This window comes from Panicum virgatum, chromosome 2K (genome assembly GCF_016808335.1).
Source record: "Panicum virgatum strain AP13 chromosome 2K, P.virgatum_v5, whole genome shotgun sequence".
NCBI lineage: Eukaryota > Viridiplantae > Streptophyta > Magnoliopsida > Poales > Poaceae > Panicum > Panicum virgatum.
The window spans coordinates 54183614-54305509 of NC_053137.1; the positions used below are offsets into that span (position 1 = coordinate 54183614).

General features: G+C 47.1%; 4 protein-coding genes, 1 long non-coding RNA gene and 2 pseudogenes across 5 annotated transcripts; 6 read left to right on the top strand and 1 right to left on the bottom strand.

Moving 5' to 3' along the window:
- The first annotated feature begins 5795 nt into the window (after positions 1–5795).
- Positions 5796–7005, top strand: LOC120685800 (uncharacterized protein At1g76070-like). The gene has a single exon (XM_039967899.1). The coding sequence runs from the start codon at positions 6074–6076 to the stop codon at positions 6809–6811; it is 738 nt and encodes a 245-aa protein (XP_039823833.1). The 5' UTR covers positions 5796–6073; the 3' UTR covers positions 6812–7005.
- A 5400-nt stretch (positions 7006–12405) lies between these two features.
- Positions 12406–19059, top strand: LOC120685807 (phospholipase D delta-like). Its single transcript, XM_039967909.1, has 10 exons — positions 12406–13654; positions 14051–14167; positions 14543–14737; positions 15056–15328; positions 15420–15488; positions 15665–15812; positions 16077–16225; positions 16925–17095; positions 18046–18243; positions 18499–19059. The coding sequence occupies exons 1-10, from the start codon at positions 12695–12697 to the stop codon at positions 18790–18792; spliced, it is 2574 nt and encodes an 857-aa protein (XP_039823843.1). The 5' UTR covers positions 12406–12694; the 3' UTR covers positions 18793–19059.
- Positions 19060–49804: 30745 nt separating this feature from the next.
- On the top strand, positions 49805–74558 carry LOC120695465 (annotated as a pseudogene).
- A 718-nt stretch (positions 74559–75276) lies between these two features.
- Positions 75277–78051, top strand: LOC120685812. Its single transcript, XR_005679784.1, has 3 exons — positions 75277–76484; positions 76566–76700; positions 76790–78051. It is a non-coding gene; the product is annotated as an uncharacterized LOC120685812 (long non-coding RNA).
- A 17353-nt stretch (positions 78052–95404) lies between these two features.
- LOC120685818 lies at positions 95405–97686 on the top strand (annotated as a pseudogene).
- Positions 97687–103007: 5321 nt separating this feature from the next.
- On the bottom strand, positions 103008–104842 carry LOC120696143 (ornithine decarboxylase-like). The gene is made up of 2 exons (XM_039979288.1): positions 104751–104842; positions 103008–104446 (listed from the first exon to the last, which is right to left on the bottom strand). Exon 2 carries the CDS (start codon positions 104377–104379, stop codon positions 103144–103146), a length of 1236 nt encoding a protein of 411 aa, XP_039835222.1. The 5' UTR covers positions 104380–104446; positions 104751–104842; the 3' UTR covers positions 103008–103143.
- Positions 104843–117096: 12254 nt separating this feature from the next.
- LOC120685827 (putrescine hydroxycinnamoyltransferase 3-like) lies at positions 117097–118944 on the top strand. The gene has a single exon (XM_039967936.1). It carries the CDS (start codon positions 117314–117316, stop codon positions 118631–118633), a length of 1320 nt encoding a protein of 439 aa, XP_039823870.1. The 5' UTR covers positions 117097–117313; the 3' UTR covers positions 118634–118944.
- The last annotated feature ends 2952 nt before the right edge of the window (positions 118945–121896 follow it).

Below are 121896 nucleotides of genomic sequence, written 5' to 3' on the forward strand. Positions count from 1 at the left end.
CTCTTGGAAGGAGGGGCACCATTGAGCTTAGCTCGTGTCTGGTTATCCACCTCTGTGGCCTTGACCTTGCTGAAAAGCTCGTTCACCGTCAGAGTCTCATAGCCAGCAGACTCAATGATGGTGTTCACCTTGAGATCCCACACAGAGCGGTCAAGTGCGCAGAGCAACTTGAGAGCCTTCTCGTGCTCTGTGTACTCAAGGGCATTAGCAGATTTGTTCGCATTGACTTTGTTCACAATCGACTGAAAACGACTGAACATCAAGTCAATGCTCTCACCCGGCTCCTGTGTGAAGTTCTCATATTCACGCCGGTGAGTCTCGAACAGTCTGGCCTTCACCTGAGGTGTGCCCTCGTGGTAGTTCTCAAGGCACGTCCAAATCTTGTGGGCTTCCTGAAAACCCTGGACGCGTGAGAACTCCACACGAGAAACGCCAGCGAACAAGGCATTGACAGCCTTGGTATTAGCCTCGTGCTCAGTCACTTGAAGAGGAGTGTCCCGAGCGGCAAGCACCACGTAAGTCTGGTTCTTGGTAATATCCCAGACCTCGGCTCCCATGCTCTGCAAGAAGGCTCTCATGCGAACCTTCCAGTAGGCATAGTCCTCGCCGGAAAACACCGGGATCTTCCTAAGACTCGCCATGGTCGCCAAGTGGTTTTCGAACCGGCTAAGGTACTGAAAACCTCAACCAAACTTTGATACCAATTGAGGGACCGAAACTGGCGACCAGAGGGGGGAGCTGAATGGGAGCCGATCAAAATTTCTCTCGAAATTTGATTAGTCGGCCTATGTCCCAAAATCACCGCAAGCCCTCGAACCTAGGTCAGCGAGAATAGCTATGGACAAGCTATCTCGAAGCAGAAGACCCAGGTCACAGCACGGAAGTAAGGGCGAGAGAAACTTCTCAAATTGCAGCACAGCACACACAGACCGGTCTAACCGGTGCACTGGACCGGTCTGACCGGTCGGGCAGTTCAAACCCAGACTGACCGGTCTCGGCCACCGGTCTGACCGGTGCCGTCCAGAAAACCCGCAAACAAACCTTCAAACCACGAATCTCGAGCAAACGAAGTCCAAATCAAACCAAACTTGGTGTAAAGTTTCGTAACTACCCCGTGAACATATCCCCAAAAGATCTCACCCAAAAGATTCGCGGATCGAGAGAAATCGAGGAAAGATCAAAGAGGATTGGGGTTTTCTCAAGAACACAAAATCGCCAATTCGTGAGAACCCATGATTCCATGGGGTTTAGCACTAGGCTATAAGCATAGGAATCGTTCCAAAGAGTTCATCAAACCACGAAATCAAGAGTTGGTCTCCTCCAAACAAGAAACACACCAAAAAAGGAGAATTGAACCCGAAGACGCAAGAGAGAAGGGGAGGACGAGATGCTCAGCACACACAAGTGAATCGCAAACAAATTTCATCCATTAATTCTCAGAGGAATTCACCTATACAACAGCTAGAGCCATCCGCCCATCATCCACCCACTAGAATGAAGAGAATAGCTATAATCTAAACTCTCTTTGCGTTGGAGTCCTTGGCCCTAACCTAGAGCAAGGGCAGGGAGAAGGAAAAATGAAGAGAAAACAAAAAGACTCAAGAGACTCAACCAACCACGGGCTGGTGGGGGTATTTATACCCAGCTGCTGCGGCCAGACCGGTCAGACCGGTCCATGGGACCGATCAGACCGGTCGGGTCTGCAGCAGCCCGCTGTACAGCCTCGATCGACGGCGGAGCTTCTTTCTTCGACTCGAAGTCTTTGCTGCGATGCCGCCACGTCGATGAAGTTCCAGTCCGCGGTTTTGGAGGGTCCACGAAACCCGGGTAGGTGGCCGGTTTTAAGAAAACCGCCAAAACTCCTCGCGCGGGAAGATTCTCGCCTCCACGTCGTGGCCCTAGACGCCGTTTCCGCCTCGGCCTTCTGACGGCCCTAGACGCCGCCCAACGCCCGTCGCCTCCTCGCCTGCAGCGAGGCCCTAGACGCTGTCGACGCCTGTCGCCTCCGCCAGTCCCGAGACCGACACCCTTGCCTCCACGACTTGGCGTCTTAAACCGCCGTCCGCCTCCTTGGTTTTGTGGCGCAAACCAAGAAACCGCCTTCCGTCGCCGCTTGCGCCCTCGATCCAGGAGTGAACGCCACAGCTGCCGCCCGGCTCGAGCTCCTCCACGACAACTCTCCGTCGACACTCGACGCCCGTGTACCTGCAATCCAAAGACCAAGCGCACGATCACACCGCACGGTTGACAATTCACTCATCACAGGCAGGATAGAGTACTCACATTCCTCACAAATAAAGGCATGTCTTTCTGAAACTTTACGTACCTCGTCTTCAAGTCTTGCTCGTTCTGATCAAGGTACTTGCCATCAATATCTCGTCCAGTGGGTGATGCGATACCTTCACCTACAACTATATGAAAATCATGAGATACAAGAATGTAAGCTCATAGGTGTCATTCCAATGAAAGGAAACTTACCCCACTTATGTGTCTCCCTAACCGCGCTGACAAAGTATGGACTGTCAGCCTGTCTTCCAGGTACTCCTGCAATATGGAAAAACTTTGACCAAGCTTTACCAATAGCTTCCTTTGCATTCTTACCCTTCTGCGTCCAGGAGCCTGTATCAATCCTTGGTTGCGTCATTCCTCTTCTCCCATAAGCTGCCAAGTTATAGTCCTCCACCACAGAACTCTCCCTCTGCGAAGTGGCCCTTCGAAACATCTTCTGCATAACATTCCCCCTCGTCGAACCACTACCCCCTCCACGCTCATACGCACCTCCTCTCTGTTCCACCCCCCGTCGGAACTCTGCTTCTGCTCTCGATAGATCCATGACACACTGCACCTGAGCCTCCTCATCTTCTTCATCACCGGGATAGTTTCCCTCCACTGCAGTCTTCTCCCGTCTCAACCTCTCTCGGGCTCGGTCAGCAGTTGCCTTCTTGCCCTATTAATTTCACGCTGAAAGAAGTCCCACACATCAGGTGGCACATTCCTACAATGGACCACCTCTGCCCCGCGCCCAGCCAAATGTTGTTTCAATCTAGTCGCACCACCTCCTCCTTTCTGCGTACGACAATAGTTACATCGCCATCCGGGATAAAGATTTTCACAGTGTTCCCATACAACATCTCTGCCTGTCATTGTCTATCTGCATACATGGACAACAAAAACATATCAATCACATAAATAAAATCCTAAATCCTACACCCAAATCTTACCTAAATCCTAATTCATACACCTAAATCTTACCTAAAACCTAAAACATATCAGCCATACACCTAACTCTAACCTAAATCCTAAAACAAATCATCTAATATTCTAAATCATACACCTCAACAATCATTCTATTAAAAAAATTCACTTCTTACCTTCTCTCCCGGTCGCACCGCCTTACCGGTGATACCGGCCGGCTAGCTGCTCGTACCGGCTGGCTAACCACCCCTGTGCGCCGGTCGGAGAGCAGATCCGAGGCCGGGCCGGCTTACCGGACTAACCAGCCGGCTAGCCGGGCTCGGCGGGCGGCTTCCCGACTGCGGGCGTCGGTCGCCTGCTGGGAGCGGCGGACAGGGAGCGGGTGGGGGGGGGGGCGGAAGGGTTCTGGGGGTCGCGCGACCCCTCCCACCTCTGTCCAGAACCCTATCTACCTCGCCAGAGCGCCGTGGGCCTTAATGGGCCGTCGTTTTTTTCTTTTTTGATTTAACTTCAAAATTCCGCAAACTATACTAAATGAATGAATTTTTGAAAAAATTTGACACCATTAGATTCGTCACACCTTGAAGTATTTTTAGGAATTTTTCATTTTTTTGAATTCAAATTTGAATTTTGAATTTGGGCCGGTTTGGTACCGGCCCAAACCAGAAACGGGCCGGACCGGTTTGACCGATAACCGGTTAAACCGGACCGGTTCCCACCGGTTTTGTAAACCCTTAGTGGAGTAGAGGGTTTGGGGGGTTTGGGATTTTGGTGGGCTAGCGTGCGTCGAATATTGGAGCAATTTAGGCCCATCAAGACCAGGAAAAGCTATTGGGCTATATCGTATTTTTGGACCATGATTATTGTTGCTCTATGCAAAGTTGGTGGTTTGCCCTCCCTCAACAACAACAAAAAAAACTCTAAAAAAACAACAAAAAAAAGAATAGATTTTGGCTGGGCTGGGCTTGGTTGGGCTGTTTGTACAGATGACGAGAAGAGTCCAATCGCAACGGTGGCATCCGCCAATCCTATCTATCTTTTACAAGATTTTTTTCCTCCCCCCATCTTTCAGTGTTTGAGATTCGTACAAACAATCACAATCCTTGTTCCATTCAAACCCTAACTCTCTCCCCGAGCTTCTCTCTCAGTCTCTCCCCGCCGCCATCACCGCCGGCCGCCCTCACCGCGCACTCGCGCCTGCGCTACCAGCCCTGCCTGCTCCTGCTTGTTGCGCGGCTGCCTGCTGCTGCCCCCTGCCACTGCCTGCCGCGCGCCGCCGCCCCGCCTGCCTGCCGCGCGTAGCCGCCACTTGCCGCTGCCTGCATCATGCAGCCGCCGCTCGCCGGAGAAGAAGCTTGCTGGGTCGCCATTCAACATTTAAAATTTAACATTTCAACATTTTATGCCTCCGATTTCAACATTTCATTTGCACAATTTCAACATTTCTGTTATCAAATGTTGAACCGATTCAATAAAATATTGAATTAATTATATAAAAATGTCGAATGTGGTTGCAGAAAATTTTATTAGATAATTGGACCAAATAAATTTTAAAAATAAATAATTTATTTATCTTCTACAAGATACATAGGAGCTCCCGGTGGCACCCCTAAAATAAATCGCAGCGGTGGCGTGGCCGGTACGGTCGTATCGAGAGAGCTGACGTGGCTGATTCTTAACATGAGAACGCAACCAATCGTGCCATGGAGGAAACGTTGATCTCGACAGCCAAGGGATGGATGGGTTTACGGGCGCCGTCGCTTTCGTCATGAATGAACCGTCTCTTCGCCGTTTTCTCCTCTTCGTTTTTCATCAGTTCGCGGTCAATCCAATAATTAAAAAACTGTACGACTAGTAGTACAAGATCTGTTCAGGGGTACGACTTCTCTGCGTATATACGTACATTTTTTTTTGAAAAGCTATATACGTACGTTTTCAAAGGCTAGACCGGGGAATACTGTCATGGGACTAGTGACTTCGTCTTTACGCAGCGTGCGCAAATGTGTTGAGCTGATGGCCGTGGTAATGACAGAAGCCATTCATGCTCGTTGGTCAATTTGTGGCATTATTACTTTATATGAAATCTGTAGAGTTGGTTGTAACAAACAAATTAAACCTCCTCACATTCAAATCGTCGCCGCGAATAGTTTTTCTTTATCTCTCTTTTTTTATTAACGAGTCGTCTCCGTGCTCTGCTACACACTGCTTAGTGCTAACCACGTCCTACCTCCGTAGCTAATAGCAGTAGATGTTAACACATGAAAAAATACGGCCGGCGATCACAATTCACACCATCCAGTCCACAGTCCAGCAATGTGGCACCGCCCACCTGCCACGCCAGCAAGGCGTCGGCACGGCCAGCCACCAGCTCACAGTCTCACACTACCGCGCCCGCACCGGCGGCGGCGCGGCGCCCGTCACGCGGCGTGGCGTGTGGAGGAAACCGCCGCGCACCAACAGCCGGCGCGCCACCTAACCGGACAAAGGCCACAAGGTCCCTGCCGGGCCCCCTCCCTCCTCGCGGGATTCCGGTTGCGGCAACCAGGTCCGCAGGGAGGGGTCATAGAAAAACCGCTTCAACGCTCACACGCCTGCGATTGTGTGCTTCACCGCGGAATTGATTTGCCCACCACCGTCAAGCTCGCGCGCGCGATCCAGCGAACCTACCCGCGTCTCCCTTTGACCGCGCCACACGCCAGCAGCGGCAGCTCTACGATCCCCGTCAGGATTTAGTATATATACACAGGTCCTCTCGAGATCGACACGGAGAAGCAACCACGCCCCCCGGTTGAGACTGATCCAGACACGCAAAAGGCATCGACCCGAGAGTCCGAGGCTTCACGAGGCAAGGAATCTACACCCACCGGCCATTCGACCGATGATGGAGAAGAAGCAGCGGAAGCACGCGAGGTCCAGGAGCTTCACGGCCGCCGGGCTGGCCTCCTTCCTCCGCTCCACCGTCGCGTCCTTCTCCTCCAGCTTCCCCTCCCGCGGCGGCAGGTCCTCCTTCAACCACCGCAACGCCTTCTCGGGGCCCATCGTCTCCATCGTCCCGCCGGAGGCCCGCGGCAGGAGGGCCAAGCACCGCTCGGGGTACCGGACGCCCGAGCCGTCGTCGCCCAAGGTCTCCTGCATCGGCCAGATCAAGCGCAGCAGCTCCAGGCGCCAGAAGAAGGTCAACCCCTGCGGCAAGAACGGCGCCGCCTGCCCGCTGCCGCCGCGGCCAGCGGAGGGGACCAAGCCCCGCGGCGGGCCCAGGGGCTCGTTCGTGAAGCGGATGTCCTTCTTCCGGCGCAGCAGGTCGCGGTCGTCGTCGAAGGACGACGGCTGCGCCAACGGCAGCTGCGCCGTGGCGGCGCCGGCGCCGGCGGGGCTCGGGCAGATGAAGCGGTTCGCGAGCGGCCGAGCCGCGTTCCAGGACTTCGACTGGCGGCAGCAGGAGGTGGACATGAGGAGCAGTGGGTGCAGCGACTGGGAGGACGACGACGAGGGGTTCGTGGCGCACTCGGCGCCGCTCACGCTCGGCGGCGGGGTGGTGGCGTCCGAGCCCAGGAAGGAGGTCAACCTGTGGAGGCGGCGCCCCATGGCTCCTCCCACTCCGCTTCGGCTTCCTTAGGCTAGCCTAGCAGCGATCGGCCGGCATGCTCCTTGTTCCTTGCATGCATGCTCGCCTCTGCGTGCCAATTTCCTGTGTTCTCTAGTTTGTACAGCTGGACACGCTTGTGTGATGATCCTACAAGTTTTGGTTGATTTTGTAAATGCGGTGCTCGTCTCTGGAAAGAAAGTAAATTAAACAGAGTGTTTGTCTCAGAAATTTCTTCCTTTTATTTTTTTTCTGCACATGAGCATGACAGTCTGGAGTCCAGCATACCAATCCAGAATGTGAACATGATTGTTTGGAGTGCAATGATTTAATGCTAATTTGGGGCGAATTTATAGGAATAATCAGTCCAAGCTGAAATCCAGGCCTAATCTGCGGCATCTTGAAATTCTTGATTTGCGTATAGTTACTTAAAAAATAAACAATGTCAATTTTAGTTTTAGGTAGATGCCAATTGCGAATTACTACTACTATATTAAAAATAAACAGAGTATGCATTGTGATCGCAATATACAAGGATAAATCATGAATGTGCACAATTAGTTTGAACAGACCAATAGGAGTCAGCTGTAGTTTTACCGTATCCACCTGTTGTTTATCATTCAGGGTGGAGTTTCGACAAGTTTGGTCAGCACAAGTGAACGTTGAAAAACCAGTTATGGGAAGGCCAACCCAGACCGGTCGTACGTACAATTACTGATGCAATACTGGTCCAACTCATGTGATCTGAAGATGGCATCAGTAGGAAATCCAGGTTCCATTCATGCATTACGAAACTGATGATGATGATTCAGCATCAGAAGATTCAGCAGTGCTACTTTTCTTTTTCTCGGTCCACAGAGAATTTTTTTTAATCGAACTAACACTGATGGTCCGTATATTTCCTCTAGCGATGCTTGTTTATATTGTGGTTGTGGACGCGTGCTCAGGAAAACCTGGGAGATGTTTGAAAAAGATGGATTTTATTCAAAAAAAATGAAAAAGATGGGGACAGAAAAAGCAGAATACTCCTACAGATCACTGGTGGCTCCAACAAGACAAAAGCAGAAAGAGGGGGTTCTTGTCTTTGCCTAATCGTCATATGCATTTAACACGTTTCACGCATGCTCGGACGCATGTAAAGGAGTAATTAACTGTGACGCGGATTGTGGGCCAGCGTCGCGAACGGCAGTGGGCAAGAAACCGTGGGCCGGAAGCCTGGGCCATCTAAAAACCTGATCCAAGCGGCCTACCAAAACTCTTGCTTGAAATAGACGCACAAGGCAGGCCCCTGGATGGATGGATGCCCGCAGGATTCCAATTCGTAATCCGCCCGCCTCGAAAACAAAAATCGACAAGTTTAATAATTGCAGTATGACTACGTGTGCCAGTATGACGTGGCAGGTCTAGATTTCCTCGCGCTTCTTTTCCCCCCGGATCAGACCGCGCCTCCGAAACCCCTACGGACGGGAGTACATAGTACCTTGCGACACAAATTCTGCCCCCGGATTCCATTTCCACCACAGGTTTCGTCACCGATGGAAACCGGCACTGTCCTACGACTTGGGCCACTTGTCTGCATTCCACTTGTATTGTTGGGCTTTCGATCTCACAGTTCGCACTGTCACGGCATGAGCTGCCGCCAAGTGATGGGGGGCGTTCCACGTAGGCAATGGGCACTGGCCAGACCCCTGAGCCGGTCGCTGTTCGTTCCAGAGAGAGACCTGCCTCTTGGCGCTTGCACCTGACCTAGGTCTGGTCGTATGGGCGTCGACGCCGACATCGATCGGATCGGACGGCCACTAGTCACGACGACGCAGAAACCCCTCGAGGTTCACGAGCTGGATCGGCGTCTAGCAGGACGCGCAATGGATCGGCGGATGGAAAAAATATCTGAACGTCTCAAGACAGATGAGCCACGAATACGTATACTCAAATTCAGTAGAGAGCAGAGACAGACAAGTGTCTGTCACGGTCGCGGCGAGAGCAGGGTTAACCGAATCGTCGGTAACCGGTCTGGTTTGATCGGGTCAAACCGGTCCGGTCCGGTTCCGGTTTGGGCCCAAATTCAAAATTTAAATTTGAATTCCAAAAAATAAAAAAATTCCCCAAAAAATTTCTAAAAATACTTCAAGGTGCAACGAATCTAATGGTGCCAAATTTTCTCAAAAATTCGTTCATTTAACATACTTTTCGGGCATTTAAAGTTAAAACAAAAAAGAAAAGGAAAAAATGAGACGGCCCATTAAGGCCCACTTGGTAAACCGGTCTAACCGGTAGGTAAACCGGTTACACATGCGATTTTAAATTTAGATTTGAATTCAAACCGGTCAAACCGGCCGGTAAACCGGTCAAACCGACCGGTAAACCGGCTAACCGGTCGGTATACCAGTACGAACCGGTTGAACTGAGTTTTTTTAATTTAAATTTGAATTTGACCGATTTCTACCGATAACCAGTGCAACCGGTTCGGTAAACCGGAACCGGAGCCCGGCGGTTACCGGAGACCGATTGGTTAGGTGAACTCTGGGCAAGAGACGGTGACAGAGAGATGTGGAAGGATAACGCATCGACGCATCGTGTGCTCTCCCTTTTATCTTTCTCCCCACCATGCCGCGGCCTGCTCGGCTCCTGGATCTGATCTCTGACGTCCTCGAAGGTCCGTGGCCACGGGCCAGCCCATTGTTTGTTGTCGCGAGGGCGAAAAAAGAACGACGCCGCGCCGAGATGGAGGCAGCTCAGCTAGCCTGCTGACATTACGAGCCGGCGAGTCCAAGGAAACTGTGCGCGGGCGTGCGATCCGATCACGCTGGCCCGGTCAGCGATGCCAGCAAGGATAGATCCTTGCTTTTGACAACACCACAGCTGGGTTCGCCATCGATCGCAGCGTTCCTATCTTGGCTGTGTTTAGTTCCCCCAACTATTTCAAATTTTCCATTACATCGAAATCACATCGAAACATTAAATATAACAAATGATTCATGCATGGAGTATTAAATGTAGGTAAATAAAAAAACTAATTGCATAATTTTGATTTACGTTGCGAGATGAATCTTTTGAGTCTAGTTAGTCTATGATAAGACAATATTCATCACATAAAAAATGTTAGAGTACTTTTCGCAAACACTTTTTACATTTTTTTTGCAACTAAACATAGCCCTTGGGAGCTAGTGACCAGACCACAGTAGCGCATGGAGCGGACGAACTTCAGAAGAAAAACTTCAGAAAGCTGTTTGGGGATTCGGAATCACGGCAATAAGGCCAAGTGCTGTCCTAGTTTATGCCACAAGGATATACTACGTATGCCACTCTTATAGTTTAAGCAAAGCGCATAGTTTTTTTATTTTTAAAAATGACGATTTTCCCCTGGCCATGGGAAAGGATGCCGCTGGCCTAATCGTTTTTTTCTTGATCTAAACCAGGCGCAGATGATTTCTTGTGTGCCAAATTTTGTTGGCCGTGAAAGATATGCCTCAGCGCAGCATCTTCAGGGAAAAGTAGGCGGCCCGAAAATATTAAAAGAAGGTCCAGGCCGCATCAAAGTCAGCCGCTGATCTAATCGTCGTGACCTGACGTTGCTGTTTTTGGTTGTGTGTCATCATGGTACGTGGCGCGTACAAGGAAAGCCACACGCTTGCAGTGCCAGCAACGTTTTTCCTTTTTCTATAATCAAGTTCCTTGCAGCAACGGCCGGTCGCGTCATCACAATCTCAGACAAGAATTGCAAAGTGAAAAAGGTCTTATTTAGTTGTAAAATTCAAAATTCCAAAACTATCACATCGACAAAAATCTTATATACATGGAGTATTAAATCTAGATGAAATAAAAAATTAATTGCATAGTTTGCTTATAAATTACGAGATGAATCTAATGAGCCTAATTAGATTATGATTAGACACTAAAATACTACAGTAATCATACACAAATGATAGATTAATTAGGCCCATTAGATTCATCTCGTAGTTTACAGACGAGCTCTGTAATTAGTTTTGTTATTAGTTTATATTTAATACTTCAAATATGAAAAGATTTTAATTAGGCTCGTTAGATTCATCTGCTTTGCTTATGCCAACGTGGCGTCACTGTGTTTTCCCGGCGGGCGGGCCGCCGGGTTCTGACAGTCCGCTCGCCTGCTGGTACTGATGACACGGATCAGCATTAGGCGTGACATCGCTTTCATGGATCTCATCGTGATCACCATTTCGGTACAAGTTGCAGAGAGGAAGACGCCGTCCCCACTTACCTTTTACAGCACCTGTGAGGCTGCGCCTTTGCCTAATTCCATGGGAGCCATCCGCAAAAGGAACAACTGACCCCCTCTGAAACTTTGGAGATGGAAGAGAGACGGAAGTTTCACCAACATCAGAGACATGCAGCAGGCCTGCAGCGAGGCGGAAGAACGGGAAGGGAATCTGTCCCTCCCTCGATCCCCTCAGTTATCAGAACCTCAGCGGCAGCGCACTGCCCTTTTGTTGGCAAGAAAAGTTGGCGTCGTCAGCAAGCGGCCTGCGAAGGAAAGAAGCACCAAAAGTAACCAGGGAGCTGGGGAGAGACACATTCTATCCGACACAAACATCTTTTCTGGATGAAAAGGGCGTAACAACGAACAACAAACATCTTTGTTGGATGCTCTGTCGTTCTGAAGCGGTTGGCGGCTGGACCGGAGCTAGCGCAGCAGCGAGTGAAACGGTCGCTGTAGGAGCCCCGGACACTCCCGAAGCCGAGCGGGGCGGCCGGACGCGCGCGCCACGCCGCGCGTCCACCTCCACCTCGAGCCACCTCGTGCGGCACCGTTTGACCTCTCCTCCTCCGCCCCGCTACCCGCGGGAGCACGCCACCGCGGCCGTGCGCACGACGTGCCCCCGTGCCCGCCGCCCACCGCACCAACCGCCCCCGCCCCGATTGCGGGCGGACGCAACCAGCGTGGGCTGCCTTCTCGTCCTCGCCCGCTTCAAGAAGGCCGCCGGGCGGCCGGGCGGGCCACATGATCCTGGCTGGCCTCACGCGCTGCCTCCTGCGGTCCTGCCTGCATATCCAAATCCATCCCATCCGCTCGGCGCCCGCAGGTGGCCAGGCCCGCGAATCAAGCCATGCCACGGCCGCACGCCTATGCCGTTTGGCCCCGCGCCCCCGCCCGCGATCCGGCGTGGCGTGCCCCACCTGCCAGGACCGTTCAGGCGACCGTTGCGATGCGTTTCGCGGCGCACCGCACACACCGGGATTAAAACGGATCGGATACGGACGAATATCATTAATATTGTATTTGTTTTTATATTTATATTTGAATACGAAATTGAATACGAATAGTGTTAGTTTTTGTTAGATAAGATTGTAATAGATACCGACATCATAAAAATATAATTTTTGAACATTCAAATACGAATCGGTTACGAATATTAGATACTCGAAATCATATACAAACGGATAAAAATTCTTCTATACCGAATCGAATTCGAATAGAATCGAAAAATATTCCTACCATTTACGGCCCTAGACCACACGCTCCCACCCCATCCGGCGGCCATCCCATATCCCGCGAGTCTTTGCAGTTCACTACCCGGAGTCCGGAGAAATGACACTGGGATGGGAGTAGTAGTGATAAAAAGGAAAAAATAAGGCTCAAGCGCTTCTGATAAATTAAGTGTGATCGCATGCTATTTCAGGCTAAATTGCCAAATCTCGAGATCCAGCCGAACCCGCCCGCCCGCCTCGCCGCCGCCTCCCCCCTCCTCCCGCAAAACGCTGCCGTTTGCGGGCGGAGCCGAGGCCGCCCGCCCGCCCGCCCGCCGGAATCCCCGCCGCGGAGGGCGCTGCGCTATAAGAGGGGCGTCCAGGGTCGGAGGGCTCCGGTTGGTTGCCTAGGCGCTCGCCCGTCTGCGTCCCGCGCGCCCCCTCGACCGCGAGGCTCCGTCGCCGGCGATGGCGTCGTCGTCCGGCGGCGAGTCTCCGGCGAAGCCCGTGCTCCTGCACGGCGACCTCGACCTCTGGATCCTCGAGGCGCGCCTGCTGCCCAACATGGACCTCTTCTCCGAGCAAGTCCGCCGGTGCTTCGCCGCCTGCCGCCCGCCCACCTCGTGCGGGCCCAAGCAGCCGCCCCCCGCCGCGCGCGGCGCCTCTGGTGGCGCCCGCCAGCACCACCGGAAGATCATCACCAGCGACCCCTACGTCACGCTGTCCGTGTCCGGCGCCGTCGTCGCGCGCACCGCCGTCATTCCCAACTGCCAGGAGCCCGTCTGGGAGGAGCGCTTCGCCGTGCCGCTCGCGCACCGCGCCGCCGCGCTCGAGTTCCAGGTCAAGGACAACGACACCTTCGGCGCGCAGCTCATCGGCACCGTCACCGTGCCGGCCGACCTCGTCGCCAGGGGCGAAGAGGTCGAGGATTGGTACCCCGTCATCGGCACCAACGGCAAGCCGTACAAGCCCGACACCGCGCTGCGCCTCCGCTTCCGCTTCCAGCACATCGCTGAAAACCCGGCATACCGGCACGGCATCCCCGGGGACCCCGAGCACAGCGGCATCAAGGACTCCTACTTCCCGCTCCGCCACGGGGGCCAAGTCACGCTGTACCAGGACGCGCACGTCAAGGAAGGGGATTTGCCGGAGATTGAGCTCGAGAACGGTAAGATGTTCGAGCACAACGCGTGCTGGGAGGACATCTGCCACGCCATCCTAGAGGCGCACCACATGATATACATCGTCGGCTGGTCGGTGTACGACAAGGTGCGGCTCGTGCGCGAGCGGTCGCCATCGCGGCCATTGCCTGAGGGTGGCGACCTTACCCTGGGGGACCTGCTCAAGTTCAAGTCGCAGGAGGGCGTCAGAGTGTGCCTGCTCGTGTGGGATGACAAAACTTCACATGACAAGTTTTTCATCAAGACGGTGAGACTCCATAATCTAGTTTTCCACATACCTTTTACTTCCAGTTTATGTGATGTTGACTCGTTGGGCAAGGAATTCATGTATGTGATGTTGACTCATCGTCAAGGAATTGGTGCGCTCGAGTCAATCCATACATGGAACCAAGTTGACATGTTAATTACAAATAGTTGCCTGTTGTAAGTTTGTAACAGAATGTGAAAACGCTCTGTTCAATACATGGACATTTAGCTTTCATCCATTATCTGCTTTCAATTTGCCATAAACTCTGACCATGCATCATAGGCAAATGCGGATCTAAGCCGTGTTTTTCTGAATCTATTGAAACATGATATTCCTTCCTATTGCGAATTTTTCCCTATGGTATTATCTTTAAGAAACCTTCCTATGCTTGCACAGGGTGGAGTTATGGCAACTCATGATGAAGAAACTCGGAAGTTTTTCAAGCATTCCTCAGTCATATGTGTTCTTTCTCCTCGATATGCTAGCAATAAGCTGAGCATTTTCAAACAACAGGCAAGTTTTGAGCAAGAATTTATGGTTTTTTTCTTTTTAGTTCATCTTTGCATTAGGATCTTCTATTGTTTTGCTCAATAGAAAGAACAAACAGAGCCCAAAAGTCATCCGTTTCTTCTTCAACTCACACTCTTCTTTTGGAGCCCATCATTCAATTTCGTACGAACGGATCCTCAAACCGTAACTAACTTGCATTACCTGTTAGCAGACCATAACGGCATAAGTGCCTTTTTTTAATGGGGATGGGTCAACTAAATGGAGAACAGGATTGCAACAATTGGGATTTTTCTCTCTCAAATAGTTTCTTTATTACATTTCACGTTAAATATTTGAATATTTGGATGCACTTGATAATATTGAATTTGTAGCTGGCAGGTTGTTGGAACTTTGTTTACACACCATCAAAAATGTGTGCTGGTTGATACACAAGCATGGGGAAACAAGCGGAAAGTTACAGCTTTCATCGGGGGCCTAGATCTTTGTGATGGTCGCTATGACACGCCGGAACACAGGCTTTTCAAAGATCTTGACACAGTATTCGAAAATGATTATCATAATCCTACATTTTCGGTGAGTTATTTTGTGCTAGCATGTTCTAAATTTCTATGCATCTCAAAGAATGGAGCTTGTGAATGAGGCTCCTCAGCATATGGACGAAGCTATCCCCTCTTGTGCAATGTAAACTCTTGTGTTCTCATGTATTTGCTATGTCAAATTGGTTGGGAGATTACTACTCGTCTATGCATTGCAAAAATGTTACTAGTTGGCCCCCCTTTTGTATGATTCCTGGCTTCATCCCTGCTGTCGATCTTGAATACTTTCATGTAGTACATTACATGCATCAAGCTTTTGATGTTTCTTATAATCATATGTATTCACCTGATGCAGGCAGGTGCAAAGGGACCTAGACAACCATGGCATGATTTACATTGCAGGATTGATGGTCCTGCTGCCTACGATGTCTTGAAAAATTTTGAACAGAGGTGGCGAAAGGCAACAAAATGGCGTGACCGTTTTAGGAGTGTATCCCATTGGAAAGATGATGCTTTAATTAAGCTGGAGCGTATCTCATGGATACTAAGTCCTTCACGTAATGTTCCAAATGATCATCCTACTTTGTGGGTTTCAAAAGAAGATGATCCTGAAAATTGGCATGTTCAGGTTGTCATGCTGCCTTTTAAGTTCTATTTTTTTTGTCAAAATAATTTTGAAATTTTCTGGAGTGGTTGATGTATTTTTCTTAACTATGCAGGTATTCCGGTCAATTGACTCTGGTTCGCTAAAAGGATTTCCTAGTGATTCCAAAGAAGCTTCAAAGCTGGTTAGTCAACTTCTCTATTTTCTGTCTTCTTCAGTGATGACGGAGAATATACTCATTGTCTCATTGTGAATGTTCAATAAAGTTTTAGCTCTTTTAATGCTGGTGTTGCCCCTTTCACTCGTCCTGTACTGTTTTAAAACTGTTACAGGTACTAACTACTCAATGCATCTCTGCAGAATCTCGTGTGCCGCAAGAACCTGGTAATTGATAAGAGCATTCACACTGCATATGTCCGGGCAATCAGATCTGCACAGCATTTCATTTATATCGAGAATCAATACTTTCTTGGTTCTTCATATGCTTGGCCATCCTATGTGAATTCAGGTTTAACCTTTTTCTTTGTTTTCATTCTGCCTGCTTTTCATGGATATTTTAGTTACATTTACACTGTAGTTATATACTTATATGTATATCTTCTACTGTAAAAAGTGGGAGGAAAACGGACCGTGTGTAGGTTAACTGTATTGTATTTTAAAAAAATCTGTTTTAGGTAGGTCACATTCTCTTTGTTTCATATTTAGCGCTGTTCTACTGCTTCTTGACTTAACTGTTAATGTTTAAGTATGCTACATGATATTTATGTGGCAGGTGCTGACAATCTGATACCAATAGAATTAGCCCTCAAAATTGCAAGTAAGATTAGAGCAGGAGAACGCTTTGCAGTGTACGTAGTGATACCAATGTGGCCTGAAGGAGTCCCTACTGCAGCATCTGTGCAAGAAATCCTTTTCTTCCAGGTAAATTCCTTTATGTATTAGTGGTACCAATTGGGCCAAACGATTTAAACTGTTGTGAGGTCTTCTGAGTTCTTACTCGCCTCATTGCAGACTTTCCATGTTCCATGTTGTGTAAGGCAAGTAATAGTTTAGTGAAATTTCGAGGATTATATATATACCAGTATCATCATAGCGCTTTCTAAACTTGGCGATACAGTGTATTTAATTTCATAGAATTGAGAGACTGGTGTATTACACTGTGGACAAAAAAACTTTGCTCTTGATTCATTATAATCTATTGTGAGGTCTTCTGAGTTCTTACTCGCCTCATTGCAGACTTTCCATGTTCCATGTTGTGTAAGGCAAGTAATAGTTTAGTGAAATTTCGAGGATTATATATATACCAGTATCATCATAGCGCTTTCTAAACTTGGCGATACAGTGTATTTAATTTCATAGAATTGAGAGACTGGTGTATTACACTGTGGACAAAAAAACTTTGCTCTTGATTCATTATAATCTATTATGTACTTATGCAAAAATTGTACATTTACAGAATAGTGAGTAGGCTTACAGTCACATTTGCTAAGTTTGCCAGTTTCCTTAAAAATCAAAACAAGTTTTTCATCTCTTTTTAAAAGAGAGTATGTCACAGCAACAGCATCAACGAAATTGGAATTTAGCAACTAACTATGTTCATGATTTGTCTCCATCTTACAGGCCCAGACAATGGAGATGATGTATAAAATAATTGCAGATGAACTTAAGGCAATGGACATTAAGGATTTGCACCCTCAAGATTACTTGAACTTCTTTTGTCTTGGAAATCGGGAAGAACCAACATCAAATGGCAGCCTGGAGTCAGAGAAATCTTCAGATAAAAGTGCAGCGGTAATCTACTGTTGCACTTCTTTTCTCATTCTTCAAACAAAAAAAAATGTCGAAGTTGCCGATACAAAAACTTATCTAACTTGTTTTCTTTTTTCCACCATCTACTCATGTGCATATTAATAGGATAGTGTTTAGTGTTTACTCCTTAAAATAGTGTAAGTTCATAAGGAGAAGTTTCCCCAAATGCTGATACATTGGCTTGGAGAATTGCCTTCTTACCATAACCTGTTTGGCTAGGCTGGTAAATGCTGTCTTTTGGCGAGAATGGATGCATCAGTATCTTTTGTCTTGGATCACACACTGCATAGCTTAAGTTGATTTAGTTTACTGATGTTATAGTAATCTCTACTTCGTCGATCCTGCTTGTTGAGTTGTTCTGAATGTCAGATGTCTGAGAGTATTATTTTTGTGTGCTGTATTGGTTTACCTTTTGCAATGATTCTTGCCTGATTGTTGTAATTTAGGATGCCAGGAATGACAAATGTTGATACAAATGAAATCTCCTCAGTTTGATATATTTTTGCTGTTAACGACTCCCTCCGTCCCTAAATAACTGTCGCTTTCGTTTCCCGAGAAACAACTTTGACAAAATATATATTAAAAATATTAATACTTATGGCACATAATTAGTATCATTAGAAAGATCTTTGAATCTAGTTTTTTAATAAATTTATTTGAAGCTACAAATGCTGCGCGTATTTTCTACAAATTGAGTCAAACTTGTGTCACGCACACCAACAGCGATACTTATTTAGGGACGGAGGGAGTATATTTTAATATGTTATACTGGGCCCTTGTCAGCTTTGAAGCCTTTGAAGAACTGGCACGCATACACAACGCGCCATACTGCCATGTTGTCCTGAGCCTAGTTCTATTTGTTTTTCTCCTTAATAATTTAAGAAGCAGTCACATTCTTATTTTATTTTTTCTTCTGCTTTTAAAACCTACAGGCCTTAGCTACAAAATATCGGCGGTTCATGATCTATGTTCATGCAAAAGGGATGATTGTGGATGATGAATACGTCATTCTGGGTTCGGCAAACATCAACCAGAGATCCCTGGCAGGTTCTAGAGATACTGAAATTGCAATGGGGGCATACCAGCCTCATTACGCATGGTCTACAAAGAATAGACATCCTCATGGCCAGGTTCGTGGCTTGGCTCTCAAGATAACGCCTTCTTTCTACCAAATTGCTTACTGCAATGTTGATGATTCTACAACCTTGGTCCTCGAGATCAAGTGTTCTTTACAGCAAATTGCTTACTGAAACATTGCTAAGTTTTTGAAAAACGAAATATTGCTAATTGACTACTGATTGTACAACCATACACTTAAAAATAATGCTATTATGCAACTGCTCCATATCATTTTCCTTTACCCACGTATCATTTTTTCCCTTCAGGTATATGGATACAGAACGTCTCTCTGGGCAGAGCACCTTGGAATGGTTGATGATCGCTTCAAGGATCCTACGAGTTTGGACTGTGTAAGGTTTGTGAATCAAATAGCTGAAGAGAACTGGCAAAGGTTTACAGCTGAAGAAATGAGAACACTACAAGGGCACCTCCTCAAGTACCCAGTCAAGGTGGAGGATGATGGTAAGATCGTCTCACTGCCAGACCAAGAATGCTTTCCTGACGTTGGCGGCAAGATTCTTGGAGCTCCAACTTCACTTCCTGATTCGCTAACCATGTAGCATTACATACAAACAATTGACCTTTTCGGAGTTGATGCTGGACCATATCTACCTGTGAACTTTGTGACTGTCTAAACTTGGCGGGATTGTCGCAAAATTTGTATCATACCTGTAATCATCCATAGTTGGCGCAGGGAAAGCCCAAGTTGTTAATGGTGTTTGTAGAGTTGTTCCTCTGCGAGTTCTCCCAGCGTCTGTAAATGAACCCTAATAGGATCCTTGACGGTGATTCCACTTCCATTACGATTGTACCACCCGTTTTGAACATGGGCTTTGTTTGGATTGTGCTAGTTATTAGCACGCACATTTTTTTTAAAAAAATCTTGCATGCATGGAGTATTAAATGAAGTTTATTTGCAAAAAATTTTTAGGGATGAGTGTAATTTTTCGTGACGAATCTAATGACGGTAATTAATCAATGATTTGCTATAGTGATACTACAGTAACCATTCTCTAATCAAGCGGTTAAATGTTTTATTAGATTTCTCTCGTGAAGTAGCATAGGGTTGTAGAGTTAGTTTTACAAACAGTCTTCATTTAATTCAGTAATTAATGATAAAAATTCTCTAGTACAACTAACTAGTAGTAGAGAACCAGAGCCGATTCGTTGCCCACGAAGACGTCGAGGTCGACCCCGGCTCCGACCGCGAGCGTGTGCACGGCCCGGCCGGCGCGGCCCGCGCCGGCGCACGCCTTGACGATGAACGTGTACCTGTAGTGGTTCCCGCGGTTTTTTATTTTTTTTTATTTTCGTTTTTTATAAAAATATATTTTTGATTTGGAAATTTACAGGAATATACCCGGCCGCCCCGTTGCCGGGCGGCCGGGACCTGGCCGCCCGGCAGCGGGGCCGCAGGGGCTTTTGTGCAAAACCTTTTGCTCAAATAATTGCGCGGAGGTTCCTGGGGACGGTCGCCCGGCCCTCCCGGGCTGCCCGGCAGTTGGGCGGCCGGCCCTGGCCGTCCGGCTACTGGGCGACCGGCTCTCCCACCTATATATAAGGGTTGGCTGGTCCCCCACCCCTCATTTGCATCACTAAAATTCCAGAAACCAAGAAAAAAGAGGGAGGGAGGGACAGAGGCGAAGCCCTGCCGGATTTTCGAGCCGGCGACTGTAGGTAACCAAAATTCTTCTACGCTTTACTAATAGATTATGTTGTAATTATTTTTGTTGAAACAGTAGATTAGTAATCAATTTAATTATTGTTAGGAGTGATTAGTGGTACATTTAGGTGCAGTTACTTGTAATGATTAGTGTTGATACAGTACATTTAGTGTTAGATTAAGTATTAAAAAGTATTAGAAAATTATTAGAGAAGTATTAGAAAGTCTTAAAAATTGGAAGATAATATTAATTTTTTTTAGAAAATATTAGAAAATTGTAGAAAGTATTTTGTTGAAACAGTAGTTTAGCAATCAATTTAATTATTATTAGGAGTGATTAGTTGTACATTTATGTGTAGTTACTGATAATAATTAGCGTTGCTATAGTATATTAGCAATCTGATTGCTCACTTGTGATTGCCAGGGCTCTACACCATGGCATCCTCAGGATCCACCTACATTCAATGGAGTAAAGTGACGAAAACAGTCTCCCAAGGAGTCCAGGTGCCTATGTGTTTTTGCGGATCCTTGTGCAAACTAATGAAATCAAGGGTTTTGGGGGACGACTTTGGCAAGAGATTCTTCATGTGCGAGAATTACGAGTACGACCCGCCCAAGCATTACGGCAAGGACCGAGCAAAGGTACTACAAAATACTATCAGAGTTTGCCACTTTCAGATCTAGTAATGACTTCTAACATGATTTGGGGAAAGACTCCACCGCCTCTATGTGATTTCGTGCAGTGGTTAGACACCGAGCAATCTCAGCAGGATAAGGACCACGTGGAGCGTCAAGCAAGGTGGGCTGCACAAAGGTGGCAACGAATGCTGCATGAAGAACAGATGGAGGAGAAGCGCAAGAAAAACCAGGAAGAGATTCAGAAGAGGATTGCAGAAGTGGAACGTCATAAGGCACAGGAACGTGAAGCTGATAGGGAGAGGAAGCGAGAGAGGGCCCGCCGTGCTAAGGAAGCAGGGTCTGAAGCTATTAGGAAGGGAAAATATCCCCGGTGCACTCAGTAAAGCACTGCCATGTAATCCCGGTATTTTACATTTCCTAAGGCATGTTAGGTTTACTCACAATACGAGGTTATCGTGTTACACTTGCCATGCTTTTTATTGTTCAAGTACCTAGTAGTACGAACGTCTTAGGCCTCTGCTTTGTAATCGTAGCATTGTCTACAAAACTGTATTGAAAACCAAAAATTTATGATTCGTAACTACCCTTCTATTTTCAGTACACTACATTCAGTGAGCAATCTAATTGAACCAACCTACACATTTAAAACTGCAACAAAGAAATCTTACTACGCAAATATCTTCGTAATATTACATGCTACAATCTGGTGCAAATACATATCCATACATAACGAAATGTAATTATCACATACAAGTCGGAATACATATCCATACATCTGGTTCAAATACATATGCACACATAACGAAATCTAGACGCGACGGGCTCCAAAATCCGGAGTCAATCCATCGGTGGGTTTTCCAGAAGGTCCAACATCAGCACCAGCATTATCTTCTTGCATTTTAGGGCACTTCTTGTAAGTGTGACCATCTGCTCCACACATGTTGCATTTTTTGTCTTCTTTACTGCCTCAGACTCATCCATTCCGTTACGGATACGAAGTATCTGCCGTCGACCTACCCCTCTCCTAGCATCTGGATTGGGAATGTACATTGGTTGATATTTGGTGTAGTGAATGATCCCAGACTGCCTATGCCATATATCTCATAGCCCCAAGTGTGCACAGCGGTTTCTTTTCTGTAATATTGTGAAACAAAAACCCCAGGATCCAACCCAGATTCTGAACATGCCGCAATGACATGGGAGCATGGGAAGTGAAGAAGCTGTGGCTTCTTGCATCTGCAAAAAACCTTGCCTTCCGGCGTTATCAAGCAATCCTGAACGACCATTTGTCTGCAGACACCCTGCCCTGTCCTATCCTTGCATGAAACCTCAAACCTTTGATCCTTTGTACCCATGGAGACCACTCTGTGATATTGAGCCTTTTCAATCTTTTATTTCATGTAGTTAGTTACCTTATTAAAAAAATCACTCCTGGATCATTAAGTAAGACAGCAGCTGCCTGGTACCGCTCTCGGAAGTACCTTGTGCATCCGTACATGATGAACTCAACTTTGCCAACAAGAGGAAATCCTCGAACATGACGCATTACCATATTGTAACACTCTGCGTGGTTGGTTGTCTCGATCCCATATCGACGACCACCAGTGTCGTATAGAATTGACCACTTCTCCTTAGGTGCATCCTTAATCCACTGTGTGAAAGGTCCGCTGCCGGAACGTCTCCGGCTGGAGGTTGAGGCCTGTTCCTTTAGCAGCTCGGCGCACATATTATCTAGCACCTGCCACAATGCATCAAACTTCCGCTGCTGATTCTGAGTGCACAATCTCTTAAACAAATTCATAAGTTCCTTATTCTTGATGCGCTCATAAAAATTTGCACCCATATACCTTATGCACCACCCACTCACAATATCTGGCCATAGAGGAGGCTGTCCTCGACTTTCTTCATGTAGTTGCCTTATTGCTGCTAGAAGACCAGTATGTCTGTCACTGATGAGGCAAACATCAGGCCTTACAGCAACAACGTGAATCTTCACACGTTCAAGGAACCAGTACCAGCTCTCTGTATTCTCATTCTCAACAAAAGCAAATGCGATGGGAACCGCCTGCTTGTTGCAATTAACTCCAATCGCTGTCAGTATTGTCCCCCTTATATCTTCCTGTAAAGAATGTGCCGTCAATACATAGAATAGGAAGATAATACATAAATGCCCTCACACATGCACCAAGGCAGAAGAAAGCACGAAGCAGAAACCCAGGCCCCCCATCTAAACTCGGTACAATGTAGGTATCAGCCGCGCTTACAGGATTTCTCTGCACAATTGCTGACAGCATGTGAGGCAGGTTATCATATGATGCCTCATTTGTTTTGCCCGCCAAACCTTTGCATAGCTGATTTTGTATTGAAAACGGTCGTCGATGTCCCTATTTATCAATTTTGGCTCATAATCAATTTTGTCCAGAATCTATATGTATGTGGTGTAATAATTGAACACTTCCAGTGTGTCTTGTACTTGCTCTTGTAGGCATGTACTTGCCATGTACAATCACCATTGACACACTTCACCTCATATTCTTTGCTGATAGACTTCACAACTCTGAATTCCTTCCTCAACGATATACCCCAAAGCTTCACAGCATCTTTCACAGCTTCAATGCTAGGATACTTTGCCCCCTGCACAATCTCATTCTCTCTATATTCGTACTCATTACTCCTAATATCCTGTATCACTGGATTTCCAAAATCCTTGTCTCGCCATTCACCTAGCAACGGGTAGTCCTCATCGTCTGATGAGTTCCCACATTCTTCCATCATTCGAGCCTCTTGGTCTTCATTCTGTACAGCTTCCACTATTCCAGGTATCGCTCCCCCCTCATCAGCTAAACCTTGCAGCTCAGGTTGAATGACATGCACGTTCTGATCTTCTTTTTCTCCTACCTAATCAGCCATACCTTGCGGCTCAGGTTCTGTGACATGCATGTTCTGATCTTCATTTTCTTATTCTACTGCTTGGTTCATATGAGATGATGTACTTGTTGACCCTTCACCGAAATGGGCTGCCTTCTGGTGAATTTAAATTAGCATTGCAAGAGGCTACCCGCGGTCAAGAGCTGCTTGCATGTAAGTCCGCCATTCTTCGGTGTTTGCTATAAGCATCAACTCCCAGAAATCCCCTTCAGTTCCCCAATTTGTCACAGTCTGAACGGTTAGGAAATGAGTCTTTGGATTCACATTGAATATCTCGTGAAGCCATTTGCGTATGGAATCAAAACTCCTGTCTAAGGGTTTATCTATTCCGCACTCTCTTCGTTGAAAAACTGATAGATCTACTCCATATGCATCATGACAAATATATCCGTCACCATAATGAACTTGAAAACGAAGATTGCTCGACATATCTGGACACACAATCATGATATTAAATTAATTGATAATATACTGTTTCAACAAAAATAATTACAACATAATCTATTAGTAAAGCGTAGAAGAATTTTGGTTACCGGCAGTCGCTGGCTCGAAAATCTGGCAGGGCTTCGCCTCTGTCCCTCCCTCCCTCTTTTTTTTTGGTTCCTGGAATTTTAGTGATGTAAATGAGGGGTGGGGGGACCAGTCAACTCTTATAAAAGGGTGGGAGATCCGGTCGCCTTGCAGCCGGCGGCAGCCGGGCGACCGGGGTATATTTCTGTAAATTTCCAAATCGAAAATATATTTTTATAAAAAATGAAAATAAAAAATAAAAAACCGCGCGGTTCCCGGCCGCGGGGGCCCGGGTGCTCGCGCGCATGCGCGCGAACAGCGCGATGGCCTCTCGCGCGTGCGACGGCCCGGCCCGCGCTTAGCCCTGGAGCATGACATTCCAGAGGAAGGTGTCTGTGGGGCGCGCGGTCGAGCACGTTGCGTGCGGCCGCCACGCTAGCGCGGCGTAGCGCACGACGAGGCCGGCGGCCACAAAACGGTCGCTCTCCAGGCCGGAGGTGACGGCGTGAGAGTGGATTTGCGCGAGGCGTCAGGCGTCCGGGTGTGACTGCAGGAGCGACACGACGTCGTACAAGTCTCTCGGCGGGGGGCGTGGCTGTCACTTGGAGCCTACCCGTACGGCCGTACCATAGTGGAGTGGCGATGCCTGAAGCCTCGCCGTTGTATTGGTCCTTGGCAGAGGTGTGAGGTGACGGAAGAGGCGACACTCCCACGCAGGGTGATCAGGATTAGTGTTTTTCATCACTACTAGGATGAGAGTGTTATGCTCAAGCACTATTGGAGTCGGGGGATCGACGATCGTGTATGCGTGGCTTGTGGGTGATGGTCTCTTGGTGGAGGAGTTCGGGTTGCCGCTCAGGCCGCAGCTTCGGCGTGTCACAGTGTTGGAGACGACGACGCAGTTTGTGGTGGCTTACTTTCGGCTCTTCTCTCTGGTTGTGGCAGTATAGTGTTTTGTTGTGTGCGTTATCTGTGTGGTGGTGTTCATTTCGGCGCGTGATGTAGAATTGCTTTCTTATTAAATGATAAAGCAGTGCTCTTTCTATCTTTTCAAAAAAAAACAAAACTTTTTTTATTCTGTTTTTCTGATTGGTTTCAAACTAGGAGTACCTGCTTAGTCACTAATATCCTTCAATCGGCTCGTCAAAATTTTCAGATAAGGCCAGTTTTAATGGAGGTTTCATGACATTAAATATCATCAATTTTGTTGATGTAGCAAGGAGAGAGAATAATAGAGTTTCATGAAATGTAAGGAGAGTTTCATAACCATGAAACACATCTGACACAATTACCTAGTTCTCAGTCTAAATAACTGTGTCCACAAAACTCCCACTAAAACTGACATAAGACTCTGTTTTTGGGAGGATTTATCTCGAGACGGCTTCATCAGTTGAAAAAAAAATGGTGAAGCCGGAGCCAGTACAACCTTCCCAAACAAGCCCTAATCATCAATCTGAAGTACCAACTTTCAACTAGCCTGTAACTCCATGCTTATATATGAGGTATTAATTCCACTTGCTTTAAGCACTGATAATAGCTTTAAACTACCTTCCTACAAATTCCTTTCCTCTAATCACAAATATAATGGGGAAAGTCGTTATATACCTCACCCGAGTGATTTGTAGTTAGGTTTACTGTATCATGAACAAGTGTACACGGTGATGTACGGACGCCAGGTTATACGGTGAGTGATTATTAGCGAGTACCTGCATCTGTATGTGTATAATTACATGTACTCCGTATATTGCAAATATAATCCTCGTATCATTTATTCCTCTGCATAGGACTTGTTTATCTGCCCCCCTAGATTATATAATCTAGATTAATTTTGGTCGAGGGGCAACATGGTAATAGAAGTACACCCTAATCACCAAAATATCTGAAATAAGCTGGCCTAATCCAACAATAAATCCCTTGGATCATAAGCTATATTATATAATCTGGCAAGAAATTACAAACAGGACCTTAATTACCAAGAGTTTGGGTGGCGAAGGTCCACTAGCATATATAGGGTTAGGCCATGTTTGGATTCAAGTGCTAATGGGTGAAAGTTTAAGCACTAGCTAGCGCATTCAAACAGGAGTATTAATAGGGTGGGGTAAAGGTTAGCCAAAATTTAAAAATTTTAGCAAAGATATGAGTACTAATAGATGTTAAAATTAGCACTCAACTTTAGCCCCTCCGAACAGACTTGATCCCTACAATTCAAATTGATCCTTAATTAGGTTCAACTAGCTGGTTAGAATAATTAAACACTGGTGTAATCTTAACATCTTATCCATCTTTTGAGCACGGGATGCTAATGGCATGGTGGGAAAAACAGGATTTTTTTTAGCTAAGCATCTCCTTTAAGCATCCTATATATTGTACATGCTCTAATTTATTTATTATCAAGTACCAGATGAACGCGTGCAAATTTATGCAGAGCTCTTCGTTCTCGATCAGCTGGAGTACGCCGATGACCTCCAGGCACGGCAGGTCGCCGAAGTACTGCACGAGAGAGTCGTTGATGATCGCCGTCGCCTTGTCGAAAGGTGGCGCCGTCGATGGCACCGCGGTAGACGTCAATGCGGGACGCGCCAGTCCCGACGTGGAAGGAGACGCCGGCGACGTTAAGCCCCGCGCGCCGGGCTGCGCGCGGGAGTGGCACCACCTCGTCGGCGAGCGCACCGTACTTGATCCCCAGGTCGACCTTGGCCTTGCCACCGTCGGGGCCCTTGAGGCGGAGCAGCAGCTCGCAGTTGGGGTGGCAGCGCTTGATCTTGGCCACCTCCTCGGCGGAGTTTTGCTTAGGGAAGGCCAGCCCAACATAACGATACAATTGCATGGTCAACAAATGAGAATGATTCAATATATGGTTTATAGAAAATATTCACTACTCATAAGTCACATCTGCACTAAGTACTAGATACCGCTACACACCAAAATAAAGTAAATCGATAGGTTATTACTGTGGTTGGCGGCGATGCTTTGAGAGGTGCTGTAGTCTATAGATCGAGAAGGAAGGTATGAGGCCAGTCTCCTTCCAAGAGGATAAAATTGTATTGTATACAGTCGATTAGCCAACTCGCAAGAGGACAAATGGAGTGGTGGGCTTGCCCGGTGTTCTCGGGTCCGATTGCCAGTAACGCGAGTTACTGCCATCGGATTGGGCGCAGAAGGGGTTGACGACTTGACGTAGAGATTAATTGTTAGTGGGCCGTTTTCTCTGGTTCTTCTCGGGCCGCCGGCCTTAGTTCCCATAATTGGCTGATGCTTTCTCAGTTTCGTCAGACCATTGGAACAAATGTTCCATTTCATACTATTGGTACAAAATTGTTCTATTGGAATAAGTGGAACAAATTGTTCCATCGGAACAAATATCAGAATTTGTTCCTCTGTTTCATCGGATCAATGGAACAAATGTTTCATTGTAACTAATATTAGAATATGTTTAATTGGATCTGTTCATACCATTGGAACAAAATTGTTCCATCGGAATAAATGGAACAATTTGTCCCATCAGAATAAATATTAGAATTTGTTCCATTAGATCGAATCTTACTGTTGTAATAAAAAAAATATTCTACTAGAACAAATTATTTCGTTAGAACAAAATATGTGTGCTAGATTTGAGACAATAGAAGTGATCACATGAAAAATATAAAATATATCGGGTAGCTGGGCCGAAAGTTTTGGGCCGATGAAAAAAACAAATGAATGGAGCGGGAGCGCTTCTGAAGCGTCCCCTCATAAGAGAAGACTTAAATGTGATACAAAACATCAGTCCCAGGAGGCTGATGCCACATTTATTACATCAGATGGTTCAAAACCTTACAAACCTTGGCGGGCACTCGATACAGATGATAATAATTATTAACCAAGCTACAACATAACACCAGACTGCAAACCACATGGGGTCTACTACGGGCTCAGAGTACTGCGACAGCGGAGGCATCTCGACAGGGCCGGTACCACAGGCAAGGTTGGGTGTAGAACGGTAACCCTACTCGGCGTCGTCTGGCACGAAGTCTGGATCTTCTTCTGTAAAAAGTAAGAGTGGGGTGAGTACAAACGTACTCAGCAAGTCCAACCACACCCACGGTGGGGGTTATGACAGATTAATATGCAAAGGTAAATCAAGGATAAGGTTACGGTTTAATTTGCAGAAAAACTATATTTTATGCAAGGGTTTGTTTTAAGAAAACCTTTATGAAAATCAATTTCAGAAGTAACACGGAGTTTCCAATTTTTACACTGCTACCGGACTCCCCGTCCGTCGTAGCACACGGCACATCTGCCGGACACAATTCCAAAACAACTCACACCAGCCCATCCCAAAGAAACACTAGTTATGTGACCACACCGTAACTCGCCCAATACCGTGGGCACGGACTATTCGAATAGATTCTTAACTCTGCAGAGGTGTGCAACTTTGCCCACAAGTAGGATACCACAACTCGAACACCGTCGTGTCGGTGTAGATCCCAACATAGCCATTACCCACCATAGCTAAGCCTGACTAGCCATCACGGGATGCACCAAGGGGTCATTGACCGTTCACTTAGGTATAACCGGGCATAAGTCACTCGAGGCTTACCCCTTTTCCTTAGTCACCCGTTGCTCTCAGCTCTCCTGATGGCTACCACACCAACTAGTGGGATTTATGCTACGCCGTTGCCCATTCAACGGTCGAGTGGTTTGCACGATAGGGGAGTTAGGTGAGATGACACACCAACTCGGTCCTTAGACGCGACAAGATGGATATCTCCCTTCTTTGCCCTGCCCCTCAGGCATAAGCACACCAATCGGCAGATCGCACAGAAATGCCGTCCATCTCGCCCACACTCATCTTTTCGAAAATCCACATTTATCCCTTCCCACACGCACACATTTTCTTTATCAAATAAATTATGTTATGAGTAAAGTCCTAAGCGTTCTAATATCGATTAACGTCCAAGCAAAATCAGACATTAATCTAGGTGGTCAAGGAATGGTCATCACAAATCAAGGGGTGGCTATCCAACCGTGTTTTCATGCAAGTAAAACATATGCAAATTTATAAAACAGGCCATTGGGATGTGTTTATAAAAACTAGGACAGAAACATGCATCAAAGGATGGGATTGAACTTGCCGTCTTCAAAGCCTTCGGGGAAGTCCTGTCCTTCGGGTTCGGGGTCGCGGAACTGATCCTCGTTCTCCTGCTCACAGAACTGCTCGTTGACGGGCTCTCCTTCGCTCACTCCGCGGTCTACAGCACACACAAACAAGCATCCAATCAATACAAGATCTATCGTTGAGCTCGAATCGGAATCACATAAAATATGGAGATAGAAGTGACATCTTTGAGTGGTTTGGTAATAGCGCGGCCCGAAACTATAATAGAAGTGACATGGTAAAGTTTGGGGTCAATCGGAGTTGTTTAGGCGCATGAAATAATAGGTTTTGTAAAGGTTCGAGGGTTAGTTAAGGGGCCAGGGGCCTGGTTGTAAATAATCCTGGGTAGGCAGGGGTCTGCTTGTAATTTTTGGAAGCTTTTGGGTTATTCTGGAGAGGTCAGGGGTATACTTGAGATCAAGTTTATATTGGAGGAGGGTTTATTCGCAAATATATTAAAGGTGGGGGTGTTTCTGCAAAAAGACAAAAGGGTGGAAGGTTTCTTTAGGAAATAAAGAAAAGGGGGAGGGGTTTTTGGCAAAATTGCCATCCCCTTCCTCCCTCCCACGCTGGGAAACAGGGGAGGTGTCCCCGGGGTGCCGGCGGCGGCCGATTGGGCCGTCCTGGACCACGGCGGCGGCCGGGGGTGGGGGGAAAGGGCTAGAGGGGGCGTGGGGTTCGATTCCCCAGCTCACCTCGGCTCGGGGCGCGGCGAGGGAGCAGGGCGGCGCGAACCAGCGGCGGCGGGCGGAAATGGCGGCGGCGGCGGCGCTGTGAGCTGCGAGGAGAGGCGGTGGTGACCGGGGAAGTTTGGGTGCGGAGGAGCGGCGCCGACGGGGCCTTTTATAGCCGATGTAGGTCGGTTTGGGGGGGGCGTGGCTGGTGGCGAGTAGGTGGCGTCCGGCGGGCGGCGCGGCGGGCCTTAATGGCGCTCGGCCGCGCTCGCGCGTCGTGGAGCGGCGCACGGGCAGCGAGGTTGCGCAGGGGTGACGGGACGTGTGCTGCAGCGGTGAGCACAGGGCGGCGCTATGCGGGGCAGCGGCGGGCGGCGCGCGGCGCGGCCAGGCGTGCACGTGGGCTCGGCGGAGCTCACGTTGCTGCGGCTTGGCGCGTTCGCCGCGGCTCAGTGCGCGTGGAACGCGTGTGGCGCGCGTTTCTGGGCGGTGGCGAGCGGCGCAGCGGGTGGCACAGCGGCGGCACGGTGGGCGGTGCGGCGGCGTGCATGTGCGCGTGCGCGCGAATGGCGCTGAGTGGGTGGTGGCGTGGCGGTGTCGCGGCAGGGGCGGCGCGCGGGCTGGGAGCGCGCGCGGCTGAGCGGGCGGTGGCGTGGCGCGGCGCGGTGCCGCGGCTCGGGGCACTGGGCGCACGGGCGGCCGCGGAGCGTGGCCGGCGCGTGCGGGTGCGCGCGGGCCGAGCCGTGCGGAGTGGGGGCGAGGGGGCCGGGCCGGTGCGCGCGTGGTACACGGCCGGGAGTGGGTGGTGCGCGTGCGGGAGGGAGGTGAGGTGCGCGCGGGGCAGGCGGGCCGGGGCTGGGAGGAAGGGCGTGAGGGGTGGCGCGACGGGGAAGAAAGAGAGGAAGGAGGGAAGGGAGGGAAGAAAAGAAAGAAAAGGAAAAAGGGTGAAAAGAAAGAAAAGGAAAAAGGGTGAAAAGAAAAGAAAATAGGAAAGAAAGAAAATGGAGAAAAAGAAAATAGGAAAAAGAATTAAAGAAAAAGGAAATGGGGAAAAAGGGAGGGAGAGAAGGGAAAAAGGAGGGGGAAGGGGCGGTGCGCGCCAGCGGCGACCGCGGCTGCGGTCGGCCACGCGCGGCGTGCGGGCCGCGGGAGGTGGGGCACGCGGTCGGAGGGGAAAAGGAGAGGGGGAAAAAGAGGGGGCGGGATTCGCGGCGGCCGGTCACGACGCGTCGCGTTGGATGGGAAGGAGATGGGACGTGGATTGAAGTCGGGTGTCGGGTTGTTCGGGGGAGGTTCTGGGAATTAGGGTTCAGGGTTTAAGGGAAGTCGAGCTCAACGAAAATCAACTTAGCGCATGATTTGTTTAGTGAATTTTCAGGATGTTACAAACCTACCCCACTTAAAATGAATCTCGTCCTCGAGATTCGGCTGGTTCCTAAACAGGTGGGGAAACTCTTTCTTCAGAGCGTCTTCTCGTTCCCACGTCGCTTCTTCTACTCCGTGTCTGCTCCACTGAACTCTGCATATCCGTACTTCAGAGTTTCTGGTCCTTCTGGTGACCGTGTCGAGAATCTTGACCGGTACTTCTTGATATCGTAGGTCTGGCTGTAGATCTATCGTTTCTACTGGCACGTGTTCTGCCTCGGGTACTCTCAAACATCTTCTTAGCTGTGAGACGTGGAACACTGGATGTATATCTGCCATTTCTTCTGGCAGTTCCAAACGGTATGCTACTGCTCCAACTTTCTTCAGAACTCGGTACGGTCCAATGTACCGAGGGGCTAATTTTCCTTGTACCTGAAATCTTCGGGTTCCTCGAATGGGTGATACCTTGAGATACACGAAATCCCCTGGACTAAAACTTATTTCCCGCCTTTTCTTGTCAGCGTAACTCTTCTGTCGGGACTGGGCTGCTTTCAGCTTCTCCCTGATCTCGGCTACTCTTTCTTCTGCTTCCTTTATGAGGGCGGGCCCGACTAAAGCACGTTCTCCAACTTCTGACCACATTAGAGGGGTCCTGCATTTCCTTCCGTAGAGAGCCTCGAACGGTGACATGCCCAAGCTTGCTTGATACCCGTTGTTGTATGAGAACTCGGCATAGGGTAAACTCTGTTCCCAATCTTTGCCGTAGGTGAGAACACATGCTCTCAACATATCTTCCATAATCTGATTCACCCTTTCTGTCTGACCATCTGTCTGCGGGTGATAAGCGGAACTAAAGTCTAGCTTGGTGCCCATAGCTTTATGCAAGCTTTTCCAAAATCTAGAGGTGAACTGGGTCCCTCTATCTGAAACAATTCGACTGGGCACACCATGCAACTTCACTACATTTTCCACGTAAAGCTTGGCTAGCTTCTCTCCGCCGTAGTTGGTACGTACGGGTATGAAGTGAGCCGCTTTAGTGAGTCGGTCCACTATTACCCATATGGAATCGTGTCCTTTCTGGGTTCTGGGCAGTCCTACCACAAAATCCATCCCTATTTCATCCCATTTCCAAACCGGAATGGGTAGGGGCTGCAACAATCCTGCCGGCTTCTGGTGTTCAGCTTTGATTCTCTGGCAAGTATCGCAATGGGCGACAAATCGTGCAATATCTGCCTTCATCCCATTCCACCAATATTTCTGTTTTAAGTCCATATACATCTTGGTGGATCCTGGGTGAATAGAGTAGGCTGAGTTGTGGGCTTCATCCATGATTATTTGCCTGAAATCTCCCTTCTGGGGCACACAAATTCTATCTTTGTACCACAATGTTCCCCTATTATCCACTCTAAAGTCTGGTGCCTTATTTTCTCCGGTTTGCTTCCGGATTTCCATCAGTCCTTTGTCCGCTCTCTGGGCCTTCCTGATTCGTTCTTCTAGAGTGGATTGAATGTTCAGCACTTGGCCGGAACCTCGAGGGACAATGTGCACATTTAATCGTGCCATTTCCTCTCGTAAATGGTCATTCTTGGGCCCGTAGGATTTCCGACTTAGGGCATCGGCTACTACATTGGCTTTACCTGGGTGATAATGAATTTCCAAATTATAATCTTTGACTAATTCCAGCCATCTTCTCTGCCTCAGGTTTAGGTCTGGTTGGGTGAAGATATACTTCAGACTTTTATGATCGGTAAAGATTTCGCACTTATTTCCAATCAAATAGTGCCTCCAGATCTTAAGTGCGTGCACTACGGCCGCAAGCTCCAAATCATGAGTCGGGTAATTTTGCTCATGAGTCCTGAGCTGACGGGAAGCATATGCAACGACTTTCCCATCTTGCATCAGCACACAACCCAATCCTTGTCAGGACGCATCACAATAGATGACAAAATCCCGATGAATATCCGGCAGGGTTAGCACTGGGGCTGTCGTCAACTTTCGCTTCAATTCCTGGAAACTTCTTTCACACGACTCCGTCCAGATGAACTTCTTTTCTTTCTTGAGCAGCTCTGTCATGGGCCGGGCTATCTTAGAAAACCCCTCAATGAATCTCCGATAATACCCAGCTAATCCGAGAAAACTCCTGATCTCACTGACATTGGTTGGTTGCTGCCAGTTGGAGACTGCTTCGACCTTCTCGGGATCCACTGCTACTCCTTCTGCGGTCAGAATGTGACCAAGGAAAGCTACTTTCTCCAGCCAGAACTCACACTTGCTAAATTTGGCGTATAGCCTATGCACTCTCAATTTTTCCAGAACTACCCTCAGGTGTTGCTCGTACTCCTGAATACTCTTCGAGTAAATAAGTATGTCGTCAATGAAGACTACGACAAACTTATCTAACTCGTCCATAAACACTTTGTTCATGAGGTTCATGAAATAGGCAGGTGCATTTGTCAGTCCAAAGGACATCACCGTAAACTCAAACTGACCATACCGGGTGACAAAAGCTGTTTTCGGGATGTCGCTCTCCCTGATCTTGAGCTGAAAATAACCGGACCTCAGGTCAATCTTGGAGAAGTACCTGGCTCCTTTTAACTGGTCAAAAAGGTCATTGATTCTGGGTAGGGGATACTTGTTTTTGATAGTGACTTCGTTTAGTGCCCGGTAGTCTACACATAACCTCATACTTCCGTCCTTCTTTTTAACAAATAGAACCGGGGCTCCCCAAGGTGACGAACTTGGCCTGATGAAGCCAATCCGTTGTAACTCTTCTAGTTGTTTCTTTAACTCTGCCAACTCAGAGGCTGCCATCCTATAGGGTCTCTTGGCTATGGGGGCGGTTCCAGGAACAAGATCAATGACAAATTCTATGTCCCTATCTGGTGGCATACCGGGAAGTTCTTCAGGAAAGACATCAGGGTACTCACTCACTACTGGGACTTCTTCCAAGGACTTGGCTTCCATGCTAAACACCATCGGGTTTGCTCCACTTTCCCGGGTGTGACAGGTCACTCGGACTCCCTCTGGGTTTGTTAGGTGGACTACCTTGTCCGTACAACCTATGAGGCCATTGTGTTTGCTCAGCCAGTCCATTCCGAGGATCACATCTATCCCTTCTGACTTAAGTACTACCAAGTCTGCTAAAAACTCTACCCCACTTAAATTGATCCTTACCCGTAGACAACCCAGTTGACACCTGATGTCTCCTCCGGGCGTCCGGGTTAATAGGGGTGTTTTTAGTAGTACTGTAGGTATTTTATGTTTCTCCACAAAACTTGAGGATATGAATGAGTGTGATGCTCCAGAATCGAACAGTACTGTTGCAAGAGTTGAGCTAACTAGGTACTCACCGAGTACAACGCCCTGGGCTCCTTGAGCTTCCTGTGCGTCGATGTGGTTGACGCGGGCTCGTCCAAAAGACTGCTGGGGTTGCCTCTGCTGGTTGTTGTTGTTGTTGCTGTTGCCACGGAGGGGCACTCGGTTGGCACCGGTCAGCACTGGCTTGGGTCCGTTTACTGTGTTGGAGAAGGCTGAAGTAGCTGGCCTGTTCTTGGCATAAGGGCAGTCGGCGATGAAATGCCCTGTCTATCGGCAGTTGAAACAGGCCCTGACATTGCTGTTGTTGTTGGTGACCTGGCTCGCATTATTCTGTGAGGCCCTCATGGTGTTCTGGCTTCTGGGCTGTGTGTTAGGGGCCCGTGGTCCTGTTGCTTGCGACTGAGTTCTGTACTGCATTGGGGCTTGGGACCTTGGTGCATTGTAACTGAAGCTTCGGGCCTTCTGGGAACGATCCTGCTGGCGGGCCTTACTCTCCAGGAACTTGCGCTTGTTATCCTTTCTTTCATCACTCTTGGCCTTCTCAGTGAGGATTGCCTTGTTCATCAGGGTGTTGAAGTCAGGGTAGATTTGAGGGGTGAGCAGGGTCCTGAGTTCTGGATTTAGTCCTTTCTTGAACATATCCTGCTTCTTCTCGTCGTCGTTCACTTCTTCTGGTGCATAGCGGGCCAATTCCATAAACTGGTGTGTATACTCCTCTACCGTCATATTCCCCTGCTGAAGTGCGCGGAATTCATCTGCCTTGCGCTTCATGGTAGCTGAGGGGATGTGATAGCGGCGGAACTCTCTCACGAATTCATTCCAGGTGATGGTGGAGGCATCTCTGGCAGCAGCGCAGTAATTTTCCCACCAGGCTAAGGCAGTCCCGGTGAGTTGATGTGCTGCCAGAAGGACTTTATCCCGATCTTGGCACCCAAATGGCTCGAGCTTCCTCTGGATCACGCGGAGCCAGTCATCTGCGTCCAAGGGGTTGCTGGATCCGGCAAAAGTGGGTGGCTTGGCCCTCAGAAAAGCTGTTAGCTTGTCGTTGAAGGTCTGCTCTCGTGGCTGCCTGTTCATTAGAGCATTGGCCAGTGTCTCCAGTATGAGAGTCTGGTTATGGATCACTTGTGCCAGGTCCACGAAGGGTGGTGGTGGTGGTAGCTGTGCATCATGATTTTCTCCTCTGCCCTGACTCACTTCTTGTTCTTCCTGAGGATGGTTTTGCCCGTTAAGGCGTACTCCTGCATCAGCAGCTGCAGGATCCCTGACACGGGAGGCCCTCGTGACGCTTCGGGAAACCATCTGCAGATTTGGTAGGGTTTTTGTGAGATTGAGATTAGGTGATGTTTAAGTTATTTAATTCGTAATTTTGAAAAAGGCAGAATTAACCTTCTGCCGAAAGGCACACACACAACAAGCACACAACAAGGCAAACAAACAACCTTCAATAAAGCGAGGCAGGGTACAACACGGAACAAGACTAGAACGCGTACTACACGTCCGGGTACAGGTTCAAACTAGGAACACAACTTAAACTGGAAGGACTAGAAGGGTACAACAACAGGGTAGAGTTGGACACTCTACTCGCGGGGCGAGTCTTCTTCAGGGGTGATACGAGCTTCCGGGGAAACAAACGGCTCGTCGTCCTCCGGGTTCCCGTTCTCTTGGGGTCGAGCAGCAACTTCTCTTTCTCTGACAGCAGTAGACCCTTCGGGGTTCTCGGGTGGAGCTCGAGGGCTTCCAAAGAGCGTTCCCCATCCTATGACGGGTGTCCCAAGTAGAACATGGTCTTCTCCGATGGCCGGAACTGGGGTCCCACTCCTGGTCCATTCTTGCATGCGCCGGTCTCGGGCCTGTCTGAGGCTCTCCTGTGCCACTGCTTCACTGCTGATCGCGGCTGCGGCTCTTGCCTCGGCTTGGGCTGCTCGGACCTGTTGGAGCCTCACCGCGAGTTCAGCTTGCTCGGCACGATTGGTCTGCTCCCTCAGCAGGTGGGCCTGCTCATCGAAGAGTTGGTCCAAAGCGGCCAGATAGTTAGCCACTTGGTACAAAGGGTCTACTTCATGGCGGCGCCGTTCCAGGCTTCTCATGCGGGCTTCCCAAACAGGGGTCCTGATGGCCGGCGGAAAGAACCTCGTTGGCGTGGGTGCTAGGTGTTCTTCGAAAATCCGGCATAGGTACCGAAGCGCCTTTCTGACAGCCAAGGGATAGGTGTCTTGGTGCCTGAATCCCGTAGCGGTCACTCGCCACGACTGGATGTTGGGGTGGCGCTCACTTCTGGCGATGACAATGATCACCCTGCAGCGGAGAGTGCCATGATGCTCGTACTCTCTGCTGTAGTACCTTGGGCGTTCAGTAACGCCAAGGCTTTCCAGGGCGTTGATCAACAGGCTGGGGAAGCCAGGTGCAGCTTGGCAGTCGCCCTGGGTCCATCCTTCCTCAGCCATCTGAAAATAAAGATAGAGTGAAAAACTTGCACAAATGTTTGCGGTACACAAAGGGGTAGATGGTTTTTATTTATGGCAACACGATGGGGTACAACTTCATGGGTACATGATTATTAGAACAAGGGTTCTAGCTTAGAGACTACTCCTATCATGGGGATTCTTCCTCAATTCTAAAGGAGCGCTTCTTCAGTGGGAGGTGCTGATCCATCACATCATCCTCGGTCTGAGTTCCTTTATCCCAGTGGGTTTCTTCGGGTTCTTCTTCTTCAGTCTGAGTGCCAACGTCCCAATGGGTTTCCATGGGTTCTTCCTCTTCTTCGTCTTCCTCTATCCATCCACCTATTCCCCAGCGAGCTTCGTACCTCCGCATCTGAGCTTGGAGAGTGGCTAGCGAGTTCTCGGCACGTGCGGCCCTTGTCCGCTGCTACTCCAGTTCTGCCTCTTTTTCATCCATTTGGACTTGGAGAGCAGCCAGTGAATACTCGGCATGGAAAGTCCTCGACCGTTGTTCCTCCATCTCCTGGGTTGCTTTTTCTGCTCTGTGGACCTGCTGTTTCAGTTGTGCTGCTTGCTCGCGATAGAGCTCATCTAGGCCGGTGAGATAGATGGATAGGTGAGAGACCGTGTCTTCCAGGTCTTCTTCTTCTCTTCCAAGTCCTCTCATCCTGGCAATCCATGTGCGTCCTCTTCCTTCAGTCGGCGGGAAAAATCCCATAGGAGTACGCTGGAGGTGATGCCTGTAGATCACACGCAGACGTCGTAGGGCTTTGCGGGCGGCTTTCCGATAGGTATCCGGGAAACGGAATCCAGTGGTGGAGATGAACCAAGGGTCCACATCAGGATAGCGGGTGCTTCTTGCTATGAAGATCATCAGGTCACACCGAAGAGTGCCCTTGGAGTCGTATTCCCGGTAAAGAAACTCTGGCGGATCCACAACTCCAATGCGTTCCAGGCTGAGTATCAACAACTTAGGAAGGCCGGGCTCTGCGAAACAGATTCCGCCGATCCATCCATTGTCAGCCATCTGGAACAGGACAAGAACCAAAGGTAAGTGTTTGTGTGAGGAAAGGATTAAGGATAGAAAAGTCCTAAGGTGAAAGGTCCTGAAAATGGGTTTCGCTTCTAGGGTCACGTCCTACGGCCAACCTACGGCTCTGATACCACCTGAAGCGTCCCCTCATAAGAGAAGACTTAAATGTGATACAAAACATCAGTCCCAGGAGGCTGATGCCACATTTATTACATCAGATGGTTCAAAACCTTACAAACCTTGGCGGGCACTCGATACAGATGATAATAATTATTAACCAAGCTACAACATAACACCAGACTGCAAACCACATGGGGTCTACTACGGGCTCAGAGTACTGCGACAGCGGAGGCATCTCGACAGGGCCGGTACCACAGGCAAGGTTGGGTGTAGAACGGTAACCCTACTCGGCGTCGTCTGGCACGAAGTCTGGATCTTCTTCTGTAAAAAGTAAGAGTGGGGTGAGTACAAACGTACTCAGCAAGTCCAACCACACCCACGGTGGGGGTTATGACAGATTAATATGCAAAGGTAAATCAAGGATAAGGTTACGGTTTAATTTGCAGAAAAACTATATTTTATGCAAGGGTTTGTTTTAAGAAAACCTTTATGAAAATCAATTTCAGAAGTAACACGGAGTTTCCAATTTTTACACTGCTACCGGACTCCCCGTCCGTCGTAGCACACGGCACATCTGCCGGACACAATTCCAAAACAACTCACACCAGCCCATCCCAAAGAAACACTAGTTATGTGACCACACCGTAACTCGCCCAATACCGTGGGCACGGACTATTCGAATAGATTCTTAACTCTGCAGAGGTGTGCAACTTTGCCCACAAGTAGGATACCACAACTCGAACACCGTCGTGTCGGTGTAGATCCCAATATAGCCATTACCCACCATAGCTAAGCCTGACTAGCCATCACGGGATGCACCAAGGGGTCATTGACCGTTCACTTAGGTATAACCGGGCATAAGTCACTCGAGGCTTACCCCTTTTCCTTAGTCACCCGTTGCTCTCAGCTCTCCTGATGGCTACCACACCAACTAGTGGGATTTATGCTACGCCGTTGCCCATTCAACGGTCGAGTGGTTTGCACGATAGGGGAGTTAGGTGAGATGACACACCAACTCGGTCCTTAGACGCGACAAGATGGATATCTCCCTTCTTTGCCCTGCCCCTCAGGCATAAGCACACCAATCGGCAGATCGCACAGAAATGCCGTCCATCTCGCCCACACTCATCTTTTCGAAAATCCACATTTATCCCTTCCCACACGCACACATTTTCTTTATCAAATAAATTATGTTATGAGTAAAGTCCTAAGCGTTCTAATATCGATTAACGTCCAAGCAAAATCAGACATTAATCTAGGTGGTCAAGGAATGGTCATCACAAATCAAGGGGTGGCTATCCAACCGTGTTTTCATGCAAGTAAAACATATGCAAATTTATAAAACAGGCCATTGGGATGTGTTTATAAAAACTAGGACAGAAACATGCATCAAAGGATGGGATTGAACTTGCCGTCTTCAAAGCCTTCGGGGAAGTCCTGTCCTTCGGGTTCGGGGTCGCGGAACTGATCCTCGTTCTCCTGCTCACAGAACTGCTCGTTGACGGGCTCTCCTTCGCTCACTCCGCGGTCTACAGCACACACAAACAAGCATCCAATCAATACAAGATCTATCGTTGAGCTCGAATCGGAATCACATAAAATATGGAGATAGAAGTGACATCTTTGAGTGGTTTGGTAATAGCGCGGCCCGAAACTATAATAGAAGTGACATGGTAAAGTTTGGGGTCAATCGGAGTTGTTTAGGCGCATGAAATAATAGGTTTTGTAAAGGTTCGAGGGTTAGTTAAGGGGCCAGGGGCCTAGTTGTAAATAATCCTGGGTAGGCAGGGGTCTGCTTGTAATTTTTGGAAGCTTTTGGGTTATTCTGGAGAGGTCAGGGGTATACTTGAGATCAAGTTTATATTGGAGGAGGGTTTATTCGCAAATATATTAAAGGTGGGGGTGTTTCTGCAAAAAGACAAAAGGGTGGAAGGTTTCTTTAGGAAATAAAGAAAAGGGGGAGGGGTTTTTGGCAAAATTGCCATCCCCTTCCTCCCTCCCACGCTGGGAAACAGGGGAGGTGTCCCCGGGGTGCCGGCGGCGGCCGATTGGGCCGTCCTGGACCACGGCGGCGGCCGGGGGTGGGGGGAAAGGGCTAGAGGGGGCGTGGGGTTCGATTCCCCAGCTCACCTCGGCTCGGGGCGCGGCGAGGGAGCAGGGCGGCGCGAACCAGCGGCGGCGGGCGGAAATGGCGGCGGCGGCGGCGCTGTGAGCTGCGAGGAGAGGCGGTGGTGACCGGGGAAGTTTGGGTGCGGAGGAGCGGCGCCGACGGGGCCTTTTATAGCCGATGTAGGTCGGTTTGGGGGGGGCGTGGCTGGTGGCGAGTAGGTGGCGTCCGGCGGGCGGCGCGGCGGGCCTTAATGGCGCTCGGCCGCGCTCGCGCGTCGTGGAGCGGCGCACGGGCAGCGAGGTTGCGCAGGGGTGACGGGACGTGTGCTGCAGCGGTGAGCACAGGGCGGCGCTATGCGGGGCAGCGGCGGGCGGCGCGCGGCGCGGCCAGGCGTGCACGTGGGCTCGGCGGAGCTCACGTTGCTGCGGCTTGGCGCGTTCGCCGCGGCTCAGTGCGCGTGGAACGCGTGTGGCGCGCGTTTCTGGGCGGTGGCGAGCGGCGCAGCGGGTGGCACAGCGGCGGCACGGTGGGCGGTGCGGCGGCGTGCATGTGCGCGTGCGCGCGAATGGCGCTGAGTGGGTGGTGGCGTGGCGGTGTCGCGGCAGGGGCGGCGCGCGGGCTGGGAGCGCGCGCGGCTGAGCGGGCGGTGGCGTGGCGCGGCGCGGTGCCGCGGCTCGGGGCACTGGGCGCACGGGCGGCCGCGGAGCGTGGCCGGCGCGTGCGGGTGCGCGCGGGCCGAGCCGTGCGGAGTGGGGGCGAGGGGGCCGGGCCGGTGCGCGCGTGGTACACGGCCGGGAGTGGGTGGTGCGCGTGCGGGAGGGAGGTGAGGTGCGCGCGGGGCAGGCGGGCCGGGGCTGGGAGGAAGGGCGTGAGGGGTGGCGCGACGGGGAAGAAAGAGAGGAAGGAGGGAAGGGAGGGAAGAAAAGAAAGAAAAGGAAAAAGGGTGAAAAGAAAGAAAAGGAAAAAGGGTGAAAAGAAAAGAAAATAGGAAAGAAAGAAAATGGAGAAAAGAAAATAGGAAAAAGAATTAAAGAAAAAGGAAATGGGGAAAAAGGGAGGGAGAGAAGGGAAAAAGGAGGGGGAAGGGGCGGTGCGCGCCAGCGGCGACCGCGGCTGCGGTCGGCCACGCGCGGCGTGCGGGCCGCGGGAGGTGGGGCACGCGGTCGGAGGGGAAAAGGAGAGGGGGAAAAAGAGGGGGCGGGATTCGCGGCGGCCGGTCACGACGCGTCGCGTTGGATGGGAAGGAGATGGGACGTGGATTGAAGTCGGGTGTCGGGTTGTTCGGGGGAGGTTCTGGGAATTAGGGTTCAGGGTTTAAGGGAAGTCGAGCTCAACGAAAATCAACTTAGCGCATGATTTGTTTAGTGAATTTTCAGGATGTTACAGCTTCTGCGACGGCTGGAATGCCACCCGCGCGTGCGACTCTTAGAGCCTGTTTGGAAGCACTCCACTCCATCAAAAACAGCTCCAAAAACTCCACTCCACTTTCTGGCTCCACTCCACCAACTACAGTCCATTATGTTTGGGAGAGCTCCACTCCAAAATAATCTTGTCGGCCCAGCACACAAGCAACAGCCCAACTCAGCCCATCTTCCCTCATCTCACTTCCACGCGGGACCCACTGGTTCTTCTACCCCAAACTGCCTCCCCGGCCCTGGCCTCACGGCGGGGACCTGGCCTCCCCGGCCGGCGGCGCGGTTGACTTCAGCGGCGATGACGAATGGTCCGGCCCCGGCCCCGGCCCCAGCTGAGGTCCAGTGCAGCGTCCTACGACGAGGCCCCTTCGCCCAGTGGCGAATGGAGCCTCGGGGCGCCGCCAGCTGGTCTCCTCGCCACGGTGGACAACTCCGGCCGCGGCGACTTCCGGCTCCATTGCAGTCGGAGGCGAGGTGGGACTGGCTCCGTTGCGCCATAGGATTGGCGGCCCGGCCATGGCGGCGGCAGGCCATGGCAGCGGGGCATGGAAGGCAGGATGACTTGAGGGCGTCGGCGGCGGGGAGCGAGGCAGCGCAAGTCCGGCAAGCGGGCGGCAGCGGGGGCACTACCCGAGGATGGCGGCGGACTCGGTGGCGGCGGGTTCGTTGGCGGGGCTCGGCCGCGGCGGGCTTGAGGGCGGGGCCATGGGCAGCGAATGGCACTGTAGACTAGTGAGGGAGGAGCTCGTGTTGACTTTGTCTATTTTTTGTGCTGAAGGGGTATGGGGGATACATAACCAATGGCATGGAGGGTAATTTCTACCAACTCCAGCAGCTCCAAGAATTGTTGGGTACCTCTTGAGGAGCTCCAAATATGATAGAGTGAAGCTAGTTTTCGATGGAGTGGAGTGGAGCTGTGTGAGGTGTTTGGATATTTTTTCATAGAATGGAGCCAAAATTAATAGAGTGGAGTGCTCCCAAATACTCCCTTAATATCGGCGGGTGTTCTCTCCTTCCGCCGGCTCCGTCGCAAACGGATCGGCCACGCGTGCACCACTGGCAAGCAAAAAAAATGATCAAATTAATTTTTCTCTTACGGTGAGGGAGGAACACAAGGGCCGGTTCGATGCGGTCAGGTGGCCAGTCGGTCCACGTGACGGATTGGCCTGGCGTGGACGGCAAAATAAACTTGGACCTCCTCACTGCTTCCTATTTATTTATTGGACTTGGCTAAATTACAGCCGAGCCTTCTACTACGGCCGGTCTATTTTGGGAAACTTAAAACACAACGTAACCTGTTTTTTTCCTTTTTGGCAACATACTAGAGCATCACAAGAATAAAATAGATGACATCAGCACATGCAAAATCAGCCTCAGATTTAAATAAGTTATAATTTTACGATCGAGCATCAAAATTAAAATCCAATTCCACCATTGCGTTGCCCCCATCAAAATGATCAAAACAAAATCCCACTTCAATATGTTTTGATGATATTTTTCCTGTATAGTTCCAAAAGCACTTTTTTTTGAAAGTTGAAAGCATATCATAACAAACTCCAAGGCAATTTAGAATAAATGTTCAGGCAAATAAAACAGATTGATCTGAAGCAAATTAGAATAAATATACAAATAAATAAAATACATTCACAATAATATTGAATGAACCAAGCTTATCGCCTGGTGAAAAAAGTACAAGCTTGACATCTGTACACAAAATTAGACTACCCTAGTTGCTCAACCTTGGATCAAGGGCACAAAAGAACCTGCACACGCTGATCACTCAACAATGTTAGGATGAGAACCAAATCTAATTGTGGAAATCAGAGAGAGATATGAGCAGAGATGTGCCCCTGCCTTCATGTATGTAGCCATCCCGTGGTGCCAGTGGCCCGCAGCTCCCATTCAAGGTCTCGCTCGCGACGACACGACTAAGTTAAGCATCCTTTTCTAGCTTTGCTTTTGCCAGAATCCACACCACTACCTTGAGTATAGACTAGAATCAACACAATCTACAGCAAGAGAAAAGAATGAATGGAAATCGTCAAGATCAATACAAATGTGCAGCTCCTTTCAGAGGCACTTGACCACAACCTATAGGAACCCACAAATATCCACTACTTGAGAAGGCAAACATCAAGAAATCTACCAAACTCTGATGTAACTAGGTTGTGGCCCAAACATCCAAAAATAGTTTCGAGGAAACAGTACCTCCAACTGATCCCAGTGTATGTGCTCTGGGGCTATTTACAGAAGGCAACTAATTAAAAAAATGAATTATGAGGTATTCCAACAAAATTACTTAATGAAGTGTACTGGTATGCCTAGTAGAATAATATTATTTCTTATTGAAACCATTATTATTGTCTTTATGGAACAATTTTATTGGGAACCAACATTACTGCCTACATAGGACAATGTTATTGCCTAATTTCTCCTATATTATTGCCTAATTTAGAGCCAAGTTATTGTCGAATGAAAAAATGGAATGGAAAGATATTCATTGTTGTTCAATTGTTCTAAACAAATTCAAGATGCAGCAGTGTAAAAAGCTACTTGACAGGTCAAATGAGATGAATAAAAAGCAAATGAGCTAAAACTCATGTTATTGAATAAACTAAACAACTATTCAGTTCCCAGGCCGAAAAGCAAGCAAGCCATGATTAAACAATGTAACCAGCAGTTGCATCACTATAGCTTGAAAATGACATCTGGAAGCCTTGCTGATTGCTTAGTTGCTTACTTGCCCAAGCTGATGTCAAAAACAAGAAAGCCATGATTAAACAATGTAACTAGCAGATGGCAAAATCGAAGAAATAAGACAGAGAGATGGATTCACCTTATTGTGCACTAGTGGCGGAACCAGGATTGAGTCGAACCCCGGGCCGAGTTTTAAGTATAGACGTCTACAAACTCACTGTTCAAAAGATACATGAAAATATAAACGGAAAGATAGATAACATACAAAAAGCGCAATCGCGAAGTAATATATTTATTCTTCTTCAGCAATTGATCCAAGTCCTTCTTCGGCAATTGATCCAAATCCAGAGGTAGAAGCTACTGCAAAATAAAAAAAATTTGGGCCGAACCCCGGGCCATGGCCCGGGTGGCCCGGGGTGTGCATCCGCCCCTGTTGTGCACCCCTCTTTAGGGCTCTCTAATTTCCACTGCCCTCTGCATCAAAAACATCATAAAAAAATTCAAGCCCGCATCCTGTTCCTTCAAACTTTCACACATTTGAGAAAATAAAAATAAAAATTTCAGGGAATGCTTTAGATGTAAAAGAATTCAATTAAGTTGCCTAATGAAATGTATGAATTTGCCTTCTGCTAAAAGTGTTATTGCCTAATGACAGTAAAAATATGCTTTAGATGTTAGAATATTCAATGAAGTTGCCTAATGAAAATGCATGAATTTGCATGAACCTAAAAAGTGTTATTACCAAATTTAGAACCCATTACATGAAAAATGCATGAAGAATGCTAGAGGACAGATTTGTTTTCAGGACATACTGTGTTAGCTGATGTCACATGACCTTGTTGCTACCTCCGTACTCTTGGCATTGCAATTGATATGTGCTTTTTAGAAATAACTACATATTACAAAGAGAATAGAGAGTTAATAATAGTGGGACTGAGGAGCTAAATCACAAGGATCAAGTAGAAGCTCCTGCAAACTCAGTCCCCTCCCCACAACCCTCATTTCCCTGAACGTGGATACCTGAGTAGCCAATAAAATGGCAAATAAATCTGCACATGTAGAGCCATTGTGTAAATTGACCTTGCATTGTGTATAGTACCGTAAAATCAGCCACAACACAAAAGTACAAAGTGAACCACACATCATCTAACAATGTGCTAAAATAATTAACAAAATCAATCTTATTTGTGTTTTTTTGCAGTAATTTGTTTATCGGAAGTACTAGAATGTACAAGTGAGTAGCAACAAAATTCAGTAAGCTATATGCAGACAGCAAAAAATCTTCATCAATACAAAATTATGATTTAATTTCATTCATCAGCCTAATGTAGACTACCTTCCCCCAATCCCCCCACTAACCACAATAGAATGTCGCCGAACAAAAAATTTCTAGCTACAAAAATCACAGAGCACATGCTGAAAAAATAGGAGGGGATCAATTTGACTCACTTTGTGCACATTATCCTTTAGTAGGGATCCTTCCACTGTCAACAAAGCTCTGTGCATCGGAATCTGCCAACAAAACCACATCAAAAATGGGTCGAAGCAAAAAAAAAAACCCAGTAAAAAATCCAAGTCGTAGCAAGAAAAAGATGGTGTGACTATGTGAGAGGGTGGGGGACACTCACCTGATTTGGAACATGTGCTGTTCACCCTCACGAGGCCACGACTTTCTGATGTCTCTACACATAAAAGCTCCCAAATCAGAGGAGATGAGGGCGTCGGCTTGGCCCTCGCCCCGGCATCCACCGAGAACGAGCCGAAGAGAGAGCCGATGGGACGCGGGCGCGGGGGCGGGGTTGCCGAAGAGGTGGTCGTAGGATGGGGTCGATGTGGATCTGCCGGGGTTGCACCATGCGACGGCAGATTCGGCGACGGGGCGGGAGCTGGCACCAGCCATAAGCCTCACCTTGCCCTGCGGCACGCCGCATGCCGAAGTCGCGCACCAGGAGGCCCTCGATTCCGTCCATGGCTCCAGGAAGCGGCGCGGGGCATCCCCTCCTGGTGGCCTCGCTGGGCCGGCGACGAGTCGTCAGACGGGCAGAGAGAAGGGGGAGGGAGGAGCCCCGACGAGGAGGTGGGAGATTCATGGGGGAGCAGCAACGCGCATCTGGCATGGAAGAGGGCAGACATGGAAGAGGGCAGGTGTGGAAGTATGGATAGGCGCGGGTAGGGTGGAGTCAGGAATGCAGCGGAGTCGTGTGGACGCCAGCGAATATTTGTTGGATGTATAGGCGGCCATTCTAATTGATAAAAATACAGCATGTCGTAGAGAAGTCATTACCTTATTTATTTACTATTCAGATTCCTTTGCCTCCTAGCTGTCATATTTTTGCCGTACCTCCGGGAACATTTTGTTTTGACTTTGGAGGAGAGGCTTGATCGTTGGATGCGCAATTATATTATGAAATTGGACAGACGAGACTGACTGAGTCACTGAGACACACTGGTGCTACGACTGAAACCAATATAATGGCGCTTAGGTTCAGGAAAGCACTATTTGTATTTTTTTTGTTTAACAGTTCAGGTCACATACTCTTTCTTTGAAAACCCTCCAAGGCGCACAAGGAATAGATGGTGCTTGCTGGCCGCTGCTTCATTATACTAGTTTAATATGAGCATCTATTTACGGTTTAGATTTGTGCTGGGCTGCTAGAAAAATATTGTTCGCATCGAGCCGTGGCGCACTGCTTTTTTTTTTATAAACAATTGTAAGCATAGCACTAGCACCACTGAAACGGGACACTTACGTTGAACACACTGTCACGGCATCAATCTCTACATATTTAGCATACCTTTCCATCGTTGACTTTCCTTCATCTTGATGATGGGCTCCATAACGTGGTAGATCCATGGATGAAAAAAAAAGATTGAATAGAAAATCGGAAACCAGGCTGTATGTGTTATGGCGGTAAAGGTCCGAAACCATATTATATAACAAGTATTGAACTTATCTGCTAATTAAATTTAATGAGGAGAAAAGTAGAGGTATTCAAATGATAATTCATCAACCTAATTTCTAGCTTGAATTCTTTCAGCTGTTAGCTGTACTATCTCTCTCGGTCTCTCCTTCGTATGCAAGTCGCACGCTCAAGGCCGGGTCCAGCCAGGAGTAGCATCCGCGCTTCGTCATTCCCAGCGCTTGTTCGGGTCCGATCCATCCCACACACCTCTTACCCTCTCCACTCTGTTCCATCCCTCGCCGACATGGATAACCTCGCAACTCCGGCGCTGCGTCTTTCTTGAGAGTAGCACGCGGAGCTAGCGCGGCGGAGGGCATCGGAGGGCAAGCTCTCCGACAGATGCCAAACAAACCTTGTCAAAATATTTGCTATTATTGGCTAACCCTAATGCTTTGTATCATGTTGATACTCCCTCCTTCCCCGTTTATAAGGCATGGTGGAACATGACACGGTCTTCTAAACAACACTTTGACCATTTATTTATCATATATTATATCACTTTTGATTATAAACTTATAATCATTGTAAACTATGTTTGATTATGAATCCAATCATATGAAATTTGCATTATAAAAATAAAAATTTAATAGTCAAATTATTGATCAAAGATGAGAAGATTTGAATCTTGATATACGTGTATGCCTTATAAACGGGGAAGGAGGGAGTATATCATAGATTACCAGGTTACTAAGCATTAATTGATGTGTAGAAACAACTTTTGCGATGCATTATACCGTACTCTTGTTTTCTAATCCACATAACAATAAAAAAACCTACTTGACATTGATTAATACGTATGGTAATGTGCTGCACTGTTATTCTTAGCCTTATAATTTAACAAGCCATGTATGGATTAGTCCATTTCTAGCATTCAAAATTTATCTGACAAAGAACACATTTGTAGCTTTTAATTTGGACTAGCGGGATTTAGTAGCATGCACATTTGGTTGCCTTTTTTTTTGTGCAGGCACATGTAATTACTTGTCTCTTTTCTTTACAAAGTTCATGCACATTTAATAATATGATTTTTACTTTTTTTTCAAGGCTTAGATCATTAAGATGCACGGATAGGTTTATTTAATTAACAACTTCAATTAGAGATGCCTAGGTCATTTCTCATGACTATTAATAATCTATCTGAAAATTTCTAGAAGTGCACTTAATTATTTTGGGACGGAGAGGGTATATATAGTGGAAATAGGCATCCATGATAATTATTATTACTGCTACTCCACGACAAGGATCATGAAATTGTTGTAGTTTAGATAAAATTATTATAAGTTACGCATACATTGATGTATAAGTTGCGTATACTACTCAATTTAAGGCTTCAACTAAAGACATGTCGAACGCAACATAGCCTAAGGGTGCAATTGAAAGGGAGAAAAAACTATGAAATAGATTGGAAGAACATACAAGGCTAATTGATAGCCAAAGTCTATAAGATTAGATGGTATCTATATGATAAACGAGAGCAGAGAACTAACGCACAAAGGCAAACAACTTCAATTAGGTGCTTGTGTGTGCCTGTATGTCTCTTATAGAGTTATTACGTACTATCATGTGTAAAAAGCATGTGTTGATACTTGATTCCTATGTCACAGAAGTAGAGATGCAAGTCCCATGTATTTTGGGTCATTGGGTCGACCCAAAACTTAATAAAATAAACTAAAGTGGCATGCTATATAATTAATTTGGGAGAGAAAATGAACTAACACGAGAAACCTAAAAATACCAATGGGTACCCACTTGCATCCCTACACAGAACCCTAATCCGTGTTGAGTCGGTGATGTGTTTGTATCTATTTCCTAACCAGCATAAGAGAAATGTATGCCTGAGTGGCTCGCTCGGTCGAGAGCTAGTCAGCCTTGCCGGTACTATGCATACCGCACGCACTGCTGTTCCCGGATACCGGAAGCCACCGACGACGTTTCGTTATTTCCCGCGTTCCTTTCTTTTTTTTTCTTTAACCAATGGCAGGAGCTCTACCACTCAATTAAAATGAAAGAATGAATTTATGTAAAAGAAAACGTTAGTCAAACGAGATGCCCATAGAGCACCTGAATGGCTAACCACCCTACGTGATCTGGTTGAGCACTAACACGACGCACTGTCATAGATCATCATTGCCTATAACATGGAAGCAAAGCTACCAACAGCTCCTCTCTAGTCTGTACTACAAGCAGACTCAAGATCGAGGATGATCCAGGCGCAGGGTTAATATTAATAGCCAGCAGAATCGCCATTGCGAACAATCTGATATAAAGAACATATGATATATGATGATGAGATTATTAAAAGGGATTATAATTAAATATGTGCATTAATTAAGATTAACTACTGTGGTGGGGTGACGTTCATCACATGAAGATTATTGAATTTGGATCAAGCATATTAGAGGACTCCCCGCCTAGCCGGTCATCCTTTCCTATATAAAGTCACGTACGTATACGTGAGCCCCTCGCTCTCCAAATACTAAGAAATAAGGCACGATACCCAAGCAACACGCCACAGCTGCTCTCACGCTTCCCCTAGTAGGCCTGCCGCTAGCTCCAATGGCCTGCCTCGGCGCCCCTGTGCCGGTCATGACAGCCGCTGCGAGCACTGCGCGCGTGGTCAATGGAGGAGGTGCCGTGGCCACGAAGGTCGCCGAGCGCTCCACGAAGGTCTCCGAAGGTACACCGGGTCTCTTTCTAAACCAATGCTCCTTCCGTCCTAGGCGTAACCATATCTCATATCTGCTTCAAGGACTAAAGAGTCTGATGTTAAACATTGTGAATATAAATGTCATGACATTGGGAGTTAAACATTGAAAATATAAATTATGAATAACTTTCAAGTTGTTGAGTTTTAAAATACAAAAACTATATGAATAGACTTGTCTTGAAAAATACTTTCAAAAAGCTATAAATATATAATACAACAATAAATATTTTTATAAAAATAAAAATAAATATTAAGTTTTTAGAGACCAGCCGTATCACTGTCCAAAACAATATTCTTTTCGAATACGGAGGGAGTATATTTTATTAAAACAGAGGGAGTAACTTTTTAAAAATTATTATCTGGACCTGCCACCTGAGCGTGGCTTGTGAAGGCTGGCAAATCCTCCTAAATAAACCTAAGGAGAATGTAAATTTTCTCCAAAATGAAAAAAATACAAAAGTGCACTGCACCATCAAAATAAAGACAGTAATGCCAAGATATCAACATTGCGTAATTGTGTACCAGACGACAAAAAACTTGTTACAACTGTGTTCTGCGACTGCCTTGGCTTTGTACTGGCAGGCGACCTTCTACAGTGTACATGCCACCTGCACTTAAATAAGTTTGTTTTCTAACAAAAATTCCCGTAATTATTTGTATGATCTCCAAGTGTACGCACTTTCTAAATAAGTTCTTTCTAACAAAGTTTCCTGTAATTATTTGTACGACCTCCAAATGTACATTACTAACAAAAATGATAATCATCCAAACTTCATAGACGAAACTCTTAATATCTAGTTCAGTAAATTCCAAAAATGACTGATGACAAACAACGGTCTTTGACATTCAAAAGGATCGCATGATAGAATCTAACACTACTATGAACCGTGTTTGCAGTAGGGGGCGGTTGAAAATGCATTTTAGGGACGAATGCGGTGTCTGCCCCTGAAAAACTATTTTTAGAGATGGATCACTCCCTCCCTAAAAATGGATTTCCAGGGGAGGGTGGGGTGACCCGCCCTTGAAAATGGATTTCTAAGGAGGTCTCACCACCTCATCCGTCCCTAAAAATTAATTTTAAAAAAGTATTGCCGAAGCCGCACCCATGACCGCGCAAGCTACTCCGCCAGAGCCGCCACACCACTCGGCCTTGCGCACAGATGCCTAGCCAGCGCCGGGCCAGGCTGGAGCGCTAGGTTGCCGGGGCCAGGCTAGTCAGGGCCACACCCCCGCCGCGCCCCGACGGCCCAGGTCGTGCTCACTGCGCTTGGCCGGCAGGTCAAGGCCGGTCGGGACTGTGGCTCCACCGTGCCCCCTCGCGGCCACCGCACCACACCAGACGGGTCGCGCCCGCCACCAGCTGGATCCCCCCCCCAAGGCCGCCACGCCAGGTCGGCTGGGGTTGGGTGCCATACCGGCCGGGGTCATGCCTCACTGCCGCTTGAGCCCCAGCAAGGCCGTCGTGCCACGCCGGCCGGGGTTGCGCCCACCACCGTGCCACCACCGCGTCTAGCTGGCTGGGCCGCGCCCACTGCCACGCTCGCGCTGGGCCCGCACGCCCATGCCGACGTGCCACGCCATATGGGTCGCACCTGCCGTCGCTGGAACCCTCGCCAAAGCCGATGATGGCCAAGCGCCAAGCCGGTCGGGGTCGCGCCTGGCGCCGCGCCAGGCCCCGAAAAGATAAGGTGAGAGATGTGGGAGAAAGTGTGTGTGAGAGAGATACAAATGAAGAGAGAGACGAGGAAGTGAGAGGACGAGAACTCAAGAAAATATTGGAAGCCAAATAGTGCGCGGGGCCGCACCTGCCACGCCCACGATGAATTTTTTAAACTCGGGTACCACATCTATTTTTAAGGGCGGCTCAAGTGCTACAGTAATAACGCTCTTTTGTAGAAATGGGTTACATTTCGACCCGTCGTTGTAGAACGGAACATTGCTACAAATTATTTTTGTAGTAGTGCATAACGAACAAAGGAAAAGAAAGAAACACAAGAAATTAAAAGAAAGGAACCTACATCATGGCCGCGCACGTCAATATGGGTCAGTGTGGACGGGGAGCTAATAATACGTAGGGCTAGGCATGCATATCAAGCAACAGGCGAATGCTTCATAGATAACTTAAGTGTGTAATGCTTCGTAGCTTAGTTCTCAAAAATTGCATGTGTCTTAACTGAAATGATATTTTGCTGCATGGAAAAAAATATTGCAGGGATACCTATGACGACAAGAACAGCTCAGAGAAGCCACCCTTTAGACCCATTGTCTGCTGCTGAAATTAGAGTTGCTGTAGCAACTGTAAGAGCTGCTGGAAAATCGCCAGAGGTTCGTTTGCCATAATTTTTCAGATACTTTTTGCAACAAGCTTGGAATTAAGGATTTGAGTGACAAATTAAATTATGTTAACTTGCAGGAAAGAGACAGTATGCGTTTTGTTGAAGCTGTGCTGTTGGAGCCAGAAAAGAATGTCGTGGCATTAGCTGTTGCCTACTTTTTCCCACCTTTCCAGCCATCCTTACTCCATAGAGCCAAAGGTTCTGTCACACCCGATTTTAAGGACAAAACCGAATGCATAGCTATATGTATGCCAGGATCAAGTTTCATACATATAGAGACATCATAAGTGAATAATCAGTAACAGTATCACGTAAAAGAGAATTAAAACAAATAAAAGACTATCAGAGTTATACAGCTTATCCTGGAAACGAAGGCTCCAAACTTCACAGGCAATCGACTGGGGGTTGCGTACGCCTAGAACTCAGCAACATCTTCAGAAATCTTTATACACCTTCTCCTTCTGAGCAGCAGTAAGCAAGGGTGAGTACACTTATGGTTGGTACTCAGCAAGGCCACAAGAAATAACCAGAAAATGATTTAAATCCATCTTTAAGTTTATTAATCATGTGAGGGTCCAAGCCGCTCTTGACCGTGAGCACGGCTAACCGGTTAGTTTTAACTCTGCAGAGGTTGTACACTTTCACCACAATTCGCGTAAAAGTTCCGAAGAACTTTGAACCCAACCACGCAATGTGCTAGCTAGGCACAATACCACACTTCCGAGGTGTGATTGCATAGGGACGCTACGAGGCCTTTACAAAGATTCCCTAACCCATGACAATCCGCTAAGGTTTCAAGCCAAAGCAGTCATAACACTGTCCTAATGAGGTGGTACCTTGCCAAAGGACCATTAAACAATACCAATTGCCCCAAGAGGACCGAGCTATACCCCGTCGATGCATCCCCTCTTGCCCTTTCGGTAAGATTGTCACAAGCTAGAGTCTCTAATTAATAAGCCAAGACCAGAGCCATATAGTATTGTGGTTGTACTGTTTTCTTGGGTGGTTCTCCATGTTCCAATTAAATCATCATAATACTCTTGTAAATAAGCATAGACAGAAAGATGGTTAGGGTCACTTGTCTTTCTCCAACGAAAAGCTACTCTTACTGCTCTTCAACTTTTGCTCACTTGGAATTCTTGATCTTCAATCTTCAAACAATGATCCTTCTACTCGAAGCAATCATCGGGCAACATACAAAGCAAACAACAAGATACCTCTAAGAACAATACACCAAAATAAAGAAAGGCTTTAAAAGAACGTACTAAAGGATAGGGCTCACTGCTATGGTTATGGGAGCGCAAGAAATGCGGAAAACGGAACTAAAACGGCGATTCTATGGGATAAACGGTGAGTCAGGAATTTATTAGTCACGATTAACCAAAGGGTTAAGGACTAACAGAAAAGATTTGTAAGACACAGAAAACTGTGCTCACAGAGGATAACAAGGTCATAAAGCTATCGCACACGTTGCAAGGATCATGTGAGCGCGAAAATCAATGAAAACGGAGTTAAAACGAAGAAGTTATGGCTAAAACAAGGTTCTAGTGACTTATTTGTGAAGAAACAGAACTTCCATGGGCTAGATCTGAAGAAACCAGGGGCCTAAACATAATTAAACCTTAATAGCAGGACCTAGCAGGCTAAACTACAACACAGGGACGGCGGGTTCTATTTTACAAAAGAACAGGGGCTAAACTAAAAAGAAAAGAGCTGGTACGTAATTATTTTTGAACTAAGATGGACTGCGGGTTAATTTTGAAAAAGAAGAGGAACTCGTTTGCAAAACGTGCATGGTTGACCGGTATTGACCCAGTTGACTCGGGTCAAACCCGATCTGGGCCACTGGTTTTAGATCTAACGATTTGGGTTTGGTTGGGTCTGGATCTAATCCGATCCATCGGATCGAGATCGGACAGCTCCAGTGAAAAGGAGCGGCGGGCGGTGGTGGGAGACGCCGGCGGCGAGCGTGCGCGGCGGCGCACAGCCGGAATCTCGCCGGAGTTGCCATTTTGGCACTCCGGGGCTCGATTCGATCTCGGGTTAGGACAGGAAGCTTGCGCGCGAGCACTCGAACTCGTTGGTGCGCTCAGGAGATGGCCTAGGCGGCCGGAACCGGGCGCGCAGCGGCGGCCGGCGGAGCTAGAGCTCCGGCGAGCGGTCCCGGGTGAAGGAGGGCGAGAGGGAGGGAGCAAAGGAGACGGCGAGCTCGCTCACCTTGATATGAATCTCCTAGGCAAGACAAAAGAGACGGGGCGACGGCGGAACGGCGTCGCAGCACGGAGCTCCGATCTCGAGCTCTAATGGCAGCCACGAAACTAGGGTTTTGGGGCGGCGGCGGCTGCGGCTTCGTGAAGGAGGTCCTAGGGGCGCGGGCGGCTGCTATTTATAGGGGCCTAGTGTGCCTTGGCATGCGTGCCACGCCCGGAAACGGCGGCGCGTGCGGCGTTCAGACTCGGGAGAGTCCGTGCCCGACGCGAGGAAGGAGACGGCCCTGATGGCCGGGGCCCACCTGTCAGTCGGCGCTGGAGAGGAGTGCGCGGAGCGGGCTGGGCCGGAAGGCTAAAAGGAAAAAGAGAAAGAGAGAGAAGAAAGGACGGAGGAAGTTGCTCACCGGAGAAGAAGAAAATCGTCTGAGTCGAGGAAGAAGGCATGGGGTCGACGGCGAAAAGGTGACGACTCATGAGAAGGAAGACACCACGACGAAGAGGACAACGAGCTGAGCACCGGGGTGGCGTCGGATTTCACCGGAGATGCACGGATGCGGAGGATGGTGGGATTCTGGGAAAAAAATTATTTTAGGGATTCCCAAACAAAGAGCCTCCCTACGGGTAGTCTATATTTTTGTGTGGAGTTGCCATGAGAGGTTGGTTTAATATATAGAGAGAAAAGTCTCGTCATCCCACATCAACTAGCAATGTGGTACTAAACCTCCCTCCCATGCTAATGGGCTTTACGTGCCTTTAGCCCATTAGGGAACACATGAATGGGCCCTTGAGGTCCATTAGGGATTTATGCACTTTTGATAGACTTAGCCCGTTTAAAATTTCGGAATTAATTATTTTCGAAATTAAAATAATTCTAGAAAAATCTAGAATTCATATTTAAAGTCCGAAAAAATATTCCAAATGGCCCGAAAATTCAAGGAAAAATCCTAGAAATATATTGGGACCTAACGAACTCAAATAAAATATTTGGAGCTCAAGAGAAGATTTGGAGAGCCTCTAAAAATTAGAGTTTGCTCTAGGGAAAATGGGAAAAGAATCCAGAAAGATCCGGAAAATTCCCGGGAAGAACTTTTGATGATATAACACGTTTTGAAAGGTTTTCACACTCAACAACACTATGCATGTGACATGAATGCATCACCAGAAGAACAACACCATTTAATTTGAGAAACAACCAATATTTATTTTCTTTTACACTAAATTCTCTGTGAAGAAAAATAAATGTTGAGAAAATTTTAAAATTTTGAGAAAATTAAATTAAATGAATTCCGCATACGGCAAGCTCTTATCCCAACTGCCTCCGTGCTTTAGAGCACAAGCTCTAAGCATATCCTCTAACACCTGATTGGTTCTTTCTGTCTGTCCATCCGTTTGTGGGTGATATGCTGAACTGAAATTCAACTTTGTATCCATAGACTCATGTAATTTCTGCCAAAACCGAGACGTGAACTGAGTACCTCTATCGGACACAATCTTCTTAGGCACCCCATGTAAGCAGACAATCCTGGATATGTATAGCTCTGCCAGTTTGGCTCCTGAGTAAGTGGTCTTCACTGGAATGAAGTGAGCTACCTTTGTCAACCTATCCACAATAACCCATATGGAATCATAGCCATCCTTTGTACGTGGTAACCCCACAATAAAATCCATACCAATTTCTTCCCATTTCCATTCTGGTATTTTCAATGGCTGCAACAAACCGGCTGGTCTCTGATGTTCTGCCTTGACTCTCTGACACACATCACATATGGCCACGTGAGCTGCAACATCACGCTTCATACCATACCACCAATATCTTTCTTTCAAGTCCTGGTACATTTTGGTACTGCCTGGATGAATCGAATAGGCGGAATCATGGGCTTCTTTAAGAATCTTTTCTCGCAGATGATCCACCTCTGGCACACATATCCTCTTTCTGAACCACACGGTTCCATATTCATCCTCAGTAAAATCAGGTGCCTTGCCTCTTTCTATCAGCTCCTTGATCTCCTTGATCTTATCATCCTCAAGCTGACCCTTCCGTATCTCTTGCTCAAGAGTCGGCTCGACTTCTATAGTGATTCCCTCAGTATGACCAACAAAACCAAGGTTGAGTTTCTCAAACTCCCAACACAATTCTTGAGGCATCTGGCTGACTCTCATTGCATTTACATGACTCTTGCGGCTCAAAGCATCTGCAACTACATTAGCTTTTCCTGGATGGTAGTGTATCTCCAGGTCATAATCCTTTATAAGCTCTAACCATCTTCTCTGTCTCAGGTTGAGATCATTCTGGGTGAATATGTACTTCAGACTCTTGTGATCAGTATATATCTGACATCTATGTCCCAACAAATAGTGTCTCCATATCTTCAAGGCATGCACCACGGCTGCTAACTCCAAATCATGAGTGGGGTAGTTCTGCTCATGCTTTCTTAACTGACGAGACGCATAAGCAATCACATGTCCCTCTTGCATTAGCACACAACCAAGTCCCTGACGAGATGCATCACAATATATATCGAAACTCTTGTGAATTTCAGGCATAGCCAACACTGGAGCTGTAGTCAGCCGCTTCTTTAATTCTTCAAAACTGGCTTGGCACTCATCTGACCATACAAACTCTTTTCCTTTCTCCAATAGTGAGGTAAGAGGTTTCACTATCTTGGAGAAGCCTTCTATAAATCTTCTGTAGTAGCCTGCGAGTCCTAAGAAACTCCGGATTTCTGACACTGTCTGAGGTGGTTCCCACTTCAACACATCTCTGACCTTGCTGGGATCAACTGCAATTCCTCCATCTGTGATAACATGACCAAGAAACGAAACTTCTTTCAACCAAAATTCACATTTGCTGAGCTTGGCATACAACTGATTCTCCCTGAGCTTCTGCAAAACAAGCCTCAAATGCTCCTCATGTTCCTCCTCATTCTTGGAGTACACCAAAATATCATCGATGAACACCACCACAAACTTGTCGAGATACTCCATAAACACATTATTCATCAAGTACATAAAGTAAGCTGGTGCATTAGTCAACCCGAATGACATGACCGTATATTCATACAACCCATATCTGGTAGTGAAAGCAGTCTTGGGAATATCTGACGGTCGTATCCTCAACTGATGATAGCCTGACCTCAGATCGATCTTGGAGAATACCTTGGCTCCTCTCAGCTGATCAAACAAATCTTCTATGCGCGGCAACGGATACTTGTTTTTGATAGTAACTTCATTTAATGACCTGTAGTCCACACACATCCTCTGTGTACCATCCTTCTTGTCCACAAAGATCACTGGGGCTCCCCATGGTGACGAACTAGCACGAATAAATTTCTTATCTAACAATTCCTTTAATTGTTTCTTAAGTTCTTCTAGTTCACCAGCGGACATTCTATATGGTCTCTTAGCAATAGGTGCAGTGCCAGGTAAAAGATCTATAATGAACTCAATGTCACGTTCAGGTGGCATACCTGGCAAGTCATCGGGAAACACATCTGAGTACTCGCATGCTATCCTGATGTCCTCTATCAGAGCAGCCTTCATCTGATTCACCGTACAATCTGCTGATGTTGGAGGGGTTGCAACAAACTCAAACCTCTCACCTGCTGGGCTAGTGAGGAGCACTGATCTCTTGGCACATTGAATGACAGCATCATACTTGGTCATCCATCCCATTCCAAGAATGATATCAATACCACTGGATTCCAGGACTATCGGGTTTGCCACAAATTCTCTGCCCATAATCTGTATTCTAACCCCATAACACCGATACATAGCCTTCATATTTCCCCCAGGTGAATTTACTAGCATGGTTCTAGGCATAGTGCAAAGAGGAATAGAATGCTTGGCTACGAACTGAGCAGATATGAAAGAATGCGTTGCTCCAGAATCAAATAAAACTGATGCAGGAGCTGAGTTGACTAGGAACATACCGAACACGACATCCTGTGCCTCCTGAGTGGACTCCGCGGCAACATGATTCACCCTTCCATGGACGTAGTTCTGCTGTCCACGATTGCCCTGGGGAGTCTGGTTGTTGTTTCTCGGCTGCTGCTGCTGCTGTGGCTGTTGTTGTTGAGGGGTCTGTCTCTGCCCACTGTTACTGGATTGACCCGGCGTACCTTGGTTATTTCTGTTGGGACAAGCGTGAGCAAAATGCCCAAGCTGACCGCACTTGAAGCAAGCATTGCCTCCAGAAGGTGCGGGGTTGTTGTTTCTCACGGGGGGTACCGGCTGGAGTGTTCTGACGATTTTGCTGGGGAGTAGAGCGTTGAGCTAACTGCTGATTCTGCTGGTACTGCTGAGCTGGGCGCTGGTACTGATACTGATTCTGCCCAAAATTGACATTTTGTCCTCCTGTGCGGTACTGGTTACCTTGCGGGGGTCCAAAGCGCGGGCGCGAATTGCTAGACTGGCCTTGTGACTCGAACTTCCGCTTCTGCTCGCCCATCTCCTTGCGAGCATTCTCCACAGCGATGGCATTGTCCACCAGTTTCTGGAAGCTATCAAACCTGTGCACCAACAACTGATACCTGATAGGTGCAAGCAGCCCTAGCCTGAAGTAGTCCTGCTTCTGCCCATCTGTAGCCACGTCTGCGGAGGCATAGCGGGACAGCTGGATGAACTTGTCCCGATACTCACTTACGGACATTCCTCCTTGCTTCAGAGCTAGAAATTCCTGCCTCTTCAGCTTCATCAAACCCTCTGGTATGTGGTGCTCCCTGAATTGAGTCCTGAACTCATCCCAGGTGATGGTGTTTTGATCAACATGGGCGGCGGTATAAGCGTCCCACCAGTCTGCTGCAGTTCCTTCCAATCTGCCTGAAGCATACAGTACCTTCTCCCTGTCTGTACACTGAACTATATTTAGCATCTTCTCAATGGTCTTGAGCCAGTCATCGGCGTGAAGAGGATCTGGAGAGTGGGAGAAAGTAGGAGGTCTGTGACTCATGAAGTCACGGTGGCGATCTCTCGGTGGTGGCTGTGGAACTGGAGCTTGATTTGCTTGAGCTTGCAGATTGGCCATGGCATTGGCCATTTGAGTCAACAGCTGTGTCTGCGCAGCAAGGAACTGCTCCATCCCTGCTGGTGGTGGTGGCGGTGGCCCGTTATTCTGGTTGTTGCCTCCACTCATGTTGTTGGGTTGCTGGTTGTTGCCTCTTCTCTGACGCTGCACTGCTGGCTGATCAACTCCTGATCCGGACCTGGTGTTCACCATCTGACCGGTTAGACAAGTAAGACTCATGAAATAATCATGGTAAAATATAGGTGCAAGGAGGAGATAGAGACAATATAAAGTAAAATAGATAACCCCAAGCTTTACTAACTAGCTAACTTTATTAAAAACTTGATGCAATTATGGTCATCACTCCATAATTACACCGCAATCATTACAAAAAGCCAACTCACAAATGTTCACAAAACCAAGCATTCAAACACACTGATTAACTACACACTTAAACAAACGTTCACGAGCTAGCGATTTCAAAAAGACTCTTTACAAGACTCAACCTAAACTCTTAAGCCTATCATCTAATAGAAGCGGTTCTGGTAGCCACGATCGCCGAAACGAAGCCTCTTGCGCGGGGGGTGACAAGGCGGGATGCGGGGGCTCCCCCTCTGGAACAGGTGGAGGCGCCTCTCCTGCAAGCTGGGCCTCTAGCTGGCGAATCCTGTGGTGAGCTTCCCTCAGTCGGTCTTGGGTGTCGTCCAGCTGGATGACGACGTTCCTTAAGTCCGTGTCGACTCCGGCGAGAGCTCGCACTGTGACATTGACGCGGTTCTCCTCGTCCTCTCCAAGTGTCAACTCCGTATGCTCTGTCCCACGAGCACGGCGAGGAAGGTGCTGATAGTCTGTGTGCTCCAAGTCTCGGCGGTTAGTGTGGTTGAGAGACCAGAGAGCCCTCATGGCAGCATGGCTTACTGAGGCACGGTAGGTCGCCATGGGTGTCGAGGAATCGTGTGCGGAGACGGTCATCATGCCTCGGGGTCCAGTATCCACCCTTATGTGGACCCGAGTGACAAAATAGTCGCCGAGTGCAGGGTCTTCATAGTGCTTTGTCTCGTACAGGGGAGCCACGGGGTTGTGAAGCTCTTCCAGCGTATCCCGAAGCAGCAGGGGAAAGTGACCCTCCTCGTGGGTTGAGGTGTAGACGCAGTACAGTCCCCTTTCTTCTGGCGGGTCTTCATCATCATCCTCATCGCCCGGGTCCTCTGGGCCTTCTGGGTCTCCTCCAGCTGGTACAGGCGCTGAAGCTGCTGGAGCAGGAGGTGCAGGTGGCGGTGCTGGGGCTTCATCCTCTGACATCTCCAGGGGCTCCTCCTCTTCTCCTCCTTCAGCGACGGCGGTCGCTGGAACCTGAGCTTCGAAATAGGCCAATGGCGGGCCTAGATCGTGTGCTGGCGTAGGCGACGGTAGGGATGGCTGAATGTTCCCGTCCGCATCGACTTCCCGGATGTTGCCTTCTTGGTCTTCATCGAAGAAGTAATCCACCCCGGGCACTTCCTCAACCTCTTCCTCTGGCTGAACTGGAACTGGAGCAGGTACTGGGGCGGGTACTGGCTCAGCGGGTGCAGGAACTGTGCGACGGGCGAAGGCACGACCTCCGGTGCGCTTGCGTGCAGTCTGCCTAGTTCTGGCCATCTGAAGAACACGATTGAAAAGTTTTAGAACATACTTGAAAGAAAAGACAAGTATGTGATCAAGGATGAGATAAAAGCTAGCAATAAAGATTAAGCAAATAAGCATGAAAGAGCATGGCCACTAAGCAAGATAGACCTTAATTTTCGACCATTTCTATCTAGGCTAACGTCCTACAGTCAACACTGCTCTGATACCACTTCTGTCACACCCGGTTTATGAAGGCAAACCGAATGCATCTCATATGTGCGCCAGGATCAGTTTACACACATATGATTAAACATAAAGTGAATATCACAACTAGTGCAAACGTAAAGAGAGTATTAAAGACTTTATTACAAAACCGAATGTCTTAGGCAAACGAATAAACGTCTATAGAGTAGCAGCGGAATCTTCTTCAGCACAGGCAGATGACTGGGAGACATACGCCTAGAAATCCTCGAAGTCTTCTAGAAACTCCGGGCAGTTGTTATTACGGTCTGAGCAGCAAGTATGCAAGGGTGAGTACTCTTATGGTTGGTACTCAACAAGTGGTAGGGAAACAACTATAATATATGCAAGGCTAATTCAAGGAATAGCTGACATGGTTTAACTGCACTCAGCAATTTTAATTGGTCATATTTTATTAGCAAGCATTAACTAGATAAAAGTATATACCATTAAACCCATATGATAAGTATATACGAAGATATACAACATAACCATAAGTAAAAGCATCGATTTAGATCAACTTCAAGTTCAATTATCATGTGAGGGTCCAAGCCGCTCTTGACCGTGAGCACGGCTAACCGGTTAGTTTTACACTCTGCAGAGGTTGTACACTTTCACCACAATCCGCGTAAAAGCTCCGAAGAACTTTAAACCCAACCATGCAAGTGCGGGCCAAGCACCATATCACACTTCCTTAGGTATGACTGCATAGGGACGCTACGAGGCCTTTACAAAGATTCCCTAACCTATGACAACCCGCTAAGGTTTCAAGCCAAAGTGGTCATAACACTGCCCTAATGAGGTGATACCTTGCCAAAGGATCATAAAACAATACCAATTGCCCCAAGAGGACTGAGCTATACCCCATCAATGCATCCCCTCTTGCCCTTTCGGTAAGATTGTCACAAGCTAGAGTTTCTAATTAATCAGCCAAGACCAGAGCCATATAGTAATTGTGGTTGTACTGTTTTCTTGGGTGGTTCTCCATGTTCCAATTAACACATATGATCTTGATTAACAATATTAAACCATCATGAACATGAAGTAACAAGTGTAGCATTTGTAATATTATCCACCCATATCCAAGGTAAAGCAACTAGCATAGCTACCCAACATGTAAATTAAACCCAAGTTGATCAAGGAATAAGGTATACAATGCTAGGCATGTCCTTAACTCGGTTCCCATCAGATTATAGACTCATGCATGAACATAAAAGTAAATGTGATAGATTTAGTGTTTTTATGGGTCAAAAGTATGATCAAGGGTCCACTTGCCTTCCTCAAACTGCTGCTGATCCGGCCCTCCGAAGCCTTGATCGTGCTGCTGCTCCTCGAACTGCGGATCGTCTATCGCATCGCACACGCACATGCAAGCAAACAAGTACAAACAATAAGAAACAGTACACCAAACAACAAAAACAGTACAAAAAGAGGTTACTAAACTATTCTACTCATTGCAACGATCGCGTGAGCGCAAAGATCATCGAAAACGGATCTAAAACGAGAAAGTTATGGCTAAAACAAGATCTAAGGGCTAAAACGTAAATAAACCTTATACTCAGGGGCTAACTCATGAAAACAGGGACCGACTCGTAAATATCTTTCACTGTAATGGACGGCGGGTTCTAATACGGAATAACATAGGGGTTTCTTTGCAAAAACGACAGGGTTGACCGGTAAAGACTTGGTTGACTCAGATTGAATCTATTATGGACCCTTGGATTGAGATCGGACGGCCTGAGTGGCTTGGGGCGAGCGGCGGCGGCGTTAAACGGCCGGCGGCGAACTGAGGCGGCGGCGCGCGGCGGCGGGACGGCCGGAGTTGGCCAAAACGGCCATCCGGGCTTGGGTTAGACTCGTATTTGGGTCGGGGAGCACGTTCGCGAAGTCGCGAACTCGATTAGGGGATCTGGGTAGTGAGAAAAAGGCCGGAGCAGTGCCAGCAGCGGCGCATGGCGGAGCGGAAGCTCCGGCGAGCGAATGCGGCCGAAAGAGAGCGAGAGGGAGGGAGAGAGAAGGTCGGCGAGGTTCCTCTCACCACGGCGGAGCTCCGGAGCAGTGATGTCGTCGAGGAGGCGAAACGGAACGGCGGCGCGGCGAAGCTCCGAGAAGCTTCAACAATGGCGGTTGAGAGCTAGGGTTTGCGAACGCGAGAGGCGGCGGCTGCGGGTTTGGTGGGTTCAAGGGGGGGTCGGGGGCGTTGCTTTTATAGGGCGGAGCGCGGCCTTGGCGTGCGGGCCCGAGGGGGCACGGCGGCGCGCGCGTGGCCGGGTCGGACTCGAGCTAGAGTCCGGCTCGGTCGGGAAGAGGAAGACGCGCCCGACAGGTGGGGCCCGCCTGGCGGTGAGTCAGGGAGGGGAAGGGCGCTGGGCCAGTTGGGCCAAGAGGCGGGGGAACGGGCCGGCAGGGAGGAAAACGGGCCGCGGGGAAAGAGGAAAAAAGAAAAAGACGGGCTGGGCTGAAAGAGAGGGAGAAAAGAAGATTTTTTTCATTTTTCTGAAATGTTCCAACTCTTTCAAATTAAATCCAAACTCAAGGATTTGAATTTAAGTTGAACAACAAGCAAATAAAAATGCAAACCAGCATGAGATGCACACACCTATTTTCCTTATATTTATTTTATGGCTAAATATTTTATTTGATTCCCGACAAATGCTCTAAATTCCAGATAAATTAAATGAAACCTTATCGAGCCTACAATAAACCTAATCAAATTACCCCCCTTAAAAGGAATCTCGTCCCGAGATTCACAAGGTTAGCAAGAGACAAAGGTTTAGGTGGGTAGCATCCGACACATTAACTGTCTTCCTGATCATTCCTTCTTACAATATGTCCTCAAACATGCATTTTTTTTTTGCAACTCACACCAAACACTTGATGGATACTCATTCTTTAGCTATCCATTCTTTCCTTAGCTCTGTTGGCCCATCTAGCATACCCATTTCGACTTTCTCGTTTTGTGGGACATCTATTGGCATAATGGCCCTTTTCACCACATTTATAGCACATTACTCTTTTAATACGTCCATCCCGACTACTTTTCTGCTCCTCCACAACTCTCGGTGGAATGGCTTGTACATCAGGATCCTTTTTGGCAGAGGGGTCACATGGAGGTCGAACAACTTCTGGATGTGGTTGATTGAAACTAAGTTGAGTGCCGTTATCTGCCAATGGTTGTGGTAACTCCATCTTCTCTTGGCTTGCTTTACTAATTTGTTTATTAGGCTGCTTGCTTCTTTTAGGCTGAAACTCTTTGAAAGTGATAGTCCAATCCTCGAGGTTTATAGTCGGATTTCTATCTTCAGCTTGAGTAACTCCTTCTAGGTTTGGAACGTGCATAGATAACTTTCTATTGATATCTGAATGATAACGTTGCCTTGCTTCTGCTGTCATTAAGCTATCTTCTTGTAGACACAGACGACCATAATGCTCGCAGCATTGACATGTTTCTGGAGTCTTACTAATCTCATGTTGTTCCTCTATCAGTGGCTTTGGTGCTTCATAGTTCCTCTTGCGCTTTTCATTGTTCCATGCTTCAGCAACTTGCCTCTTCACTGGTCCAGTGGGGACTTCTGTCTTGGTCATCTCCATGTTATTCGAGGATGTTGTTGTAGATTGCAACCTTCCTTGTAGGACACGAGCTTGCATAGCTAATAGCTTCTCTTTATCAAACGCTGGCAGACCGGTTGGGACTTGATTATCACTGCTAGCAGGGTTGTGGCTCCTACGAGAGGAGGCTTGCTCTGTAACATACTGTTGGTTGTTGGCCCTGATTGGAACCATTGCTTGTACTCCTTGAGTTTGTGCTAGAATGTTGATGTCTTCTTTCTTCTTTCTGCTGGGGCTCACCATCTAGTTGCGTGGTAGGGACAAGGTTAGTAGGGAGAAAGAAAAAAGCGAGTATCAAGGTAACGTCCATATTATCATCTTCACAAACTCTTGGTGGTTGCAACTTAAATAAATCAAGGAGGAGGTGAGAAAGACATGGGAGTAACAAAAAGGAAAAGAGAGCATTCTTGTCTTCAGTTTCCTTCATTTGTTGATCATTGTAGACGAGTGTTGCCATGAACTTCTTTCTTGACATCCTTTAAAGGATTAGGCAGAAAGACGGAGGATAACAAGGAGGGGGCAGGTACATAAGAACCCATCTAGGCAACCGATGTTATTGTAGGTAGAAGACCCACAATACACCGACAATCATTACAAAGAAGCGAATCAAACAAGGTCATAAAGACAAGCATCATCATGCAAACACTGAATTCCACCAGTCAACACAGTCAAAGAACGATGCTAAACGTTGTTAATAGAGCTAGAAGGGATACTCCTAAGCATGATTATATCTTCCTTCTTCGTCATTTGATGACACGTGTCTCCTTCAACTTGTCCAGTGTTGACTTCACCATCGTGATTGCAGTAGTAATGAGAGTGTCACCATGTGGCTCAGGCTTGATTCTTTGGTGGTGCTCTAAATCCTTCATCTAACTCGAGTAGGAATGTTGGCAAGTGGTCCAATTGCTTCGACCTGACTCTCATGATGAACTAGTAGCTCCATTCTTCAGATGACTTGGACAGGCATTAGGATACGTGGTATGGATCATCTAATTTTCTTGAATCAGGAAAGATAACTTGGAATCAAAAATCAAGGGATGATTCCAGAGCGGTATTGTTATTATTTTTTTATTTTGGAAAGAAGAGGCACAATGTGAAAACTGAGCACATTGTAACAAAGAAAATAGGCTCAAGAAAGATTAAAAGAAATTCAAGGATGGAATTTGTATAATCATACATCAAGAAGGATTAAAATTAAGGAGTGATCTAGAAGGGGAAATTAGACCGTCCAGAATTGAGGGTCTAACATTTGCGAAATAATAAGGTGCAAATGAGAAGGGGTCAGACGAGAAAGGTTAGTTATCAAAGCGGATTGAGAGAAGAAAAAGCTAAGGAGTGAGAGTATTCAATGGAGGGGGTCAAGGACTAAGTATGAATGGATTTTATTTCAAAAAAAAACCTTAGAAAACGACCATTGCTACCTAGGCTTACGTCCTACAGTCGATACAGCTCTGATACCACTTCTGTCACACCCGATTTTAAGGACAAAACCGAATGCATAGCTATATGTATGCCAGGATCAAGTTTCATACATATAGAGACATCATAAGTGAATAATCAGTAACAGTATCACGTAAAAGAGAATTAAAACAAATAAAAGACTATCAGAGTTATACAGCTTATCCTGGAAACGAAGGCTCCAAACTTCACAGGCAATCGACTGGGGGTTGCGTACGCCTAGAACTCAGCAACATCTTCAGAAATCTTTATACACCTTCTCCTTCTGAGCAGCAGTAAGCAAGGGTGAGTACACTTATGGTTGGTACTCAGCAAGGCCACAAGAAATAACCAGAAAATGATTTAAATCCATCTTTAAGTTTATTAATCATGTGAGGGTCCAAGCCGCTCTTGACCGTGAGCACGGCTAACCGGTTAGTTTTAACTCTGCAGAGGTTGTACACTTTCACCACAATTCGCGTAAAAGTTCCGAAGAACTTTGAACCCAACCACGCAATGTGCTAGCTAGGCACAATACCACACTTCCGAGGTGTGATTGCATAGGGACGCTACGAGGCCTTTACAAAGATTCCCTAACCCATGACAATCCGCTAAGGTTTCAAGCCAAAGCAGTCATAACACTGTCCTAATGAGGTGGTACCTTGCCAAAGGACCATTAAACAATACCAATTGCCCCAAGAGGACCGAGCTATACCCCGTCGATGCATCCCCTCTTGCCCTTTCGGTAAGATTGTCACAAGCTAGAGTCTCTAATTAATAAGCCAAGACCAGAGCCATATAGTATTGTGGTTGTACTGTTTTCTTGGGTGGTTCTCCATGTTCCAATTAAATCATCATAATACTCTTGTAAATAAGCATAGACAGAAAGATGGTTAGGGTCACTTGCCTTTCTCCAACGAAAAGCTACTCTTACTGCTCTTCAACTTTTGCTCACTTGGAATTCTTGATCTTCAATCTTCAAACAATGATCCTTCTACTCGAAGCAATCATCGGGCAACATACAAAGCAAACAACAAGATACCTCTAAGAACAATACACCAAAATAAAGAAAGGCTTTAAAAGAACGTACTAAAGGATAGGGCTCACTGCTATGGTTATGGGAGCGCAAGAAACGCGGAAAACGGAACTAAAACGGCGATTCTATGGGATAAACGGTGAGTCAGGAATTTATTAGTCACGATTAACCAAAGGGTTAAGGACTAACAGAAAAGATTTGTAAGACACAGAAAACTGTGCTCACAGAGGATAACAAGGTCATAAAGCTATCGCACACGTTGCAAGGATCATGTGAGCGCGAAAATCAATGAAAACGGAGTTAAAACGAAGAAGTTATGGCTAAAACAAGGTTCTAGTGACTTATTTGTGAAGAAACAGAACTTCCATGGGCTAGATCTGAAGAAACCAGGGGCCTAAACATAATTAAACCTTAATAGCAGGACCTAGCAGGCTAAACTACAACACAGGGACGGCAGGTTCTATTTTACAAAAGAACAGGGGCTAAACTAAAAAGAAAAGAGCTTGTACGTAATTATTTTTGAACTAAGATGGACTGCGGGTTAATTTTGAAAAAGAAGAGGAACTCGTTTGCAAAACGTGCATGGTTGACCGGTATTGACCCAGTTGACTCGGGTCAAACCCGATCTGGGCCACTGGTTTTAGATCTAACGATTTGGGTTTGGTTGGGTCTGGATCTAATCCGATCCATCGGATCGAGATCGGACAGCTCCAGTGAAAAGGAGCGGCGGGCGGTGGTGGGAGACGCCGGCTGCGAGCGTGCGCGGCGGCGCACAGCCGGAATCTCGCCGGAGTTGCCATTTTGGCACTCCGGGGCTCGATTCGATCTCGGGTTAGGACAGGAAGCTTGCGCGCGAGCACTCGAACTCGTTGGTGCGCTCAGGAGATGGCCTAGGCGGCCGGAACCGGGCGCGCAGCGGCGGCCGGCGGAGCTAGAGCTCCGGCGAGCGGTCCCGGGTGAAGGAGGGCGAGAGGGAGGGAGCAAAGGAGACGGCGAGCTCGCTCACCTTGATATGAATCTCCTAGGCAAGACAAAAGAGACGGGGCGACGGCGGAACGGCGTCGCAGCACGGAGCTCCGATCTCGAGCTCTAATGGCAGCCACGAAACTAGGGTTTTGGGGCGGCGGCGGCTGCGGCTTCGTGAAGGAGGTCCTAGGGGCGCGGGCGGCTGCTATTTATAGGGGCCTAGTGTGCCTTGGCATGCGTGCCACGCCCGGAAACGGCGGCGCGTGCGGCGTTCAGACTCGGGAGAGTCCGTGCCCGACGCGAGGAAGGAGACGGCCCTGATGGCCGGGGCCCACCTGTCAGTCGGCGCTGGAGAGGAGTGCGCGGAGCGGGCTGGGCCGGAAGGCTAAAAGGAAAAAGAGAAAGAGAGAGAAGAAAGGACGGAGGAAGTTGCTCACCGGAGAAGAAGAAAATCGTCTGAGTCGAGGAAGAAGGCATGGGGTCGACGGCGAAAAGGTGACGACTCATGAGAAGGAAGACACCACGACGAAGAGGACAACGAGCTGAGCACCGGGGTGGCGTCGGATTTCACCGGAGATGCACGGATGCGGAGGATGGTGGGATTCTGGGAAAAAAATTATTTTAGGGATTCCCAAACAAAGAGCCTCCCTACGGGTAGTCTATATTTTTGTGTGGAGTTGCCATGAGAGGTTGGTTTAATATATAGAGAGAAAAGTCTCGTCATCCCACATCAACTAGCAATGTGGTACTAAACCTCCCTCCCATGCTAATGGGCTTTACGTGCCTTTAGCCCATTAGGGAACACATGAATGGGCCCTTGAGGTCCATTAGGGATTTATGCACTTTTGATAGACTTAGCCCGTTTAAAATTTCGGAATTAATTATTTTCGAAATTAAAATAATTCTAGAAAAATCTAGAATTCATATTTAAAGTCCGAAAAAATATTCCAAATGGCCCGAAAATTCAAGGAAAAATCCTAGAAATATATTGGGACCTAACGAACTCAAATAAAATATTTGGAGCTCAAGAGAAGATTTGGAGAGCCTCTAAAAATTAGAGTTTGCTCTAGGGAAAATGGGAAAAGAATCCAGAAAGATCCGGAAAATTCCCGGGAAGAACTTTTGATGATATAACACGTTTTGAAAGGTTTTCACACTCAACAACACTATGCATGTGACATGAATGCATCACCAGAAGAACAACACCATTTAATTTGAGAAACAACCAATATTTATTTTCTTTTACACTAAATTCTCTGTGAAGAAAAATAAATGTTGAGAAAATTTTAAAATTTTGAGAAAATTGTTGTTTTATTTTTAATTTTAATCACATCCTGAAATTCAAAAATTTCAGGGTGTGACAGGTTCAGCTGTTGTTGTTCCTAGCAGGCTGCCTCCTAGGAGGGCCAGACTTGTTGTCTACAACAAGAAATCAAATGAGACTAGCATTTGGATAGTAGAACTCTCCGAGGAGCATGCAGCTGCTAGGGGTGGACATGACAGAGGCAAGGTGGTATCATCCAGGGTCGTTCCAGATGTTCAACCTGCAATGGTATACTTTATTAGATCCACTCAGAATATTGTTTGGCATATCAACATTTGTGTCTTTGTGCCAAATGAAATAATCCCTCTTTCCACGTTTATAAGGCATTCTAGAATATGGCACGGTCTTCCAAATAACACTTTGATCATTCACTTCTCATATGTTATAACACTTATGACTATAAACTTATAATTATGGTAAAGCATATTTTACTATGGTCAAATTAATAGTCAAATTATTGGTCAAAGATAGCAAAGTTTGAATCTTGATATGTGTGTACGCCTTATAAACATAGAAGGAGGGAGTAGTACCTAATGACCTTGCAATTATTTACTATGGCTGTTGTTTGCTGATTCTCCAACATTTATGTTTACAAAGTTTATAAATATCTACAAATTTGAATTTTTCCACCAAAGGATGCTGTAGAGTATGCTGAAGTTGAAGCTACAGTCAAAAGTCATTGGCCATTTATTGAAGCTATGAAAAGAAGAGGCATATACGACATGGAACTTGTTATGGTAGATGCATGGTAAGCTATTTGCAAATATATAATGGTTCTTGAATTTGTTATATTTTTAGTTATCTCGACACTTACAAAATTGTTATCTCGACCTTTTGCAATGATTCTTGCCTGATTGTTGTCATTTAGGATGCCAGGAATGACAAATGTTAATACAAATGAAATCTCCTCAGTTTGATATATTTTTGCTGTTAACTACTCCCTCCGTCCCTAAATAACTGTCGCTTTCGTTTCCCGAGAAACAAATTTGACAAAATATATATTAAAAAATATTAATACTTATGGCACATAATTAGTATCATTAGAAAGATCTTTGAATCTAGTTTTTTAATAAATTTATTTGAAGCTATAAATTTATTTTTGAATCTAGTTTTTTAATAACTTATTTAGGGATGGAGGGAGTATATTTTAATATGTTATACTGGGCTCTTGTCAGCTTTGAAGCCTTTGAAGAACTGGCATGCATACACAACGCGCCATACTGCCATGTTGTCCTGAGCCTAGTTCTATTTGTTTTTCTCCTTAATAATTTAAGAAGCAGTCACATTCTTATTTTATTTTTTCTTCTGCTTTTAAAACCTACAGGCCTTAGCTACAAAATATCGGCGGTTCATGATCTATGTTCATGCAAAAGGGATGATTGTGGATGATGAATACGTCATTCTGAGTTATGGTAGATGCATGGTAAGCTATTTGCAAATATATAAAGGTTCTTGAATTTGTTATGGTAGATGCATGGTAAGCTATTTGCAAATATATAAAGGTTCTTGAATTTGTTATATTTTTAGTTATCTCGACACTTACAAAATTGGAATGTGAACACTGCTATTAAATCTTTAGGTGTGCTGGCTACTACGGTGAGGCTGATGCTCCTAGTCGCAGACTTAGCAAGCCCATAATATTTTGCAGAACTGAGAGTGACTGCCCTATGGAGAATGGTTATGCATGTCCTGTGGAGGGGATACATATTGTTGTTGATATGCAAAACAATGCTGTCATAGAGTTTGAAGATGAAAAGTTGGTTCCCCTTCCCCCATCGGATTATTTGAGAAACTACACCGCTGGCGAAACAAGAGGTGGTGTTGACCGAAGTGATGTAAAACCCCTTGTTATTGATCAGCCTCAGGGCCCAAGTTTCTGTGTTAATGGCTATTTTGTAGAATGGCAAAAGGTTAGTTGTTACAATGTTCTTACCTACTCCCTCCATTTCAAAATATAATGCGCTTTAGTTTTGTGCTAAAGTCAAACTTCTTTAACTTTTACCAGGTTTATAGAAAAAACAATATCTTAAGTATCGAACTAGTTTTATTTATTGAATCCACGATGAAATATGTCTTGATTGTGCATTTATTTGGTACCATTGATTCTTCTGTAAACATAACTAAATCTAGATAAGTTTCACTTAGGACAATACTGTAATGAATTATAATTTGGAAAGTAAGGTAATATTAATAAAAAAATACCTCATATTGAATCATAATGGTATTGGGCAGTGGAATTTTCGTATTGGCTTCACCCCCATAGAGGGTCTAGTTCTCTATTCCGTTGCATATCTTGATGGTAGCCGTGGACGTCGACCTATAGCGCATAGGCTGAGCTTTGTTGAGATGGTTGTTCCATATGGAGATCCAAATGAACCTCATCATCGCAAGAATGCATTTGATGCTGGAGAAGATGGACTTGGAAAATGCGCCCATTCTCTTAAGAAGGTCATTCATTTAATTCTTGTAGATCTCACTCATTGTACTTATTAACTTTCTTTTGACTTATATTGTATACGATGTTTTTCAGGGGTGTGATTGCTTGGGCTACATAAAGTATTTTGACGCACATTTCACAAACTTCCTTGGTTGAGTGGAGACAATAGAGAATTGTGTTTGTTTGCATGAGGAGGACCACGGGATTCTTTGGAAACACCAGGATTGGAGAACTGGTTTAACAGAAGTTAGGCGATCAAGGAGGCTCACTGTCTCATTTATATGTACAATTGGAAACTACGAATATGGTTTCTACTGGCACTTTTATCAGGCAAGCATCCAATTAACTGAACTTTTAATGACATAATAATTAGTACAACCAACAAAGACTAAGCAGATTAACTTGTATTACTTTTAAAAGTATAAATTTCATAATCAACGATGTATAAATCTACAAAGTGAAGCATCAAAGAATTCAATTGTCAGTCTCCTGAGAATTATATGTTTGTAAAGTTATCTATAAAAGAGCAAACTCATTCCAAATCTTTTGAAGCTACAATGCTTTCATATACGGTAATTTAGGGTTCCCTCTATTTATTTATTAAGCCACTTGGGTGTACGATGGCAAAATCGAAGCAGAAGTAAAGCTTACCGGAATTATCAGCTTGGGAGCTCTAGTGCCTGGAGAATCAAGAAAATATGGCACAACTATTGCCCCATGTCTATACGCACCCATTCATCAGCACTTTTTTGTTGCCCGTATGGATATGACTGTTGATTGCAAACCTAATGAGGCTCATAATCAGGTGACCGGCATTATATATATGCCTTTGAATATCAAATTTCAATTCAGTTTCTGCAAAAAGAATTTTACAATTTCTTTGAGTACACCAAATTTAACTATTCTTGGACTAGAAAAATATAACTTGAAGAGAACCATTATTTTCTTTATATTTAATTAAAATATTTTTTTACATTTGTACAACATACACTAAATAAAAATTTCTTTAGTCTAAGAGAACACACCTATTAGTTAGTAGTGTATAAAGCTAGTTTTATGACAGTATATCTGCATTACACCTACTCACATGATTGTGACCGATAGTGACATGTATTGTTTTCTCCTCCCACAGGTTGTTGAGATCAATGTCAAGGTTGAAAGTGCAGGTCAACATAATGTTCATCAGAACGCCTTCTATGCTGAAGAGACATTATTGAAATCTGAGTTGCAAGCAATGCGAGACTGTGTCTCTTTGTCCGCGCGTCATTGGATTGTAAGAGCTCATGCTTGCATACCATCACTGCTTACATTATGGTATGATGTATTGTTGATCATCTGTCGTTCCACTATATAGTCATTACCTTTCCATTACTCAATAAAAAATAAAATATTTTGATTCTTGTTTCATGATAATGGATGCAGTTTGACCTTTAATACTTAGATAAACAGAACAAACATCTACATAAATGTGTCACTAAGGAGCAACTTCCATAAATAACAATGCCAATATTACAAAAGCACAAATAACTATGAATACACTTCAACCTACCAAACATAGTTCAATATTGTTCCTTGTTTTGATGCTTTGTCTTTCATGATGATCAGGTACGAAACACAAGAATGGTGAACCGTACGGGGCAACCAACTGGTTACAAGCTTGTACCTGGCCGAAACTGTTTGCCGTTCGCTCTACCCAAGGCGCAATTTCTAAGAAGAGCTGGCTTTCTAAAACATAATCTATGGGTCACACAATACAACAGTGATGAGATGTTCCCTGGAGGAGAGTTCCCTAATCAGAATCCTCGCATTGACGATGGTTTACCTACATGGGTAAAAAAGGATAGACCTTTGGAGGAAACTAACATTGTTCTTTGGTACTTGATTAATTTCTGCACACTAACATTAGCCATCATACACTTGAATTTGTGTGTGTGTGTGTGTGTGTGTGGGTGGGTGGGTGTGGGAGGGGGGATTGTCAATTTATTGCCAGCAGCTCTCATCAATATAAGTGTTTTATGTCTATAGGTATGTGTTTGGCACCACGCATATTCCAAGGCTGGAAGACTGGCCAGTCATGAGTGGAGCATATTGGCTTCATGCTCATGGTACCAATAGCCCCATTTAATGTTATGTACTTTTTTCTTTTTTGGTGTGACTTGTCAAATCAGTAGTTTAATCCTACTTTCTCAAGATAAAAAGGCTTTCTTATTTGTTGTTGAAATGATTTAGTTGTACCACCTTTAGTTGATTCTTACGTCTTCAGATGGATATATTACCGTGTTAAACAGTTTCTAATAATCATGTTGTTTCTTCTTTTCTGTAGCCACACGGGTTCTTCAATTGTTCGCCGGCAATTGATGTCCCTCCCAACTCTTTTGATTCTGCCGCCAAAAGATGCTGAGCTGTCCAAGGACACGTGGGACGGTTTTTATTTTGAAGCTTCGAGCTTCACTACTACTAGAGCATGCAACGTCGCATATTAATCCGATAAAAGTAAAAGTACTTGGGGTGTTTCAAGCTAAGTATCTCAATTTATTTTTTGAGTACGCCATTGTGTTTCTTATATTATGACGAGATCTTCAAAATAAGATTACACTTGGCTACGTGTTGATGATATTTTGAAGAAATCTTTTTTTGCAAGATGGAATATATTAAGCTGGAACAACAATAAATATAACACAGAACAATGAATTTTGACATGTAGATCAACATACGAATATCACGTAACAACAGATTTGAATTGCTTGATCAATCCAAAACATATTGTGGAACGATATCAAAATATAACAAAAAACAATAAACCAATACAAAATATACCATGTTCAAATATTTTTTTCTCTACTCCTAAAAAGTCCCAATTGGCGACTCGTACATCGCCCTCAGTCCGCCTCCCCCCTCGTCAGTGTGCCGCCTGCGTATCCGCACCGTTGATTAATTTGCATCGCTATCAATCCTTGATTTGGCCCGTTGATCGGGATTAAACCTGGACGTCTGCTTCGTCTCGCGACTGGGTGTTTCTGGCCGTCCGCATACCTGCGTAGATGCATCAGGCACCATCGATTTGTTTCTCACACACTAGGTCAATTCTCGACCCGCCGTCTCATCCCTTCCATCGACGACTTAGCTCCGCGGCAACTGTGATCAAGGAGCCACGGCAACTACAATTGACTCCTGCGCCACTGACCCGAGGTGATCGCCGGCGCACTGAGGCTCCTGCGCCGGCGGTCTCTGCCTCCGTCGTTGGCCCGAGGCGATCGCTGATCGCCGTCGCCGCAAGGCTCCTGCGCCGGCACCCTAAGGCTCCTGCGCCGGTGGTCTCTGCCTCCTTCCGATCTCCTGCGCCTCAAATCCGACATATTTGGCTGCAACACGACGCGGGTAACTGGTAAAACGGAACCCCCGCTACCTCCTCGCTCTGTTCCCCCACTCCTCGAGCCCTCCTATGCCCTACATCGCAGGCGATTTAGCTGCACTCTGCCGCCGGCTACCATGGCCTGCGAAGAACGATCCCTGGAGGTATCTTTAATTCTCGTGGTTCTGGTTGTATTGTATCTTGGCGGACATGCTTTTACAAAACGATGGAGCACAGCCATGATCAGGGTGTTGTCAGTTATCTCAAGGGAAATGGAATGCAAAACGGTATGCAGTCCCATGTTCAGATTTCTAGCAGAATGATGCTTAGCTTAGTGAGCATCTGCTATAGTTTCTTTTTATTAAATCAGTGCAATTCACTTCTCTTCCCTGCAAGATTGTGACCTTTTTATACAGACATATCTTCCAGTTAGCATAACATAAGTGATGACTGAATATTGGAGTGGTAGTATACACCTAAATTGGTTTTGGTCTAACCTCAAGCCTGGTTCCGTTAGAATGTTCAGCTGGTCCTTAATGTAAATATTTGGCCATTTTGCAAAGTTAAAACTTATCGTAAGCCTGCTGAAATATGACTGGATTGTAAAAAAAAATGAACCAGTGAATATGAGGGCAACTGTATGGCACGGTGACAAAGTTTTGAGCCAGTCACTTGCGAGATGATAATATCACAATATCCAGGTTCACAGCATGGGCAGATTTACATTCTGATTTTTTAATGTATTTGCTACGCTGACAGTTTCCCTTCTTGTAGATTCACTATATATTTGTTCATTTTTCATATTAAGTTGGTTTTTATTTTATTTGATCATAATTTCAGCCTCGGTTTGTATAAATTTTGTGATATTTGACACTCTGTTTGCCCAGACCCTAAATGTTTCCTAATATGAATTTAGGCAAGGTGAAAGGCGTGCCAAGGGAACCATTCGGTGATTTGACGAACATACCCGCGTCGGTAAGTCACTTAACGCAGTTGGATTATCCATTATTGTGATGTCATTCGCGGTTGAAACAGTTACATCTTAATCCTGTACAGGTTAAGCGGAAAAGGGACCGACGGTCTGCTTCATTAACTTAGGTGCAGAAAAACGAACACTCACTGCAGGACTATTGATCTTACTGGTATGAACCTCAATTTATGGCCCCGTAGCTGCACGAGACTAGAAATAAGGTAATGATAATAGTGATCATTTGTCTATATATCATTATTTCATCACGTGTGGTATGGTGCTTTCATTTTTTGTTTGTTTGTTTGAGCAGGTTCATGTGTGGATTATAGCTATTTTCGCCAGCATCTTGGAGTCAACAAGGGTGGAAAACGCACGCTAGATGTTATCTTTAATCTTTAAGCCTATTAATATCACAATTTAGAGGAACCTTTCCATCTGCATGAGCTATCGTGTGAAAGCATATATTAAGTTACTTGATTTTATGGGATGACAATTTTCAAAATTACAAGATGTCCAACTAGCAACGTACTCAGAAGTGTTATTACTCTGTTCTTCATGAGATTCTACTCATGCTGTAGTTACTCTCACTGTATTCCAAGGCCAGAGGCCCAGAGTACGTGCAGATGTGCCTATTATTTTCTTTCTTGTGCATAACTCTTGAGTTATATCGGTCTATAACTATATATGTTCAGCAATTGGAGGACAATGACCTGTTCAAATATAGGCTATGAAGCTTGGCATGAACTATTCCTGAAATGATTTTCTTCTCTCCAAAAATATTGAGATGACATAGGTTTGGTTATGCTATACTCAAAATTATTTTTATAAATATTTAATAGAATTATCTGGAAAATATCATTCTCTTGTAGGATATATGTCACCTGATTTTGTGTTTTCATAAATGTTGTCGAGATATCAATAATGCCATCAAAAAGGCCTTTGAGCTATCATCATAAATTGTTGCAAGAAGGCCTCAGTTCAAGAATTCAGATTATCTATACGGAGTTTGCTGATTTCTATTTTTGTAATCTTCATCTGTTCCATCACTTTGTTTTTTCATTCGCAGAAGCAACAAAATGTGTCTCACTGGTGGTGGTATGGTGGCACACCAGGAGCGGCGGCGCGTGGGGCAGATGGCGATGGCTGGTAGTGACGGCTCCATGATGACAAGGAGCGCTGCCGCAGCCACACCAATGAGTGGCAGGAGAGGTGCGAGGAAGGAGTGGACCTTGGACGGCGAGGAGTCTGACAAGGACGCGAAAGATTTGGGCACCATGGACGTTGATTTGAAGGACTGGGTAATGGTACTGATGGATCGCGGCCAATGATTCTTAATCTGGTTCATTTCATCACAGATATTATATTTCACTAAAGCTTTACTCCATAGCATTAATTAACGTAAATGACGCCATAAAGGCAGATCCCGTGACTGGTATTGGTGGCAGAGAGCCAAGAGTGAGGGCACGTTGCCATAATATCTCCCATAACGTTGATGATCTAATACATATTTCATTAATTCAAATTGTAATTGAATATTTTTAAAGGAATTTTGGAAACTACTTCCTGCTAACATTAACTTAGGCGCATCATAGAAAATGATATAAAATAGATTTTGTTGGTTATGTATTCGGGACTGGATTTTATTGGTTAATTATCTTAACAAAAAAATTTTAATTAACTGTTTTCACGTTACATGTTACCATGATTAGACAATATTCATTAGTTTGGTGAATGATCTTTGTATTGTTGTAATATTTTTTTCTTACCCGTAGCAACACACGGGCACTAATCTAGTACTATATAAAATCTGAAATATATCGTGGAATAACTATGTTTCACTGTTAAACAATCTAAAAGCAGACTAAAACATGTACCATTATTGTACCGGGAAAGCAAAATGAAAAGACAAGATGAAAGGAAAAACAAGATTTGGGCCGCAACCTCCAACACGGTCAGCCAACAATTAATCCAGCAATACGTGGCCAACATTGCCATAGCCCATGGGCCATTGACGCCATCGGCGCGTGGCCTGCCTCCCATGAGTTTTCTCCCTTAGCAATTCCAATGGCAAACAGTCGAGAGCCGCCGTGGCACCTCCGCCCCCTCTCTCCCGCGGACGCGAATTCAGTGACGTACGATACGTCACTCAAAGTCACTGACGTGTGGGTCCGAAATTGATGGGGCTCACATGTCAGTGACTTGTAAGTCACGTACCGTACGTCACTGAATCTCAATCTTTCTTCCACCGTGATTTTATTCCGCTCATGCCTCCCCTAGATAATCTAAAAGCAGGACTAAAAAAATCGAACTCTAATCTTATATAATTTTGAACTAAAAATATTTAAACTCTAATCTCATGCCAAGTTAGATTGTGAATAGCGAGACCACTATGACCCAATGTACAAAATAGCGCGCTATAGCGTTTTTCGACCAATGCAGCTATAACACCATTGTACTAAATAGCGGGCTACAGCGGCGCTATAGCGGCTGAGAAGAGTTCTCTGCTAATTTTCGTAGCCCACTATTTTGTACATTGCTGGGACCATAATCTGTTACCAGGCCAGTCTCAGTGGTGAGTGTCGTCATCACATGGTTACCAAGACTGAACTAGGTAACCGAGCCGGAGGGGTGTTATGGTGATAACATTTTTCTCACATACCATGAAACTCCTCCTCACTTTTTATAATGACTCTGTCATGTCAGCAAATTTAATGTCCATGACACTACTATTGAGGCTGACCTAATTGGGGGGGGGGGGGGGGGGGGCGGGCAACGGCCGCGCAGCCCCAAGGCTTCCGGTGATGATACGATTCACCGGCAGATCATCAATCAAAAAAGGGAAAACTTTGGCGTTAATTCTGTCCTTGACTACTACCCACCGTTGTTAACTTGATGCCTGGTCATCTACCTACTTACTTGCCGACCAAAGTCGTCGTTGGTTCATTTCAGCGCTTTCATCCAACAACGGACACGCAAGTTCTTGCCCTATCCTTTAGTAGTGGCGAGAGGACGATTCTCATCAAGGTCAGCTATTATCATTCTCAAATCTTTAGTGCTAATATTTTTCAAAAAAATCTTTAGTGCTAATAGTGACAGCACTCGTCAAGGTCAGATAATTATTAGTACTTATCATTAGTTCTAGCTAGGAAGAATAATACTGCTTACCTTCTGTTGGTTCCCACTGGGTGCACTCTGAATCTCTGAAATGTTCCAGTTAGAGTCGTGGAGGAAGTTGGCAGGGCAGCATGACCCATACGTATTGCTTTTCAAAAACAAAAAGCTAGTTATTGAATATGAAAAAGAATATTGTGGCCTTTGAATCCTGAGACGCCGACGCAGCTGATACTAGCTGAAGCACGCATGCTGCAAATGGAGTTTTTTTATATTCTAGACTAATTAAAGAGTTTAGTTTATGAGTGAGTTGAGCTCTCGATAAACTCACGTTGACCGTATGAGTTCATTTTTTTGTTAGTTAGGTGATTCTAATTTTTAATTTGTTGTCCAGACCTGACTTAATTCATAGTCGAATCTTAAGCAGAAATGAAGCTAGGTACACTCAATACTATTACTAATAATCAGTACCACTTGTATGGATTACCGTCGTTTTCCATAATCTTCGATCAAAGGATAGGGTAGGTCTGTCTGTTATCGCCATAATTTAACAGGTTAATTAATGGGCCGCGAGTGAGTTGGGCTTAATTAAGAAGTTGAAGGAGGTTTACGAATCGGCTCCTGCGTGAGCATTTGGGTCATGTGGGCCATGTATCTTTAGACTTAGTTCAGATTGAGTTAGAGATAGAGTCCGATATGAACACATTAGTTTAGATTGTTTCCCAAATCTCCGGACTATAAATATGTACCCTATGATATTTGTAAAAAAAAAACTTCATCACAGTTGCAATCAACAACTCTTGGCGCACCGCCACCCCTATTCCTAGGGTTTCATCCAAGTAAGCGTCATGCTGCCATGATCGCTCCTTACGATCAGGGCAGCGTTGTTCTTGCTTTTACCTTGGTATTACTCGTACTGAAGCGTTTTTTTATGGCGAGTAGTGCTAGTTATCCTGATGTTTGTAGCATGACTTTTAGTAGATTCATCGTGCTTTTGTTGCTTGCCATCTACAAATATCATGTTGTTTCTGTGCAGCCACGTTTTAATCTTATGCTAATTCTTGTTGCATAGAATTAGTTGCACGGAGACAACATCCTGCTTCTTTTCCATCTAGTAGATCTAATCTGTTACAGTTTGTTCTTATACTTAAGAATTGGCGTAATATCTGCTAGGTTAGGCCTTGCAAACGGGTTGGATGATCCGGTGACGTATTAGATGCTTTGCCTTAGTCTTAACAGGGAATAGATCCGGGAATCGGTTTTTGCTTATTCTTAGGCCTCTATTCTGGTTAAGGTTTAGTTATTTATTACGCTCGTTAGGCCTAATTACGTGTAGGATGTTCCGATCTAGCAGTGAAGCTTTTACCATCGTGGATTAGATTAACTAGATTTAATTGAAGCAACTTTACAGTTATTTGCTTTATTTATCAATATCCGGATACAAGCAGATCCAATCTGACACCAGGACTCGATCGGCTTTTAAAAGCCGATGCAAGAGTCGTCCCGGGGAGCCGACCACGGCTCGGACTTACGTTTCCACGTGTTTGTGTATGCAGACAAATCGTTGCAAGCACGTTCACACCTTCCTGATCGGGTATAGGTCAGGTGGCACGCCCTGCGTCTTATAAAGCTCGAGCGTGTGGCACATCGTGTTGTCCAGGTGGTGATCAAGAACCAGTACACCCCATCAGGACCAGTCCTGGGGAGCCTTAGGGGGGAGCTGCGTTGCAATCTAGGCCGCCAGTATCGTACTCGCTCGCGACAACAGGACCGCAGAGGTCGCCGATCTACCTCGTCTACAAGATCGGCGGTGCCCCCGGGGAGGGACAGTTCCTGAGCGAGCCGCCCAAAGAGATCCCGCACGGCTACACGTGCGTGTACATACCTGACAATATCAACCAACACACACGGGACATCTGGTGGGTACTGGAGCTTCAGGAGCAGATGCAGAGAAGCAGGCATGGCTAGCGAAGTACGCTACCGGGCCGAGTGCTGAGCCCTCGGCCCCAGGAGTTCTTAGAGTGGAGCAGGTCAGTGCAATACTAAGGGACCAGTTCGGCATCCTGCCCAAGAGAAAGGCGATCGGCTATTCTAAGCCGTATCCAAGTGATTACGACTTGATCCCGTTGTCACCCAAGTATCGGCTCTCAGAGTTCACCAAGTTCAGCGGGTCAGAAGGGGCCAACTCTATCGAGCACGTGAGCCGATACCTAACGCAGCTTGTGATGATCTCAGTGTCAGATCCTAAGGGTCTATTTCTTCTCCCAGTCTCTCACGGGTTCAGCCTTTGGATGGTATACATCACTGCCCCCAGATTCGATCCGGACTTGGAGGCAGCTGGAAGATCAGTTTCACACCCAGTATCATTCAGAAGCTGCTGAAGCCGGGATTGCTGACCTCGCCCAAGTCAAGCAGAAGCGAGGGGAAAGTGTGTCTAAGTACGTCCAACGCTTAAGAGAAGTTAAAAATCGATGCTACTCATCGCGCATCATAGAGAAAGAGACAGTTGATTTGGCTGTTCTGGGGCTCGCTAAGCCGATCAAGAATCTGGCTTTTCAGTTGGAATTCACCTCGCTGGCACACATGGTGCAGAAGCTTACGGCGTATGAACACTATCACCCTGAGCTGTATCAGGAAAAATTTAAGCGCCATGTCAATATGGCCCAAGCAGGTGATTCCGATGATTCTGACAAGAAACAAGAAGTGGTTGTGGCAGAGTGGACCCGGGGGGCAAACCCCGTCCCGTGCAAGTGGGTCAAACAGAAGGGGCTTGTGAAGGGCTTTGACTTTGACGTGGCCAAGGCAGAGCAGATATTCGACTTACTGCTCAAGGAGAAGCAGTTGAAGCTCCCAGAGAATCACAAGCTGCCAACAACGCAAGAGATGCAGGGGAGGCTGTACTGCAAGTGGAACCACTCGTTCACCCATGCCACAAATGACTGCAAGGAGCTACGTCAGCAGATCCAATCGGCTATCGAGCAAGGCCGATTAATTCTGTCCCAACACACAATGAAGGTGGACAGTCAACCGTTTCCACAAGCTAACGTGGTAGAGCTGTCAGATTTCGGACCCAAGGGCCAGAACTTAGCATTCCAGATTAACATGGCAGGACCCATGCGCCGCCGTGACGAGTAGAGGAGAGAGGCCGCTTCTGGCAAACGGCCGCAGTATGAAGACGAGTCGGAACAGCAACATGTTATTGAAGAACAAGTGCGTCACATCCGCAATCAGCTCCCAGCTTCCAATCGGCTTCTAGAAAAGTACCAGTATCAGTACAAGTTGTGCCGCCGGTTTGAATCAGAAGTGGAGGAGTATGAGCACCACACAGGGAGAATGCTGGGGAGGCGCCAGGCTATACGCGACCACTAGCATTGCCTGTTCTTCAGGTACTGTTGGAATTCTGGCATGAGCCGATTACCTACTATTGATGATTGCTTGGAGTGCAGGCCTCAGGGACGCCAGCCGGGCGAGACATCGGTGTTCCAACGCTTGGGGCCCAGAACACGTCACGACGACCATGTTAGGCGGCCATCTAGGGATGATCTTGAACCAGAAGAGGAAGATAAGTATCATCGTCCACGATGGTGTCCTAACGGGCTCAGCCGCTCACAGAAGCGCAGGGTGCAGCGCCTACGCAATCTAGAAGAGGCGGAGGCAAGGTACCTTGACGTGCTGATGAAAGCGCGTCCGGATCTCGCAGAGCAAGTCAGGCACCCGCAAAGGGTGGAAAGGCGCCCTCCAAGGAGGGAGTGGCGCCCCAAGCAGCCAAGAGCCGATGACAAGCCATCGGCTGATGTGAACATGGTGTTCGTGCTCCCGTCGGAGTTTCGGGCGCCCCAATCGGAGGAATTGGCCATTGCGCAGCTGGATCTCGGCCCACAGCCAATCATCTTCGAAAAGCCCAAGGAGAAAAGCTACAAGCACTTGAAGGGATTGTATCTCAAGGGCCTCATCAATGGCAAGCCTGTGAACAGGATGTTGGTCGACACTGGCGCCGCAGTCAATCTGATGCCATACTCAGTGCTGCGCCGATTGGGTCGTTCCGCTGCTGATCTTATCAAGACCAATGTGATGCTCAATGATTTCAATGGCCAGCCGTCAGAGGCGCAGGGCGTCCTCAATGTGGAGTTGACAGTTGGTCGTAAGACCGTCCCAACCTCGTTCTTCATCGTAAACAGTAAGAGTACATACACAGTGCTGCTTGGGAGGGATTGTATTCACGCCAATTGTTGTGTTCCTTCCACGATGCACCAGTGTTTGGTCCAGTGGGATGGCGATGAAGTGGAGGTGGTCCGTGCAGATGACTCCAGCAAGGTTTCGCTCACAGACATGAACGCCTGGGATGCGGAAGGGCAAGAGCCGATCTCAGGGATCGCGCTTGAAGATTGTGATCGGATCGAAGCGACAAAAAACGGGCTGAGGCTGGTCTTATCCACTGACATCACAGAGTAAAAACATCCTGGCGAGCTACGGAATCCAGCAAGATTAGAGAAGCCGGTCCCAACGACCGGCCCCAAAAAATGAGTAATATATGTTTGGAGTTAAAGTTGTTACATTATGTACAAACAATGGTCTGCTCCGGTAGCTAGTCAGTTAATGAGCATTCAGTTTCAAGGAGTAATATAGAAATGGCCGGCCCATGCGGTCGGCCGAAAATTTTCTTTTGTCATCTCCCCGTGTTTGCTGTCGACGTGGCAGATGATAACGAGTCGCCTGCGTCTGCAGTCGATTTAACAGGCGACGGCAAGTTGGGGTACGGGTTTACATCAGCTGACGATTTGGAGGAAGTTGATATTGGTCCCGGGGATAAGCCGCGACCAACATTTATCAGCAAGAAGCTAGACCCGAGTCTGCGTGAGCCGATGATAGCACTGTTGAGGGAATACCGGGATTGTTTCGCGTGGGATTATACTGAAATGCCTGGTCTGGATAGAAGCATCGTCGAACATCGGCTCCCGCTTAAGAAAGGATTTCGGCTGTTTCAACAACGAGCAAGGCAGATGAAGGCTGAAGTCCTGGAGGAGGTCAAGAAAGAGGTGCAAAAGATATTGGACGCAGGGTTCATCAGGCCATGCAGATACGCAGAATGGATCTCTAGTGTGGTCCCTGTACAGAAGAAGGATGGCCGATGGAGAGTCTGCGTGGATTTCAGAGACCTCAACATAGCGACGCCAAAGGACGAATATCCGATGCCCGTAGCAGAAACATTGATCAACGCCGTTGCCGGTCACAAAATGCTGAGCTTTATGGACGGTAACGCTGGCTACAACCATAAGCAACGTATCAACGCACCATGAATTACATTTTCGAGTACTTGGCTAGAAGACATAAGCAAGACCGCATTCAGAGTACGAGGCGCGGTTGACTTTTTCGAGTACTTGGTTATGACCTTTGGATTGAAAAATGCCGGTGCAACGTATTAACACACCATGAATTACATTTTTCATGATCTCATCGGCAAGCTGGTAGAAATCTACATTGATGATGTCGTGATCAAGTCCATGTCAGCTGGGGGGCATCTGGAAGATTTGCGTAAAGTTTTGGAACGGACTCGGAAGTTTGGGCTCAAAATGAACCCAAAGATATGTGCCTTTGGCGTGTCAGCCGGTCAGTTCTTAGGATTCCTGGTGCATGAGCGGGGAATCGAGATCGGCTTGAAGAGTCAGGAGGCGGTAAAGACAATGAAGCCGCCTACTATGAAGAAGGAGTTACAAAAGTTCATCGGCAAAATCAACTTTGTCAGACGATTTATCTCTAATCTGTCTGGGCGTATCGAACCGTTCATGGGTCTGGTGAAGATCAAGTCCGAGGATGAATTTCACTGGGGGCAGAGCAGCAACAAGCTTTCGACGAAATCAAGAAATACTTGTCGAAGCCTCCAGTTTTGGTTCCTCCACGGCAGGACAGGCCTTTCTATGTGTATCTGTCCATGGGTGACACTTCCATCGCCTCGGTTCTGATTCAGAAATATGACGACCAGGAGAGGGTTGTCTTCTACCTCAGCAGGTGCATGTTGGACGCCGAGATCAGGTATCCTGAGATCGAAAAGCTTTGTCTTTGTTTATTCTTCATATGTACAAAGCTTCGACATATTTTGCTCTCGGCGGAGACGATCGTTATATGTAAATCGGATGTCATCAAGCATATGTTGTCGGCTCCTATTCTGAAAGGCCGACTGGGGAAATGGATGTTTGCATTGTTAGAATTCGATATTCGATATCAACCTACAAAGGCAGTCAAGGGGCAGGCACTGGCGGATCTCATTGCAGACAGAGTCAACACTGATGTATCTGCACTTTTTGTACGTGTCTGTGCCATGTTCTTTGACGGATCGGCTTGTGATGATGGGTGCGGCGTAGGAATTCTGTTGGGATCGCCTCGTGGGGCGACATATTCTTTTTCCATCAGGATGGCTACTCCATGCACCAATAATTTAGTAGAGTATGAGGCCGTTCGCAAGGGAATGGAATTACTCTTGGAAGCTGGTGCAGAAACAGTGGAAATATTTGGGGATTCGAAGCTGGTGATTTCTCAGCTCACGAAAGAATATAAATGTGAGAATGAGGCTCTTTTTCCAATATGGATGCAGTGTCGTGAGTTGATGTCACGATTCAGGTACATTAATTTCCACTGGATACGAAGGACTTTGAACAGTGAAGCCAATGATTTGGCACAGATGGCTTCTGGATACAAGGAAACAGCCGATGGAGTCGACGTAGAGGTTCAGTTTGTAGAACCTGGAGACTGGAGAGCCGATATCTTCAATTATTTGAAGGATTCGGCTCGGGGGGAACCCAGAAGGATAAGACTCAAAGCTATGAAGTATGTTCTGATAGGAGACGACATGTTCTACAGGACTTTGAAAGGATTGCTGCTTAAATGTTTAGGGCCTTCGGAGTCGAATCGGCTCTTGCATGAGGTTCATGAAGGAGCCTGCGGTACTCATCAATCAGCTCACAAGATGAAATGGCTGATTAGACGATCGGGATATTACTGGCCTACCATGCTTGAGGATTGCTTTAAATATTACAAGGGATGTCAGGCATGTCAGAGATTCGGCAAAATTCAAATGGTACCGGCATCAGTAATGAATCCTATCATTAAGCCATGGTCGTTCAGGGGTTAGGTCATGGATATGATTGGCCAGATTAACCCGCCATCTAGCAAAGGTCACCAATGGGTGTTAGCTGTCACGGATTATTTCACAAAATGGGTGGAGGCGGTACCCATGAGGTCGGTGGCATCAAAAGATGTGATCAATTTCGTTAAAGAGCACATCATTCATAGGTTTGGGATCCCTCAGACTATCACGACCGATGGATGATCGGTCTTTATATCAGAGGAATTTAGAAAGTTTGCCGATGACATGGGGTTCAAGCTGATCAGATCATCCCCATATTATGCCCAGGCTAATGGACAGGCTGAAGCATCCAACCGGAGCCTTATCAAACTGATCAAAAGGAAGATTGATGAATATCCTAGGCGCTGGCATGAGGTGTTGTCAGAGGCTTTGTGGGCATATCATATTTCGTGTCACGGATCCATCAAGACGTCACCATACCATCCGGTCTACGGTCAAGACATTGTGTTACCATGGGAGATCACGGCCGGATCGAGGCGTGTTGAGTTTCAGAATGATCTATCGGCTGAAGAGTATGCAGGCTTGATGAGCGATAATGTGGAGGATCTTACAAAGCTAAGACTTTGGTCACTTGAGAAGATCAAAGAAAATAAGGCTAAAGTTGTTCGTGCATACAACAAAAAGGTCAAGCCGAAAGAATTCCAGGTTGGAGACCTAGTTTGGGAGGCAGTGCTACCATTGGGAACTAAAGACAGGAAGTATGGTAAGTGGTCTCCTACTTGGCATGGACTGTACAAGGTTAATCAGGTCCTGCCTGGGAATGCATACATGCTTGAAGAATTAGATGGTGTCAAGTTTCCTATAGCTGCCAATGGCCAACACCTCAAGAAGTATTTTCCGAGAATGTGGGAAGGCGACTAACAAAGAGCCGGTGAGATCCATCTGGCTGCATTGTAATAGGCCAACACATTGAGTTGGCCAGTAAAAAAAAGAGGCAAAAAAAAGTGAGAGAGGCCAACACGTTGAGTTGGCCAGCAAAAAAAATATATGAGATGCAAGGCAGCCGATGTGTCACCATCGACTCTGCCCGTATCTGCTCGGTCATTTCTTGGGCATCTTGCTTGGAGTTTGCAATCGAGGCTTTCTCCTCTTGGATCAGTCTTTGGGTGGTGCGGACCTTTTCTTCTAGTTCCATCAGTTCCTTTTCCAGGAGGTTTAGCCGCCTTGTACTCTCGGAGATGTCAGCTTTAGCATCCAGAGTTGCTTTCTTTTGGTTGAGCAATTTGCACTTCTGAGCAATGTCAGCTTTCAGAGAGATTTGAGAATGATGTAAATCTATTCTCTGTTGTGCTGCTTTCACTTCTGCCCGAAAGAAGAAAAGATGGCCGACTGGCCAAAGCTTGACCTGAAGTGACTCTGGGAGTTGGGATTCTATCTACTCCAGGATTTTCTGTATTTCTCTAGAGTCATCGACCAGGGTACTGATTGGAGCAGAGAGCAGACCCTTGATGAGTTGAAGCTGATCTGCCAGGTTAGACGATTGCTATGGAGTTGGTACCTTTGCTCCAAGGGCAGTCAGACCCATTGTTGCCGGTCAAAGGAGAGCAAGTCTGAAATATCAAAGCCCTGTGAAAATATTGGAGTTAGTGTGGGGGCAAAGTGCATTAATGGAGTTATCGGCTGATTTAGAAGTGGCTCTTGTAGTGTTACCTGTTGTAAGGAAGAAGCAATGGTCGATCCAAGTGTGATCAGCTCAATTGGGGCAGCGGCAGTAGCATCGGCTATGTCGGCTTGTTCGTCACGCGTCTCTATCAGAGCTTCGGGAATTCTGGGTTGGGCTTCCATCGTCACATCATCTGTTGCAGTTTCTTCGCTGCGAATTTCTGCTTGGACGATGGTTGCTTCTTGCTGTTCAGGGATTTCAGTTGTTCCAGTATCGACTTCATGAACAGCGGTTCTCTGTTGTGATGGGCTTCCAGTGCTAAGGATTTCTTCAGTTGTGTCCTAGAGAAAGGATTATAATCAACCAGAGTATGTGTGCATATAAAAGGGGAGAACGTTCAGGATAATTCAGAGAGATGGATTACCTGGTTGGTGTTGGAGCCTGTAACACCCTAATTTAAATTTCAGCATTTATTAATAAATTTAATTGGCTTTATTTAAATTTCTAAGGTTTATTGTGTTTAGTATGGCATTTAATTCAATTTTGTTCCTTAATAATTAAAAATTTATCATAGGTTTAATTTTTGTGTTGCATTCATGCTGGTGCATACTTTTATTTGAGTGTAGTTTGAATTCAAATCCATATTTGAATTCAAACTTTGTTTGAATTAGATTAAGAAATGAGAAGAATAGGAAATAGAAAAGGAAAATAGAAAGCCCAACGCCCAGAAAACCCAAAACCCTCTCAGCCCGACCCAGCTCCCGGCGGCCCAGTTCGCTCGGCCCAAGCACGCGGCCCAGCGCTCCGCCCGCACCCCGCTCGGCCCGCGTCGCCCCGCGCGCGCTCCGACGCTCCAGCCCAGTCCGCTCGCCTGAGTCCAAGCCAGCGCCCATCACCCGCCTGCCACCGGGCCCCGCTCGTCAGGCCCCCTCCCACTCCCGGCTCGCCCGCGTCGCCCGCTCAGCCGCTCGCAGCACGCCCCGCCGCTGACCCGTGGGCCCAGCCTGCCAGCATCGTCTTCCCCGCGACGCGCTCGCGGAACAGAATCCGCTGACCTCGCCGTGATCCCCGCAGCCCTTCCTCCCTATCCCGCACGCCGAGATTCTCGGTCCGGGCTCTTTAAACGACCCCGCGGACCCGCCCTCCCCTTCACAGCCGCCGCACGAAGCCCTAGCTCCGCCCGCTCGCACAGCTCCGCCGCGCCGAGCCCCTGCACCCCCTGCGCCGCCGTGGTCCCAAAGCCCCGCCGCACCCCCGCCACCGAGTTCCGCCGCTGAAGCTTCGTCTTGGGTCCAGGTTCGCCCCCGGACTCGCTGCCCCTACCGCCGTTCGCGCCTGCGTCAATTTGGTCACCGGAGCGCCGCCGCTCAACTCCCCCGCCGCCGGTCCCCTGCGCCGCGAATCCGTCCGCCCCGCGCCCTCGGTGAGCACCCTGGATCCCCGAGTTTCCTTTGGCGCTAGTTGATTAGGCCCTTAGCCCGCTCCCGAGGTCAGCACACCACCCGCCGGCGAACTTCACCGCCGCCGAGCCGCCCTCGCCGGTGAGAACCCCTCTCCCTGTCCCGCACCGCCTCTCCGAGCGTTCCAGTGCATCACGCATGCCGTTCTCGAGCGTTTGGGCTAAATCCCAGGCCAAACCATGCACCGGGGCGCCTTCTTGGTCTTCTCCGGTGAGATCGCCGCCGCGGAACTCTGTTCCGGCGAGAACCCGCCGCCGCCCGCACCCCAACCGCCCGTGGCCGCCCGATCCCGAATCAACGCACCAGATTAGATCCAAGCCCGAGCCATCCTGAGCCGCTGGATCGCGATCCAACGGCCCATATCCAAGGATACCGGTTCGGCTTGGTAAAATTGTTAAAGAGACCCTCGGTTTACTAGATATCAACCCGCAGTCCTAGCGCGTTGAAAAATAATTATATCCAGGTCCAGTTTTTAACACTTTAGCCCCTGAGCTTCCTAGAATTTGAACCCGCCGTCCAGGCTTAGTCCTTTTTGCGAGTTAGACCCTGGAGTTAATGTTTAATTACGTCCAGGCCCTCGGTTTTAGCAGAAAAGCCCCTGAAACTTCAGTTTTCTTACAAATAAGCCCCTAGAACTTGTTTTTAGCCTAGAAAATGTGTTTTAGCTCCGTTTTTAGCGTTCTTTATATCCACGCGATCGTTGTAACGAGTAGAACAGTTTAGACTTAGTTTTTCTTGTTGTTTTTATGTATTGATGTACTGTTCTTTAGCTTTTTGTTAGAGTTTGCTTGTATGCTTATTATCGTGCATTGTTTTGGCCATGTGTTTGTGAGTAGAAGTTGATCCATCTGAGGAGCCCCAGTACCAGTACCCGGAGCAGCCATCTTCGGAGCAGTTTGAGCAGCAGCCAGAGCAGTACGAGGAAGGCAAGTGTAACATGAACAACCTATCACTTTAAATACAATTTCATACTGCATTTTAATTCTGTATGCCTTTAAGGATTTCCTAGCCAGTTTATATCCTTTAAATATACCTTTGTGTTGCATTTTGGTTAGTTGTGCTAGGTTGCTGCGCTATAACACACTTTGGTCCTTTTTAATTAATTTGATTAATGGTTTACTTGAACTTAATTCTGAGAGTGGCCCTCTGTGTGGATGAGTGGCTCACGTCTCGTTAAAAGATGTTTTTGTAGAAACATAGTTTAGGGGGCCAGCACGGTGCTTAGTGCTTGGTTGGCCACTCTCCATAAGGACCGGTTCATAGAGCGACAACCTGGGACAACAGCGCTACCACAAGGCTAGAATGGGATAGACTTGGCGTAATAATTAGATCTTTTTGGTTTGGAGTAACTTACCTGCGGGGCAAGAGTAGTAAGCTTCAATGGTCCCTGCTCCTCCGGCTTGGTCTGTGCTTGGATTGCGCTCCTGTGCTTGTACCCCTGGAGGTGGGCCCCATCGTCGCCGACCTAACTCTCGCGGTTACGCCTTACCAACGAGATTCTTTGTAAAGGCCTCGTAGTGAGTCGCTAGTCATCTCACCTAAGGAAGTGTGATGAACAACTGGCGTAGCTCACGACTTGTGGGTAAAGATGTGCAATCTCTGCAGAGTATAAAACTGGTATACTAGCCGTGCTCACGGTTATGAGCGGCCCAGATCCTCCTTTTGATTAGTGGAGTTATCTCCTTCCGACGAGGGAGGTGCTTCTCGGGGTTATCTTGGTGGCTTGGTTTCGGTTTGGTTCCCAGTAGTTTCTTAATTAATCCTGATTAATTACTATGTAACCGGGTTAACGGTAATTCATCAACTCGTAGTAAATAGCTTTAATAAAATTTTGCCAACACTTAAAAGCTAATGCAGTTGAGTCAGCCAGCCTAGAGCCTCATAGTTTGTGTTATACTTGTTGAGTACAAGTTGTGTACTCACCCTTGCCTCTTCTCTACTTTTTCCTCTTGGCTACGCTACTGCTGCTCAGTTCCTGCCGACACGAGGGAGTTCGTCCAGCGCTACCAGGACTACGAGGACTTCTAGGTGCTTCGTCTCCCAGTCGACGTCCCTGTGGCGCCCTGCTTCAGCTTCGGAGAACTTCATTCGTATTTTGTACTTCGCTTCCGCTGTATCAGACATTTTGTCATTATTGTAATAAATAACATTCGTATATGCTTGGAAGAAGTGGGGGAAACTCAAATCTTTAGTGCCAATAGTGATAACACACGTCAAGGTCAGCTAGTAGCTTATCATCGGCGGACCCAAGCCCGGCCACCCTGGCCACTAGCCGGGCTCCCTTGCCATAACTGCAATCTTACTATTACTAATTGAAGGTTCCTTTTGAAGCCTCCAAACGAAGCCACCTAGAATCCTAGGTGGACAGTCTAAAAAAAATAGAGAAATCCTACAAATTCTCACAAAAATCAGAAACATCTGGCCATCAATTCGGCAACTCTAATCATAATAGCCATTGGGTCTGTTATCTTTTTAATAAATTAACTATCTTTGCCATTATAAAAATAGACTAAAATAATCCCCTAAACATGTATCTAAATTACCCACCTCTGCTATTATAGAAAATAATCTAAAGTAACCCCCTAATCTTCATGTAAATTACCCACTTATGCAATTATAAAATAATATCAATAACCCCCTAAATTTTCATATATATTATCCAATGATAACATAATAAAAAGTTAAAATGAACCCCAAATCTGAATCAAAATTATGTTATTATAATAAATTTTAAAGCGCATCAATATATAATTCTAAATTACTATTGCTATCATTATTAATAAATTATTCATGTTTTTATTTATATAAACATACTAACCATAATGTGTTTGTCACTATATATTCATGTATAAGAGAAGAGATAAGAATACCAATTTTCATGTTGTTCACATATCTCAAACAAAATTTTCAATTAAACACATATCAAACATATATGGTGGTGTGATGCGAAGTGAGAAAAAATTGTTAGTAACTAAACTCATCATATTTATTATAATTATATAATGATAAATATATATATTTGCAGTACTGGATTAGAATATTTAATTGATTAAATAGAGTGTGAGATAAATAATTATTAGATAGGAGCACGAATTGATAGACTAGTAACAAGCTAATGCTAGCACATCGCAACGTAAGTTCTTTTGTGCGTTGGCCACTGCTAAGAGAAGAAAGAGAAATAGACGGCACGTGCTAGAGACCAAACAATTAAAAGAGGATGGCCTATAAACTAGTCACAATTCGCATAGCTAGCCGTTCAAATTTGATCGGTTGTGGTTGCTATCTTTTTCTAACGGAGTTGTTAATAGAATTGTCTTAGGTTTGGCCCAGAGTCCTTTCGATCCCTAGGTCCGCCACTGTAGCGTATGTGCCACTTAGAGGCTCGGAGAAAGTTGGCAGGGCATCATGACCTAGTATTAGTTGCGGTAAAGAGCTCTAAATAAATTTCAATCTAGATAATCTTAAGAGCTAGATCCTAAAAGAACCGGACACTTTTTATATAATTTTGAATTAAAAATATACAAGGGTCAAGTTGGTTGGTGAAAGCACTGGGGTCACGATCCGTTACAACCCTACTACACGGGTTGTTTTTTGAGAAACAAAAAGTTAGTTGTTGAATGAAAAAGAATATTCTCGCCTTTGAATCCTGAGATGCCGACGCAGCTGATACGAGCTGAAGCGCATGCTGCAAATGGAGTTTTTTTTTTCTATGCTAGACTATAATTAAAGAGTTTAGTTTATAAGTGAGTTGAGTTGTCGATAAATTTATGTTGACCGTATCAATTCTTTTTTTTTCTAGTTACTAATTTTTATTTGTTTTCCAGACATGACTTGATACATAGTCGAATCTTAAGCAGAAATGAAGCTAGGTACACAATACCAATTATTAATACCACACCACTTGTAACGAAGGATAGGGTAGGTATGTCCCAACATGTATCGATCTTAATTATGTTTGCTTCCCCACTTGGCCGATTCACATGCATCTCGATGTCTCTATACCACCAGCTCAAAATCAACATCACATAGGTGCCAAAGGTCAGCATTTGTTGCCTTTTGGTGTTAACGGGAGGACGTCAACATTTAAAGTATGTACAGTGAGCTAGGAACTGATGCGAAAACAAGGTGAAACTTGCTTATAGCCAGATGGTAAAAGTAGAGAACCGAGCTTAGCTCGGGTGGTGAGCGCTGCCGGTGTGCAGCCCACCCGCCCGGGTTCGATCCCCGTCGGGGACAACCCGCGCGTCTCACCGGGGAAAATTCCCCAGAGGGAGGCTGAGCGTGTGTGTTAGGGTGTTAGGGTGTGAGTTGCTCAGTAGGCGCATTCTGGGACCACCCAGGTAGCCTCACCTGCGTTTGAGCGCGCGGTCAGCGTGGGTGCTCTAACCGAGTTCTTAAATGATGTACCAGTGCTCCTGGTGTAATTCAAAAAAAAAGATGGTAAAAGTATAGTTAGGGTGTGCAAACTTGAGGGGCAAGCTTGCGTTTGCGCCTCCATTGATGAAAACATCGTAGACGTGGATTCCACCTCTCCAAAGCGGTCACATCGATCATCTCTTCTCTACTCCTAAAAATTCAGCAAGCGGGACGTTTTTTTACGTCGTCCGTCCCCCGTGCGACCCGTCGTCGCACCCCGCTTCGTCCTGCCTCGGACGATGGCAGATCGTCCGTACTACCATCGTTCCCGTCCGATCCACCCCTCCCCTCGTCCACCCCCTCCTCTCCATCCGCCGTCCTCCGCCTCCGCCTCCGCCCCCGCCCTCGCCCTCCCTCGCCTGTCGCCCTTGGCCCTCCTCCCCATCCGCGCTGCCGCCGCTCAGTCCCCGCCCGCCGTCCCAGCCGTCGCTCCGCCGGTCGCGAGCCACAGCCCCGCACCATCGGAAGCCCGCTCCTCCAACGCGCGGCCATCAACGCGCCGCATCTGGATCTCCGCATGCGCGGACGCATCTGGCATCCCTCGCCTGTCGCCCTCGTCCCTCCTCCCCATCCGCGCCGCCGCCGCTCAGTCCCCGCCCGCCGTCCCCGCTGTCGCTCCGCCGGTCGCGAGCCGCAGCCCGCACCATCGGAAGCCCGCTCCTCCAACGCGCGGCCATCAACGCGCCGCATCTGGATCTCCGCCTGCGCGGACGCATCTGGCTTCCACACGCTTCGTCATCGATGTGAGGCGCTGCCGGCCTCGTCCTTGCTCACCGGACGCGGGTGCGCCCCCCGCCTGCTTAAAGTTTGCGCCGATGTTGGCCTCTCCGGTGGGTCGCGGACGCCTCCGGCCTCCCCGGCGGACCTCCACGCTGCCGCCGCTTGCCGCACAGGTATCGATCTCAGGCACCGGCCGCCGGCCCCCAGGAGCTGTAGCTAGACAAAAGATAAAAGGAGGTCAGCTTCGCCTCGAGGGATGTCGGCACGTGGCGGCGGCAACAACGATGGATGCGTGGTCCGAGGGGAGCCCCAGGTGATGGCCACACCAGCCGCTGTTTTGACAACAACCTACCAATGATCCCGGACCTCGATCTGGACCTTGACGGCACGGTGGTGCGCTGTGCAAGAAGAACCGGTCGCCGTTCGTGAGGATCATGAGCAAGCAGATGGTCATTTTCTTGATGGTCTAAGTGAGGAGAGGCCTTACGAAGTACCTCCAGAACCTCAACGTCTCCACCATCAGCGTTAGCGCCATGGACTACATTGGCAACTAGGTTAGCCACGGGATCGATCAATTCTTGGCTCCAGTGTGATTTTTGTCTGCTATTCACATTATGCAGGTACATTGAATTATATGATGCTATGTCTGTTCCAATGGCGATAGCTCTTTCTGGTCAGCTGCTTCTTGGTCAACAAGTGATGGTCAAGCCTTCAGAGGCTGAAAAGAACTTAGTTCAGTCAACTGCTTCTTCAAGTGGAGCTGCTTCCGGTGGAGCAAGGAAGTTGTATGTTGGGGAATCTTCACTCCAACATCAATGAGGAGCAATTGCGACAGATCTTTGTCGTCCTTGTCAAACATATTGTTGTCTAACTTTTATGTGCTTGGAGTAAGTTTGACTCTTGATTATTCATATCATTTAAATCTTGCCAGGTATTCGAACCATTTGGACAGGTCGAGCTTGTCCAGCTGCCACTGGATCCACTCACTGGGCTATGCAAAGGATTTGGTTTTGTGCAGGTAAGTATTTCTATAGGAGGCTATTTTGTTTTCTGTTGGCATTTAATTCTCACCACTTGTATTTTCATAATTTAGTTTGCACGCCTTGAAGACGCAAAAGCGGCTCAGAGTTTAAATGGGCAACTTGATATTGCAGGAAGAGTAATTAAAGGTAAAACATCGTGTTTCATAGTTACTGGAGCTGGACTTAAATAAATGTTTAGCTGTCTGACGTTATAGTAACTATTGGCCAGGTTTCAGCTGTGACAGACCAAGCGGGTGTGCAAGTTAGTGGAGCAACTACCTGAGATTTGGATGATGATGAAGGTGGAGGCTTGGTGAGTGTCATTCTCATTTCTATGAGATAATTTGAGTAGTCTAAACTTCTCATGTTTTGAGAATGTGTTAGTTTCAGATAATTTGGTGGGTACCATTCTCATTTCTCATCTTTGGGTAAGATCTTCTCATGTTTTGAGAATGTGTTAGTTTCAGATAATTTCAGTTGAGACCTGTGAAGTAACTAATTTTCTTTTCTTCAGATTGGATTCTGTTATGTGCTTAGGTGTCACTGCTGCTTTGGTGAATGCTTAGTAATCTAGCATTCTTGGTTGCTGTAAAACTATAGGGAGCGTGTACTATGTCTTGTATATCCTCCATTCACCTCTATGTAAAGCTCCGTTATGGTCAAAGTGATTTTATAACAAGGTACCTTCAATATTTAGGTGTCAGTAAACCTTTTCCCTGCAGAATGATGATGCTATACTGATAAAAAAGATCATTAGGTTATGTCAAATTTGCTATATTATTATGGGATGTGCAATGTTGTGAAGGATATTTTGCTGCAACGCTACTTCGGTAGGTAACTGATGAGCTTATTTTACATCATGTGGTGCTTCATAACTGTTAATTGAACTTTTTTATTGCAATTTCTAATCCCCAGGGATTACATGGATGCTCTACTGAGCCTAAATCTGATATTGTGCAGGCTTGTAGAAATTGTATGCACTAAGCCTTTTCATCCTTCATTATAGCTACCATGTATTTGTTTCAATTTATGATGTTGAAGTCTCTTCTCTTAATTCATAAAGTTTCTAGATCAATGACAGTGCATGAACGTGTGGCGGTTTGCCCAAACCATCGATGAGTTTGTCAGCTTATATCCGAGTTGGTGGAATCAATATTTTGCCATTCTGTAAAGGAGAAAGATTTGACAGAGAGCCTTTAATTTTTATTGGTGAGAATTCCCAGTTCCATGCTGAGGCTGTTCACAAGACTGCAAAGCTTGATAGGTGATACAGTGCTCTTTTGAGGTATCTATTTGCCCACACTTGAGCTTTTTGCACGAATTGTTTTTGAGGTTTACATGCCAAGTTTGATATCTTCACAGGTGCAAGCTTGTGGATCCGTGGAGGGGCAGCCACATGCGATGCTTATACCAATGGAGTACCTCCTCATGGGATATGGCTTGTACAGACCACCATGTGCCTGGAGTAATCAAAGTGATGGAGACACATGCAGGAGCTGTAAAATGCAGGAGCTCAGAGTACAGATAAAATATGTGGGTCTTCAACTATTAAAGGTTGTCTCATTTTGAGAGAGTAATGGATAGCTTTGTGCATTGCAATGAACATATTATACTATCTGTAGCAACCCATAGCATACATCTATTTCTATTGAATCGGATTTTGCTAATCTGAACGGGATAATGGAACAACATGCCCCTAATGCAAAATCCCTATGAGACAACTTATCGTCTTTATATCTGTTTATTATTACATATCATTATAAATATTTCATTATATGAAAATTAATATTTTTTAGAAATTTTATTTCGCCCGTGGCAACGCACGGGCATGAAGCTAGTTGAGGCAAATTTAGAGACGTAGAAAAAATATGTTCGGTTGAGCCGCACCTCCAATGAATGAAGTGTTCGGACATAGTGAAGGCTAGAAAAACTAAGTCTGATAGTCTCAGTATTTTGCTAGAAAAGGTGTCATTACATAATAGGTAAAATCAAAAGAGAATTACAAATTTTATCCCAAAAACAAGCCACACATTGCAAAACAAAATTGGCTGAAGATGCTTTTTCAGGAATATTAATAGGATGAAGGATTCAAACTGGTGCAATTTTACATTTAGATCATGATATCAACTAAGAAGTGCAGATGAGCTTGTAGCTCAGTGGTAGTGCATATAGTTGTCTATGCAGCCCGTTAGCCCGCCCACCCAGGGCTCGAATCCTAGGTGCTGCTCAAGAAAAATCCTCCTCGCTGGCGCAGCTAGGGTTCGGGGGTTTTTTCGCGACCGGAAGCCAGTTTGTTTCCTCTTAATGAAATATGGTGGGAGGGTCTTGCCGTCTTCCCTGGTCGCGTTTTTTATATCAACTAAGAAGTACCCTAACCTTTAAATAAAATATGCACGCCCTCCGTCCCAAAAACAAAAATTCATTCTATGATTCAAAATTTATCTAAAAAACAAGTCACTTTGCCCTTTTTTAGAAAGTCCATGTGCAGGTAAGAATTCATGTTTGTGATCATCCCTGGAATCGTATAGCCAATTGAATTTAATCTATTGTGCATAGAGATGTGTGCACGTAAGATGCCTAAGCCTTTGCATTGTGTTCATATATATAATCGGATGACATCTAGAGCAAGCTAAAGAAAATGCTGCGATATCATGTATTTACTAATGGGTAGTAGTTAACGATCAAATATACTACTTTTTTTACAAGTAACACCTAAATGTAAAATAAATTACATTGAACCAAGAACTTCTAGAGAAAAGTGGTAGAATTTCATTTCACAAGAACTGGAAAAAATTAAAACCCCTGCTTCAATATCTGTCCTGACATCGTCAACGATGTTCTTGCTCAGGTGGAGTAGATCTTTATCTCCGAGGTGTCAAACCCGTTGACCTTAAGATGAAGGATTAACGGAGCGCACGGGGTGATTAACGAAGCACCAGACCGGAAATTTCGGGTACCATTACATCCTTTGTGCCAAAAAAAAACAGAGAATGTTCAAGCATTTGTGTTCGTATCATTCGCCTAGCTAGAAAGGCAATTATAGCAGTAATAATCAATTAACCCATGTGCCCAATTTATGTGATACAGAGTGTCGTGAGCTTTTTGGGTACCCACGGCCGGGTGGCGGAACGCACCCGCCTAATCCCAGAGGGAAAGTACTCGGGAAAGTGCTGAGCGATTAGGGCAATCTAGCTTGGGGGCAAGAACACAAGAACACTCAGGCTTTTGAGTGGTTCGGGCCGCCGGAGCGTAATACCCTACGTCCACTGTGAGGTGTATTGCTCTTGGTGTGAACGAGTCTATCCTCTGCCCCTGGGGGGCTTTTTTTCCCTTTCTCTAGCGAGCGTCTCCCTTTTATAGACCAAGGGGACGCGTACACAGGCATTCAGACCCTGACAGGTGGGTCTGACATGGATGTATAGTATATTGCGCAGAAAGCTTTAATGGAGCTACAACGGTTGAGAATCTCTTCTTGGATACGCTTCATCGCCCTGTCGATTATCTTGACCGAAGGGAGTCTTTATTTTTCCCATCAGCTAGGCGCCCGTTGGGGCAATGTAGCATGCGGCGTAGTCTGTCGAGGCTACCATGTAGGCGTCATAATAGGCGAAGCCGAGCCGTCATGCCCAACTGGCATAGTAGACTGACATACGTGGCGTGGGCGGCGCCAGCGACTGCATTGTGCGCTTTGGTAACACGCGACCAATAGTGCAACATGGCAAAAGTCGCATCGGGCTCTGCTGTGGCAGTGCGCACTTCCGGCTACCGCTTTGAATGCGGTAGGTAGGCGTGGCTTCCAGTGGAAGCCACGCGGCTCCGCGCGCGTGCCCGCACCTGTGGACACGTGGCTGCTCCGGACCAGCCCAGGCGGGGTGTCGGATAGTATATGGGGATCCGGGACCCGGCGGGGGTCCGGTACTCCCTAGGAGGTCCGGGGCCCCAGCTGTTTTGGCTGAGAGCTACCTTCTCCGGGACACGCGGCGCCACCGGACCTTCCCCAAGCGGGGAGCGGGTCCGGGCCGTTTGTCGGGAGAGTAGGGCTCCAGACCAAAGGGTTCCGGCTGCTCGGCCGTCAGTGCGTAGTTAAGGATAACTACGAAACTCTTGCCTAGACACAGCAAGAGGGGGTATCCCAGTCCTGGGGTACCGACACAGAGTATAGCAGAAAACAATAGACAAAGCAATCACCCTTGGCCGCCTGATTAAACTTTCAGCAAAACTCACGATTGTTGTAGTGTTTCCTTGTGTTTTTTTATTGGGTATATTTAAAATTTAGATATATTATTTGTCATATTCAGATGAACAATGGAGACAGGTAAAGAAGATGAAATATATGTTTCGCTAGGTGTTTGGAACTCGCAAATATATATCTGCTAAGCTGAACGAGATATATATAAATTACTATAAGACTGAAAAGGACGGCCAAATGAAACCCGCAACCATCCTCCCCAGTGAAACACGTGCTCAGGCACGTTCGCTAAAAACATCCACACCCATCCCTATAACCACCCTTTATGCCCTTGGTGTGGAAGCTGAACTTGTCTATTGAAATTAAGTACTCCCTCCGTTCCAAATTATAAGTCATTTCAAGAATTTTGGAGAATCAAACCATCTCAAAGTTTGACCAAAATTATAGAAAGAAATATAAAAATTTATAACATCAAATAGGTGCACTATGAAAATATAGTTAACAAAGAATCTAATGATACTTAATTGGTATCATAAATATTATTATCCTGTCATATAAATTTAGTCAAATTTGAAAAACTTTGACTCTCTAAGATTCTTGGAATGACTTATAATTTGGAACGGAGGGAGTATCTAGTAGGCTGAAGTTGTCTAGTGAAGGTGTCTAGTAGGTTGAAGTTGTCTAGTGCAGCAATGAAGCAAGAGCTAGCAGGAGCATCCAACGGGATCAAAATTTACGCTGCCGAGATTAAGCAGGAAGAACGACGCACGGTTAAGGACAAACGAAAAGAGGTCCACAAAACCGGCAGCCTAGATCCTCAAGATTAAGTGCGACGAATCTTTTTGCCATGTGACACACTCATGAATTCCCACACTCATCAGGTAGCCAGAAGGCAGAAGGGTGGTGGGGCTCCGGCCGGGACTCTGACGAAGGGCCCGTTTGGCACGGCTCCAGCAGTGGCTTCAAAACCGGCTTCTGCGGGAGCCCTTCCAAATGCGTGCCCCGCTGCGGCTCTGGCTTCGGCAGGTGAATGAAGCCCCCCGATTCCCGCTCTCTGGAGCAATTCGATGGAGAAGGAGCCACAAAAACGTGGCTCCGCGCGGCTCCTCCAACTCCATCTCGTCTTCCTCCTTTGCCCCCGCGACAGCCATAAACACCTCCACCGCCGGTCAGCATCCTCTTTGCTGCTGCTCGGGCTTGAGCTCCTCCCTGGTGAGGAGTCCGCAGCCGAGGAGGTGGACGACGAGACCGGCGCTGGGCGAGGAGGCGGCCTGCTGTAGGCGTTGAGGGGCCAGGGGTTGTCGCCGCCTCGCGCCGAGCCACCGGCATGGAGCTGCCTCGCGCCGGGAGCGGGTCCAGGAGGTGGCCTGCTGCAGGCATCGAAGGGCCTGAGCTGCTGGCACAAAGCTACCCTGCGCCGAAGGCGGATGACCAGGAGAGGCGGCCTGCTGCATCGAGGGGGAGGGGGTGCAGGGCCACCGGCTATGGCTGGGCAAGCAATCAAAGGAGGCAAAAGGGGGTCATAGCTGTGAGATGGGGACGGGTCAGGGGAGGGGGCGAATGGATAAGAGGGCCAAATGGATAAGAGGTTTGGAGGTAAAAAGGAAAACGGAAAGAAAAAGAAAAGAGGAGAAAGAAAATAAAGAAAATAAAAAATAAAATATAGAGAAGGTCAATTTCGATATTTTACCACCTCAATCCAACATGTGAAGCTGTTATGCCAAATGTTTTGCAAAACGACTCCAGCTCCACCAGAGAAGCCGCTCCATCAGAAAAACCGGAGCCGGAGCCATTTTTGGAGGAGCCGGAGCCCTGCCAAATAGGCCCGTAGATGTGTGCACAGGGAGGACGTACGAGAGGTCAGCTCGCCTGGCATGAAAAACGTTGGAGAGGGATCGCCACAGGGTCCAGCCAATTGCTCTTCTCATGCCAGGGGTATACATGGTAATTATATTATGAAAAAGTCCGATTTACATCCTCTAATTATCGCAAAAGTCCGATTTTCAACCTTTCACTATGAAACCGGATAACAAAGGCCATCCAACTGTTCAAACCAGACAAATTTAGCCCCTTAGGTGGTTTTCTATTTTATGAGAATAAAAATATTCAATTTTAAACTAAAAATTCATAAGTAATTCATTTGAAGTAAAAAAATTACAAAATGAGTATAAATTTTTTTCTAAAAGTGTAACCTATCTATTGGCACAATACTTGTTAGTTATTCAGATTCAATTTTTTTATGTTTGTAATATTTGATTGCTTGTAGTTATACCTATTATTTTTGAATAACTAAGATTCAAATGGAGCAATAATATATAGGTTACATTTTTAGCAAAATTTTGGGACTAGTTTCATATTTTTTTGATTTGAAATGAATTAGTTTTGATTTTTTAGATCTAATTAGATTTTAAAAATACAAACCACCTTCAAAACCACTCAAGGGCCAAATTTGCCCGGTTTTGATAGTTAGATGGTCTATGTTGTCCGGTTTCGTAGTTAAAGGTTGAAATCGGACTTTTGCAATAGTTCGAGCGTGTAAATCGGACTATATTGTAGTTTATTGTGCATGCATAGATCGACTTATATTCTGGGGTCGGTTCTTATAGTGTGCAAGAACCATGTGTTTTCCGGTGAAGATAAATCAAGATAAAGATGAATTGATTCATGGGCTGATGGCTCATTACAAGTGAGTCGGTTTGAAAAGGCTACTGAAGAACCTTCGAAGGCTTGTCCTTGGATAATCTCTTTTAATTTTTAGCTGCAAACTTTAATGAAATTCTCTATTTTATTAGAAAAATATGTTTCATGACACAAGGGTGATGTTGCCACAAAATAACTCAATTTCTGGCAATCGATACATGTCAAATGGAACCAAGTACATTGAAAGAACAAACTTAATTATTCCTTAAAAAAAGAACAGCTTCTGGAAAGACCATTTTGCTTTGATCTAAAAGAAGAAAGAAAAAATATATTAACAATCCCAACGCCGTCGACGTTCCCGTTCAGCTGGAGTACGCCACGTAGATCTTTATGTCCGACGTGGCGAAGCCGTTGAAGTTGGAACCGGCCCCAGTGGTGTACGCGCCCATGTTGTCGAAGACGAGCCAGTCGCCCACGCTCATCTCCGGCAGCTGGTACCCGGTCACCACCGTGTCGAGGGAGTCGCACGTCGGCCCGAACACCGTCGAGGTGTAGGTCTTCTCGCCGGGGCGCGGGGTGGCGAGCGGCCTCGGAGTCGGCACGTAGTGGTCCATGACGATGCAGTTGAGCGAGCCGTAGAGGCCGTCGTCGATCCAGTACTCGCGCACCTCGCCGCGCGTGCGCTTCCCGATGACGCGCGCGGCGAGCGTGAACGCCGTCTCGGCGAAGTACCTCCCCGGCTCGCCGATGACCTCCACGCACGGCAGGTCGCCGAAGTGCTGCGCGAGCGCGTCGTTGATGACCGCCGCCGCCTCGTCGAACGTGGGGCCGGACACGAACCCGCCGCCGACGTCGAGGACGCGCATGGGCGGCATCCCCAGGGCGGCCGCCGCGTCGAACGCGGCGCGCGCGGCCTCGATGGCCCCGCGGTACACGGCGAGGTTGTTGGCGCCGCTGCCGACGTGGAAGGAGACGCCGGCCACGGTGACCCCCGCGCACTGGGCGGCGCGGAGGAGCGGCACGACCTCGTCGGCGTGCGCGCCGTACTTGGTGCCCAGGTCGACCCTGGCGTCGCCGCCGTCGGGGCCCTTGAGGCGGAGCAGGAGCTCGCAGTTCGGGTGGCAGCGCTTGACCTTGGCCACCTCCTCCTCGGAGTCGTAGGTGGCGAGGCTGACGCCGACCTCGGCGGCGTACTCGAGGTGCGGCTCGGGCTTGCAGGGGTTGGCGTAGACGATGTCGCGGGGCCGGACGCCGAGCGCGAGCACGGCCTCGATCTCGGCGCGGCTGGCGCAGTCGAAGCCCGCGCCGAGCGCGGCGAGCGCGCCCAGGAGCGCCGGGTCTGGGTTGCACTTGACGGCGTAGCAGGGGCGCACGCCGGCGAGCGCGCGGCGCCACGCCCAGTAGAGGTCGGCGGCCCTGGCGAGGTCGAAGGCGTAGAAGGCGGTCCGCTGGGCCGGGTTGGAGGCGAGGACGGCGCGGAGGAGGCCGGAGGCGGCGTCCTTGTCCTTGAGCGCGTCGCGGCGCTCGAACGCGAGCACCTTCCTGTCCTTGACGCCGGGGGCCACCAGCATGGCCTGCAGGGGGCTGCTCCCGACCATGGTGACGGCTGACGCGGAATGAACGAGCAGTGTAAGCTAGCTAGCTCAACGAAGAACTCCCGGTTGCCTAGAAACCAAGAAAAAAGGAGGGAAAAACGAGCACGTTAACAAACGGTGAAATAAACGTTTCGCCTTCCATTGACAAAATAAAGACAGACCATTTCGTGGTGTTAGAAAAACAAAAGTCGTTCACTTTCTTTAAACGGAAACGGAAATTCCTACGCATGCATCACTTTCTTCAGAACCGGGAAAGGAGAGCTTGAATCCATGGACGCAAGCATAGAAATGTTGGATCGAGGTAGGGAACAATGTTAGTAGGCTGCTGTTTTCTTTGCCAATTTCACTTTCACGCGTCCGGTCGCTGAACTCACCGAGACGACAGGGCGGCGGTCCAAGGGGCAGGGGGATCAGATCAAGAGCAGACAAGAGCGAGAGGCGAGAAGGTCGCTTGGCGAGGCGCCTCTCTCTTGGTGTGCGCGCGGCTTGCCCGGCGTGAGCTGGTCGGCCTATATAGCGCGGGGGAATGGGTTAGGTGAGCTGGGACGGGACGGGACGGGGAAGCCAGAGAGCGCGGGGGCGATGTGGTGGTTTGGTGCGGTGTCGCCGCGGCTGCGCGCGCGCGGTCAGTACCGGCCGCGCGACGCAAACGTCGATGCACGCGGCGCCCCGGCGGCCTGCCCGCGACGACGCCACGCGGGCGCGGCAGCGGAGCGATGGCTGCTGGCTGGGGGCGGGTGGGGGTGGGGGTAGGTGCGGTGCGGTGCGAGAGAGACTCGCGAGGGCGGCCGGTTCAGCGGCTCTCCTTTTTTGCAGCTTGCTCGACGCACGGCAGCAGATGAGAATGAGATGAATGTTCCGTTGCCGTCGTCGTCCTTCCCGGCCAGATCATTCCTGGACTCTTCCTTCTCCCTCGAATGTACGTCGTGGTCTTGAGTTCCTCGGGCGCACATTCAAAAAGCTGTGGCTATATTTTGCAATAGCCACGTTTTTTTGAAGTACCATTTGCCACAAAAAGGAGAAGAAAAAAATACATTCTTGCTGGGACGAGTCTTCAGTTCCTTGGGCTTTCGTTCGGATTCATGCATGCAACTTTGGTCAAGTCTTACATGACGGGTTCAATCGAGTCCTAACATCGACCCTGCCACACACACACCCCTTACTCCATGGGTGCACACGTGAAGTTTTTGGGGGAAGAGGTCTAAGAGCATCTCCCGAAATCCCCTCGTTCCAAATAAACTTCTACTAGGAGAAAATAGTGTGCTTCAGCAGTTTCCAGTACATCTCTCTTTCCACAATAACTATTATGTTGTTCTAATATTTACCTCAACTCATCTTAAATAAAGGAAGGGTTCATGCTCTCCCAATATGTTAGTTGCTGAGGAATGTGTGTACTCTATCCTGCCTGTGATGAGTGAATTGTCAACCGTGCGGTGTGATCGTGCGCTTGGTCTTTGGATTGCAGGTACACGGGCATCGAGTGTCGACGGGGAGCTGCCGTGGATGTGCTGTGGCCGATGGACCGTGCGGTGGACGGCGGTGAAGGGCAGCCGGGACCGGAGCTCGGACCGGGCGGCAGTTGTGGTTGTGGCGTCCACTCCTGGATCGAGGGCGCAAGTGGCGACGGAAGGCGGGTTTCTTGGTTTGCGCCACAAAACCAAAGAGGCGGACGGCGGTTGAAGACGCCAAGTCGTGGAGGCACGGGCGTCGGTCTTGGGACTGACGGAGGCGACGGGCGGCGACGGCGTCTAGGGCCTCGCTGCGGGCGAGGAGGTGACGGGCGTCGGGCGGCGTCTAGGGCCACGGCGCGGAGTCGGGAATCTTCCCGCGCGTGAGGTTTTGGCAGTTTTCTCAAAACCGGCCACCTACCCGGGTTTCGCGGACCCTCCAAAACCGCAGACCTGATCTTCATCAAGATGGCGGCATCGCGGAGAAGACTTCGTTTCGAAGAAAGAACCTCGGCCGTCGGATGAGATCATGTACAGGGGGTGCTGCAGGCCAACCGGTCTGACCGGTCCCTGGCACCGGTCTGACCGGTCCCGCGGGTATAAATACCCCTTCACTTGTGTTAGGTTAATGGTGCGGCTTTTGTATTTCGTCCGTGAATTGTTCTATCTCCTAGGCCGCTGCCCCTGTGTTCCTCTCCCTCTGTTCTTCTCTTTAGAGTAGATTTAGTTGATGGATTTGTGAGACCTTGTGTGGATTTGATTGGGAAAGGAGGCCCTAACCTCCTCGTGCCCTCTGGGCTTTTTGAATCAATCACATCTCCTCGTTTTGTGCCTTGTGCGATGGATTTTTGACTTCGTTTTTGGCGCACTTGATTGCGAGGAGGCTACGAGTTCTTTGCTGTGATTCCCGTGCTTCTAGTCCAGTTCTAAACCCTCTGGAATCACTAGCTTTTTCGAATTGGATTTATTGAGCTTTTGAGAAAACCCTAATCCTTCTTGATCTCCCCTCGAATTCTCAAGATTCTTTGATCTTTAGGACGAGATCTCTTGGGGATATGTTCACGGAGTAGGGGCGAAGCAATCCCCAAGTTTCATCGATTTTCGTGGTCGTTTGGTTGAGATTCACCGTTTGAATCAAAGTTTTCGGGGTTTTCTGGGTGCCACCGGTTAGACCGGTTGGCAAGACCGGTCTGCTCGCCTTTGGACAGACACGACCGGTCAGACCGGTCTAGTGCACCGGTCAGACCGGTCCAGGTAGAGAAGTCTGCTGTTTTCCCAATTCGCTTCCGAATTGCTTCGTGGTTTCGCTCGCTCGTTCGAGGCCTTTTGTGTTGGTTTAGCTTTTCCATAGCTATTCCAAACTTTGGCCAGAACATTTGAGGGCTTGGGTGATTTTCGGGATACAGGCCGACGGTTTGAATTTCAGAAGAAATTTTGATCGGCTCCCATTCACCCCCCTCTGGTCGCCGTCTTCGGTCCCTCAGTTGTATTGGGACAAAATTATTGGGACACTGCAAAAGCAATTTATCCAATAATCCTAAAATTGTTAATAGAACATCCTCAGCAGATTACTCATCCCTCTTCCTCATATTAAAAATCTGTCCTTTTGGTAATAGAAGGTGCTCAAGCAGATTACCAATTTCGTCACCAATATCTAAATTTTTTGTGATCGCTAAAACACATCCCCCTCTTGCTCAAATGTAAGGGATTCCTCCCTCCACCCTATATTTTGAGTAATCCACTACAACACTAACTACCAAAAATGTAAAAATTATCATTAGTGATGGAGAGAGAAAATATATAAAAAATAAAAGATAAGTAATCTGCTGGAGATAAGGCCTTTACATTACGGCGCATTGCAAATACTCCACCTGTACATTCTCGTGTATGTGGTGCGTGCTGAATGAGGTTGGTGGACACCGACCGGCACCAAGTATGTGCTGTGGACTGAGGACACATCACACATGCACCTTTGGCCATCAACGGAGGACATAGGCAGCGGTGCTTCTTCAGTATTCTCGGCGCCAATCCGGCTGTCATCGTTTGAGGCAAGCAGCAGAGGCCATCCAAACGACACCCACAGATCGTCCCTAGGAAATACTAATAATACGTTAAGTTGCCATTAATTAAGATTGCATGCATGAAACAAGGCAGTGTTGAACGTGCTATAATTAGAGAGCATGTTTGGAGGGACTAAGGTTTCGCGCTAAAGTTTAGCACCTATTAACACTAATATGTTTGCTAACATTTTTAAGTCTTGACTATAGCCTAATGTATTAATACTCCTGTTTGAATACACTAGTGCTAAAGTTTAGCATACTCATAAGCACTTGGATCCAAACAGACCCTTAATATTTGTCATTCAGACAAAAAATTCACGTCATAGTTGTTTACGAACAGTACATGACAGAAATAAATAAGCTAGAAATGTGCTACACCTTAGAGCAAGATTTATGATTCCGCCGACCGCCGGCTGGGATGCATGTGATGATAGTGGCAGGTCCTACAATCTGAGCCAATAGCAGCAAGGGCAAGCTCTTTTCGCCGGCTTGAGCGAGCGCGTGGTCAATCGCCCGCCTCCTTCTCTCTCCTCAGCCACATAGGCTCTCAGCCCGTTTCCCGCCACCTATAATACATGCTCTTACATGAAACGATCACAACATTATTGGCTATGGAACCATACCCACGACCACACTGGCATGCATGGCGGCTAATTTGAATAAAAAAAATCAGTGGGTACCGTCCGCACTCTACCGTGCGGACCTCCTTCCGATACTAGCCACCTGTCCAACCACCAGAGGATCGGATCGGACGGCATGTTCATTCGGCTCGGCTCTTCAGCGAATGGATGCCTGCGACCATAGGCTAGCTGCTCGCTTGGCTCAGTGCGCAGCATGGCGGCTACTTATTGGCTATGGAAAATAAGCTACTTTGGCTATGGAACCAGACCCACAAGGCCACAACCACACTAAGCATGCATGGCGGCTTATTTAGCCTAATGGATTGAATAGCCGTCACATATAAGTATCATTATTACGGTTTCTGCAGCCTTTCGAGACCGTGTGCTTAGATCATGCATGGTAGTGATTCTGTGTCCTGTTAGGAATAATAATGATACCACACTCGAAAAAAGAAGGAACAACTATACCACATCAACTTGTTCAACCCCCTGCATATATATGTTAGTTGCAAAAGAAACAATTTCCTAAAGTACTAGTACACCAATTCACCAATAGACCTCAATCACTAAAACCTTTCATTTTTTAACAACATGCCAATTCCGTCGTTGTGGCCTGACTTACCGCGATTCACTCCGTGGAATCAGGCGTTTTAGTGCCCAAAAAAAACGATTTTCTATTGTGGATTTCAAGTTAAATAGCAATCGATTTCAAAACAACCTCTGGTCTCTCTTTGACCATGGCCTTAGAAATTTGGACCCCTTTTCATTGTTCTTTCCCGCTGCTTCCGTCCTCCTCACTCCTTTGCTCCTTTCCTTGCTTTTTTTTTTCTTCTTCTTTTCTTCGCTTACCTGACACCTCTGAAAGTCTCAATGGAGAGAAACAAAACAAGAGGACCTCTCGTCAACTAGTAGTAGGATACAGAAAAAGGAAAACGGGGTATGGTCGCCGGCGGGCCGGGGGCCCGCGGCTTCCCTTCTTCTTCCCCGCTAGCTCCGATCCGTCTCGCCAAGTGGAAGCAGGTGCAGTCGGCAGTTCCATGGTGGTGCACGCCACGGCCAAGGATTATTGAAGACTTCCAACTTCAACATGGTGTGCGTGCTACTATCTCCGACGGTCAGAGAGCGAGGTTTGGTGGATCGTCGGAACAACGAATAAAAGGTCCAACAAGGCTGCTAAACAGTGCGATGCCTATGCGATACTAGTACGGAAGGAAGAATGAGATTGCATATGTGCAATTATTCATTGGCAAAGTACTTTTTTTATAATAAGGCCAAAGACCAATAGACAAAAAGGTTCTTGCTGGGAATTAAAAAAACAATAGACAAATAAACTGCCTTTCAGAGTTGCTTTTTAACGAAAATGGTAGGAAGACAATAAGATTATTAATTAATTTCTTCACTAGATATAGATCGGGATTACAGTACTAAATATGCAAAAATTCCACTGGAGACTATGACTTTTTTCCCTCCCTAGATACGTTAATTTAGCTGAGCTCTGTTACAATAATTGTAAAGTATCAATGGGTACTTTCAAGTATTTTTGCCTTGAATTTTTTCTAGCTGTTGATCAACGGAAGGTATTTAGAAAAAAATAAATTAAATTAGTATTTGATCCCACTTTTTGGTATTTGGATCCACATTTGTGTACCAACATGTACTTTAGTCTAGGTACTTTCAGGTACTTCATACCTTGACCACCGTATGATTCTGTCAGATGGACGGTTCATATTTTTTCAATCATTATAAAAATTCGCTAATCAGCGGTCAAACATCTTATTGGTGATACATCGAGTAGCAGCAAGTCTCGCATCACTACGGGAAAGCCCATAGTTGCCGAGTGTTAAGGAGTTTGCCGAGTGTCATTTGTCGGGTACTCGGCAAACAACCTTTTTGGCGAGTGTTGCACAAAAAACACTCAGCAAAAAAAATACTCGGCAACTTGCTTGTTTGCCGAGTGTTTTTTTCCGACACTCGGCGAACAAAGCTTTTCCGAGTGTTATTTTTCTGACACTCGGCAAAGAAGCAAGTTTGCCTAGTGTTTTTTCTGGTACTCGGCAAATAAATAAACTTTTTTCTCTTCTACCTCCCAAACTTTTTCTACTCTTCACATACAATATGTGGTACTCCATTTTAAAGTTTGGTAATTTTTTGTATCTATTTGCTATAATTAACTAATTAATTGCATTTCAAGCAATTTTTGGAATTTAAGTCAAATTTGAACTGCAAGTGATTTAAATAATAGAAAAGGATGAGTAGAAAATTAATATTCATATTATTCATCGCTGTTTGAGGCTTAACCTATGAAATGAAAAAAAAATTGAACATCTTGTTCAGAAAACATGACTTCGAACATGTGGTCGTATGGTTTTAAAATAAAAAAAACAAAAATGTCGAAAAACCATGAGATTTGTCATGATGTGATGATATCATACGTGAAGGTTGTGGTAAAAATTTGAGAAAGTTTCGAACATTCTGACACATAGGATGTTTAGAAATCAAAGCGTCTCAGAGGAAGGATCATAGCGTTGAGTAGGATTCTATAAGATTTGGAGTCAAAGTGATGGCCGAATTATGATTTGACTATAAAACTTTTTGTGTAGGCAATAGAGAAGAAAGTTTGCTTCATGTGAATTTTTGATAATTTTCTAAAGCCATTTGATAATTTTAATGTATTAAGTACCACTATATAATTTTAATTCACATACATTAATATATGAGCTATAACTGCATAAAATAAAAAATTTATATGAGTAGAAAAATCAAAAACATATTGTTAAGTGAATTTAATAATATATTGTTGAGGTAATTGATATGAATTTATAAGAATACATATGGAAAAGGAAGTGAAGAAAGAAAAAAATAAAAAAGCTTTGCCGTCTGTTTATTATAGCACTCGGCGAAAAAGATCTTTGCCGAGTGTCCTATCTAAACACTCGGCAAAGCCTCCACGTCATCGATCCAAAACTCCTCCCAAACTTCTCTCTCATTGGCTCTCTCCTCCCCAACCGGATAAGACCCTCCTCTCTCTCTCTCCCTCACTCCATCCCGCACCGCACAGCCCGAGCATCTCCACTTCTTCTCCCTCCTGCCGCCGAGACCCGCAGCCAGTCCGCCTCCGGTCCCGAGCCCCTCCCCTCAAGCCAGTCCGCGGCGGCCGAGCTCCGGTGCTTGCCCCTGCCCCCCTCCCCTCATTCGCGAGCCGCGGCCGCCGGTTCCCGAGTCCCCTCCCGCTGCGGTGGCGCGCGCAGAAGCTCCGGCCTTGCCCTAGTGCCGCTCCCCTCCCGTCGCCGGTGCCAGGTCGCCGCCACCGACCTCCCGCCGACAATCCGCGCCCGCGCCGGCCTCCTGTCACCGGATCTCTCTCCCTCCTGCGGCGGCCCCTCCCCTCCCTCCGGCGGCGTCGCGACCTAGAGCTCCCTCCGGTCTCGAGGCGGCGGCGCGGCTCGAGCTCCCTCCGGCGGGCACGACCTCGAGCTTCCCTCCACGGCTGGCCCCTCTACTCCCTCCGGTGCCGACCTCCGTGCTCCACCTCCTCCCTGCTGCCTGCACCAGCGCCTCGAGCACCAGCGGCGCGAGCCTCCCCGGGGCTACGGCGGCCGGCGGCGCGCGAGCACGGCGGCCAGTGTGGAGGGGCGGCAGTCAAGGGGATAGGGCTGGTGGCAATGGTGGGAGGGAGCCAGGCGCGGCGCGGTGCTGTCTCCAGCGGCGGCGCCGACAGGGAGCCACGCCCGTGATTTTTTTAATATTCTGTGCAAATCGTCACCAAGTATCAGATAGCACTCGGTAAAGTGTTTTTTTATGTTTTTCAAAAATGTTCGCCAAGTGTCAAATATAGCACTCGGGAAACAGTCGCTAAGCGCCCCGCGGTTTGACACTCGGCGAAGCCGCCTTTGCCGAGTCTTTATTTCCCGAGTGGGCGACGCCGAGTGCAACACTCGGCGAATACTTCGCCGAGTGTTTTTGGGCCTTCGCCGAGTGCCCGGCGTCTTCAGGCTTTCCCGTAGTGTGCATGCTTCTCGAGCATGGGCCAGCAGCCACCTAGCTAGCTAGCTAGCTAGGTGGTTTTTGAGGAACCTTGATTGTATTCCTCCTTTTCAAACTGGAATAATCGAGGACGCGACCAAATCTCAATGGTCTCGCCAAACCTATATCACGAAAGATCCCACCAGCCACACGTGCAGATTAATTCTATCACCTGCTACGCCCTATGAAGAATCGGAGAACCTCACGGGGCAGCGTCTGAAGTATCGAAAACGGAGAGACATTTGCATCCGAGTTTCGGCGACGACGACCGCGCATCCGGAATTCCGAACGAATCATGCGTCGTCGTCAAACCTAGAGAGATTCTAGTTGACGAGGCCGGCCGCGACATTAGGTGAGGAAAACTGCATCAGATGACCCAATCCGCTGACGTTTTCGATGGCGACTGACCGGCCGCCGGCCGCAGCCGGACAGGCTCGTGCATGAAAACCAAAGCTGCTGGGTTCATGCAGCATGCTGGCTGCTGAACTCAACGTACGGCCGGCCGGGGCGGCCAATGGCGTTCCACAGAGAAAACTCAACGGCTATTCGGCGGCAGTTGGTGGCGCGCGGCGAGAGCGAGACTCGACTGCTCGGAGCGCGCATGCGTGTGCGTGCATTCAGACTCGATCGGACTCACGGCTCGACCAACAGCTGACGACCGTACCGGTGGTAGTTAGTAGTTACAGACTGGCCCCGACCCCCTGCTGGATTATTACGACCGCACGTTGTTAATTATACCGTCAGTAAGTACGTCGTGTGATCAGCTGTTTCCGTGGTTTCTCTGGAATTTTTTGACCGTGCTGCGTCAACACTCGGCGGAAAACAACTCCTACTACAAACCTTTTTGACGATGGCGTGCCTGCAAGCATAGCAACTGTCGAAACTTAATTACACTATTCGTTTCTCACGGAAAGTAAAGCATTGTTGCAGGTAAAGACCAGTCGGTTTTTTTTTCCGCCAAGAATCCTACGGAACGGATGACAAGGAGCAGGTGCTGCTGAAGGCTTGATGAAGACGACCACCGTGCATGTAAACGGAACAGCTGGGGAGGAAAATAGCCTCGACTCCGGCCGGTTGAATTCCAGGACGGACGACCGGGTTTGCACTGCCCGTCAGTAAATTAAAGCGGCGAGGGTTCAGACACTTGGAAAAGCAAAAGGTAAAACCAAAACCAACCAAGGTGCCCAACAACCACCCCGGCCAGACCACGGTCTCGCATAGCTACGTGCTGCTGCCGGCTGGCATAGCAAGAACTCGAGACACGGTGGTGGTATATATTAAAACACAACGCGGCGCTGATGAAAATTCGCCGGCTAGCAAGATAGTACTGCAGTAAAAAAAATGCAAGTTGATACTATATGGCTCGATTTGAAGCTTCGCGCTGCTTTCAGAATGCCTAGTTGCATTCAGAATGGAGTCCTGCAAATAAATTAAGCGCTTCTTATTACTACCGTAGTACTAGGAAATATACGTACACGTACTCCCAGGTGGACCTGGCCAGCCTTGAATCTTGGGCGCCTCCAGGGATCCGCTGTGACGCCGTACGCGGGTCTGCATGAATGTCCATGCATCGCTCCCCAAAACTAATGCCAGTGATGTTGCAGTTACGTTCACAGTCAACACGATTGGGTGCTTGGATGTCTTTTGATGGGGAGAAAATTAAATGGAAAATTCAATTTACACACCCCAACTATCACAAAAGTCTAATTTTCAATCTATAACTACCAAACCATATAGAAAGGATCATCCAGAAACCAGACAAGTTTAACCCTTTAGATGGTTTTAATGGTGGTTTTATATTTTATTAAGAAATAAAAATTCTAGTTAGATCTAAAAATAATTTATTTTAAATCAAAAAATATGAAACTAGTACCAAATTTTTTCTAAAAATATAACCTATCTATTGTTGTTCTATTTGAGTCTTATTTATTTAAAAATAATAGACATAACTACAAGTAAACAAATATTAGGAATATAAAACATTGTATCTGAATAACTAACAGTTAGAGTGCCAATATACAGTATACAGGTTACATTTAGAAAAAAATGCATATGCCAATTTTGTATTCTTTTAATATAAAATGAATTACTTATTTTTTTAGTTTAAACTTGAATATTTTAAAGTTTTACAAATTAAAAAACACCTTTAAAACCACATAAAGGTCTAAATTTGTCCGTTTTCATACTCTCTCCGTCCCAAAAAGACTGTAGTTGTAGGACTAGGTGAAGAAACCAATAGGGCCGCCCATGCTTGTGCTCATTTTGCCGCTTCTAGTGACTTTGAAGTCTGGGCAAATGATGCTCCTAGCTTTCTTCTGCAGACCCTGCAAGATTATTGTAATCATGCTAATGAATGAATGAAGAAGCTGTGTTCCAAAAAAAAAAACCAACGGATGGTGAGAAATTACATAAATGCCCTTAAAAAGAGTAGTCTAACATGTTGCTATACAATTTTACAATAATTAAACATAAGCAACATTACAAAACTTGTGATCATAAGGGCCACACATGTCACTGAAACTATGTGGCACAACTAGCATTACAAAACTTACGGCCATGAGTGCCACACGAGGCACTAGACAATCATGAGGGCCACACATATCACTGAAACAATGTGGCACAACTAGTATTACAAAACTTATGGCTATGAGTGCCACATTTGGCGCTAGACAATCATGACCCACACGTGGCACTAAATAGTCTAAACAGAAGTGGGTCCCATATAAAATGATGATCTTCTACACAACAGTCTTTTTGGACAAATTAAAATTTAAACCCTACAACTACGGTCTTTTTGGGGCGGACAGAGTATATGCAAATAAAGTCGGCAAATAAAGTTGTAGCAGTTTAAGCGGTCACAATGTGAACGTTTCATGCTCGTTTATGTGGATCCAACAACAAGGTAATAAACGGTGTTGATAGCGAAGCACTCAGATAATAGCATATTGGAACATAGTACCACTGCTGTGCAGGATGATAGAGTGATCTTAGTTTATTAGCGCTTGTTTGGAGGAGATAAAGTTGAGTGCTAAACTTTAGCACCTCTTAGCACTCATACCTTGCTAAAGTTTTTGAGTTCTGCTTGCACTTTAGCCCACTCTATTAGTACTCTTGTTTGGATACACTAGTGCTAAAGTTTTGCACTTTTATCCATCAGCACTTGGATCCAAACGAGGCCTTAGTCGATTATCTTATTCACCAATTGCATATGTAGAGGCTGTACTTCTAGTAAAATCTGGAATTATTTAATTCAGTAGGCTATTTTAAATTGAATTTTATCGCGGGCAAAGTCTTGATGATATACTACTATTGAGTATGTGCATGGTTATTCGAGAAAAAATTACTATTGCCACACCGAGTCCGCTATGCCGAGGGACATGGAAGTCGTCCTGCGCGGCGCCGGCGATCGCTCCTTCCGTGACCTTTCTGGATTTTCTTTCTGCGCCTTGAATCAGGAAAAGCAACTAACTAACGCTTTTCTTGCCTAATTTTTCCTGCTAACGAGAAAAGCAGATCGATCACTTTTGGCCGATGAATACGGCTTCAGCTTTGCTTGGGCCCCCTGTGGCTGCGGTCAAGTTGGACCCGACCCCGTCGTGCCCTGCTTTTTAGCTGAAAAACGCCAGCCAGTTCGTAGAAACCAGAAAAGATTCAGTTAACCGCGCCAACAACCATTGATTTACCTCTGTGCGTTGCCTGACGGGCACAGCAAGGACCAGACGGCACATGCCCTTGCTCCCTCTGCAGCTTGCACTGAACGCGCGCTATCAGTAATTCAGTATGTAGATATACTTCCTCTGTCCCAAAACGAATGCAACACTCCCTTAAGGATTAGTCAAACCATTTTAAGTTTGATCAAATTTATATAAAATTTACTAATAACATTTATGTCTCCGAATAGATTTAGTATGAAAATGTATTACATGATTAATTTAATGATACTTATTTTGCACTATAAATATTAATATTATTTTGTATAAATTTGGTCAAATTTGAAATTGTTTGACTCCTCGGAAGCGAGACTTGCATTCTTAGGACAGAGGGAGTGCGTGCAACCTGTACGCAGCTGCCATGCAATAATAGTGATTAGGGAGGGAGGTTACAAATATATATAATAAGTAAACCTCTAACTGAGCTGCACTGGAACTAGTAACATGCAACATGTCTCCTGTCCCTGTTCGGCTTAGGCACTTCAAAAAACTGCCGAGAATTGCACATGAAGTGTGCTGACAAAGATTCTAGCTAACGGCGAGTCGGCGACGCATGCATCCGTGCAGCATTGCAGGCAAAGCTCGAGCTTGTTGGTCTCGGGATCTAGTTCATGGCAGTAGCGGTTACGAGGACCTGGTTTCAGGCAGCACGTTGCCATTTGTAGAATCCTTGAACAGTCAACACCGAGGAGCTAGCGACCTAAACGATCGAGGGGGCGGCCCGTTCAAAGTTTTTTTTTCAAAATAAAATATAATTGCAAGGGAGAGCCTTCTCCCACTCCCACCAACCATTTTTCCCGCGCTTGCAGTGGGTCTCCTATCCCCAGGCCCCTTCTCCTATAAAACCCGCACGGCACGAGTCCAGCAAGACGTACACCCCAAGGCGGCAAGCGAAGCGAAGCAAGCAACAGGGAGCACGAGACCTAGCTTGGAGCTAAGCCCGCCCCGGCAAAGCACTTGCTTGCATTGCATTGCTCTTTTTCGGCTTCGCTTGCGGCGAAGAAGCTTGTCAATCCCTCCGCGAAAGATCGAACGACCGCACCGGCAGCTACCAGCTAGCTAGCTCGACGGCGGCAATGGAGGTCAAGGTGGTGAGCTCCAAGCTCGTGAGGCCCGCCTACAATGCCGGCGCGGCCCCGGCGGCGGGCGAGTACATCCCGCTGTCCGTCTTCGACCGGGTGACGTACAAGATGCAGATGGCCATCATCTACGCGTTCCCGCCGCCGGCGCCGTCCACGGCGGCCGTCGAGAAGGGGCTCACCGCGGTGCTGGCCGAGTACCGCGCCTTCGCGGGGCAGCTGGGCGAGGCCCCCGACGGCACCCCGGCCCTGCTGCTCAACGACCGCGGCGCGCGCTTCGTGGAGGCGGCCGTGGACGCCGACCTCGTGGACATGGCGCCCGCCAAGCCCACCCCGGAGCTGCTGCGCCTGCACCCGGACCTCGAGGGGGACCTCCAGGAGGTGGTGCGCCTGCAGCTCACCAGGTTCCGCTGCGGCTCCCTCGCCGTGGGCTTCACGTCCAACCACGTCGCCGCCGACGGCCACGCCACCAGCAACTTCCTCGTCGCGTGGGGCCGCGCCACCAGGGGCCACCCCACGGGGCTGCCCCCCGTGCACCACCAGGCGGGGCTCTTCAAGCCGCGCGCCTCGCCGCGCGTCGAGTTCGACCACCGCAGCAGGGAGTACCGCCTGCCGTCGCCCGCTGACGCCGAGGAAGAGCAGCACGGCCACGGCGAGGGCGGCGCCGCCGCCGAGAACATCGTGATCCACAAGGCGCACTTCACCAAGGACTTCATCGCGGCGCTCCGCGGCAAGGTCTCGGAGGGCCGCGGCCGCCCGTTCAGCCGGTTCGAGACGATCCTGGCCCACCTGTGGCGCACCATGACGCGCGCCCGCGGGCTCAACCCCGAGGAGACCTCGCAGATCCGCCTCTCCGTGGACGGGCGGCACCGGCTGGGCCTCCCCGCCGAGTACTTCGGCAACCTGGTGCTGTGGGCGTTCCCGACGGCGACGGTGGCGGACCTGCTGGGGCGGCCGCTGAGGCACGCGGCGCAGGTGATCCACGACGAGGTGGCGCGCGTGGACGGCGGCTACTTCCGGTCGTTCGTGGACTTCGCGAGCTCCGGCGCGGCGGAGCGGGAGGGCCTGGCGCCGAGCGCCGTGTGCAGGGACGTGCTGTGCCCGAACGTGGAGGTGGACAGCTGGCTGACGTTCCCGTTCTACGAGCTGGACTTCGGGACGGGGAGCCCGACCTACTTCATGCCGTCCTACTTCCCCACGGAGGGGATGCTGTTCCTGGTGCCGTCCTACATCGGCGACGGCAGCGTCGACGCCTTCGTCCCCGTCTTCCAGCACAACCTCGAGGCCTTCAAGGAGTGCTGCTACGCCATGGAGTAGGATCGGAGGTTGGTGGTGGAAGTCTGCAGGGATCGGAGCTAAGCTAGGGGTCGACGATTATTTGGTTTGTTGGTTTGGTTGCGGCGCACGCTTCGGCGGCGTCGCTCATTGCACCGTGCGTGTGATGAGAGATCTAGCAGTAGTTGTTGTGGTGGAGTCTTCTTTTCCCCGTCTTCTTCTTCGTTGTTTAGTATTTTTTACAAAACGATCGAGCTAGGTGCTTGATTGCATCTGGACCGGAGATGTAAATTGCTGGTGATTTTAATCTATCTATGAGGCTAATGGAAATAATACCGACCGCTCTTGATAAAGCACGGTGTTAATCATCTAATCACTGGCCGTGCCAGTCTGTACGAAAAAACAATGCCCTAAAAACTGTACGAAAACCCAAAAAAAAAGCTTGTACGAAAACGATCAAGATTAAGCTATCCGTATCTGCTTCAGCTTAATCTCAACCCATTTTCCCTCTTTTTACATGCGCACAGTGCCTGGCGATGACGTGCTGTAGTACTATATGTTAGCCATGCATGCATATGGACTGCCTGGCGCGGAATTTTTTTTATTTTAATCCTTTTAATCTAATATTTTAATAATAACCCATCTAATCTAAATTTCTAAGAACTAGGCTAATACAGATCCACTCGGCTAGCCTTCTCTTTCTTTTTCTCCCATTCTTTTTTTCTCCACTCCCCACTCGACCCGACCTCCATTGCGCCGCCCCTCCCTCTCCTCCTCTAGATCCACTCCATCCTCCACCCGATTCGAAGGGGAAACGAAGGAAAACTGATCCTTGAAGATAACTCCTCCATTCTAACCAATTAGTTTTTTTCCATTTCGCGGATTTTTTAGGATTTGAGTTGGTTAGGCTCTGAGACGGCGGGTCCGAATCGAGGCTGTGCGCGGGCCATTCTCTTGAGCGGATGTCGATTAAGGTCCCCATCTGTACGGTGCCACTTTGCAATTGCTCTCCCGTTGCATTACCGTGGCATTGGTGGCAGGGGCTGGGAACTGTGCGGTGGTACCTAACGTGGCTTCCGAGTCGGGTTTGGCCGGCCGCGGTGTCCTGATTCGCTGTTCCTGGTGGATACATGGATGGATCATGCATATATACCTTGCTTGCGATACCTTCTCACTATTCCTGTCGATACCCGGCTGCTGTTGCTGCTGCAGAGCTGCTGCAGAGGTGATCTCTCTCTGTGTGTGTGTGGAAAATTAGTAGGCACATCTGAACGTTGATGTGCTTGGTCTCAACCCCTGGTGAGAGAGAAGGTGTGCATGTTCGCAGCAGCAGAGGATTGGGAACTGTAAGGCAAGTTTGCTGCGGTTCTGGTTGGGGTTTTGTCAGGCAGTGTGAGAGCTAGCCTTGTGATTGATGCATCCTTCCCGCTCTCATTTGTTTATCTGTTTGTATATGCACTTGTGTCTGAATTTTCGATTACATGCTTTGCCATTGAGAATTTAAGAATGCCATTTGTCAATTGACCCGGATATTTATATGAAAATGGACTGCTAACGAGTGGGCGAGTGGCAATGATGATGAGCCCCTTTAAAGGACTTGCCTCCTGCAATATTACGTACAAATTATGTCCAGGTGCCGACCGCGCCCCTCCTGCAATATTATGTACATAATGTATAGGTGTCGTATTTACAATATTATTTCCATTTCTGATACTTAATGATTGTAATTAGCTATACATATGTTGAATAAATTCTCTTTCATAGGAGGATGTCGCGGCCAACAAGGGGCTCTCGGTATTGCAACACCTCGTAGGAGGGGCAAGGAGGCACCACCTCAAGACATCGTCAGCAAGGAGTCCGAGGAGACATCAAGCTCAGAGGATGCAGATCCTAACTATTTGGCTCCCTTTGCGCCATTACTGACGATGCATCCTGTGCATGGGAAGTCATTATCAGGACGTGCCCACAAATGGCTAATTGTTTTATTCTGTCTACATTTAAATTGTAGGATTATGTAACTCAGTGCCCACATTCACTTGTATGCCTAGGTGTATCTATTCAAGATTATCAGTGTGGTGTTATTTTAGGTCTGTAATGCCGTGGAGATCAATTTTTTTAAATGATAGATGTTTTGGCCTTGATTTATTTATAAGAAGCTAAACTCGACTTAGCACTTCTTTACTATGTTTGTTTTCCAAGTTGTTATGTTTTATTTTCATACTCTTTTTAGTTATCAGGAGTCGCGTCATTTATCTTGGCGTGACTAGTTAGCAAAAATTTGGTTTGGGCCAAATCTGGTCAGGGTCAAAGGTTGGCGCGACTTCTCACTGAGTCGCGCCGCTAGAAATGGCGTGACTCTTTGAAGAGTCGCGCCAAGACACTCGGCGCGACTCGTAAAGGAGTCACGCCACGTGGTAGCACTGACCAGATCTGGACTGGAGTAGTTACGCGACAATTAGTCACGCCAAGGGAAATGGCGCGACTCTCTTGCATTGGTGCCAACCAGATTTGGCTCAAGATACTTTGGCGCCAAGGGAAATGGCCCGACTCCTTGCAAGACAAGATATTTGATTGCCAGTCACAAGATTGTAGATATCACATTACCAGTTTGATAGGACATTACAATATACTCGATTACACAAAGTGTCGTCCATTACACATCTAATAATAATAGTACCAATACATGACCACAAAGTGCACATTACAAGTTCCATGTGCAACAAAAGACACTCTCTTCCCCCCACTGGGCCTGGAGCTGCTCTGTCCACCGCTGGTGTTGTCCGAGGATGTGTTCGTCGCGGGAGGTACTGATTATATAAGCACGTTCTTGAAGCAACCTACAGATAAGCAAAGGAAAAACACGAGTGGTGAGGTGAATGTAGAGGTTTCTTACACAATATAATACTCTTTCCATGCCTGCAATCATCTAAGAAAAGAAACACATAAGTTTAAATAAATCAGACATGTAAAAATATTGCTAATAACCTTACATCATTCAAGTATCATATTATAGACAGAGTACATGGCTTCATTATCATCAATTTATTATTATCCAAGTCATCGGTGCAAGTAGAGTAGTGTTGGATCAAAAAAGAAACAAGGGAAATAGATTGTACCCCAATGTTCTAATTATAGTTCACTTTAGTTTTATTCTAAGTCAACTACTGTAACTTTGATGTTGGATCAAGTTTTTTTATATAAATATATTAACACAAGATGGTACAAAATAACTACACTATCTAGACATATTTCATGAAGATTTAACTAACTAGATGTTGGAAATACTGGTTCATTCTTCTATAAAC

Bases quoted from the DNA above. Each gene is read 5' to 3' on its own strand.
- LOC120685800 (XM_039967899.1), top strand. From the start codon at position 6,074: ATGATGGAGAAGAAGCAGCGGAAGCACGCGAGGTCCAGGAGCTTCACG.
- LOC120685807 (XM_039967909.1), top strand. From the start codon at position 12,695: ATGGCGTCGTCGTCCGGCGGCGAGTCTCCGGCGAAGCCCGTGCTCCTG. The intron at 15,329-15,419 runs GTTGTCATGCTG...TTAACTATGCAG, and splicing joins CTGAAAATTGGCATGTTCAG to GTATTCCGGTCAATTGACTC. The intron at 15,489-15,664 runs GTTAGTCAACTT...GCATCTCTGCAG, and splicing joins CCAAAGAAGCTTCAAAGCTG to AATCTCGTGTGCCGCAAGAA.
- LOC120696143 (XM_039979288.1), bottom strand. From the start codon at position 104,379: ATGGTCGGGAGCAGCCCCCTGCAGGCCATGCTGGTGGCCCCCGGCGTC.
- LOC120685827 (XM_039967936.1), top strand. From the start codon at position 117,314: ATGGAGGTCAAGGTGGTGAGCTCCAAGCTCGTGAGGCCCGCCTACAAT.